At 37.7% G+C, this 144,179-nt stretch overlaps 7 protein-coding genes across 8 annotated transcripts in view; 2 read left to right on the top strand and 5 right to left on the bottom strand.

Moving 5' to 3' along the window:
• Positions 1-1,765, bottom strand: part of itpr2 (inositol 1,4,5-trisphosphate receptor, type 2) — a 106,903-nt gene extending 105,138 nt beyond the window's left edge. The window contains exon 1 of the mRNA XM_065278869.2: positions 1,387-1,765. Coding sequence (XP_065134941.2) covers positions 1,387-1,478 — 92 coding nt within the window. The 5' untranslated portion in view covers positions 1,479-1,765. The remainder of the gene's footprint in view (positions 1-1,386) is intronic.
• A 2,707-nt stretch (positions 1,766-4,472) lies between these two features.
• On the top strand, positions 4,473-29,259 carry plekhg7 (pleckstrin homology domain containing, family G (with RhoGef domain) member 7). Of its 2 annotated transcripts, none has more exons than XM_065283374.2 (17): positions 4,473-4,756; positions 5,380-6,086; positions 8,824-8,846; positions 15,899-16,017; positions 16,418-16,458; positions 16,848-16,943; positions 17,974-18,120; positions 18,308-18,403; positions 19,743-19,844; positions 20,278-20,391; positions 20,909-21,083; positions 24,307-24,422; positions 24,516-24,603; positions 24,688-24,767; positions 27,937-28,090; positions 28,277-28,374; positions 28,700-29,259. In XM_065283374.2, the coding sequence occupies exons 2-17, from the start codon at positions 5,502-5,504 to the stop codon at positions 28,808-28,810; spliced, it is 2,145 nt and encodes a 714-aa protein (XP_065139446.1). In that variant the 5' UTR covers positions 4,473-4,756; positions 5,380-5,501; the 3' UTR covers positions 28,811-29,259. The 2 variants fall into 2 exon arrangements, with proteins under 2 accessions (XP_065139446.1, XP_065139445.1); XM_065283373.2 differs by having other exon boundaries at positions 4,473-4,735.
• Positions 29,260-30,561: 1,302 nt separating this feature from the next.
• eea1 (early endosome antigen 1) lies at positions 30,562-57,287 on the bottom strand. The gene is made up of 29 exons (XM_065283372.1): positions 57,138-57,287; positions 54,365-54,442; positions 54,084-54,196; positions 53,421-53,475; positions 53,192-53,263; positions 53,059-53,095; positions 52,856-52,960; positions 51,986-52,107; positions 51,693-51,848; positions 48,953-49,069; positions 46,010-46,348; positions 45,583-45,732; positions 45,292-45,411; positions 45,012-45,215; positions 44,726-44,926; positions 44,529-44,642; positions 44,293-44,448; positions 44,016-44,155; positions 42,209-42,539; positions 41,647-41,748; positions 41,335-41,529; positions 38,445-38,627; positions 38,175-38,360; positions 37,965-38,096; positions 37,682-37,867; positions 36,193-36,431; positions 35,989-36,109; positions 35,759-35,857; positions 30,562-32,637 (listed from the first exon to the last, which is right to left on the bottom strand). Exons 1-29 carry the CDS (start codon positions 57,159-57,161, stop codon positions 32,515-32,517), a joined length of 4,200 nt encoding a protein of 1,399 aa, XP_065139444.1. The 5' UTR covers positions 57,162-57,287; the 3' UTR covers positions 30,562-32,514.
• A 2,321-nt stretch (positions 57,288-59,608) lies between these two features.
• Positions 59,609-84,853, bottom strand: nudt4a (nudix (nucleoside diphosphate linked moiety X)-type motif 4a). Its single transcript, XM_065283376.2, is given in 6 exon segments — positions 59,609-60,201; positions 66,338-66,425; positions 66,651-66,695; positions 70,851-70,961; positions 84,304-84,411; positions 84,413-84,853. Coding segments are annotated over 6 exon segments (678 nt in total). The 5' UTR covers positions 84,533-84,853; the 3' UTR covers positions 59,609-59,995.
• A 299-nt stretch (positions 84,854-85,152) lies between these two features.
• On the bottom strand, positions 85,153-97,681 carry ube2na (ubiquitin-conjugating enzyme E2Na). Its single transcript, XM_065283377.2, has 4 exons — positions 97,523-97,681; positions 91,210-91,456; positions 90,588-90,728; positions 85,153-86,298 (listed from the first exon to the last, which is right to left on the bottom strand). The coding sequence occupies exons 1-4, from the start codon at positions 97,550-97,552 to the stop codon at positions 86,252-86,254; spliced, it is 465 nt and encodes a 154-aa protein (XP_065139449.1). The 5' UTR covers positions 97,553-97,681; the 3' UTR covers positions 85,153-86,251.
• A 2,130-nt stretch (positions 97,682-99,811) lies between these two features.
• Positions 99,812-101,004, top strand: c1qtnf13 (C1q and TNF related 13). The gene has a single exon (XM_065283946.2). It carries the CDS (start codon positions 99,812-99,814, stop codon positions 100,877-100,879), a length of 1,068 nt encoding a protein of 355 aa, XP_065140018.1. The 3' UTR covers positions 100,880-101,004.
• Positions 101,005-103,330: 2,326 nt separating this feature from the next.
• LOC135769511 (chitin synthase chs-2-like) lies at positions 103,331-111,042 on the bottom strand. Its single transcript, XM_065278864.2, has 19 exons — positions 110,963-111,042; positions 109,294-109,435; positions 108,947-109,126; positions 107,813-108,828; positions 107,652-107,741; positions 107,414-107,566; positions 107,148-107,322; positions 106,962-107,063; positions 106,742-106,883; positions 106,447-106,647; positions 106,082-106,366; positions 105,797-105,976; positions 105,319-105,709; positions 105,176-105,207; positions 105,016-105,080; positions 104,693-104,803; positions 104,352-104,569; positions 104,146-104,245; positions 103,331-104,056 (listed from the first exon to the last, which is right to left on the bottom strand). Exons 1-19 carry the CDS (start codon positions 110,989-110,991, stop codon positions 103,931-103,933), a joined length of 3,738 nt encoding a protein of 1,245 aa, XP_065134936.2. The 5' UTR covers positions 110,992-111,042; the 3' UTR covers positions 103,331-103,930.
• Between the last annotated feature and the right edge of the window lie 33,137 nt (positions 111,043-144,179).

Below are 144,179 nucleotides of genomic sequence, written 5' to 3' on the forward strand. Positions count from 1 at the left end.
ACCTTGTCCAAGTTAAATAACCGTATGTTATGCAACCAGCAATGCTGATTCTGATTACAAATGCAAAATGACACCACATGCATTCCTGTTTTTTCAAACAATACAAAAAAATCATGCTATGTTTAAATCAGGGCTCTACTTTTACTGTGTTTTTCACCTGTTGTTATCTAAACAGCACTTTTCTATAAACAAGTGTTTCTCATCTGGAGCGCTGGGGAGCACTTTACCCTATTGACCTCCACTAGCTTTAAACTCATTTCATTTTATCCTTGTAGATGCCTTAGCCTGGGAACAAATCCAAGACTGTCTTGTTTAGGATCAGATGAATGACTTTCAATGCGTTTTTCAAACCTGGTACATGAATGGACGAGCACACTGCAAGACACAACACAACAAATGCAGAAGAACTAGAACCTCAACTATGCTAAAGCATGCAAACTGACAGCTCACTTTGACACAAAAAAGTGTGCACACTTTCAACATAAGTGCACACTGCCTGCCACATGTGTTTGTGAATTGGCCCACATTTCAGAATTGTGCTCCACACCCAAACCTTGATTAATTACATGTTTTAAAATTATATAAAAGCAGAGGTTTATCATTAAAAATAAATCAAATATTGTTGTTGTTTAAGCTTATTGTAATGCTTGCATTATCTCATTTTAAATCATTTTGGGTCATCTTGAGGTCTTATGAGGCCACCTGTGGGCCCCGGCCCCCTGGTTTTAACGAACACTGCCCTATTTACTTGATGAGTCATTGCATAGCAAAGCAAAAATGATGAATCACAACCTGAGGTTGGGTGTTTCAACGCCATGTGGTTGTATTCACTTACTAAAGACTTTCAAGGTAATGTGTCCACACATAAATCACTTGAAAGCATTGTGTTTTCCAAAAGCATTTGAATTGGGATTGAAAATCATTAAATCTGTGTACACAAGCAGGTTAAGTACACATATGATGTCTTCTAGTACTGTTCAACAGGTTTCAAAACAAGTCAGCATAAGAGAGAAATGTTTACACGTTACATAAAATCAAATAGGTGAGTAAGGTGTGGCATTTAATTCAAGGCTTAACTTTAATTTTAGAGACCACACGGCTACAGTTAGCATGTTTTGTAAAATAACAGCAAACTTTGCATTCCTGTTTAAAGATTTGCATGCAACAATACTGTCACACTGTAGCCTACCTCTGGCCTTCATGACTCGAATCACTTCCTACTTCCACTCCTCAAACTTCTGACATTCATGTAAAATCTTCAACATTGTATTGCACATTTAGTATTGCGATGTTGCATTTCGTGATTGCATCGACGTGTGTGAATTAAATTGTATACATATGTTTACTCAATTTTAATGACCATAAGAATATTGTGAAGCAACGTACCCTAAAGTGCTGATAAATCCATTGACAGTCCCTTCTGCATAAAGAGACACGATATCTCCAATGTGAAGAAAACTGGACCTGTGCTCCGACATGCCTGCAACCGTAAAAGTTTTGCTTGTGGTACTTTAAAACCTCTGATCCAGCGCAATGCGTCCCGTCTACTAGTTCACTTGTTGCAATGCGCGCACCTTTTCTGCGCTGTGACAGTAACACATTTCCATCCAAACACCAAGAGGTGATATGTGCTGAGCCCGTAAAAGTTTAGTGAAGTCTCCAACTGTCGCTTTTCTTCATGTTTTCAACTTCTTCCTGTGAGACAAACGAGGCTTTCTCACACCAAAAATGCCACTCTGGTGGGCGGAGACTTACTCTCCTATCAAGGAAGTGATGCTGTCTGTCTGTAGTGCGGCGGTATGCAACTAACAAAATGAGATCGGCAACTTTTTGTGTGTTTGCGCCTTCAGGCAGAAATGTTACCGTGGTGCAAGCATTTCTACCATATCACATTACTTTTATCAAAGTAATTATTTTCCATGCGTTTTAAATACATAGAAGCACTTCTAAAAACCGTAACATTTTCTTTTCGTAACATTATAAAAACGAATGAGAGTATTTAAAGGGGACATTTCACAAGACTTTTTAAAGATGTGAAATAAATCAATGGTGTATGTATGTGAAGTTCTAGCTCAAAATACCACATGGTAGCATGTTAAAATTGCCACTTTGTAGGTGTGAGCAAAAATGGGCGTTTTGGGGTGTGACCTTTAAAATGCAAATGAGCTGATCTCTGCACTAAATGAAGGTGCTGTAGTTGGATAGTGCAGATTAAGGGGCGGTATTATCCCCTTCTCACATCACAAGGGGACACAAATTACCTATTTTTTCACATGTTTGCAGAAAATGGTTTACCAAAACTAAGTTGCAAGGTTGTCTTTTGTAATTGTTCTAGCACCTAAACATGGAACATTTCAGATTTTTATGATATGACGTCTTTAGCAAATAAACATAGCAGGTTGGCCGTCAATTATATTGTATTAAATGTGCCTTTATGTAAGAAACTAGCGTTATAATTTACTTTTAATTCATTATAATATGTTATCAAGTATCAAACATGATCACACATTTATTTTCTGGGTAGTCTAAACCTAATATCACAGATCTCAAGTGCAAACTGTTTATTTTGTGACTCCTCATGTGCATAAGGATATGGCAGAAATGGCTGATTGTTTGTAATGTATTAATATACTTATGGATAGAACAATTCCAGTTATTGATAATGAAAGGTTTTATTTAGTAACCGATGTCTCAATAAATGTCGCATTTTGTATTTTTATTTTTGTGTCATTGTCAATCGATATATAACATTGTTATATTTAGTGATGCACCGATGTATCGGCCGCCGATATTTATCGGCCGATTTTTAATGATTTTGAAACCATCGGCATATCGGCAATAGCACGAGAAAGGCCGATACTGATTGTTTATTAATTAACTGCATAAAGAAATCCATTATATGTAAAAAATGAGTTAATGTTGTTAATAAAATGAATGCTGAATAGCAAAAACCACCTTTGAAGGTTGTCATGCTGTCTTATTATATTTGTTTTAGCTTAATTTGTGCCTCTCTTCTTATGTTGGTCAGTTGAATGTTAATTAGATCCAATCCATGTTCAGTAAAAATAATTTGATGCAGAAATAAACTAGCTAATAGACCAACTGTATAGCATTGTATACAAGTGTTTAATATCGGTATCGGCATCGGTATCGGCCAGAAGTTGTCTGTTTAAATCGGTATCGGTATCGGCCTAAAAAAAATCCTATCGGTGCATCCCTATATTAAAATATTATATTTATAATTTTATGTATTGGACATACTTTAAAGGGGACATTTCACAAGACTTTTTAAAGATGTAAAATAAATCTTTGGTGTCCCCAGAGTACATAGCCTATGTGAAGTTTAGCACAAATACCATAAAGATCATTTATTATAGAATGTTAAAATTGCCACTTTGTAGTTTGAGCACAAATGTGCCGTTTTTGAGTGTGCCCTTTTATATGCAAATGAGTGCAGAAATTAGATAGTGCAGATTAAGGGGGCGGTATTATCCCCTTCTGACATCACAAGTGGAGCCAAATTTCAATGACCTACTATTTCACATGCTTGCAGACAACGGTTTTTCAAAACTTTCCAAGTTACTGTTCTTTTTCCCATTTTCTAGGTTTATCGAAGCACAGGGGGCCCAATTGTAACCCCTAAACATGGAAAAAGTCTCACGTTATGACCCCTTTAAAACATACAGTACACTTGTACAGTACAAAACCACTACTAGGTTTGAATGAAGTCCTAATGATAACCTCCACTGCCATCTAGTGTCGGATTGGGTGAAATTGGGTAAAATAATCACAATAAACTCTCATGGTCACATGAATAATGTTTAATTTTATTTCAAAATAAAATGTAGTAACAATGTGAACATGGAAGACAGCCATTGTCTCAAATATGATGTAACATGATGCAATAAAAATTATACAAATAAACATTTAGCCTACGTAATAAAGAAAAGCATAGTAACAGTCCACGTTTAAATTATTATTAAACCATAGGCTATTAGGACTTTATATAATGAGATGGAATGATGCTCCCTTCACAGTAAGTTTTCTTGTTAGTTATACTGTAATAATATACTGTTATGTGGAATTTGATCATTGCTTTGTTTTTGTCTGTATAACAAGTGTTTAAATGCTACTCTACGCACTTAATTTTACAGGCAACAATCACAAAAAAACCCTGATAAGTCAGTTTACACTTGACTAACGTTAAGTGATTATAAGAAAACAGACTTCATCAGTCTGATATCTGTTTCATCATCAAATGGTGTTTTGACCGAAAGGCAAGACGCTTGACATATTCTCAGAGTTTCCATGAGGTTGCAGCTCACGTGAGACCTCTCCTATTACCTGACCTCCACTTTTGTATGTTTCTTTCGCATACAGTGTCTTTCTTGCAAGAGAAATATGAGGTCACATGAGGCATTTGTGTCAGTTGGGATTACACTTTTTGCACACACGCACATATCAACACAATACAGCTATGCTCCGCCTTCTTTGACCTCAGGCAACAAGCTTCTAGACCTCCCTCCACAACACCTGCTGAACCACAGATGACGAGGTTCTCTTTAATTCACACGCTTATATAATTTCAAACAAAGCAGAGATTTGTATTTTCTAAATTGTAAATTTTATAAATGTTATGAAACGTCGCGCTTTTGGTCCAGCAAAACCCGATCTCAGCTCAACCGAACAATTGCCTCAACCGGTGTGGGAACAACTAAGCGGGACCGTAAAATACGTAAGTGTCATAGACTTTAATGTAAGTTGTTGTTGTTTTTTTTACACATATTTTGTTAGTGTGGATAGGAAAGATAGTACAGTAGTTGATAAGCATCGATACACTTTGTTATTCATCGCCAGCTGTTTGTTTGTTAACGCTTAGCATGTAATGAAAAACGTAACACAAAACAAATGTATTTACTGTTTTGTACAACAGCATATTTAGTTAGTTATAGTAAGTAGATATTTCTCTTATCTTTTACGTAAACCTACCCCAATGTCTTATCTAAAAGTGGATCAGGTACTTTTGTTTCCCACGCGCACGGTCACGGTTTAAATGCAGTGATAGCTACATTGTTACAGTAGGATTGTCTGTAAACATGATGATATAGATATTGTCACGAATAGATGAAAAAGCCTCAGAATCGGATGATGGATAGATTACAGTTCAGGGCTTAAATCCTAAAAATAGCCAAAAAAAATCAGTAATTCATTATTGAATTCCTTGAAATTTGCATAACGTTCATATGGGCTTTCAAAGTCTGAGTCCTGATCTTCTTAACTAATGCAGATTAACTATTTCAAATAGCCAAAAGCCAGTTCATACAACATAAAATGTTCATACTGCATGTGTGGCTTTTCTAATCCATCGTTGTTTTCCAGACACTCTGAACTTTCGGTTAAAAATGGATTGGATGCATCTTTGTGGAAATGATCCAGATCAGACCCTCATCTGATTCCTAATCCGCCGTCTGTTGTTTGGATATAATGCTGGATTGCTCAAAATGACTGAGCTGAATTTTCCCTTCATAGAGGAAAATGGAAAGGAAGTGGATAAAACTTTGGACTGGAGTTGTACCGAATGTAACGAGAAGGAAAAGGAAAAGAGGACGGATGCATGTACCCAAACTCAATGTGCAGAGACAGAGGACAAAATGATGCAAACGAGTAATCCTTTCATAATGCAAATAGATTTAGAAAGGACGCCCAGCAGGCCGAGGTTAAGTTCGTTGGCGGACGCCGACGGCACGTCTGTGCAATTATTTCCGTTTAACAGAAAAGCTCTGGGCCGGATCTCCACGTCCCCCACTCTGAGGAGGATGAGGAGCACTAGACTCCCCTCCCGAGAGTCGGACAGGTTTGATAGCCCTTTGGGAGAGGAGTCAACTTCTCCGAGGAGTCCCCTGTCACCTGTATACCGACAGTCTCCACTGGCGGCCCAGTCTGATGGACAGAGCGCAGTCTTCAAAGCCACATCCGTGACTAGATCACAGAGATCACAGACCCTCGACAATGGTGTCATATGCAAAAGTCAAGGGTCTGATGATACAAAAGAGGCTGATTCGGATGACAATGTTGATGACGATCAGGTATACAGGAGTTCTGGATTCAAAGCATTCAACATATCAACATGTTCATAACTTCATATTTTTTTAAAAACATCATTTAAGCAAGGCAGATTTATTGTTTATATACACACTGAAAAAAAATGATTCTTTCAATTTATTAAATTTTTTTAAGGTAAGTGGTTGCAATCAATTTATTTAAGCTACATTTAAACATAAAATATTAGTAAAGTAAAATAAAATAAAAAACTTTTGTTTAAATGTAGCTTAAATAAATTGATTGCAACCACTTACCTTCAAAAAATTGATTAAATTTAATCATTTTTTTCAGTGCAACTACTGGATCGTTTTAAACCATGGTTGGGTTAAACAGCATCCATATTTTACCCAACCATGGGTTGAAATAACACAGCATAGGTTAATTTATACCCAACAGTTGGGTTAGTTCATGTTTGACCCAGCCTTGGATTGATGCAACCCAACAATGTTTCACATTTCATACACAAAGTTATTCAAAGTGCTTCAAACACAGTAGAAATAATTTACAGATTAGATACATAATGAATAAAAATATAATAGTAAATGCCAAGATTTTTTAAAGGGAACAATTTCAAATCACAATGGATGATGCATTCAACAGAAGAAACATGAGAAGTTAAAAAATAATAATAAAAATGAGAAATATTGTGATCTTTTTCATAGCTTTTTTGTAGCAAATAAATAAACAATATTCACCAATTTATACTTTTACAAAGCAATATTATTCAAATGGGTTCTAAAAAAAGTAACACAAATATCTTGTCTTGGTCAATGAATGACTCCTGGGGTAGCAGATCACAATAAGAGCTTCTGACAGCACATGAATCAGTAGTTACATGCACTGACAGCTTTTGAGTAAGCCCACAATCCCCTTGGGAGGGCTCCTCTGATGAGATCCCATTCACTGCAGTCAGCTATCACCAAAATAAAAGAGGGGTCAATGAATAATCGAGTGAATAAAGAAGAGACAAACCCCATTCACTCCATCCGCACATTCATCCAATTCTTTTTTAACAATAGACCAAGATGTGAGATCTTTAAAAGTCCTTAAAGGGACACTCCAATTTTTTTTGAAAATATGCTCATTTTCCAGCTCCCCTAAAGTTAAACATTTGATTTTTACCGTTTTGGAATCCATTCAGCCGATCTTCAGGTCTGGCGCTACCACTTTTAGCATAGCTTAGCATAATTCATTGAATCTGATTAGACCATTAGCATCGCGCTCAAAAATTACCAAAGAGTTTTGATATTTTTCCTATTTAAAACTTGACACTTCTGTAGTTACATCGTGTACTAAGACTGACGGAAAATAAGAGTTGCGATTTTCTAGGCCGTACCATAGGGGTGCAACGGATCACAAAACTCACGGTTCGGATCACATTACGGATTTTGAGGCACGGATCGGATCATTTTTCGGATCAGCAAAAAAAAAGTATGGGAAAATTCTAATAACAAATCAAGAAATTACAAACATTTATAAAAAGAACAAGGTTGCACATTAAGTAAGGTCTAAAATCATTAGTTACAGAAATCAAATGAATAATAACACTGCATTTATTGTATTAATTAAATGTAATTATTATTTTTTTAAAGCTTCAGCAGTGATTTTCTCTTTGTCTTGGGTTCTTTGATTAACATTAATGACACAGACTTAAGTAGGTCAATTGAGCTTACTGTCTCTTTAAGACCAAATATGCACAGACTGCAACTCTCCGTTTGTGCACTACCGAGTCCCCTTAAACGAGCGCACAGACACAGACAGAGGGCGAATTACAGACGGCGCAGCATTACAGTCGTCCCACATAAAAACGTTACGTTGTTTTTCATTGCTCTATTAGCCAAATGTATTTTAATACACTACAGTATGAGAGAGAGTAGCGCAACTCTCTGAAATTTAAACATCAAGAGTTCTGATCTTTGAAGGATGATGTCTGACTCGAGCTGGACCGGACGCATTCAACCGCACGCGTGCGTTTGTGCGTAAAGTAAACTGATCACTTTAGCGCCGTTTTGCAGTTAAACTGTTTAAAATCACTTGAATGTTAACATTTGCAAACCTTTATAATACTTACAAATGATAAACTTTCCCTATTTAAATTTGCGTATTAATCCGCGAATCACATGCGAGCCGAACCGTGGGTCGTGATCCGTAAGGATCACGGATCAACTGCGATCCGTTGCACCACTACCGTACCATGGCTGCAGCAGGCGCAATGATATTATGCAGTGCCTGAAAATAGTCTCAAGCTATTGAAAGTTACCACAGGGACTGTTTTCGGGCACTGTGTAATATCAGTGCGCCTCCTGCAGCCATGTTACGGCAGCAAAGTCTTAGATTATTCTGTCGGTCTTAGTATACGATGTAACTACAGAAGAGTCAAGTTATAAATAGGAAAAATATCCAAACTCTTTGGTCATTTTTGACCACGATGCTAATGGTCTAATCCGATTCAATGGATTATGCTAAAAGTGGTACTGCTAGACCCGGAGATCGGCTGAATGGATTCCAAAATGGTAAAACTCAAATGTTTAACTCTAGGGAAGCTGGAAAATTAGCATATTTAAAAAAAAGCGGAGTGTCCCTTTAACTCGAAAGATAACGTTTAAACAGAAATTGTGTAAAGAGAGTTTTTTAAACTAATATTGTTTAACTGCTGAATTAGAAGTGCAATTCTCTGTTTTTCTTACACCAAGTACATTATGTTTTTGCTTTTGCTTACAGATGATCGAGGTGTATGATAAAAGGTAAGTGTGCTGCATTTATGTAAAATTTTGCATGAACCATCCCCAGCCGAGTTATATTTGCATGTGGCAATGCAACCATATTCCTGCCAATTGTGCTGTTTTGTGCCGAACAAAATCATTTCTACTGTTTACAAAGGCAAATCAATCTAGCATTTCCGGTTTGAATGGTTAATCAATTAAAGCTCCCGTTCTTTCTGTGATTTGAAGCTTTGATTGTGTTTATAGTGCGCAATATAACATGTATTCATGTTTCACGTTTAAAAAAAACGTGGTATTTTTCACACAATTTACTTATCTGTATAGCGCTGTTTTCACTGTTCTCAAAACGGGCTGATGTCTTCCTTTTTCTATAAAGTCCTTCCTTCAGAAATACGTAACGAGTTCTTATTGTGTAGTTTGTTTAGTGTGTTGTGATTCGATAGCAGCTTAGCTTAGCAAAGCCATTTGAGCCAAAGCTTGTGACTGACGTATTCATGTGGGCGGAGTTTAGTCAACGAACCGTTTTACTGACGTCATTAAAGCAGGAAATAGAGGGTTGTAGTCCAAACCGGCCGTTCGCTGTAGGCTTTGAAAGAGGAATTCTATTAAAGAAAATATATCGCCTGGCAGTGAACTTTGAGTTTTATCATTTTACAGGTATTATTTATGCTATTATAGCAACATTACACACTTACTAGGGTCTAAAAAATGGGATCAGGAAGAAGGTGACCTTTAATGTAGGAATTTGTTTGTATGATGATGAAGCCAAAGCAGAACCACACTGGAACAGTGTGGGGAAGTTTATTGTCTGTTGTACCATCGCTTTGTTTGCTCTACATGAACTCTTAAAGTTGTTAGAGTCCCGAGGTTCGACCCGTACGGCCCAGACGGTCTCATTAGTGCTGCTGTCCCCCCATCATACCCACTCTTGCTCTGCCCCGCTTGCCTGCCTGTTGGACCACAGGATTCTTTTCAGCAGTGGATTATTAGGCAGCTATTGTGACCTTAATTACAGTACGGCACCGTCTGATTGCAGTGCTCATCCCTGGACAGCGATTGGATGAGACAGTTATGTTAAGGGGGCGTCATTTTTTCGCGGAGGTGATGGGACAAAGCTCCCTTTTTTTGCGACCGTGCCGGGGCTGGGAAGTTGGGATAAAGGGCCACTTCATGGCATTGTGTATAAGCCTTTAGATAGACAGCAATTAGCTGTGACCTTTTAATATTGTTCTTCAAAAAGTGATGCATTAGGTGACTTTTTGCTTGGTGTACTGGAATCTGTGTTTGTAGTTGTAAAGAATGAAACAATTGCCCTAAAATGATGGAGATGAGATAGTATGGTAATAAGGAAGTATGGGAGCTGTTGTACCTGGTAACGTGGGAAGGGGTGTTACCTTTATAAAGTTCAACTGTATATATGACTCAAATGTTTATTGGTATATGGTCCAATATTTACCACAAGGAACACGAAATGCTGATAATAGAGACTGCAGTTGTTGTATTTGAACTTTCAGCTAGTGTTGTGTTGGAAGCTTATGTGCTGTGTTTGTTGTGTATCTGCATTCATTGCATTGATGAAGCATACTTGGTCATTGACAGACATCACATACTGTACTTTGGTGGCACACATGGTTACCATCATTGAGTCTCTGTACAGATGGATGGGCACACAAAGCAGGGAGTGACTATAAAAACCAGCCTGTCCAGTTGATTGTCAAAGCGCTGCGTAAAGCCCTTAGGATTTCTTTTTTTTTTTGTCAAAATATAACAGAGGAACTGGAACATATGCAGAACATAAAACAAAATAGAAAGGAACTACTTTGTTATCCACTTCAAAAGAGATGAAAATCAGGTGTTTTTGTACACTACAGACAGTATATGCTGGCGCCCAGTATATCACTTAGCTAATGATTACATTTTTATCAGATATTTATGTGACACTATTAGTTGGGTTTACACGACCAACAAAAGCACATAAGGATAACATTCAAACCTTTGACTTCACTAACAGTGACTGCAAGCCAAAGTTAAAGGTGTAGTTCACCATCATGCCATCTCATATGTATATGACTTCCTTTCTTCAGCTGGGCACAAATAAAGTCTTCTTATTTAAAGGTGCCGTAGAATCTAAAACTGTTGTATTTACCTAGGCATAGATGTATATTAAGTGTTTTGTACATGGTAATAATGACATGTCGCCAGCGGGTGTGCCTCATAAGTCTTGAAAAGTGAAGCCTCTGGCTCTTTGATCGCCCCCTGGTGGCTGGCTGCAGTACAAGTCATAACCCCGCCCTCTCCATTCAAACAAATGGGACTCTGCTCTAAATAAAAAAATTATTTACACTTCCAATAAAAGTTTCCGAAAGATATTATATATGTTCAAGTGTTCATTTTTGTGATAACTTTCATTTTAGCTAGTTATTTGATGCTATAGAAACGGGGTGTGTCGTTAAGATTGGCGTGGTTTAATTGGTCGTGCGAGCGTTTGGGCGGAAGTTTGATACCGCGGCTCCGCCTCTGGCTCCACGGACGATTCCTTCTGCGCATGCCCTGGCTCCAAACTGAAGTTTTTACGTAACATGGCGGCGACCGTGGACGGACATTTTTGGCTTCAATTCATTACAATGGAGGGAGGCGACGTCGCGTCGTCCATCTTTTTTTACAGTCTATGGTCGCGAGCCTTAAACACAATTGTTTCCTCCTTCTTAAGTAAACCTTGTGCATGCAAAAACAGCTGGAAAACAGGCCAACATCAACATAACACCGACTGTGATGTTACAGTTAAGATATAAGCCCCCAGCATTTAGTACAATGTTGTAACAATGCTAAAAACTAAGTTGTGACTGCTGAGTTAGTGCTATATGCTAGTTAATGCTATATGCAAGCGTTTAAGCTGAAGTTCTACGTTGGTAACGTTACAGTAATGTTCTGCAGGTCCATACTGATAAAAACACAAACTCACCACTCAGAAATGTCCATTAACAATCTCCAAACAATTGATTATTCCTTAAATTCTGTATCTTCGTCTGATGCAAGGTTAAACATAAGATCTGTTAACACACACAGTGCTACTGAAATGAGCCATGCTAAGAAACAGCCAATTGGAGCAGAGCTCAAGATTATTATTCGTAAAAATAATGTAATAATAGACAATTTCATTCTGGGGGCAGATCCTAGGGTTGTAAATGGACATGTAAAACAATCTCTGGATAATTTTTGCACTTAATAAAGCTACATACCTTTTATGTCGATCTTTGATTAATTGTCAATAAGAATTAAATCGATAAAAATGTATATGTGTGTGGCGCCTGCGCAAAGCAGATACAGCCGGTGAAAAAAATGAAACAAGCACGCAGAAGTTAAACTAGCCATGATCACAATAATGCTCGTGCTCGATTCAAGCACACACCTGGGATTTTTAACATCATGCTGATGCAGTGAAATGGCATCTGCAGTGGATCTGATAGGGTCCGATACAGAAAATGCAAATACGGTTAGGATACTGAAAGCAAAGACTCTCTTCAGGGAAGCCTGCAAGATTAGCATAGCAACGTTGCTATACGCAGGGAAGGAGACCAGAAGTCGTTTTTAATGAACAGATGAAAATGTAATCTTAAATTTTGGCAATAAACTAAAATTTAAACTGTAAATGACTGTTGTTACACACTGAACGCCTGCAACATATATCATTGATCATCATGATTGACTGGCTGAGGCCCTACATGCTAAACACTGTTGCGGGTTTTCTAATGGAAGGTTGAATTCTTTATAATATAAGCATCTTTGCTGAAAGGTGACAACGGGAAAAGTGCCCTTTGTGTGATTCTTGGATATAATTACAACAAACCGTGTATCAACGACTCGGAAAGTGAGGTGAACAACTAGAAAAATAACACTTGATGATAATAAAACTTTTATTTTGACATGGACGCGCAGACTTTCATGCCCATATGAGGCGGAGTTATGCTGTGTCTATTAGGGGCGGGACACACCAAAGCTTTTTTACACAGCTGAAAATGCATGGAGGACGCCGAATGCCAGCTGTTTTTTCAGCTGAGTGCCAGCTATCTTCACCTGAGCGCTTTGGTAGCTGGGATACTTAAGCTGTGAGCCGGTTGGTTGTTGTGATACTTGTCCCACCCCTCCTCCACTGTGATTGGACGGCCGTGTGAGAACTGACATTGACGGGCGGAGCTTTTTACCCAAAGTTGAATCTCTTTTCAAAAATGCTGAGCGCCGACTTTCAGCTGTGAAAAAAACGCTAGCTGATGGCTTATTTGAAAAACGGCGAGCTTCTATTGGAAAAATTTGAAATCATGCCCTGGCCGTGGGCGTAAAAGCTTTGGTGTGCACGCCTCCTTAGTCATTATATTTCATTACGATATTAAATTGATGATTTTTATCAAAACACCAACTACATTGACTAATTTTACAATCCCACTAGCATGTTATTTTGCAAAAATTAAATCTTTTAATTTGCGTGAGGAAGCTGTCTTTTTTACGCCCACTTTTATGTCATTGGCTATATGCCCCTGCAGTAAAGGCTTATTGCACTATTCTGCCCTCCAAAGCCTAAGTGCAGTATCTACGCAAACACTGAAACTAGAAACGAGAAAAATGGCTTTAAAGTTTTTACACTAGCCAGCCAAACATGTTGTTGGTAGATTAGTGGTAATGCATTCATGTAATGCCTTGTTAGGAAGACATTTTTTATAGATAAAAACCATGAGCACCGATGTGACCTTTGACTCCCAAAATGCAGATACTGCACTCTGCCTTTGAAAGACCTTACACAACTAAAACACTATTACAAAAGCAAAGTGCAGTATCTACGAACTTAATGTTTTCATTCAACTTTTTCTCATGCTTCTTAATACATTTTGATTGTTTTTAATAACTGTAATAGTTTTATTTATGTTTGTGAATGCTAAAAATGCTCCTTTTACCACAAAGAGAGTATTTAACTCACTTTATTAATTTTTATTTATTAAAAAAATTACATTAGACGAGGTTTACTTTAAAACAGTAGTTAAAAATTAACAATTTAAAAATAGAGGAACATGTTTGTCCCAAAGACATTATTGTTTCAAATGTACTATAAGTGGTTACTAACAGTATGTACATTTTAGTTAATTTTCATCTCAAAGTAGCACAGTTATGTAAACTTAGATATTTTTAAGATTAGTTTAAGAAGTACTAAACTAAATGTTTTAATATTAAGTAGCCTAAAAAATTAGTTCGTGGAAAAAGAGCACTTGTTATGGAAGTGTACTTTTTCACATAGTTTGCTTTCTGCTGGCCCGGCTGCGCTTGTCAGGTTGACTGGGCTCCGCTATCTTTGCCTAACAATAAAACTTTACCAGACTCTTATCAAACTTTTGAAGGAGTAACCCCTGTCAATACAATTTGATTAGCTGCCTAAAAAGCGGAGAGATGTTCGAATCAACAAACACCAATGCGCTTGAATCGGATTATATCATTATTGTCAGAGGATATTGCCTTCAATGGACGAGCACAGGTAGGTCAAAACTTGCTAGCAGCTGGCTAGTCAATGTTAACTTCTTATAAAGCTGTAGTTTGCCTTAGCATGAGTTATTATTTAGCTATCTTCCTTACCAGTATTTGTTTATTTGCGTTTTAACGCGAGTTCAACCATCATTTGGCCGCGGGATTGTGCCATGGTTTGTTGTTTCTGTGTGTTACGATCGGGGGAAACCGCAGTATCTGCGGTATCGAAGCTGGGGAAACAAAGCCAGAACTCGGTTTACCTTGGTATTAGCATGGATTTTGTAGTTACTGCAATTTTGACACCCTCATTTCTCTGAAACGGGACAAAATTGAACCAGGAGACTTTGTCACAAGACAGAACAGATGTCATAAAGCTCATTTCAAGCCTTAACTCAATTTCGACCAAGTGTGTAGTTACTGCGCTTTGGCTTTGGACGGCAGTATTACTGTTAACGATTATTTGATTGATTGATCTTTAATTGAAACAACCATAAAATATGGGAAATTGCATGAATTGATATCAGAGAACAATTTAACATATTATTTCAATGCATTCTTTGGCACCTTTAAAAATAACCATAACATTTGGTTCCGGTACTGTATAGGATCCAAAACTTTTATGTTGAAGTGCCAAAATAGTGCATACATCCTAGGGCTCGGTATCGATTCAGATGTTCCAGATCAATTCAATTTCGATTCACAAGCTTTCGATTCGATTCTCGATTCAATTTTTCATTCCGATTCTCGGGGCGGTTTTTATACTCGATTCTCGATTCAACTCAATGAACTATATTAATAAAAAATAACAGTGAACAGAAGTTTACAAGTGGGTAATTAATAAAAAGAAATTAAAAGCCACAACACTAACGTTGTCGTCTTGCTTGCGAAATCTAAAATGCTTTCATACCTCTTACTTTTTATGTGAAGGTGGCATCAACGTCGATGAAGCACCTAAAACCGCCATTTAAAGCTCCTTGGTAACATCGCGCAAGGCAAAAAAGAGGGTGACATCTAGTGAAGAAGACTAGTAATTTGATTAACGTTAATCTTACGTTCAGTGTTTACAGGAAAAATATGAAATAAAAAATCGATTCCGCTCTTTGAGAATCGATTCTGAATCGACCATGTTGCATTCAAAGGTATAAATGCAATGCAATGTAGAGGTTTTGTTTCCAACCATGTTCTACTACTACTTACAGTATACTTGTTCAAAATGTGATTTTTCTGCTAAACCTAATCTGCTTTTAATTTGAACATTTCTATGGCTTGGGTCTGTGTAATGGGATTAGTAAAGCACACTGGACAGGATTTATTAAATCAATTTAGCGTAATAACTCTTTTGTGAGGCCTAATGTGTAATTGTGACATATTTTTGCCAGGGGCAAACGTATCAGTTGTTTTAATGGCATGTAGCAAGTGTACAAACAGCTGGTGTTAAACTTCAAAAATGTTGTTTCAGATTCCAATCTCTAAGTTTATTACACATAGTTTTAAAAAACTGGAAGCCTGAGGGGCAAAAAGGTCCTCTGAGCTCACCTGTTCTCTTCTGATCTAATTTTTCCCAGGCTGCAGGAGAGGAGGCGGAGCTCTGTGGTTGTTAGTCTTCCCGGATTGGATATTTCCCCTGGAGATTTATTTGTGTCCAATGGCGTTGCAGATATTTTAAATAAATCACCTTATTTAGGTTTGTCATGTCACAGTTAATATTATGACTCAAAGTTAAAGATTGATTAATATTGATAATGACCATTATAAAGTTAACATCCAGACTAAAGTCTCATTGTCTGTTTATGAGATTAGGAGTATCAAAGTTTGATTTTAATCATACATTTTTATTTGACATGACCTTACTAAATCAATATTAAAGATATCATTATTATACAAAGAATATTGTTTATATCACGTAGGACAGTTTTTTTTAATGTAGAGAACAGTAAATCACAAAAAGTGATGGGCAGGGTCACATAATTTTGTATCTGCAGATTTCTGTACAGAACAAACATAAAGGTGTTTACAACACATGCATATTTTAATATACAGTACTGATTGAAATTACTGACCATATCTAAACTAATTTTTTACAGAAACTAAGAAAATGAAGTGGCCCTTTTTACGACGTAGTACAGTAAGTGAAAACATTCATATATATTCACACTTCAATGCCATTGTGACAATATCACCGCCGTGACTTTCTTATCTGGTGCCAGCATTGTATTGCGCTGTGTGGTTGCCACCTGTAGATATTCTGTCGTAGTATTTCAAATGCTTTTTGTCACTGGATTGATGTCCTGTACACAGCGTTCTGACCCACTTTGAGCAGATTTGCATGCAAAGCCTTTCGGCACATCAATTCCATTAACAATAAACAACACCAACAAGTGCACGGCCAGCAGAGCCAAATGCGTTGTTATCAAATTGCTATGCAATCCGCTCCACAGTTTGTGATCAAATACAAAAGAAATGAGGATACAGGCAATGTGATGTTGAATAAATGTGAGTGCTGTTCTCCATCAGACAAAAGGGAAGTTTCGTAGCGTCGCAGACATAGACAAGTGTTTGGCTGACATTCAGGTCCAGGAATGGAGGGACACAGACTTTCAGACATACAAGGTAAGAGATTAGAAGAAACGGTGTGCTTCAATCTTTTCAATACAAGTAAAGAGCCAAATTTGATTGTATTAATTAGGGATGCACCAATATATTAGCCTATAATTGGTAATGGCAGATAAAAGCATTTTTTCTCAATATTGGACATCGGCTAATTGTTTAAAAACAGCGGATGATCAGGGCAGATTTTATCCTGGCAATGTTAAACTAATGTTGTCTGAATTGGGTCACAATAGCCCTTTTCACACAGAGATTACTGAAAATACACAGTAAATGCTTCTGGGATTTGTCCGGGGATTGTTTGGTTTTGGTTCATTCACACAGCCAACGATTTTCCGGAATAAAATGCCGTAAAGATCCCGTAAAGACACGTGATGATATATTCTTGTTGCGATGACACATGTGGGCACACAGGATTTCATGACATAATAAACTAAAACATGTGTTACAAAACGAATCTGTAGATGTCAAAATAATCGAATATCAGTTTCGACACATACATTTTGTATCAGTGCATCCCTAGTATTAAAGGGATAGTTCACCTTAAAATAAAAATTATGTTTGTCGTTTACTCATCCTCATGTTGTTCTGAACCTGTATGAATGTCTTTTTTCTGATGAACACAAAAGAAGATATTTTGATAAATGATGGTAAACACACAGCAGATAGTGACCATTGACTTTCATAGTAGGAATTAAAAAAATGATGTAATTTAATGGGTATCATCAACTGTGTGCTTACCATCATTTAACAAAATATTTTCTTCATCATTTATTACAATAATTCCAAAAAGTTCCATTCTACTATGGAGGTCAATTCTTACTACCTGCTGTGTGTTTACCATCATTTCTCAAAATATATTATTTTGTGTTCATCAGAAAAAAAAAAATTCATAAAGGATTAGAACAACATGAGGATGAGAAAATGATGACAACATTTTCATTTTAGGCTGAACTATCCCTTTAATATGTGATGCTCTGCAAAGAGACATTTCAATGGCAGAACTGAAGCTATATCATCATGTTTTTTTTAGGATATGTCTTTAGGAGAGTTTCTGAACGGTCGCTCTGAACTGAGGGTCGCCAAGGATCCTAAAGCTTACAGAAAGCAGGAGGCCATCTGGGAGCTGTTCACCAGTGAATGCGTCTACTTCCTCGATCAGCTCATGGTTTTAAAAGAGGTATGAACACGCACATTTGGTTAACACAGATTTATGGCATGTCTTTGAATAAACAGGCAAACATAGAGACAAACATCAACAATATAGTAGCTATATTCCTTCCGTCTTGCAAATGATCTCTGATGTGAAACAACCTGATTTTCACTGTATTTCAATTGGCTGAAATGTGCATTTGTTTTGTTTGAAGGTGTTCTTAAACACATTGACAGAGCTGCAGATGAGAGACTGCCTACAGGATATTGATTCTTGGATGCTTTTTGCAAATCTTAATGAGCTTTGCTTGGTAAGACTTTGGTACATTTTAAAGGGCACCTATTATGCCTATTTTGATGTAATATAAGTCTCAGGTATGCCCAGAATGTGTCTTTGACACAGTTTCAGTTTGACACTTAAGGGGGTTTTTACACGTCATCACTTCATGCGTTTTCTCTGATTGAATAGCTGTCCGATTGTAAAAAGACCAGGTGTAAATGCCCTCCAAGATGGATTTAAATCCGATCGCTCAAACCACTTCATGAGGTGGTCTGTGATGCATTTCACATGAAAACGACAAGTGTAAATACATCTGGTTGATAAAACCACATATGTCAGCGCATAACTCCTCCCAAATGTAAGCATGTCACCTGAAAATGTGCCAGCAAAGAGGCAAACAAACAAAGACAAAATGCTTACTGCTACTATAGCATGTCCAGTACCCCCCTATTTGTGGGGGAGCCCCTATTTCATGTCTGTACCTTTAAATACAACGAGCTACTGCTCCTCACTCCCTTACCAAAAGACACAGTGAGTATTTTAGTTAAAATAGATATGATTCCTGTGAATACAGTTTGAGACAATAATGCCTCACCATTGAGATATGCGTACAACTTACTGAGGGTGGAAAGTATGTTAATGCAGGATTGTCAGTAAGTAACTGTGGGCGGGGCTTTATCAGTGTGACATCACATTAACAAGAGAATCTAAACGCCATGTTTAGTGAGACTGCTTTGATTTAATGGGAATTAAAAAGAAGTGGGTGGATTTTTTTTTCATTGTAGGGTTGTCCAAACACCTTGTAAAAGTAGATTTTGCATAATAGGTGCCTTTAAAGGAAAACACCACCGTTTTTCAATATGTCCTTACCTCAACTTAGATGAATTAATACATACCTATCTTTTTTCAATGCGTGCACTTTTAATCTTTGTACAGTGTTTTTTAAATGTGTTAGTATTTAGCCTACCTCCATTCATTCCTATGGCTCCAAACAAAAGTTTTATTTTGTGCCACCAGTCATGTAACTACTCCTCTAACAGTCTTTAAAAAGGGAAAACATGGAGGTGTTTGGTGGCTTCTAAATTCATCCCTGTTTGGATCCTAAGGAATGAATGGGGCTAGGCTAAATGCTAACACATTAATGAGGCGCTGTACAAAGATTAAAAGTGCACCCATTGAAAAAAGATAGGTATGTGTGTCTAAGTTGAGTTAAGAACATAGTAAAATATTGAAAAACTGGTGTTTTCCTTTAACTGCAGATGTACCATTTGACTAAAGAAAGCAGATGAGACAGTGCTTTGTCTTGAACTGTAAATTGTTTATTTTAAAAAGTGAAATGAATCTATATGTATGCATTTAATGTTTTGCAGGTCAGCTTTGGCTTTCTTACGAGTCTCTTTCGTGAAATTAAGGAATTGTGGAAAACTTCAGACTCTTATAGTACTCAGACTCTTTTGGACCTCCTCAAAAAGGTAGGATTTGTATGCACTAGCTAAAATATTGCCCAAATAGAGTCCATAATAAATTGCTGAACTCACAAAAAATTCAGGTGTAGCAAAAAATTTGAACTCTGACTGTACTGCATTAATTAACTGATCTTATAATAATACCTTGTAAATTTTGAGTTGCAAGGGATTATGGGATTTTTCTTTATGCTTTTTAAACGGCTTAAAAGAACAAGTCACAATACTGTATACAAAAATAACTGTGGGGTTAACAACCGCCAGTGTGGTTATAAAGTACATATGACTTAAACCTTCAGATTTATTGTAGCCACATAATCTATTATTATATGAATCATTGAATACCTGAACTTTTGTTTCTTATTTGTTCTGTAATCTGAAATATAACAGAATGCTTCCTCTGTGGTCATATTTTGATCACTCTCCTGTGTTGACTTTGCAGGCGTTTCTTGAAAGCATTTGCCATTGTCTGCAAAAATACTGCTTAAATTACAGCACAGCCATCCTTTATCTGGACAGCATGAAGTTTAGAGAGGACTTTGGCTCATTCGTGAAGGTAACTGTGGCAAGCGTGATTTGATGTGGTAAATCAGGGCTTGGTCTGACCGCTCTGACAAGATCTAGGGAACAGGGCATGTGTTACAATACAAGATTCGGGCCACTGATGGGTGGTTGTCAGGGACCGTTGCTGCTCGCGCTGGAACACAGTGACCACATCTTTGGTCAATGAGATTGTTGACATAGCTACTCCCCCCACACCTTATTTCACTATTAAGTCCCACTGAATATTGTTTCCATTGTATTTTTAACTGATCTCAACATCGGTTATTCTCCGGTCACTGTGTTGCTGCCAGTAGAGCATTGCCTTTAAAGGTTGTATGTTTGATTTCTAGGTTACACACATACAGATGTGTGTAACCACAAAACTGTTTAGCTTAAATGCACCGCGAGTTGCTTTGGATAAAAGCGTCTATCAAATGCGTAAATGTAGATCTGGATTGTTTCATATAGACTCATATTGTCCCATTTAAAAAACTTCTCATACATCTCCCTGTTATCCTGCTCTTGGTTAGTGGTGCGAACGGAACGAGCAGTGCCGCAGGCTTCAGTTGAAGGATCTGCTGGTGGTTCCCATGCAGAGGTTTACACGGTACCCTCTACTGTTAAAGAACATTGGGAAGAGGGGCTGCACAGAGGCGGAGGAGAACACACTGCAGAGTATTGTGGACCTTGTGGACAAAGCCATCTGTAAGTCTTCTGCACCAAAGACAGAATAGTACTTATATTTCTCTCCACATGACCATATAGTAGTTACAGTACATACACTAAAAATAAAAAAGGTTTCCCCATTTATGGTTCCCCAAAGAACCTTTCAGTCAAAAGTTTTTAATAGAACCATTTCTTACTAACCTTGTATGAAGAACCCTTTTTCACTAAAAAGAGCCTTTTGTGCAATAGAAAGGTTCTGTGGATGTTAAAGGTTCTTTATGGAACAATTCAGCCAAAGATGGTTCTTCTTTCTGTGACATTGTGAAGCAACTTTATTTTTAGAAATGTAACAGGGGTTAAATCTGAAGAGTTTGGTTCCAAAACCCAATAAATCCATTTTGACTAATTTCAGTAAAAAAATAAATAAATGTATATACCAAGAAAGTAATAAGATGAAAACCACTATTTTCTATTACAAACTTTCACATAGCATCTTTAGGTTATAAAACCTTAAAAATTCAAATCCATCATTTTATTTTCAAAGATTTATTATAAAAAATGTTTTTTTCAAATGCTATAAATCTGTTGAATCAATATATAAATGTGCATTCGTCTTTGCAATGTTATATTAATTTAGTTGACTAGTGGTATACACTGATAAAAAAATAAACATTAATGGCATTAATCAAAACACTTACTTTGTCATATTAAGAACACTGTCATTGCTGCTGTCATCTATGGGACGTCATCGCTGAACTTTTTTTACACCGATCAGCTGTAAAATGTTTTGTTCCTGCTCGATTTTCGTTGACTTGAGTAAAATAATGGAAAGTTTTTCATAAGATCCCCTGGGGTCAATGTGTTAGCATGAGAGACGCTTGATGCTGTCGGGAGAACAAGCAACAGCCGGCATTTTTCCATCTCCCGAGTGCCTCTCGCGTAAATTATTTGATTTTGATGGCTTACGTCTCTTCCCCGTCACAGAAAGCCACCACAGGTTTATCAATGCCATCAAAAGTATTATTTCGTTTTTGTTTGTTTGTTGATCACGAAGTACAAAGTAGATGAGGAAATTAGGATTCTGTGTGTATTCAAAGCGCCGCGATTGTTGTTTACAATGCGTGGAATGGTGCGCTGTGATTGGTTAAGCGGATTTATAGCATTCCGCAGAGAAGGAGGAAAAACGACCTGATACAAAACTGATTTTGGTGGTAATTAATAAAAAAATGGCATTTATCGCATTTTGGAACCAAACTCTTTCAATTTTCAGTCCAGCACTGTAAAAAAATTGTTGGTTCAACTTAAAAAAAGTGTACTATTTGCCTTAAAATTTTGAGTTAATTCAACTTAAAAAAAAAAACTGTTTAAAAAAAAAAATTTGTTGCACTTAAATATTTAAGTTTAATCAACTTAAATTTACAATTAATTTCAACTTTCTTGACTAATGAGCAGTTGCTATAAATTATAAAAGTAAAGTTGAAATAAATTGAGCTAATACAACTTTATTTTTATAATTTATAGTAACTCCTCACTACTCAAGAAAGTTTAAATTAATTGTAAATTCAAGTTGATTTAACTTTATAATTAAAATTTTTACAGTGTAATCACTAGGCTCAAACTCTAATGCAGTGTGACTATAACATTATCTGAATGTTATCTTAATAGTCATCATCTTCATTTATTAGATCTTTATTGTAAGTAATAACTTCTCAGTTATCCTGTTGACACCAAGCAGTATGTTAACACATTAAATGCTACAAGTATACAATGGTGGCAAACAAGTTCAGAACCACAGATTTCTGTCATTCTTTTGTAGCTTTACATTCCTGAATGAGACTTTAGAGTTGATGGTCTGAAATGTAGACTTGTTGTGAATATGTCCGTAATGTTTTTCTAAAATACTCACATGGAAAAATTACTTCGATCATATATGTGTCTCTTGTGTCAAGGAATTAAAAAGAGTGACAGGTTACCTTTCCAGTTCTCTGGCAGCTGTCAAATGAGACTGAATGTTAGGCATGTATTGACAGCTACACGAAGAAACAAAATATGCAGTGATCCAAAAGTAAAATGTGAGAAGACGGAGAGCTATTTTTGACTCGGAGGTGTCATACAGTATTATTGCACAGGTACTGTGTATTAGTACGTAAATAAAACGTGACACAGCACAGTCTGCACATTATCACAAATGGCAGGTTAATGGCAAGTTATCAGTATGGAATATTACACAAACCTTATAAAAATACCTTATTTCCATTAATTACTTTGTTTTGATATGGCGGTGAGATTGAAATGCATTGTGCAATACAGCAAGTGTGTATAAATGTATGATTACTCAAATAATAGTTAATAGGATTCTTTCAGTCTTATAGCATGCTCAAAATGGCAAAAACCACATACACATCATTAAAGTCCCTGTAAACCAGAAGACATGTGCCATATAAGATGAAAACATGGTAATATAGGTAAATGTAGTTTTTACAAGCATGCAAGAAAACATTACTAGTGTGCATCTTTGGACAAAACAGTGGCACTGATCTGATGTTAAAATATGTCAGTACAAGATGTTTTTTTTTATTACTGTAAGGCAGCTCAAACACGCATTTTAGTCTGCGACTAGAATAACCTCTGTCTGGGAAACCGCCCATAAGTGTTTAACAAAAGAAAGGAAGTCACATACATCTGGGATGGATTAGTACATTCTAAAACAATTTTCATTTTTGGGTGAACTAATCCATTAATGGCAGATTTGACTATATCAGTTTGCATAATTATGCAATAGAGCTTGAATTTCACTTTACCTTTAAAAGCATTAACTAAATGCAGACCGGCTCAATGCAAAAAAAATTATAATTCTGAGCACACCTGGATGGCCGCAGGTCATTTTAATACTTTGGGGTTTGTGTTTAGCACTGCTGTGTTTCCTTGTTCATTGTGTGGCATTTACGAGCTTGAGTGTATGAAGAGATGCATGATGGGCGTGACATTCAGACAACAATCTTATGCATGTGTGTCATTGTTGATAAAAGAGCTTTTACGGTAGGAAGAATCTAGAATTATTAGAATCGCATGTCATCAACCAAAAACAGGATCTGTGATTGTACAAAAGCAGCAATGTTTGTTTGGGAGGTGTGGATGAACATCTTTTTGTGTAGGTGGATGATACAATGATTTCCTCTCTCTCTCTCTCTCTCTCTCTCTCTCTCTCTCTCTCTCTCTCTCTCTCTCTCTCTCTCTCTCTCTCTCTCTCTCTCTCGTACAGACGACCTTGAGGGCAAAGTAAAGTGGTTGGACAACTATCAGAAGGTCAAACGGCTGAAGGAAGTTCTGGTGTGGCTTCCTTTATGGGAGAGAGAAAAGAGAGCACAAGTACCTGAGGTACTTTATAGTTGCTTTTAACTAGGATGTCAAACATCCAGTAGTTGCATTTGATCTGTATTCATGGAGATTTGTATGTTTGATCTCTCACAGAATCTGAAGCACTTGTTAAAGGCTGTGACCTTGGAGAACCTGGTGTCTAACCGTAATCTCCTCTACGACAGCAGGCTTCTCCTAATAGGTCAGATGAAAATATCGTGGCTGCAGTTATGGTCAAGCCTAATTGTGAAACTAGAACTTACGTTGTTTTTTCTTTTGTGGGCAGAAAACACAAAGATGCGCGACGTTTACTTGTTTCTCTTTGACGAATTCCTTCTGATCACCAAAATCAAGCGAAGCAAAAAGGTGCAGTTGTATTGTTTTCGACCTTTGTTTGGTGTTATTACTGTAGAAGGATTAGCTTCCAGTGCCCACTGTCTGTATTGACTGAAATCAGAGTGTGGGCGAATCATCTGAGCATGTGATTTTAGATTTGTTGATTTTCTTTGGGAGTGATTCTTGATTTAAGTCTTTACTCCATTTTACACGCTGAGGTTCAATAAATACGTGACCAAATCTGTGAAATCCAGATTAAGGTCTCATAATCTAATTTTGAGATTAGGGGCATCAAAGTTTGATTTCTCAGTCATATTAAAAATATCAATAATTTTTATTTTATTTTTTTAACATCATGTAGGATGATTTTATCTAGAAATCAGTACCAGAACCAAAATTGTGTGGTACATTTTTATTAAAGTCTCAAAGGTAGGATGGAAAACTAACTTATGGAAAACTGTTAAAGGACAAGTTCGGTATTTTAGACTTAAAGCCCTGTTTTCAGATTGTTTATGGTGAAATAGAATGGTTTTGAATGAAATTTCGAAATTTTCGGCTGCCCTGAGAATTTTCGCGTGTTTGTGTTTCATCTCACACCTCTACAATGGGTTTAATGGTGCACTGGAACAATCCTTCCTAAAATGCATTAAACTTTCGTTTACAAAGACGTGAAACTCACCGAGTGGTCAGGGGTGTTCACTGATATGCTCACACAAAAATCGCTGCAAAAGATGCTTTCCAACAGCTGTTTTAGCATTCGTTGTTAACTTGTGGACCTATTTTTCCAAACGCCTCACACCCGTATATTCTTCCGCTTAGAGCTTGAATAATAGACACTCCAGCCCAGGTGGTGGCGCTAATCCGCCATTGCCAATTGCAAGAATAGAAACAAAGTTCCCGGCGCGGAGTAATACCGGACCTCACAGGACATCTAATACATGTCAATGGAGTTGGTAAAAACTACGATAAAACCTGTTGGAATGCGTCTTTTGGAGCGATTTTTGTGTGAGCATATCAGTGAACACCCCTGACCACTTGGTGAGTTTCACGTCTTTGAAAAACGAAAGTTTAATGCATTTTAGGAAGGATTGTTCCAGTGCACCATTAAACCCATTGTAGAGGTCTGAGCTGAAACACAAACACGCAAAAATTCTCAGGGCAGCAGAAAATGTCGAAATTTCAGTCAAAACCATTCTATATCACCATAAACAATCTGAAAACAGGGCTTTAAGTCTAAAATACCGAACTTGTCCTTTTAAAGGGGGCATATCGTGAAAATCTTACTTTTTCTAGTGCTGTAATTGGGTCCCCAATGCTTCTATCAACCTAGAAAATGTGTAAAAGGACAACCCAGTAACTTAGTTTTAGTAAACCATTTCCGCAAGCATGTGAAAAAATAGGTAATTGAAATTTGGCTCCCCTTGTGATGTCAGAAGGGGATAATACAGCCGCTTAATCTGCACTATCCAACCACGTCACTGTCATTTAGTGCAAAGAAAGACAAACAGGAAAGAGATGAAAATAATTGACAGCCCAATTAAGTTTTAATTTCAACAAACCACCATTAATAGAGACAGAGCGCCGCACGTCATAACCTGAAAACCACGCCCACCGGGGGAAAACAATCCAACCGTCTCCATTGACTTTGTATTGCGAGAGGCTGCCTCCTTGTCATTTCTGGCTTATAACAAAAAACAGAATAATGCCTAAAAACTGCTGTGTGACAATATGTACAGCTAACAAGCCAAAGATCCCAGAAATAAGTTTTTATAAGCTATCGAGCCGTAAACCCAGCTTTTAAGGAGAAAAAGTCCCTAGTGGACGCAGTTCTACTAATATGAGTACTATGAAAAGTTGCCTGTTTCCATTTTTGTGTCTTTAAACGCTCGTTTTTGGGGTCGACAGCTTATAAAAACTTATTTACAGATTAAAAATTAAAATTAAGAACAGAATAATACATAAAAGCTGCTGTGTGACAAGGTGTACAGCTAAAAAGCCAAAAAACCCAGAAATAAGTTTTTTTTAAGCTGTCGACCTCATAAAACGAGCGTTTAAAGAAACAAAAGTGGAAACAGGCAACTTTTCATAGTACTTCTATTAGTAGAACTGCGTCCACTAGGGGGAAAGTAGTCGGCGATCCACTTTATTCTCCTTAAAGGCTGGGTTTTACGGCTCGACAGCTTATAAAAACTTATTTCTGGGTTTTTTGGCTTGTTAGCTGTACATATTGTCACACAGCAGCTTTTAGGCATTATTCTGTTTTTTGTTATAAGCCAGAAGGCAAGGAGGCAGCCTCTCGCAATACAAAGTCAATGGAGACGGTTGGATTGTTTTCCCCCCCAGTGGGCGTGGTTTTCAAATTTGCATATCGGCGCTCTGTCTCTATGGTGATCAGTGTTTGCGTTTCATCAGCTCATTTGCATTTTAAAGGACACGCCCAAAAACTGCACATTTTTGTTCACGCCTACAAAGTAGCAATTTTAACAGATTATACTAAATTATCTGTGGTGTATTTTGAGCTAAAACTTGACATGTGACACCAAAGATTTATTTTACATCTTAAAAAAGGCTCGTGAAATGTCCCCTTTAAAAGAAAAACTGTTACTTTTACAATACAAAATGACTTAAAAACTAATAAAAAAAAAGAAAGTATGGATTTCAACACCAAAATGATAAAAAATGACCTATTTTAAATAATTTTATACGTAAATGCATAAAGGTATGGAGCAGTATATTAAATGGGTCTCATTCATTTAAGCATGTGTACACTAAGATTTACTTAAAAATATAGTGCATCATTTTTGCATCCATTTATTTTTTTAGCAAGTTTCACATGGAATTTTTTGCAACTTATGCAATTGCTTAATATTTCAAGTAAAACTTATTTTAAAAAAGTGGATGCAAAAATGATGCACTATATTTTTAAGTAAATCCAGCGTATTATTTTTACGATGTACGCACGAATTTGGGTGTGAAATGTGCGCAAATCATGATTCAACAGAAACCTTCCTACTAAAAATTTATTCTAAATGTATGCAAAAATGTAAGAACAACTTAGACCACACGTAGGCAATAATCATAAACAGAAAAAAATATATAAAATATATAACAGATTGTTCATGATTATTGTATGCATGTGGTCTAAGTTTTCCTTAGTAAATGAAACACAATATGCCTAAATGGTGTATTTCTATTATAGAAGCCCAGTGTGGTGGAGCCGAACACTTTGCGTCCCGTTGCGGGCCAGGATTTTGAAATGTTAATACAGGAAGGCTGTAGTTTTACTGTTCTGGATCAGCCCATCTCAATAGATCGCCTGCAGTTAAAGAACATAGATCAGCTCAACGCCACAGGTGTTTACAACACACACATGCATGCAATTATGCATTATTAAAATTCATGCACTTATTATGGAATCATAATACAAGAACATTTCCATTGAGGATAGACTCAACAATGACAATATTGTCAAAACATCATCTCTGGAGCATTAGTCTCTTATTGACTGACTGTTTTATTTGGTTTTTAATATCTTTCAGCATCTGGTCTCCCAAATTCTTTCATAATAATGCATCAGAATCGCTATCAGCAATGCATTGGAGTCTTCATTCTACAAGCCCAGACTGAATCTGTAAAGGTAAATATGGTATCTACTGTATATTTTACCAAATACACAATCAAAACCAATTAACCCTTTACTTGCAGTGCTAACATATGAGACGTTAAGGCCTAAATACTGCAGTTTTTTTGAATTCTGTAACATTGCTTTATGGTATTCCAACCAAAGAGACTTAAATGTAAGCTCAAACTGTATGTTTGGCAGATGCTTTTACCCAAAGTTATATATAGTGGATTCAAGCTATACATTTGACCAGTATGTGTGTTCCCTTTGCCTCAAACCTAATGGCCTTTGTGCTACTAACACAATAGGTGGGTATTAAACAACAATATGTATGTTTCAGAAAACGTGGATGTTGGAGATAGAGAATGCTATTAATTCTCTGTTGAAGCAGGACTCCCAACAGCCTCGGGTCAAGAACTCTTCTCTATATTTGGAGTCGTCACAAATCTAACTTTTTTCCTCAAGGTGCCATCTGAGCCCTTAGCAGATCACTAGAGCAATACATAAACATAAAGTATATAATGTTGCACCACTTTAAAAGTGGTAACCCTGAACAGTTTGAAGGACCATGAGAGGAACAGTGTGTCAGTTCTCTTTATGTCATTTTTTGGAGAACGAATAAAAACCCTGCTCCTGTCACATACTGTATGAAGATGCTGATTTAACCTGTTTGACACATAGTAGTGCGACTGCAACATTTCTCATTGTGTAGAATGCTCAGATAAACCGGATCAGAAATGCTTCTCAACTGTAATATGAAGATCTTGGTTGTAATGAAGTTTGTTGTTGTAAATTAGTGAGAGTAATTAAAGTGTTTGAAACAATAATGTGCACTATATTGTCTTGGAAAGGATTTCCAAGTTTGACAATGAAAAATAAAATGCTGTTCAGTTGTTTTTATATGTTGTGAACTTTTATTGTTGTTATAATCATGGTGATAATCATAAAACATAAAGACATATTAAATAGTTTGTCACACGATAGAAAAATTTGTTATTAGCCACCCAGCGATATTTTAATGAAAAAAAAAGGAAAATCTGAGGGAAATAAGCGGCATTCTCCACTCTTAAAATGCAGTTTTGAATAGAGGGGATACTGCTACGGCCACATCTCGCGAGATGTTGAGTTTAGGGTTAGATTAGGATGAAAACATACAGTATGTGAATTGTGAAAATATGTGACCTTATGTGGACTTGCCTTTTTGTATAATTCTTAATTTCAAATGTTCAATTATAAAAAAAAGGCTGAAAACACCGCGTGTCCCTTATGGTCCATCCTGAAAAGTGAACCCGCTGGCCCTTTGATCCCTCCCTGGTGGCTGGATGCAGTTCAAGCAATAAACCCCGCCCTCTCCATTAAAACAAACGGGCTTCAGGTGAAATAAAAAATTAATTACACTTCCAATAAAAAGTTCCAATAACTGTTTTGGTCCTTTTAAGGTAGTTGTTATCATGCTGATATATGTTCAATTGTTTCATTTTAGCTAGCAATTCTCCAATTTGATGCTATATAAACGGGGCGTGTCGTTATGATTGACATTTTGTGATTGACAGCTTCTCTGAGCGGACTCTCGGAGCTTAGAGGGAAGCTTGAAGATATAACTAACTATTCATTTTCCATTTCTGTGTTATTTCATACCGACAAAATTAGTTGTATTTAACTTACCTTATTTAAGCAAGCCAGTCAAATGAGACGTTCAAGGGGCGTGGTTGAATTGGGCGCGCGAGCGTTTGAGCAGAAGTTTGATATCGCGGCTCCACTGACGATTCCTTCTGCGCATGCCCTGGCTCCAATTTCAAATGGACGTTTTTGGGTAACGTTAACATGTCAGCGCCCTTCATCGTCATTTTACGTTCAGTTCATTACAATGGAAGGAAGCTGCGTTGCATCAGTAATCTTTTTTACAGTTTACGTTAAACAGTGCTCATCCGGCGAAATTTCACGAGATTTTAGGCCGTAGCTGTATCCCTTCTAGCCGCAACCGAAAACTGCAGTCTCTCAACTTTCAAATACTGCTACAACCTGAATGGATGCTCGCAATTGTGTTAGGGGCGGGGCCATAATAGTTGACTCCTGTGCGTCATCAATCCACCGGTTTAGCCCCGCCCAGCAGTACATTTCTAACATTTATAATGTGGTTAAAAATAATTCTCTGATGACTTTACACAAACCTTTCTAAAAAAATACAATCAGGACACTAAATGAAAATAGAAACAACTAGTTTATTATTTACTCGATGAAAAATTAGAAAACACATATAATAGCTCTGAACATTTTTTTCTCTGGCATAACATCAGTTATGGTAACCAAGTAGTGCACTTGTTCCCATAATGAGAGTTGTTTAGATGAGCGCATGGCAATTCTGGCAAGGTAATTCACCTTAAAATCATCTTAAATGTGTGACGTTTCAGAGATATGTCACGTTATTCTATTTTAGATCTGAAATTTAATTTAAAGATCAATCTCTGACAATGCTTCCGCATTACACATATGTAGAAAAATGATAAATCAACATGTATCTGATCAGGTTTTGCCTGTTGGGAAACTTCTGCAAAAAGTGCAAAGATGACAGAGACATAAGGCACACCTACATTACCACTACTACAATATGAATGTCATGCTGCTGTTGAGGGAATGGTCAACCGTGAGTCACTCAATAGATAATGCGTGACAAACCACATAACAGATACTGTTAGCGTGTAGTGTTTTTCCAAAAACTTACGTTATAAGTGATACATTTTGCATACGGTCACAAAGTACATTTTGCAAATTGCACAACCTGAACGTGCTAAAAACGCATTGCTTATAATTACAGCGTAGTTAATGGTTAAAGAAGAAGAAAGTGATGTCATCAAGTATATGGTTCTGTAGTGAGGGCACCAGTTATATGGCACTGAGTGGCAGCATCTGTGATACAATGAATATTAAAGGGGCATCAAACTATTACAAGAAGTACATTTGCTGAAGTTATGTGACTTGACTGAGCTGGTGATGAAGCACCCATAACATCCCGAGACACGGCACGGTCCAGATTTTAAGAAACAAATTCATTATGCCTCTCAATATACAATAATCAATACCTCAGAATCACATGGACAGAAAACTAACAGTGCCATCAATCGACCATCAAAACATCCACAAACACTTTACAGCAGTTAGTATCACAGTCCGCTCACTTGGGATCAAATTCGGCTAAAAATAAATTCTGCTTGTTGTAGGTGAAATTTTAAACACGACAGTCTGTCATTCATTTTCAATATGATGGCACACACCACCACATCCAAAGCACAATTATTGCTCAAAAAGCAGGTTACTTACATCTGACATGTACAATGGATTAAAAAACAAACAAAATAAAGACAAAGTTTTCCCGCATAAATGAGCAAAAACAATCAAACAAATACTTCTATTAGTGATGAATGTAAAAACACCCAAGTGTTTTGTTTAAATAGACATCTGAGCAGCACAGCATGTACAGTTCATTAGAGCCCCATACCGTACGTAAAACATGCCCACATTGACTGACAAATGTTACCGCCCACGAAATGTAAATATTATTTGAATTATGCACATACGCGTATGCCTTTGCCTGTACATTTACTTTACAAATAACATATCAAAGGATCCGGTAGAGAGCTTTGGTTCTATTCAGATTCTCAAAATACAATGAGATCTTACAATAGACGCTTGACCATTGTTTTCAATTGGCATTTCATCTGCCCCCACTCAATACTTTTGCTTTAAAACATAACTTCAATTTTGCAGAAACAGACATCAGCAGTACTATAGCACATAACCTTAATAAAGTTTTGATAGAACCTCCATCTGTTATATATTTGCAAACTACACAACAAAAAAAAGGGCCCGTTGCTTCGGTCGGTCCAGCCCATCCCTTTTGATTCCTCTGTGTGTGTGTGTGTGTGTGTGTGTGTGTGTGTGTGAAGAGGTCAAAGGCACTGTACAGATGAGGACAGGCTCTCTGATCAGTCTAGTTTAGTGTTCCCTTCCTCCGATTGGCTGGATAACATGGCCACTGTTAGTCAGTGGCTCTTGCAGTCCTGTGTCCTGTCCTCACCCCGACCTTTCTCATCACGCGCCCATCCGTTCTGGGGTGAGGTCATGATGGGAAGGGCAGAGAGGACTGCAGATGAGCCATCAGCCGTGCAATTCCTCAAAGCAAGTATCGCACACTCGAACAGGCTTTTTGGAAGAGGGTGTCATGGCGTTATGTGCAGAGCACTCCGCGCAGAAGATGTTACCGCAGTGTCGACAATGGTGCTGGGGGAGAATAGAAAGCAGGATGAGCAAATAAACTGATGATTTTGTAAACATTTTTTGATTCAATTTCAAGTTAAATTAAATTTATTTATATATTGTATCATTTAGTTACACTGCACACAAAAAAATCCCAACATGTAAAACTCATTTTAACCTGTGGAGGCCGCCATTATGTTTTGCGCATAGTGCAGTGTGGGTCGATGATGTGTGATGCTGCGTTTACACCAACCGCGTTTCAGGCGTCACAATCGCGTCTACCGCACCTCGTTTGCCTCTTGAACAGTTTGAATGCATTCACGCGTGGAAAAAGCAAGCATTTGACGCACGTCAAAGGCAAACTCCGCTTCTTGTGGGAGGGGCAAGTGCAATGCGGTTGTCTGTTTGCAAGATGACTGATGTTGATTGTGCATTTATCGAGAGAGTTATCAGTTTGTATTTGGTAACCTTACTATAGGGGAAAAATAAACGGCGCGGGTCGATAAACGTCACGTGACTCAAAAGTGAAGTGTGTATTACAACATATCAGGTTGCCCAATGTCCTCACTGACACTCAAAGTTCAAATTTTTCAACTCGGGCGTCAGCCGCAAATTCGCGTGAACCGAAAATGCACAAAAAACACCATTCGCACTTACCGCGCACAACGCTCAATTCGCGCCTTTCGCGCGAGTTAGAAGTGCGAATGAGGCGAAAAACGCGTCTTCCGCGGGACCTCCAGACGCACGTCAACGCATCTTCACATTGACTTAACATTGAAAATACTTGCGCTTCACGCCTCTACCGCGGTTGGTGTAAACGCAGCATAATGGTATGTCTTTATTTTGATCATCTTTTATTTGTACGTTTTCTGTATTGTTTATCATTTATGTTACTCTTCAGTTCATATTGAGAGGGCTGAACAGAAGACATTGATGTTCTTGCATTTTTAACGGCATGCAGATATCAAGACCACATATAATCACCTACTGTCTGTGTGCTTTTATAACTCTCATCTTCTGTTTCATGTCATTTTACAATCTACTTTACAATCGATTGAAGACTTGTTTACCATGTTTACCTTGCTGTAACATTAAAAAACCGGTTTTGATGCCGACCTGTTGACGTCATGTATTGTGATGTAAACACAATGGCAGCCTCCAAGTGAAAAGGTTTATTTAAAGTTTTATTAAACTTGTGACATTTGTTCCGTTTCATTGGATGCACGGTTAAGCGTCTGGGTGGAACATCATTTCCAGTCTCCAGTTTGTGTAATGCTCTGGCTAGTGGCTAAACTGAACTCTGAAAGAAATCCCTAAATGATATAGATAGTAAATGATGACAGAATTTTCATTTTTGGGTGAACTCTCCCTTTAAGAATCAGTTTCGGATTATTTAAGGGGCTGTTTACACTTGGTATTAAGATGTGTTTTCATCGATCGGATCACAAGTGGACGAGAGAGACACATTACGTTTACCTGTTATTTAAATCCATCTCTTTTGTCCACTTTCGACCACTTCTGTCCTGAAAACTGTGAGGGGACGGTCCGTGAGACGGTGGGCGAGTCTCTCTGCTGTCATTCAAACGCGAGCGGGAGTAATTATGAGTTTATATGGACGCAAACTAATATTATGTCGGAGTCCACTGCTTGTTTAGCAAGTAAACATGCTGCACAGTGTTTTGTACGTGTGTATGTTAGAGCTTTCTCTGAATTTTCAGCGCAATTGATGAAATAGGATCGCGCAACTTTCACGCTTTCAAAACGAAACTACGGAGAACACCCGCAGTAGTTTTATCAATGAAAGGCTAAAAATAGCGCTGTTCACCGTATGTTCCCACCAGAAGTCAAAAAAGACGTAAAACTTGTGTTTAATACCTCAGATTAGATAAATGGGCGGAGAGAAGGCGGTCGCGTGTGGCTGTTCGAACACATTCAACTACATTGCGTTCCGCAACTCCAAATCGATCCGATCGAAAGTGGTTTCGACTACCTCTGGATGTGGTTGAAAGTGGTCGAAAGTGGACGCGTTCAAAACGTTTTGAACATTGTTTACACCTGGCATTAACCTCGTCCACTTGTGATCCGATCGACGAAAACGCATGTTAAACCTTCTTTACTTGTATTTTTTGATATGTGTTAGGTCCATATGTGTTTGTGTTGTGTCGTGAATGTGAAAATGAACTTCTACCTCATCTCTCAGCTCTAGCCACTGAAAAGAAATAAGCGGGGAAATCAGGTCAATTAGTAAAAGCTGCTCAGTGTGACGTGGAATTAATCAAGCTCATTACTATTCATGAGCTCTCCAACTTGAGAACGCGCCCACATAATATGTGTAGTTCAGTGAGTTTTCCTAAAAAGTTTTAGCAAGGATGCCTGAACGTCAACCGTACCGTATTCGGACCATCATTCGCGTCGAAAGGGTTTACGATAAAAGACACGTGTGTGTGTGTGTGTGTGCGCACGACAAAGGGTATATGATAAAATGTGTGTGTGTGTGTAAGAAAGACACTGTCTTAAGACACTCACTTAACAGTAAACTGATTACACATGAGATTAAATGAAAGTTAGTTTGACCATGAAAAACTGTTATCCAATCATAGCAGTGGGTGTTTACTTCCAAGTCGTAAATGCGGGTGGCCCATCAAAACGAATCATTTCTCGAACCAGCCTCAAAACCCGGGTTCAATATGGCTTATTACTTATTGCTTTTGATGTTTTTGGATGTAAAAACCACACAGACGTCATGAGTAGACCTCAGGCAACAGTATAAAACAATAAAAACGACCGAGCAAGGGCAGCTTTAAAGTAATCAGAAAATCAATATTTTTCTTCTCAAAACTGGGAATACTTTGAATGAATAGTATATTATAGCAAAACAATATTGGTAAATTTACACCTGTGACTTCCTGAGACATCAAACAAATGCTTTTGTTGGTGGTGCACACTTTGATGTACCGTCAAATCAGCCCTTTGAACGAGGAGCATAGATTAATGGGATAGATCATTAACATCGTATTGATCTCACACTTTGATCCATCTGACCGGCTGCTTCATCAAATATAGGTGTGTATGTGTGTGTGGTGTGTGTGTGTGTGTGTGTGTGTGTGTGTGTGTGTGTGTGTGTGTGTGTGTGTGTGTTGCATACCCTTCTGACAGTGACAGAGAAGCCTTTCCCACAGGCCATACAGTTTTGTACTTCATGATCTTCCGTCCACTTCCGTGTTAGGGATTGTGACTGTTTAATCTGCAATAGGAAAAAGAATCCCAACTAAAATAACAACAACTACTGGAGATTTAAAACAAGATCAGGACTGAATAAATAATAATAATAATTTTGCAAGACCAAACAGGTGTTATAGTGGGCATCAGGCTGACCTGTAAAGACTGGTTCTCACGGCCGAGCTCCTGCATGGCGGCTGTGGTGTCATCCAGCTTCCTGCGCACCTCTAACATTTTTGCCTGAAGCTTCTCGATCTCCCCCTCCCCCTTGACACATCTGGAAAACAACCGAAGGTCTAAAAGTTCACACAAATAAATAAATGTATAATTCATAACAAAATATGACCAGCATCATCTAACCTCTCCAGCAGTGCACGTCTCTCATCCTGGTTGTTCTGGACGGTGGCCTCGAGCACGGCGATCTCGCCCCTCAGTTCATCCGTCTGTTTCTCCAGCTCGCCGACCCGACGTTGGCTCCCCTGCCACTCTCGTTTCAGCGTGGCTACGTTCTCGTTCAATGCCGTAACCTGCATGGACAGCTTCAGCTCCGCCTCCTCCCTTTGCTTCTCCATCTCCTCTTTAGCCTTCGCTTCTGATGCCTGAGAAGGAGATGAAATGTGTATTCAAATGTAAGTAAATCTATCTTAAAAGGAAAACACCAGTTTTCAATATTTTACTATATTTTTATCTTAACTTTGATTAATTAAAGGCGGAGTCCATGATGTTTGAAAGCCAATGTTGATATTTGAAATCACCTAAACAAACACGCCCCTACCCCAATAGAATCTGGACCTTCTGTTGATAGACCCGCCCCACACATACGCAAACCGGCATTTGATTTGATTTTATTGGCTATAAGTGTGTTTTGGTAGTCGGCCCGTCTCCTTTTCCAACGCGTTTTTCAAACATCGTGGACTCCGCCTTTAATACATATCTATCTTTTTTCAATGCGTGCACTTAATAGAAGTACAGCGCATTGTAAATGTGTTAGCATTTAGCCTAGCCCCATTCTTTCCTTTGGAGAAGCAAACTAAGTGCTCTTCTGCCATACAATATAGTTCTCATTTTTTATCTGCTAAAAAAATTGCCACATTTTATTTTGTGCCACCATACTTGTGTAACTACTCATGTCTTTAAAGGGACAATATGTAGGATTTACCCCCATCTAGTGGTGAAATTGTATTTTGCATTCAAATGAACAGTGCTCTCTAGCGCCTCGCCTTTCCAAATGCGTGTTGCAACTACGGTAGCCGTTAAGTAATCACTGATCTCAGGTTTGGAACAACTTGAGGGTGAGTAATAGGGCTGGGCAAAAAATAGATTTTTCGATTAATCGTTTTTTCCCCGTGGTTGATTCAAAATCGATTCTCACAGGCCACCAATCGATTTTTTTCCAATTTTATTTCGCAAACATTGAACTTAAGATTAACGTTACTAATTACTAGTCTTCTCCGCTAGATGTCACCCTTTTTTTGCCTTGCGCAATGTTACTAAAGAGCGAGAGGCGAGCCTGTCATTCATTCATTCATTCAGTCTATATTCTAATATATTATAATATAATATTCTATATAATCTATTTTCATTGAGTTTAATTGAAAATCTAGTATAAAAATTGAGCCGAGAATCGGAATAAAAAAATCGGACCGAGAATCGAAATCGAATCGATTTGATAGCTTGTAAATCGAAGTCGAATCGATCTGGAACATCTGAATTGACACCTAGCCCTAGTGAGTAAATTATGCCAAAATTTTAATTGTTGGACAAACTATCCCTTTAAATAAAAAAGCCTGAATTGAAAAAGTTAACTAAACCATCTAAAACATTAAGTATGGTATTAAGACTGCAATACCAGTTGCTTCTGTAGTTTGTCGCTCTCAGCTTTAAGCTGCTGATGCATGTGTTTGATGGAGTCTCTGGTCTTCTGGTGATCTCTCTGCTCCTGCTCCAGAGATGCCTGAGCCGCCTCCACCTTCCCCTGAAGCTCCACCTTCTGCTGCATCAACAGCTGCTTTGCTGCCTGAAGCTCCTTCAGCTCCTGCGCACACAACAATTTCTCATTAGTTTACTTTCTTAGACTGGAATTTCCTCAAAGCACATTACAGTGATCGGGGGTCAGAGGTCATGAGCCTGACCTTCTCATTTTTCTCTCCCAACGATTTGAGATCAGCACTCAGTTTGTTCTTGTCCTTTTCCAGAACGTTTTGACGCTCTCTTAGCTCCTCGCACTGAACCTTTTCCTTCTTCAGCTGCTCCCCAGTAACCTCCTGCAAAAGGCACACGGAAGATTGACATCAATCAATCACCATTCAACAATCATTCAAACCTGGCACTCCTTTTATCACCTGTTGTTTCTGGAGCTTTTGGAGAGCCTCCATCTGCTTTTTGATTTTTTCATCTTTCTTGCCGAGGTCTTTCTCCAGTGCCGCATGACCTGTCTTTAATTCCTGGATCTGGGTTTCAAGAGAACCTAACTGGTTCCTGTTGGTCACCAGCTCCTCTTGAGCAAGAACCAGCTTCTCCTCACACACCTACGTTTACACAACACAACCAGTGAGATAATATTCAAATAATGCATATAATAATCATGTCATATTCAGAGATGACTTTTACACCTTCAGGTCCTGGTGTACAGCAGAGAGCTCCGACTCTTTGCCGTAGTAATCCGACTGAAGCGCGGTGAGACTCTTTGTGACGCTGTCGCTAGTTGTCTGCAGCTCTGCGCAGCGATTCTTTTCCGAATTAAGATCTTTAGACAATGTCGTCACTTGCTCTTTAATCTTGGCCTCCTCCTCGGCCTAAAACAAATACGTATATCAATAAGAAAATGAGATGGAGGTCATGCTGAATGCTCATTGGATAATTCTGCATAATCTTATCTTTGTATTTTCAGTTCAATTCAAACTGAAATAGGTTCCTTTCTTTGGAGAAGTACAGTGACAATAACTACATGTTTTTTTACCCAAAGCATTGTTATCTGACATGTTAATAATAGGAAGTTTACTTTTTTAAAGAAGTAGAAAAGTCATATACTATAAGCTACGTGCCACATCTCACAAACCATCTCAATAATTACTAAAGGGGAAACGCGATGAACACAAAAAAAATCTTTTAAGGAATTAGCAATGTTTTTAAAGTGACAATGTGGGCTAAATTCTATGTATATGGGATAAAGGTGTCATTCACTCACTCATTTCTTGTAATAAGCATGGCAATAATATCACAACCTAAGAAACAAAACGTAGAGGCCAAGTGTTTAACCAGTTTTAGGTTATTTTAAGGCAACTTTGTCTGACTATTTTCAGTAAACTGTGGCGTGTCTATTTGTGTTTTTTAATATATAACAGGTTGCCTCGAGACTGCATGGTTGGTTTAAGCAAATACATAGATACATAAACATCACATGTATCTCTATTTTATCATTTTTTAACACCACCAGGACGAGAGACGGCATGTGCAAAACGCAAGCTATTATTTGAGCAATAAGCTCTTTTACACTTGTACACACGCCCAGTGTGTATAAATGGTCTTTACTGAAATGCCAGTATGCCAGTTTTGCATCTAATGTTAATAGGGCCTTAGATAAGTAAATTAACAAACTACTGGGTTCAGCTCAGTTCTGTACACAATTTTTTATAAAATTTTGATCGTCACCCTCGTGATTCTCGTGACAATCATGACCTATACTGTATGACACATGTGACCCTGGACCACAAAACCAGTCGTAATGCTGGATTCACACCAAACGCGATAGAGGCAGCAAAAACACGCTATTCGCACATAGTTAGACACTTTTTGAGTTTACTCGCTTCATTCGTGCGTGAAATTCTAGTCATTCGAGACATTCACGTGGAAATTCGCATCATTGGAGAAGCTTCTGCAACTCCGCTCGCTTCCTGTAATCAGGTCACTACCTGAGCAAGCTCCTGATTGGTTAACCCATCATGATTTTTGCCAAAGTTCCGATTTTTCAACCTCGCGCGTTGTTATTCGTGCCATTCGCGTGTCAACGCATCAGGTATGAACTAGGGATGTTCACATTGACCGTTTAACCGTTAACCGAAGGTAAGAATTTATGACCGATTAACATTATCAGTTAAAATAAAAAAATATTTGTTAATACATGGTGCGTGTCGTCATGAGCCGACAGACATTTCGCCACTTTTCTATCTTTAATTTGTGAATGTCCTGTAAATGGCACAAATGATTGCTGCCCTGACGGTCTGATAAAGTAATCATTTGTATTAGAAATCATTTGTATGCGTGTTTGGAATCTGAACAGAGACGCGCGCTTGTCCGCGCAAGATGACGCGGTCCGTCTCACGCACATCCGGACAGACATTCGCTGATGGCCTCTGACCCTAACCATAAACATCTCTCTTTTTGCACAAACGGAGAAAGACAACGGAAAACCAAAACTTTCTGAAAAGCGTCCTGCTTTAGAAATGACCACTGTGGTAGATGAAACGGAGACAATCTGCCCTTTGGATATTAATCCTCTGGACCGATCGCGTGCTTTTTAATAAGGTAATGTTGCGTGAATATCTCATAATGTATGAATCCTGGTTCTGTTGTTGATCTGTCGCTGCTGTTTGCACGTTCAAATTAAATGTTTTGTTTTTACTAGTTCACAGACAATCGTCAACTGTATTTTTACTCAATGACAATTTCATATTAAAATCGTATAAGTTAACGGTTAATGTTCGGTTTAGAAGCTACGGTTGTCGGTCGGGAAAATTAACTGATATGAGCATCCCTAGTATGAACGCAGCATAAGTGTCATTTTTTTCAATTAAAAATTCAATCATCTGAAAGAATAGCATTCCAATAATGTATGGTTTTTGTTAAGATACGACATATTTGGTCAAGATGGCCAAGATACAACGATTTGAAAACCTGGAATTTGTGGAAAATTTGAAAACTGTGAAAATCCAAATGAAGTCCTTTTAACACATATTAGTAATAAAAAGGTTTGTCAGAAGTTGTAAGCTTTTACACATAAACCAAACTTGAATGGGAAATGCCCAGGTGTGCCTCATACATCTTGAAAAGTGAAGCCGCTGGCTCTTTGATTGCCCCCTGGTGGCTGGCTGCAGTACAAGTCATAAACCCTGCCCTCTCCATGCAAACGAACGGGACTCAAAATAAAAAATTAATTACACTTCCAATAAAATTTTCCGAAAAAGATGGTTTTGGTCCTTTAAGTTGTTGTTATCACGCTGATCAATTGTTATTTTTTGTGATAAGTTTTATTTTAGCTAGTAATTTGATGCTATAGAAACGGGGCGTGTTGTTATGATTGGCGTGATTGAATTGGGCATGGGAGCGTTTGGGCAGAGGTTTGATACCGCAGCGCTCATGATATGGCAGCGCTCATGGTCGGACATTTTTGACTTCAATTCATTACAATGGAAGGAAGTGACATTGTGTTGTTCATCTTTTTTTAGTCTATGGAAATCCTACATGGTTACATATAAATGTGCCATGTATTGTAACGGCAAGTACCTTTTTAGTGAGGGTGGCCTGCATCTCGGACACTTGTGCCTCAAGTTTCTTCACTTCCTGGCTGAAGGACCCCTGGGAGGTCTTGAGCTGTGCCTGTAGCTGCTGTGTACTCTTCTCCTTCTCTTTCAGTGCGTCTTGAGACTGCTTCAGCTGGGCGCTCAGTGTGGTCACCTGAGACTGCAAGCTCTTCTCTGCCTACAAGATTTCAAACAGAACTTAATGACTGTGATACATCATGATTTATCTACTGCACAAACAATGACAGTAACATATGGAGGCTACATGAAGGTCATACACATTTAGCATTCTTACCTCCTTTGATTTCTCTAGCTGACCTTTGACATCACCGAGCTCTTTCGAAGTAGTCTCAGCATTTTTTTGAAGCTCTTGCTGTGTTTTCTGATAATACTTCTCCTAATATTAAAGAAAAGTGGCTAATTAGAAAACCTTTTATGTACCGTTAATTTCTAATGGATATATGAAGTCAATTAACTCTTTCCCCACCAGCGTTAAATAAAAAGCATTTTCATGATTTTCACAAAACTGTAATGCCTTCCAGAAAATTTTCTTCTTTAAATATATAAACATACAATATATATATATTTGTGAATGACTTTTTATAGAGACCAGATGCAGAGCAATCTTCAAAACATACACTAACATACAGCTGTTTGCCCTTGGGCGATACTACTTGGTTTTATAAGTTGCTGAAGAGCGGCACCTGGTGGATAATAGCGGTATCACGGATTGCCGGAAATACTTGTCATCGGCAGGGAAGCGTTTTCTCTTAATTGACAAGTTAACTTGTCAATGGCGGCGAAAGAGTTAATTTGGCATATTAACATTGATCAAGCTCCAAGCTCGTGGCACCCACCTTCTCCTCCAGAATGGCTTTGCTGTACTTCTTCTCTTTCTCCAGTTGACTCCGGCTTTCTTTCAGAGCTTTAGAAGATGTGCTCAGAGCCTCTTTCACCGTTGCCATCTCTTTAGTCAGAGCATCTTTTTCCTCCTGGGTCTTCTTAAGCTCTGTACCCAGACTCTGGATTTTTTTATCCAGTTCTGCCTGTCGTGTCTGACCCTCCTGAGAAAGCTTATCCAAGCTGGCCTGCAAGCTTCCACTCTTCTCCTCTGCCTTCTCCAGCTGTTGTCTTGTTTCAGAGAGAGCTGAGGTTTTCTTCTTCAACTCCTCTTGTTGGGTGGCAGCTCTGAGACAGAAAGACAATAAAGAAGAATTAAAATTTGGGGTTTTGTAGCTTTTAGTTTAGTTTGGAGGCAACCTATATTGTAGCATACAGCTAAATCTGATAAAACTAACTTTTAACAGATTTATGGATTTAGACAATGCTGTCTGTTTGAGTAAAATGACCAAAAATATGAATTAGAGGTAGGGGAGAGTGGGGCACAACCTAACGCTTTTTGACTCATTCAAAAAATATTTAAGTAAAATTTATATTTTTTTACACACTCAACACACATCTCTCTGCTACAAATGAACACTTAAAGTTTGTTTGTGGGACCTACTGTTATCATACAATTACACCGGAAGTGACAGGAGTGCAAACGTTACAACTTACCCCATAGGTGGGGTTCATTGTAACAAACAGAGGGTTTGTTGAAACACCTGCTAGAAAATTTTGTTTAAAAATAAATAATTCAATAAAATCATGTCTATATACTAAAGGAGGGTAATGTTTATATATCTGCCTATAATAGATGAATGTGAGGATATCTATCCATTTATGATCCTTCATTTAACCATCTTTGTATTTTTTTTTTTTTTTGAAAGGGCTGCACAATTAAAAAATGATAATTGTGAGTTATTTCCCCTGATACATGAGGAGTTATACCAGTAAGTATGGTGCCACAAAATAAAACTTTTTTTGGTACCATACGAATGAATGGGGCTAGGCTGAATGCTAACACATTCACAACGCGTTGTACAGTGCACACATTGAAAAAAGATAGGTATGTATTAATTCGTCTAGGTTGAGGTAATAACATAGTTTAATATAGCAAAAGGGTAGACTATTCCTTTAAACTATTTTATTTTAGGTACACTTTGGTACATTAAAACAGAACCTATCTCTAATTTTCAAATGCATGCAATTATGTTAAATACAATACAATTTTGATGCAAGATGAAAAATGTATGCTAAAAAAAAGTCAGAACAGTCGCATTCCTTGATCAAACAGGTTTAGGTTATTTCATAAAAACAAATTGATTTGTGGCCTTTGAGAATCGATTTTGAATCGACCACGTTTAAAAAACAAAAGATTAATTGAAAAAAAAAAAAATTTTGCCCAGCCCTATGGTACAGTTTTTGCAAAAATATGTGATTTCGGAAATATTCAAAGGCTTTGAGCAACCTCTATTGTAGGAACAATTCAACATTTTGCACAGTGTGTTTTTATTGATATCCTAACACATTTAGGGGGTGAGAGTTGAACATATAAAAAATTTACCTATTATAAGGACCACCCTACTGCTTAACTAGGAACGTAATATTGAAGTATCTATAAATATTTTAACTGTAATTGCATTGAAGAAATAGCGCAACGCTGGCAGAGATAACGGTACTTTTTCGTATCGCAATGAACTGTCCGATTAACACCCCCCTAATCCAGACGTGTAACCATGAAAACGCGCGTGCGTCCGATGAAAGCGTTTACAAAGTACCTACCCTTGCTTCTCCGACTCTAACAGATGGTGCAGCTCCTTCATCTTCAACTCCAGCTCACTGACTTGTTTCTTCAGCTTCTGCTGCTCGTTCTGAGACTGTTCCCTTCCAGAGCGAAGCTCCGTTAACTCAACGTCTGCTTTCTGTTGCAGCCACAAACACATAGAGGCGTTTCAAATCACACACATTCGTATAAACAAGCACCAATCTCAAAAATGCAAAAAGTGGAGCCACGATGATCAAGCAAAAAGCTACTGCAGTCATTTAGGCTCGCCCTGACCTTGGTCTGGGTCTCCAGTGTCTCCATCCTCTGTTCTGCAGTCAGCAGTTTGTCTCTGCTGTCCTTCACACTCGCCTCCAGTTGAGAACACTGCTCCTGTTTCTCCTGCAGCCTGCGACCCTGCTCCTCCAGGTGAGCCTGGATTTTACTCAACTCCTGCGTGGTTAAAACATGTATGCATTTACTAAAACAACAAGAAACACGTGACCAATATACATTTTAGTGACAAAACATACTAGTTGCTTGTCCTGCAATGCATTCTGGGCTGTCTCCAGGTGGTTTTGCAAGTCAGCACGTTGGGCACTTTTTGCTGCTTCTGCAGCCAGCAGCATCTCTGTCTTGGCTTTCAACTAGGAGGCGAACGAGTAAATTAAGTACATTTTCCAGAAATTGACAACATTTCACATAAAAACTCTTTAAAGATTTTTTTTACCTGTGTGTCCAGCTGGGCTATCTTCTCTTTGCTCTCTATGAGCTGAGTGTTGAGTTCAGAGATGTTGGTCTCTAGACCCTGGCAGCGGTCTTGTGCCGCACGCAGGTGGGTCTTTTGCTCTTGCACCTGCTCATGAAGGTTATCCTGAGCCTGTTTGTGGCTCTCCGATTGGTTCTTGAGCTTGTCAGTCAACTGTGTGATCTGGATGAAAAAAACTAGATTCAATTTCGGTCCAATTTAGCGGAAAATGAATACCTGTAGCAAAGATACACGCTATCCTGATTACCTGTTCTTGTAGCGAGTGATTTTTCTCCTTTAGTTGGTTAAGCACAGCTGCCTCTCCTTCTCCTGCCTGGATCTTGGCACATAGATCCTCTCTCTCAGCCTCCAGCTGGCTCACGCTGTCCTTGCTCTTTTGCAGCAAAGCCTCAAGATTCTGGATCTTCTGGTCCTTGTCCCCGATCTGACGTAACACCTGCTCCAGATCGTTCTAAATAGAAAGGTCAAATAATCTTAGAATTAATCCAAGATTGGACTTATTGTCAAATACAGGAGTGGGATTTCACCTGTGCTTCTCTAAGTTTGCCATTGGTGCTCTGCTGAAGCGTTTGAAGTTCTTGGTGCTGCTGTTTGGATTTGTCCAGTTGATGCTGTAGGTCCGTAGACTTGGCAAAGCCCTCCTTTAACTAAACACAATACAAAGTGAGGGATACCCATCAGTATAACTATACATATGCTGATTAACCTAATAATTATTTATAAAGTGCACAAATGCATCCATGTGGTATGACCTCATCAGCTTTACCTTGGTTTGCATTTCTGCAACATGTGATTTTATGTTCCTAAGCCGTTCCTACCTGTTCTTCCAGCAGGGACAGTTTAAGCTGCAGGTCTGCCACCTGCTGTTCTCGATCTTTCAGTTTCTCTCCTGACAGCTGCCTCTGTTCCTTCAGCCGGCCCTGTAGCTCCCCCAGCTGACGCTCTGCATCCAACAGCTTGGCATGAAGCTGAAGGACACAAACGTTACATCAGTACTGTTTCATAGGAGATAATTTTTGTAATGATACATAGTCATTAAAGATGCTCTTTGGATGGATGAACACATGGATGTTGGAAAAATTAATGGATGATGGATACATTGTCATGGATAGATGGAACAGATATATGAATGATACTGTATAAATGTAAAGCTTAAATGCACTGTAAGTCACTTTGGATAAAAGCGACTACAAAATGCATAAAAAATGTAAACTGAATGGATAGATATATTTGTTAGTATCCGACCTGGCTGATCTCACTCTGCTGCTGCAGGCCTTGGTTCTCCTTATCCTCCCTTTGCTGCTGGAGTTGTTTCTTCTCTGCCTTTACCACCTGGTGGTTCTTCTCCAGCTCGCTGAGCTCGCTTCTGAGTCGAGCAGCCTCCTCGCCGCGTTCATTCAGTTCGGCCTGGGCCCGGGTTAGGGCCGCATCGCCTGCTGAAGCCCGGGCTTGGCTCTCCTGGAGCTCCAGGTCCTTCTGATGCAAGCTGGCCTGAAGACTCTTCTTAGAGGATTGCTCCTGACCCAGACGCTCATCAAGCTCCTGATTCTCCTTCTCTTTACGAGATAACTTCTCTGACAATTGCTGAGGAGTGGCAGAATGAATGAATGAATAAATGTTTTATTATGACACTTATTGTTATCTCACAAATTGTCTTATTATGACAGCCAGCAAAATGCACCATTTGGATGATTATCATACAGAATATTATATTAAAAACGTATGACCTATGCCTAGTCTTTTAATAGCATGTTAGCATGGGGACTGCTAGACGGAGGTCTTTTGTAAAATGTATTTTTGTGTAGTACCATTTAAAAGAGGACTATTTAATTAGGGTAGGGTTGGGCACTTGAAAGCCACAAAGTGTGATGTGACTCTTGCACTGTGATAGCTATAAAGAAGGCAAGGCTGATAAGTTTAGTGGTAACATGGAGAGGGCACCTGCATCATACAATGAGCTTTGCCTCTTAACATAGACTAGGGCACAGCTGTGTTCCCATTACTATAAAGCCCTGTCAATCCCCAGTGTCAGTTGTCAAAGGATTAGTCCATTTTCTTAAAAAAATCCAGATAATTTACTCACCACCATGTCATCTAAAATGTTGATGTCTTTCTTTTTTCAGTCGAGTGAGGAAAACATTCCAGAATTTTTCTCATTTTAATGGACTCCAACACATAACAGTTTTAATGCAGTTTAAAATTGCAGTTTCAAAGGACTCTAAACGATCCCAAACGAGGAATAATGGTCTTATCTAGCAAAACGATTGTCTTTTTTGACAAGAAAAATAAAAAATATGCTCTTTTAAACCACAACTTCTCTTCTTCCTCCAGCTGTGTGACACACCAGCACGACCTCACGTAATGGCGTAATGAAGTCAAAAGGTCATGTGTTACATATATGAAACGCACATTTGCGGACCATTTTAAACAATAAACTGACACAAAGACATTAATAAGTATCATTCCACATACAACAATGTCGGAACGGTCCTCTTTCTCAACACTTGTAAACACTGGGGCGTAGTTTCGCATACATCATCCGTGACCTCTTGACACACAACCGGAGGAAGACGAAAAGTTGTGGTTTAAAAGTGCATATTTTTATTTTTATTGACAAAAATGACAATCGTTTCACTAGATAAGGCCCTTATGCCTTGTTTGGGATCGTTTAGAGTCCTTTGAAACATGCAATTTTAAGCTGCATTAAAACTGTTAAGTGTTGGGGTCCATTAAAGTTCATTAAAATGAGAAAAATCCTGAAATGTTTTCCTCAAAAAACATAATTTCTTCTCGACTGAACAAAGAAAGACATCAACATTTTGGATGACATGGTGGTGAGTATATTATCTGGATTTTTTTTAAGAAAATTGACTTATCCTTTAAAGGGACACATTTTTGAAAACATGCTCATTTTCCATAGAGTTTAACATTTGATTCTTGCTGTTTTGGAATCCATTCAGCTGATCTCCGGGTCTGGCACTACCACTTTTAACATAGCTTAGCACAATCCATTGAATCTGATTAGACCATTAGCATCTCGCTCAAAAATAACCAAAGAGTTTCGATATTTTGCTGGAGGCGCAATGATATTATGCAGCAGTCGAAAATAGTCCCCTTAGTATCTTTCAATAGCAGGGGACTATTTTCGAGCACTGCATAATAACATTGTGCCTCCTGCAGCCATGTTACAACAGCAAAGATTATTACGCCAAAATGAGAATATAGTTCACAGCCATATCTGCCTATAAAATAGCAACTTTTAATTTTCCGTCGGTCTTAGTACACAATGAAACTACAGAATAGTTGCTGTTTCCCATTAGTTTCTCCAAGTGCCTGAAAAAATCTTAAAACAGCAAATCAACATTTTTATAAATATATGTCACCTGTGAAAAGCATAGGACCACAAAATGTTCAACCAATCATTGGATTTGGACCGAATGCAATGATTGGACGAATGCAACTTATACTTCTCCTCTGTTGGCGGCATGTTTTTGCATAGCACTGAGCACACTGTTACATCATACGTCATCTGCGCGTTCACGCCTGTTACTGCTGTTACCGTTTATATTTATTCCCCAGGATGGTTGACAGGAATGGTTCTATTAACAACCCCTAATCGTCCATATTTCACTTCCAATCATCTGTTGCGGTCAACATTTTTGGGAAGTCAGTGCACCTCTGGGCTGTGATCTCTTAATCCTATCCTGACAATTCAAACAATGGAATAGAGGCTTGAGGATCAGTACCTGTGGCAGTCAGTCACTGTAAATATCACCACTGGCATGAGACCAATGTCCCCCTGATGCTTTAACAACCAGCATCTGTGAAGCGCACGTCAACACTCTTTAATGGCCAATCGAAACGCATGGGGTGGTGTGGTGACAGGTTCTAGGGGGGCGTTTTTGCCTTGGACCGGGCACGTGGGAGGGCCGCACAGCTCTCTTTTTGCAAAATGTGTCAGCCTGTTTCCTGAAAGGGCAGCTGGTACTGTTGTAAATGCTATTATAGTGAGCTTAAATTTAGAAGTTATTCAAAATACTTGGTGTGTCCAGAGACTGCAGGGTCTTTACATGGCAGGCGCTGGCTTGCATTCCACAAAGCAGTAAAGTAGGCAATTAAACATACAGCTGTATTTGCTGCAAGCTTGTAACTGTAGGAACAATGTATGTGTCACTCTATGTGTGTTACCTGAGTCTGTTGCTGTAAGTTATTCAGGTTGCTTTGTAATTGGTGGATCTGTTGAGTGTAGACTGCTGCCTCTTGAGGTCCTTTCTCAAGTTCTGCCTTCAGCTGTGCTATCGTTGTCTGCAACCAAGCACACTAGTGTGAGACAGGAAGAGCAAGCAATGTGATACACATGATCAGAGTATTTATCATATATTCAATATGACCCAAAATAAATGCTGAAATTGTGAGGAATAGATATACAGGTGAGTTTTTCGGTTTAGGCATGAATCGTTTAGCAGCCACAACCTTAAAAAGCAGGTTGCACAAAAAGATGATCTTGGACCATTTGAAAAAACGAGAACTATTGTGGAAAAGTATTTAGTTTGCAGCACTTCGATCTCGGGCACAGTAATATTGATGGAAGTTTGAGCGAAAGGGGGAGTAGTCAGGAGTGATGATGTTACTGCGCACCGAGGTTGAAGTGCTGCAAACTAAGTGCTCTTCCGCCATACAATATAGTTCTCATTTTTTATCAGCTTAAAAAAATCGCCACATTTTGTTTTGTGCCACCATACTTACTCATGTAACAGTCTTTAAATACGGAAAACATGGAAGTGTTTGGTGGCTTCTAAATTCATCCCTGTTTGGATCCTAAGGAATGAATGGGGCTAGGCTAAATGCTAACACATTCATAACGCACTGTACAAAGATTAAATGCACTGATTGAAAAAGACAGGTATGTATTAATTTGTCTAAGTTGAGGTAAGAACATAGTAAAATATTGAAAAACGGTGGTGTTTTCCTTTAAACATTGTGTCTACCCCACTCAATAACAAAAGACAAAAAAGACAAGGCAAAAACAGCACAGTTGGCAAACAAATGTCTTGACAAACAAAACATGAAAAACCAAACCCAGATGTTAAGACGTTCCTTTAAATTTCAATGCAGCTATAAAAAAGTTAAAATAACTTTTGTGATAAAATGGGCATTCACCAACATTGATGCATTCAAAGTTGGAAAGTTTTACCTCCAGTTTACGAATCTCCAAAAGAGAGCAAAGCGGGCACAGTGGTACGTGAAGGGTGAGAGAGGGAGGGATGCAAGAGGAAGACACATAAACACACAAACCAGTGAAGTTAGGCAGGACACACAATATGGAGACAGGGGTGCTAATAAGGTATTTAAGTAAGGGATAATGTTATCTCAAAATAAGCTCTGACAGCTTTAGTGTGATCAGGACCCAACACAAAGTGGAGGGTCTTATATCACACTGAAGGGGCTTATTTTGCAATAACAAACCGCTGCCTTGCTTATTACATGGCTATTTACTTCACAAGCAAGGTTGGGGACATTAAATATTGAGTTGAAAATTTTTTTTTAGCTAATCAGGGCTCCAGACTGCCACCAAAATTTGAGAATGGGTCACTGAATGTTACATCCAGTCGCACACGTGCGACCAGTAAATTTGATCTTTTTTTGTGATGTGACACTGAATTTGAAACAGCACATTGTACTTTCTGCATCTATCATCAAAGTATTTATTAGTAATACAGTGGAAATGAGTAGAAATGTGAATATTTGGTTAACATGTTGATTTATGGCGTGTGCCCCTAAATTTTCTGGTTGCGCCCCTAAAATTTTCAGTTGGGGGCCACTGTGCTCCTAGTGAAAAAAATTAGTCTGGAGCCCTGCTAATTTTTAACAATGCAGACCTTTCGCCAAGAAAACCTGTTTACTTTCGGTTTTAAGATAAGACAAGACGATCAAATGTCCCGAAAGTGCTATTTGGTTTAATCATTTGTAAATATGATGTCATATATGTTAATAAAATACATATTTAATTTTTGTGTAATATTAAACTGTACCTGTCAAAATTGCAGCATCCAGGTTACTGTGTGTTATTAGTTTTGAGCGGTTACCTGGGACCTGCAAATGTCACGACTGGCCAATCAGAATCAAGCATTCCAATGTCCCGTGCAATATATGTGGTATAAAAGTTTATGCTTACTAAAATGTTACTCAAAAATATGTATTTTTCGAACTTTGGTGTCTTGAAAATTTGTTTAAAAAATAGTGTATTTGATTTAACAATATGCATACTAAAAAAAAAACGTCCTCCTTAGAGTCACTAGGTGGCAGTCTTAAAATTGTGTAGACCAGTGAAAGTCGTCAAATTAGAATATCTGAAAAATTGACCAGTTTCTAATGATTTATGATCCAAAGCTGCTCTGCCTTGGTGGGACCTTCATTTAATAACAACCACATTTGAGTCACAAGTGCAAGCCATTACAGATGTGTTTACAGGAAACATTTGTAGGTCGGAGGGAGGCCAGAGGGTTAATGTTTAACCTCAGAAATCTATTAGAAAAGACAGTCAGTGTCCCTCATTATTTTTTTTATGTTAAGATCCATTTATACTCTTTAGTGTGGCAGTTTAAATTTCACTTCACTTAAAAGTTCACAGTAACGTTCAATAGGAAAAAGTTGCTGGGGAAAATGTCAAAGGTCAGAAACATGCCTCGGTTACCTCCCGTTATTTGCATTCACAAGCTATTGATTTTGGCATGGGTCTCTGTATGTAACTGGTCCTATCAATACTCACATTTTCAGAATAAACAGCTTAGGGATCGAATGTCTATAAAGCAAAGCACCATGGTACTCTAACCCCGTCCTTACGTGAGCTGTACAGCGTAGACAAGGTCACGGCAAGTTTGAGCTGCCTTATCTGAAGCATTAGCTCACCGCTGAGTCAGTGGCTCACCTCTGAGGTAGTGAAGTTGGCCTGCAGCTGTTCGTATTGGCTCTTAAGGCGCTCAGACTCCTCCTCCCTCTCCTGTGTCATCTTGTCCATGAGCGTCTGCACCTGCACCAGCTCTTTCTTCAACACCTCCACGTCCTCCACTCCAGGCCTTTGTAGCTTGAAGAGAGCCAACGACAAACAGGATTAGACCGGGGAGAGATAGATGACATAAGAAGCTGATGATACAATTGCAGTAGCAGGTGAGAGAATATTAACTCATTAATTAATCACCAGACAATAAAATGTGCGGTTACCAGCTCTGCCGACAATTTTTCCTTCTCCTGTCTTTCTCTCTGCAGATCTTGGTTCAGACTGGTCAGCCTCTGCTCCAGTGCTTCTCTCATGCTCTTCTCCTCATCGTAACGAGATTTGATGTCTGGAATTAAAGTGCATGCTTATTTTAAATCCAAGTCATGTACACTAAACCATACAAGACTTTCTACCATTTTTACCCCATAAACAAAGACAACTATAGATACATGCATAATAAAGTTTTTCTTTGTTTGTCTAACACAACAACACTGGCTCATCCAAAAGCTGGCGTTTGGTGTAGGGCTTCAGGAAACAACTTCTGACTTTGAAGCTCAAAACAGTGCATCTATCCTTTACAGAAGTAATCCACATTGCTCCAAGGGGTTATTAAAGGTCTTTGCGGGTAATGATGCAATTAAAAAAAACTTTATAAACTATAAAATTGCACGCAGATGGGGTCATTACCGGAAGTTAGTTATTATAGTTTATAAAATGTGAAATATGGATATTTTTCTGATAACCCGCAGAAGACCTTTATTAACCCAATGGAGCCATGTGAATTACTTTTATGAAGGATAGATGCACTTTAAAGGGTTTAAAGTCAGAAGTTCCCTGATTCCCATTTTCTACCATTATAAAGCTTAGAAGAGCAAGGACATTTACTAAAATAACTCCAAATGTGTTTGTCTAAAAAGTGACAGACGCACCTTGGAGTACATCATGGTTTAATTTTGATATTTGGCTGGAGTATCCCTTAAATCAAGACTTACATTTTTTCTAAAAGTTCTCGTTTCAGTCATTTTATAATAAAGCTTTATATTCTCAAAAGACTGTAGAGATGAAAATGAAATAAACTTTTCCACAAAGCTTACCGACTATCTCAGTGGCGAGCTGGGCAGCTTTCTGTTCAAACATGTCTTTCAATTGTTTTAAGTTAAACTTCTCAGTTTCTGACTCGTTGAGCCTCATTTCAAGCTCTGAAAAAAGAAATATTGCAACTTTACATCTCACACTATTGTGTTTATGTACTTTATGTACTAACTTTAAGAAGCAGTTAAAACTACTCTCAACCAACCTGAGTCTTCTACACTTGTACCATCACTCTGTGAGCCCTAAAATCAAAACACATCAAGCTTTGTAAATAATTCAAATGTGATTCTGTACCACAAAACCAGTCATGTAAATGTAGACTTTATGAAAGATTTTACTTTATTAGTCGCTAGTTGTCCTTGCACTTTGTCTAATTCTTTTTTTAACTCCTCAGAAAACCAGCGTTCTTCCTGAAAACACACACATACAAAAAGTGTAAGCACTTCTGATCCAACAACAGTATGATCCAGTGGCAATAACAGCATTAAGTAATGGTGTTATGAGTAACACCAAACATTTCATGCGTACTATAACTGATAAGAAGTGTGGGAGTCAAAGGCAGGATACCTTCAATGATGCTTGTAAATCTTGGACTTCCTGTCGAAGAAGGCCTAGATCCTCCCTAAAGAAGAAAAATGCCCTGTATTGAAACATGCTCTGGTATAGAGAGAAGATTCTTACAGAGATACTTACAGAGCAATTTACAAGGCTGTACATTTAGCAACAACAAAATGCTACCTTAAACAATACATGAATTCAAAATAACACAGCAGCTTAAGGTGTGGTTTCCCAGACAGGGTTTAAGATACATTTTTAGAACTGTCTTAATTTAAAAAAAACTTGCATTGACATATGTTACAAAACAACAATGCCATTGTATTGTCTCAATACGCTCACAAGTAATGATTTTTTTGCAATGCTTGTTTGTAAAAACTACCTAAATGTGCTTATTTAACTAAGGACTAATCCTGGCTTAATCTAATACCTGTCCCGGAAACCACCCCCAAGATCCTACTTCAGTAATATCATTTCGTTCAGAATCAACAAAAAGAGGCGGGGCTTGATTTTTTATTTGTGAATTGGTCGGATCATGGTTCAGCAAAAAGTCGTGTTAATTACAGCCCACATGTCAGAATGACATTATCATGTCAGAAAGCTTATCTGACTAAGCAACTGTGTTTCACTGAATGGAAAGAGAGTAAGAAGGGTTTAATAATACTGAAGCCCAACCTGCCAGCACTTAAGTGAGAAGGTTGATCTCCAGTATCATGGAAAACCTCATAATGTTTAAAGAGCTCCTCTGCAGAGTTGTGAGACTTCATACACTGAGGACAAATGAAACCCTGTGGAGAAACAAATTAACACCGCCAACATGTCAGGCAAATATCAAAAAAGCAATGCATAATTCATTTTGGGATAAGCAAGTTCTTTGAAAGCTCTATCACTTTACAGGAATATGTCACTTAACTAGTAATACTGCACGATAAAACATTCAATTTTATTCAGCTTACCTCTGAAGACTCGTTATTCATGTCGGCAGAAGGCTGCTGCTCGGACTCTGAGCTTTGGGAACCTCCTTTTCCAGGAGTCTGAACAAAAAAAAAGTCAGAACAGATTTGTGAACATAGCAACCGATGAAACTCATCTCATTCAATCCCACTATTTAGATGGTCAGATTTAATTTTATAGGCAGCCTAAGTGCTGATTTGGCCTGCTCAATGAGTTTTATTTACAAGCTCTGAAGGCGAGGAATGGCTTTGTTTACTTCCTGGGATGTACCCGGCACGGCTCATTTATCTGAGGTAACGCGTGATGCTGAAACAATATAGTCAGCAGCAAGGCCGATAAGCTTTTCCCCAAGTTGATCCTGGCAACCAAAAGCAGTATGATGCCAAACAAAATCAACACTGATACGCCCTTGACATTTTGTATAAGACCATGCCTATGATGCTGATACAAGCCTTGTCAGACTCAGATCACAAGATATCAAAAGGATACAGACATCTGGAAATTCAAAGCCATTAGCCCAGCAAAAATCTTTATGCTTCCTTTCTGTGGTTTAAAGAGAATAACATTGATATTGCATAACTTTAAATGCCTCGCCTGATTCAATGAATAATTTTACTAGTTAAAATGAAGTCCAGAGGTCTTATTTATAAAAAGTAGGGGTGCACCGATAAATGCAGGTATACACTAATAATACGTGGATGATAACTATTTTAAATCGCACAGACAATATTGTTCAAAGCTATTTCACGTACTACGGCTTTTGATAAGTAAGTCCTTATCGATCTGAAATCACTGTTACCTTGAGTCGTTTATAACATGCATTTTAAAAAAGAAACACGCGTCAAATACATAATTTTTATTATCATGAAAAAACCTGAAAAGGTTTGAAGAAAAGCATTATAAATATATCCTTAAGCCATTTCCTGGAGCTGTGTGTAATGGTTCTTGGTCTACAGCGCATGTTGAGTTTCTGCACGAGAGCGCCCTCTGGCTTTTGGATGTAGCAGCATTTCACCGTAATTCACTGAGAAGCATAGCAAGCATCATCGGATGATATATCGGTGCACCCCTAATTAAAAGCATTAAGTTAGAGAGGGACCCTTTAGATTGTAGATAGCATGTGATTGGTCGGAAAAATCAAATGAGAAGCTGAAGTGCAGAATGTTGCCATAATAATTATTGATCCATATTGACGGTGAATGAGGGAATGAAAGTTAAGTTTTGAATGCTTATATCTTTGAAATGTGAATTTGGTCAATGTTTTGGAGCACTTTACAGATATACTTAACACTAACATATTCATACTAAATGCCAACACTTCAATTTTAATTTCATGGGGACTTTAAAGCCTAACAATGGGTGCTTTCATTAGTATCACTTTTAAAAGCAAATATGTTCAAACTGTCTAATTTTGGACATGACATAAAATCCAATTAAAATGTACCACATATTTGCATGACAGCCTCTGCACTACGAACATAGATAATGATAATTTCATAATATACAATGGATATTTTCCATTAGTCCAAGCGAGCAATTTTGCTTTTAAAAGATGTTGAATAATCATCCAAACAGCCCAGACGTCTAGGCAAAAACAGGGCTAAATTTGGGCTGTCAGTGAAAATTTAATAGACGCCTAGCCATAGCTCAAAAATAAATGAAGTAAAATAAATAAATAAAACCTAACACCTTCTAATCAATGTCGACTTTGCGTACATGATGGAATATCATAAATCTCACAAGTTATTTTGGTATAAACAACATGTAGCCAAATTCAAGTTTATTTAAGTCTAGAAGTGGTACTCATAGCCGGACTATCTGGTCTATAGTTACCCTAAATGGTGAAATGACAGCTATTGCTTACTGGTGTTAGAGTACAAAGTTTTGTAGAGATTAATGACATCAGTTCCCATCACAGTTGAAAATGAAAATAAATAGCATTCTGTGCAAAGCCGTGCTATCATACAACCATGATATTACCATGACCAAACAATTGCTTTATAGTTAGGGTAACCTGACATGACTCAAGTGGAGATGTTGTCATTGAAAGGTAAAACACAAATGTACAAAACTGCTGTTTATGAAATCTAAATACCTAGCCATCTGATCAAAGACCTGATTGTACTTGTATGATCAGATGTTAATGTAACATTTAATAGAATATCATAAGAAGCTAAAAACTCTAAAAATAAGGTCAGTTGCTATTCATAAGAAAAGACTGTATGAATGTAGATCTTAGTTATTTTTACCTAAAGGAAAAACTGTTAATTCTCTATCTTTCTGTAAGACAGCTAAACGTAAGTTGGCTAAACATTCCTGTTATGGGGAAATCATCCTGTGCGGTCACATGTTGTGTCAGACCACAGCAAGCTTATTGGGTGTACAATGCACTTACATTAGCTATCTAAAATGGACACCTCTTTTAAAAGACACAACATAAACTACACAAAGTTCATTACACCTTGTCATTGCATTTAGTTATCTATAAAACTAGTTATTTAGTCAAAGCTGTGTTCTCGCTATCGGCTAACAGCTGTCTCCATGCCAACATTCAAGGCAGCGCAAAATTGTCAGTACATTTACCACTCCTAAAACAAAAAGAGGTTATCAGCACTCGCTATTTGTAACTGTCAGTTAGAAATAACAAGACAATGGACATTTTAAGGGATCCTCCGTTAGCACAAGGCCATTATTTAGTGTCAGGCCTGTCAAGCTAAAATCACATTCAAGTGAATGAGAGTATCTGTCTGTGTTTCCTCAGATTTTTCCACTCACCATCTGTAATATTCGCCTTAACATTGTGTAGTCCTTTCTCTGCCTAAAACTGTGAGGAATCGACTCTTATTCGTTGGGTCCTGATTATTGTTTACGTTTTAATATTTTCTGTTGACACCTGCAGACACACACTATCGATTCTATGCAAGACAACCGTATTACGGAATGTCCCGCCCTTCATCTAACCATTGTTTGGTATGGTTGGACCAACTGTGTGAACGACTTATAAACTCTCCAATCGTAGGCTGTCTGTTAGGAGCGCCTACCAATGATAGCAAAGCAAAGGCGTGACTTGTCGGAAGTCAGATGGGGTGGGACCTTACTAGGACCGAACTAACAAATGTATTTCATCCAATATCCAACTTTATATAAATTAAATCCCATCATTATATGTGATTTATTTGTCATTTTTAAACATACTACACAATTTTGGTAAATTAACGTAATTTGGCAAATCTTTCGGTATGAAGTTGGGTTATTACTGCCACCCGCAGGCATGGAGGACGTGGCGCATTGTACCTTATTATACAGTACAAATCACTATATTTTTATATATTGTATATAGTACAAAATACTAGTTTTGTAACAAAATTTCATTGCTTGAAATTATAAAATACAAAGCGTGGTTTTTAAAGTACTTACATTTTTTCTTTTAGGTGTTTTTCTGAGGTTCCTTATAATGATTATACTTTTACTTATAGTAGGCTATATAACTTTAAGGTTGAGGTTCTTATGCATGACTAAATCATTTCCTTTTCTCTGGATTGTTTTTTCCCCAAAAAAATTATTAACGATTTTATGTCACTTCTAGCTCCTGATGTGATAATGGATTTTTTTTCTTACATTATATACTGTGTAATGTATATAATTACATGTTCCTTTGCACCTCTCTTTACTCATTTATCTAGGGTTAACATCGTTTGTTAGTCCTACAACCAGTTTCAACTAAACCCTTAAAAAAAGTAAATAATAGGTGGATAAAAAGATCTTAATCTGTCAGGAAAGTGGTTCTGGTACCAACAAAGTATCTTGTTTCCAGGAACATGTTACCTCGAACCACAATCAGTAGCTTTTCATATAAATAAATCATACTGACATTGATAGAACATAATTTTTTTTTTATTTTGTTTAAGTTTGTTCAGGGTTTTGCTGATTTTCTGAAAGACAATCAATAAAATTGGCAGAAATAAACATTTTGTTCTGTTAGTTCTGTCAAATCACATTAGGAAAAATGTAACATCCTAATCTTTTACACATTAAGCTGTATATACCATTGATCCTTGTTGATAAATAAGTTAAGAATTGAGGTGCTTCTGTTTAAAGCAGTGCAATCCTTTAATTAAACAAACTGTGTGATTCACTAAATAAACTACTTAAGCAGAAGCTTAAATCTTTGAATATTAAAACATATTTACAACCTGACATGCAATCTTCCATCTGAAGAAAAAAAAGAAATGTTTTTAACCATACACAGTCTAAATAAAACAGTTTGTCCACATATCCCATTGCAATTCCACATACGGTTCACTGACCAAATACATATATTTGTGGAACTGCTCAAAAATGTAAATTGCAATACATGTTTACTGCATTTTGTTCGCTTTATTTAAGAAAACACTGTGAAAAATGAAAAGAAAACATCAGTATGTATACGTCTACCTGCTTTGATTGACACAATGTGTAATGGTTATAACTGGGGGTTTGTCTTTTCTGAAATATTCAGAATATCTTTTAAAAAAATATTAACAAAATGACATTTCAAAGTTTTCCATGGATCAACCACACCATGCAGTTATTTTTATTTCATTGTTCACCAACGTCATTGCGGCTTGAGAAGATACAGTGGCTCAGAAATGACATGGCCACATGACGTTATTTTGCCTTACACTCTAAAAAATTGGTGCTAAATAGCACTAAAAGCTGATAATCATAGGGGAACAATTTTTAGTGCTATATTGCACCTACAGTATAAAGAACCATACGGGGGTGATATAGCTCCACAGGTGGTTCTACATAGCACAATATGGTTCCCCTATGATTACAAGCCAGTGAATCACTTTTAGTGCTATTTAGCACTGTTTGTTTTAAGAGTGTACAGGGGATTCATTTTAGCACCTATTTGCAAAGAGAAAGCTGGGTAACCAGATTGCACTGTTCAATGTGGCAAATTCACATTTAAGACCAAACTGTGAAAAGACCATCAAACATCACAGCATTTTAAACCTATATTACAGGTAGATATCTGTGATGAAGGCATTAAATATAATCAAAAGCAACCTAAATTCTATTTATGAACTATGTACATACTATATAAATCTTAATCTTGATCTTAAGTAAAGGACTTCTTTATATTTCTTCCTTTTTGGTTCTGTATAATGTTGTGCAGACTTTTTACTTTACCAAATACCTAACATCTATGTCCAGTTATCAATGAGGTATAAATAGACAGCACTTTTTAAGATCCACCATGATATCCCTTCTGATCAACTTACAACTTCAAAAGCTTGGCAAAATAACCTTCATAATAATCCATCACTGTCATAAATCTGGCAAAATCTGTCATATAACCTTTCCAAAACGTTCATCATTACATTTCATCATCTTTAAACTTAATACTTGAAATCATGCTACTTTATATATACTCTAACTGGCTTGAAATGTTTGTTTAGAAATGTGAAATTGGAAAAATGGCTCTGATCTCAATTACCCTACAAGAAACAGGCGTATCAAAACTTTGGTTTCTACACTTAAAAAAGGTTCAAAGAGTAAACATTGAAATTATGCATGCACAAATTGTCTTTTTCGGGCCGAGAATCTTTCCCTTAAAGTACTTTCTGGTGTGCCGTCTGATGGCAGTTCTATCTGTGTAAACGGGTCAGTCCACAGTCTTGTGAGGATGTTTGGTGTAGGGGGGCGTTGTCGTCGGTGTTCATAGGCTCCTGAGAGTTGCCGTTCGTGGGGCCGCAGCAAGGAGTGAGTTTGCGGAGGTATTCTGCATGGACAGGTTTATGGCACTGTAAAACCCGGATGGCTTCATCAATCTTGAACCATTTTCTTTTCCGACCTTGAAAAAAACATGTGTTTAATGTTGTATGTTATATTACACATTAAAAGCATCTTACAAGCATTATATTTTATAGCAAGTTTAATGAGACTACATTGCGATTTTGTGAGATGACAGTCAATAGTAATGGCACTTTCCATGAACAGGGTATAAATATTTTATTTGTTCCTTGTAAAAAATTCTCAGGAAAGATAATTTACTTTCAGAAAAAGTTAATCATCTACATTAAAGGGATAGTTCACCCAATAATGAAAATGATGTCATCATTTACTTACCCTCTTGTTGTTCTACATCTGTATGAGTTTTCAAATTCTGTTATAGAGATATTTTGATATACAATGGTAAGCACACAGTTGACGGTATCCATAACTTCTACAGTATTTGTTTTTCCTACTATGGTAGTCAATGGGTACCGTCAACTGTATGCTTACCATTATATATTAAAATATCTTATTTTGTGTTCAACTTAATAAAGAAACTCATACAGGTTTAGAACAACATAATGCCAAATAAATGAAAGAAAAAAAATCACATTTTCGGTGAACTATCCTTTTAAGGAGGTGTAATTAAATTCTATATGTGTAGGGGCCAGCTGGTTTGGGCCCAAAAGATGTATTTAAAATGACCTACTTTTTTATTATAGATTAACTTTAGCCTTAATAATAGTTCAAATATCATTTAATACATAAAAAATGTAGCAACGTAAACATATACTGACATACAGAAAAAAATCTAAAGCTTGAAAAACACAAAAAATTAATAGGACCGGGCCACCCAAGTGAAAACTATTTAACTGCATTACATTATATTTATGATGTCACAGTATGTGTGTGTTTAATACTCTTTAAAACGTTTTTTGGATGCTTCATGTACCTTTGACGTCCTGCCATTAAATACACTAGCAGCTCGGTTTAAAACTGTGTAGCATTTATTTAAATACCGTACAAAAGGTCAACTTCGTAGTGAACTTGTTAGATGTTCGGCTGCGCACCGTCTGGCAGGCGAACATTCCTCTTTATTAATAGTCCTCAAAACTGTCTCTCACGAAATGAATGCATTTAAATATGTTGTTTAATATGTTAAATATGCTGGAGGGTGAAAGGTCAAAGTCTAGAGTCAGACTGTCAACCTCTCTGCATTCTGCTCAGCTCCATGTCAAGTATACACACAGCTTGCTCTCTATATATTGAGGTTAGGATGCCCTATTTGGCAACTGAAACTATGGTACAAGCAAAGAGAGAGCGAGAGACACAGAGGCCAGACATAGGGGAGTGTAGTGACGTTAACTGGAAAACAACTGTGCCCCTGCTAACAGACACGCCTCCCTGCGAACAAACCTACGTCTATTTATACGTCTGCTAGGAGTGAAGGGTTACTAGGTTTTTTCTTACCACACCATCTACAAATAGTGCAAGTTTTAAATGGCAATGTCTATTTGCAAATGTTATTTTCATGGCTCCTTTAAATCAACAAAAATCCAGCAAACAGAAGATTTCTGCTGATCCACACGCCACGCTCAACATCTGTAATAGCCTTTTAAAAATAGTTACACTATTTACCTGTTAGCAGACTAAGCTTTCGGTACGCAAATAAATCCCTGATGTTGAATCATCTGGTTAAATTACAGGTGATCGTTTATGCACTAGAAATATGCATTTGTTAAGAATATTGTACAGAGTTTGGAATAACTTTGAAGTAAATATAAAGTGTTTATATTAGTGCGAGCTACAAAATATAAAGCGAGTTATATTTAGGCATTTTGCACATGTCAGTATACCAGCGGCCTCAAAACGCCAGCCTGCGGGACATTTGCAACCCAGCCCCCCCTCTACACATCTACAGTATAACATATATATAACATTCAGCCCGCAGAAAGATTTTTATTTACTTAGTTTTAACTTTCATGTTTGTTTAAATATTGATTGAAACTTTTAAGAGGCTGTTCACATATCATGTCTAAAACAGCATGTTAAATGCAGGTCAAACTGCTTCTTCCTTCTTTCCAAAACACTCACAGAGCCAATTCTAAACGTCTGGGGCCCTGAGCAAATTTGTGAGGGGGCCCTGTCAGTATGTTCCTAAAAAAAACCATTCACTGTCTCTACTTAAATTTTGTTAAAATGTTAACTAAAAACACATTATATTGTGTATATGTATTATAGGTAGAGTCATCTGCATGCAGAGCTGCATAGACTGATTGACAACTAAAATTAAAGATCACTTTGTTATGCTTTCAAATGTGCCGCAAGAGTCAATGATGTCACTTGCCAATTGGTCTGTACAGCACCACATGAGCAAAGAGGCCCCCCTAGTGGTTCGGGGCCCTACGCAGTTTGCATACACTGCGTATAGGGAGGATTGGCTCTGGCACTGGGTTTCGCTCCCGTGGCATTTTCCATTGCTAAGCAACTATGAAATTTAAGTTTGAAGTCCCCATGAACTGGCAGTTGCGATAGACTTTCTGTGTTGTGACGTATTTCCGAGTGAATGGAATATCACATGAGGAAATCAGCAGGAGTGGCTTGCGTTTTCCACTGTAAATTGATTGGAAATAGAAAAGTAGACGTTTTATTCAGAAATGGAACTTGCAGAAGACAGTTGGAGATGGGGGTTAACTGATGCTCCCACCTAAGCTGGTTACATCTAGCTGACATAATCAGAAAATGATTGCCACAAAAGGGCAGAGGTACATTTTCAGATTCTGATTGAAATTTATGAGGGCAAGTTTTTTTTTTATATAATGACTTACATGGGTGTCCAAAGTCGGTCCTGGAGGGTTTACCTTAAACTTGCCTCAAAGTATCTAGTCTGCCTAGTAAGACATTACTAGAGCTGTTTCTCAATATGCGTTCAATAATCTTGCGTCCTTGTGTTCTCGCTTTACGTCATCATTAACCGTCGAAGTTCAATTCCAATTCTTAAGAACACAAGTACAGAGGACGCATGAAAATACCCGGATGTGTTCTTGATATCGAGGATGCATCGAGTGCAGACTTGCGCGCTGAAATCTGGTCAGGTGACCAACAGGAAGATCGCACACATCTCAATTCTCACAAGTGCGTTCTGTTTTCTCGCAACCTTCTAAGTTCGTTCTTCCAAGGTCGCCTACCAATCTCCACGATTGCGTTCTTGAAACAGCCAGTGATAAGCTGGATCAGGTGTGTTCGATTAGGGTTGGAATAAACCTCTGCAGAGACACCGGCCCTCCAGGAGCAGGATTGGACACGCCTGACTTACGGGGATGATTTTTTATTAAAAACATTGCAATATTCCATTAAAAAATATACAAGTCAGTTTTGATTTCACACGAACTTTAAGACTCTAGCTGTACACAACCATTAAAAGTTTGGAAATACTTGAATTGTTTACCATGATCTTAAAAATCTTTTCAATTAAAGATGTATGTATAAATGTTTGAAATTACTTTTGTAGACAAAAATATAGTTGGACCAAACATATGCATTTGTTCCATTAGAAAACAAAAATGTATTATATATTTTTGAATTTGATGACTTATAACGAATATTGAAGAAAGGCAGCCAATAAGAGGGCAGAATAGATTAAATATTCCTAAAATTGCATCTCAGGGTGAGACCTCAAGAAGCTTCTTAATTAAATGCCATGAGTGTGATTTTACAAAGGGTGACTACACTTCAGATGATAAAATATAACAGATTTTTGATTTATGTTGGATGCTTATAATTCCTATACACTGTAAAAAATCCAATTAATGAAATGTTGGAAGGGCAAAAATATATAAGTTGAACCAATTTTCTTGTTTGGGCTTAGTTGAGTAGACATATTATTTTAAGTCTAGATAAATCTGTGTTTAAAACATTAAGTGAATGGTTATTTCCAAATTCAGTCAACATTCAGAATGGCTATGTTGACTGAACTAATTAAGACAAATCTGGTCAATATGTGGACTTATGACAGCTATGTTTCCTGACAACAAAATGCTCATAATATTACTGTTATTTGGTAACAAAATGTAATTTTAAGAGTTGTTCAGGCGTGAATGTATGTGCTTTAAGTTTAAATATGCGGTCGGTTAATATAGATAGCGTCTATTTAAAAATGTGCTCGGACACTTTCGGACGGAGAGGAGCTCCAGATGAGCTCCAGAAAATCACAGACACTTAAGCGCTCACACCCCGCCCAGCGCAGCCTCGCCTCGGCAAGCCCATCAGAAACCGACTGCTGGCTCTGATATCTCTGTGGCGTTTAAACATGCGATTTAATTCATTTTTATTTCTTATACTTAATAATAAAAGGTTTACCGGTATGTTTTAAATCATGTTTTAGGATTGCACTTAAATGATATCGCTGTTGAATGATATTTCATATCTTTCACATTTGTTATAACTGGGCTGCGTACTGCCTGCGATTTTGAACTTCAGAGCTGAAGGTGCGAGTGGAGAAATAGTCCCAATATCATAACAATCTTAAAACTTCTAAATATACCCGTGTGTGTACCCGTGTGCGTGCGTGTGTGCGCGCGCGCGTGCTCGCGCGTGTACATGTATGTATGTATGTATGTATGCGCGTGCGTCTGTGTATTTTGAATTTAAAATGTTTTAACTCGGAAGGATCTGGATCACAGGTCATTTCATCTGAGATCAATCCGCACGCAACAGCTGGAATCACTTACTGATTCACACAAGGAAGGACACAAGTCAGCCATTTCCTCAAGTTCACGTCAGGTAAGTGTTTGTAATTAAATGTTAATTTTAGAATATATTAATTGGCAAAGACGCAAATACTCGACGTTTTTGTGATTATATTTTTGTAAAGATACATTAGAAGTGTGTTATGTTATGTGACCGAAGTAAAGTGGAGCTATTTTAGTTAAGATAAAAAGCCTGGATAACGTTATAGGGTTGGTTTACCGGACAGAGTTTAGAACTCGGTCTTTATTATAATTGGGACATTTTTACAAACAAACCTTATATAATACAATACTGGCGTGCATTTTGAGATAAAACAATAGCACTCATATGTTAAGAGATGTCAGTAAGTTATTTTAGTCAGTGAAAAGCCCTGTCCGAGAAAACCGCCCAATAGTGTTTAATTATGTGTGATGGCTGAGGGAAATTTGGCCTAACATTAACGTTATTTAGGGAATAAAGTCTTTCACCGTCAAACTTTATTATATTAAACATGTTATTTATGTATGTGTGTGTGTGTTTATATTCCTCTGTTTATCAAACCAGATCGGAGATGATGTGAGAGGCAGACCCGAGACATAGCGAGACAGTCTCCGCTTGGACTGGCTGAGGAAAGTCTCCTAAATGGCCCTGGAGATGTTCTGACTTTGGAGTGTTTTTGGACTGTTTTATGCCCTCTATTTAAAGAAGACTTAATTCTGTATGTTCAGTCTGTATGATAAGTGAATAAGTGAATAAAAAGCTTTTGTTTTTATGTGACTGAAGTTAATTATTTTGTTTACAACACCAGCATAAATTATTTGATAAATAATTTAAAAATGTTATTAAAAAAATCCCAAATAATAAATATTAATTGAAGTAACACATAAAACATTGAGTGAATACTTAAATTTTAATTGACAGAGTCTTTGCTGTAAGTTTTTAAAGATTCAACTGATTAAAACATTTTAGTTGAATGAACTATAAAGCTAATTGAGCCAACATACTTTTTTATATTTGAGCCAAATTTGGGCCAACTAAAAAACATCAATCCAGGTAACACTTTGGAGACAGAAATTGAGTGAACGTAAAATTTCTGTGGAACTAGTTACTAAAAAATTATTCATTGAGCTAACAATTTATTTTTTACAGTGTAGTTACAATTGTGTTATTCCATAGTATTGATGAGTTTCCTACTATTATGTAATGTGGCAAAATATAACTAAGAATAATAAGTAAACGATTACAACAATTGACCGGTACAGTGCATCTGCATCATGAGAATGTGTAAACATTATATTAGCATTCAAATGTTCATTACTGCATGCTTTAAAATCTGCAATCGCGTTTCCTGGGAAGCAAACCCATGACCTCTGTATTGCTAATAGCATGCTCTACCAATTAAGCTACATGAACTACATACTGTAAATGCAGAACTGATTGCTATTATTTACATCAATACAGAAATCTGACACTTGTCAGCAACTCACCAATATTAACTGAGTCTTCCCAGTCTTCCAGCGTCTCTGTAACCGTAAGCACATACACATATGTCCGATGCTTGCTGTCCCGGTTCTGCTTTACAGAATGACAAAGATCATATTATCACGAGGTTGCACAAACTCAACATGTGCGAGGCTTTAAAATGTGCACCGAGAAGGTGTTAGGATAAGATTTATGAGTGTTTATGAAATAAAGTCTTGTTTATTAAGGTCTCAAGTGTATGCGATCCATCAGTACCACGTGCAAGAGGGGCTCGAAAGTAACATCTTACTTTATATAAAGGCAGTGTGGCAGTCTTACCTCAAATATTCCCAGCAGCCTGCCAAGGTTGCCCTTCACACCAGCCTGTTTGAGTAGAAATAGACATGGAAAAAATGGTGAAACTCGCTACAACATTTGCATTTCTCCCCATTTTATTTATTTTTATTTAGGGTTTTTGCAGTATGTCCAGCTGTGTAAGGGCCAGAAATATTACTGAATAAACGGTATGATGAACAAACAAACAAACAAAAAACCTCATGACTGAACCACTGAGTAAATGTTTTTCATTATTTATTCATACAAAATATACATTTCTTATTGTTCAAGAGAAATTAAAAAGTTTAAGCCACAGACACAGTAGGTCACATGGTCATCCATCAGGTCATGTCCAAATATATAAAGAGGGATTAAGATGCATTATTGTGTAGCTTATGACTCTTACAGTGAATGTATTTGGCATGATGACATAAGCTTCTGGATGATTCTTACTGTATTATCAGTAGCTTAACAGGAAGAGTTTTGTAACCGCACAAGCCAGTGCTGATACACAGGCCAACACATTATACCAAACACATTGATCCCTGAGCTGCATGTTTCCATAACACAGGAGATTCCCAACATAACCCTCACAAGGGAACATCAGGTCTTTATCCAGACACTGCAAAATGACCCAACTAGCCCGAGTTCACCCGATTTAGGGACAAACGTGCAACTCTGTGACCACACGCAGTTCAGGTTGACAAGGACATTCATAAATGGATCTGACAAACAGCAGGAGGCAATTTTAGGGGATATGAATGGGTCATTTAAACTGCCCTAAGTGGGTTTCTGTCATCCCCATGTGTCCTTTTTGACATGGTCACAAAAGTGTTTTGCACATTTCAGAGAAACCAGTCAACTAGTGCTGTAATGGTACCGAAATTTTAGTAGTCAAATGTAATTGCAAAGAGAGACAAACAGACGGATGGACAGAAAGACAGATGGTTGGTAGACAGACAGATGTAGACAAACAGAGGGTTGGTAGACAGACAAAGGGTTGGTAGACAGACAAAGGGTTGGTAGACAGACAGAGTGTTGGTAGACAGACAGACAGACAGACAGGCAGGCAGGCAGGCAGACAGACGGTTGATAGACAGACAGACAGACGTAGGTAGAAAAATAGATAGACAGACAGACGGTAGGTGGACAAAGAGATGTATAGACAAACAGACAGACAGATTGTTGGTAGACAGACAGACAGACAGACAGTTGGTAGACAGACAGACAGACGGTTGGTAGACAGACAGACAGACGGTTGGTAGACAGACAGACGTAGACAGACGTAGTTAGACAGACATACAGACAGATGGTAGACAGACAGACAGATCGACCGACAGAGGGTTGGTAGACAGACAGACAGACGTAGGTAGATAGAAAGACAGACCGAAAGACAGACAGTAGGTAGACAGACAAAGTGTTGGTAGACAGACGTGGACATACATACAGACAGACATAGACAGACAGACGGTTGGTAGACAGGCAGGCAGGCAGGCAGACAGTTGGTAGACAGACAGACATAGGTAGGTAGATAGATAGACAGACAGAACGACAGACAGTAAATAGACAGACAGGGTTGGTAGACAGACAGACAGATGGTTGGTAGACAGGCAGGCAGGCAGACAAACAGACAGAGGGTTGGTAAACAGACAGACAGACAGACAGACGTAGGTAGATAGACAGAGAGACGGTAGGTAGATAGACAGACAGACAGACAAACGGACGGTAGACAGTAGGCATGGGCCGATTACCGGTTTCAAGGTATACCGAGGTTTAAAACAGTCAAGGTTTCAAAACCACTAAAATGTTCTGTGATACCGTCTCCAAGGTATGAGCTGTGCTTATACAAAATTCATTAAATCATGAAGTCATATGATTGATTTGATGTTTACATTTAATATACATTACGAAAATATTATATGTGTTGAAAGCATATTATAATTTAAAGGCTTTATTGTACCTGGCATTTGAAAATAACACATTTTAGTGTTGCAATGGCAAAACCGCAACACCGTGAAACCGTGGTATTTTTGCTAAAGGTTATCATACCGCCAGAATCTTATACCGGCCCATGCCTAGTAGACAGACAGATGTAGGTAGATAGACAGACAGACGGTAGGTAGAAAAACAAACAAACAAAAAGGGAGACAGATAGTTAGACAGACAGACAGACAGACAGGCAGGCAGTTAGACAGACAGACAGGCAGTTAGACAGACAGACAGACAGTTAGACAGTCAGACAGACAGACAAATACATAAACATACAGACAGATTGATAGATAGACAGACAAGCTGTAGGTAGACATACAGTTGGACAGACAGATTGATAGATAAATAAAAAGACAGACAGACATACTGTAGGTAGAAAGACAGACAAACAAATAGATAGGCAAACAGACAGACAGACGGTAAGTAGATAGACAGACAGACAGACAGATAGACAGATGTTAGGTAGATAGACAAAGAGACAAATAAATAAATAAATAGACAAAAAGACAAACAGACGGTAGAAAGACAAACAGACAGGTATAGGTACAGACAGACAGTTAGACATACAGATTGATAGATAAATTAATAGACAGACAGGCAGACAAACATACTATAGCTATACATACAGATAGACATATCATAGAGAGACAGTAGGTAGATAGGCAGACAAATGGTAGGCAAACAGATAGACAAAGAGACAGATAAAAAATATATAGACAGACAGGCGTATTTTAAGAGAAACAACCAGATGTAGGTTAAGAGACAGACGGAAGGCAGACAGACAGATTAATTCGACAGACAGACAGAGGAATCATGCAGAAACAGGATTTATTAGGTGATGATCATATGAAATCAAAATATTGAAGGCATCCTTTTAACAAGAGATTGGTTATAATAAACGACCAGCTTCACGAGACCTTTGGGACATCCTGCCCCTGGCAAAGTCCCTGAGAGTAGTAGCTCAGGTCCCACGAGTGCTGCCATAGCCAGCATGTCATAATTCACAGACAGGTTTATGGTTTTCTCTAGACAGGGTCTTCCTGACACTTTAATGGTTTGGGTTACACCTTTAAAAACCATGTAACAAGTTCCTCGACGTAAAAATAAAGTCATGTGCATGCAGGATAAAATGGATAGAGGAACAATAGGGCTATGGCTTGGCTGTACAGGTTTTTACGTTAGGCAGGAATTCATTCATGCTTAACTGAAATATAAAACCTCTGATATCAGGTTTGGGATTAATATAAAAAATAAAAAAACTCTACAAGCTTTTGAATCATTGTGTTTTATATATGGTAAAAATATTTAACCCTGAGGTAAGTGCAAATATTTCTGAGTTGCTGTACATGAATTTTTTGCTTAAACAAAATAGTAACTAATAAAAACAAACAACACATGCTGGTAACGTCATTCAAACCGGACAGCCGCAAGCTTCCAAAACACACCATGACTCCTGATTTTTAAATGTCCTTGATATGCTCACACCCATTGACAAATGACTATGTTTGCAACCTCTTCAATGACCTTTCAATGTCATGACACAGCCCCTCCTCGTAATGAACCACAAAACCACTACCTCAACAATGCATTTACGCCTCATTTAATGTTGATAGAAAACATGCTGATCAAGTTTTTTATTTGTATATTTTAGGAATATACACCTCCACTGTGAACACTCTTTATAGAGAAGATATGCAACTTACATCAACTTTTAAATTTTGTTGGAATAAGAAAAATAAGCTTTCATTAAAAATCAGATTCCCGACACCACACTGTCATTTTAAGATTCAACCTAAAGAGACTGTTTGACATTGCATATTGTGCACTGTTATACATGGTAGATTTTAAAAATAGCAGACAAAATATAGTATAAGGTATATTGCACAGTATGCATGGTGGATATCCGAAACGAAAAATTTCTGGTGACAAGATACGAGGGACAGCTGCAGGCCATAACTCTTGACCCAAACATGAGCTCTCTACAGTAGTAGATACAGTCCAGGTCTCATTTGGACCCTGGACCTAACAACTGCCAAGTCGCTTCCCATAAATCCAGAGTGGACCCCCACTACTCAACAGACCACCTAAAGTACTGATGATGCAACTCTAGACTCATCAAGTCTTTAATGGCCAAAATGACATCTTAGTGGTTAACACTGACACATCTGCTTATCCTTAAATATCAAGGAGCAGCTTCAATGAGACAGACCTCACCTCCTCATAGACCTCTCGAACTGCAGCTCCTCCCGGCTCCTCTTCTGGCTCCATTCCTCCTCCTGGAACGATCCACTGGTCTGGATGCCGACTGCTGCTAACAAGCAAGACCTGTTGCAGACATAGATAGCAGATAAGTCCGAAGTCCTCATCAACACTTTTCAATAACATCTTCATTACGTAACTGAGCCCAACCTGATACGGTTCACAGTACATTGATCTATTAAGCACCCTTCCACCTGCTGAACCTCTGCCACTCTTTCTATTCATTTCATCGACTAAAAATTATTTGTGGTTTTGCACATACACATGTACATTAGTTACAGCACTTTTTAACAATGTTACATTTGTTTCCATTTGATATTTAATTTCAATTTATGATTCAAGCAATTACAAAAACAAGATAATTGAGGTAAAACACTTATTGTGCAATTAAAATATAAATTGCATGCTGGTGGGCCGATGTGTTTGTAAGGCACTTTAAAGGCACCACTGTCATGATTCACGAGCAGCCTATTGCAATACTTATTTAATAAAAAGGTTAAATAAATGCATGTTTTCAAAGTCACTGAGCAATCGTGTTAAATAACCATAATTATGATTTTGCCCATAATGGAGCGGTCCTATGGAAAGTCATTATTTACATTTTACATAAATGGCAATGTATTGTCCCACTGTCCAGAGAAAAACACCACAAAAAATCTGTGCACATGTAACTGGATGCAAAATCATGATGGATGCAAAATCATCTCTAATTTTGCATCCATCACACTTCTGGACGGCGATTGAATATCTGTGGTATCACTTCTTATAAATAAACTACCAGTAACAGCTGTCCCGCCACAGCGGCAGATTGTGTATGCTGAGAGTCAAGCTCTTCTTTCGTGTATGAGGTGTGACAGCTATAACAGGTGCGACTGGACCAGGTGGCTCCGATAGATGGGGAACCTCACGTTTAGCACGTTGATTCTGAAAAAGCAAAGAGTTTAATCCCAGTATTGTTTCAGGCCGACAGGAGCTTTGGTTTAAATAAACTAAATTAAGCAGGATTACAATAAGAGTTAAACAAATATGTAGTAATGCTGGCCTGAAAGGTAACTAAGGAAATGGATAAATGACTGAATATCCATAGTAAACACACTCAAACTAATACTAATGAAATGATTACCATTAATCAGGTTTTCCAGTGGATCCAGTAAAACATGACTTGGAAAGAAAAGACAATGCCTTGTTTATGTAAACCATTCCTATTTATTTTTAGTGCTTGAGTGTACATACATACCATTTAATACATAATGAGGTCAATATTTGTGTGCGTGTCAGGCAAAAATCTCTTGTGGGTTGATAGCTATATACAAGCTATTTTCATTCATGTCTTTCAATTCACTCGTCCTTGGAAATGAGAAGCTAGTAAAACTAAAACAAACCAAGTCAACAATCAGTTCCAGGAATAGCTAGCAATCCTACTGAGAGAGTCGCCGTTCTAATGTGCTTTCTACAATCAGACCAACTGAAACTAGACTTTAATTTCACTATAAATTAATTTCATAAGCATGTACTCTAAACTTATTTTCAACCCAGTGTTGGGTCAAAAAGGGATAAACTCAACCCATTTTAAACCAAACGCTGGGCTGAAAATAACCCAGCATTTTTTAAGAGTGTATTTAATTTGAAATTTGAAATGGATTGACTAGTAGAAAATGATACTGAATTGCAATTTAAAGAAACTGAACACATGATGACAGAGGAATTTCATCAGTCCAACATAGGTTTGACAAAACAAACTGGTACATTCGGAGTTCGGACCACACTATAAAAAATGCTAGGTTATTTTGAACCCAGAATTGGGTCAAAAAGAGACAAACCCAACTCAATGGGTTAAATTAACAAAGAAAATGTTAACTCCAGCCAAATATCAAATCAAATATCAAAATTACCCCATGATTTACTCACCCGTCAAGTATACTTTTTTCTGCGTCCGGCTCGCGCATGAGAGTGTCCCCGCATATTTCAAAGTATACTTAACCGCGGCTACGCGCGGATGGCCGTATTCGATGCGTATGCAATACAAATTATTTCTTATTTAAATAATTACTCTACCAGGCCATCAGGGCAGCATGGATTTGCGACATTTCAGTACATTACAAAATTTAGGATAGATAAAGAAAAGTTATTTGTTCTAAACATTGTTTGTTCTAAACATTGTTTGCAATCCACCATTGCAAACAATGTTTAGAACAAACAAATGTTTGCAAAATGGTGTGTTTGCAAATGCTGACTGTTGCCTTTGTGTAATTGTCTGTAGTGGAGTGTCCCGTTTCATTTTACACATGCATGCGTGGTTGTATGCATACTGTCCGTCCGTCCGCGGAATCTCCTGATGACGGAAATGACATCAGGCGGACCGTGCATGTACGTGGACGGCCCTAGTATAACCTTTGACTTCAAGCAATCCAAGATACCCATGTCCATCATCTTTCAGACAAGCACATTTGGAGTTTGTGTTTTGCTCTTCAAAGTTTTATAATGGTAGAAAACAGAGATCAGGGAACAACTTTTGACTTTAAACCCCAAAAAGTGCATTCATCTTTCAAAGAGGTAATCCACACAGCTCCAATGGGTTAATAAAGGTCTACTGCAGGCAATTGATTCGATTTTGTAAGAAAAATATACAAATTTCAAACTTTAATAACTAGCATCCAGTAACGGCACCATCTTGGACTCGCGCAATTTATGTGAACGTTTTAGCGTAGTGAGCAGTGGTTGCCATAGGTACATTGCGCAGCGACTCTCTGAATCATGTCCAAGATGCCGTCATTACCTAAAGCTAGTTATTATAGTATATTAAGTTTAAAATATGGATATTTTCCCACAATATTGCATCGTTTACCCGCAAAAGACCTTTTTTACTGAAGCCATGTGGATTACTTTCGTGAAGGATAGATGCACTTTTTTAGGCTTCAAAGTCAGAAGTTGTTCCCTGACCTGCACTCAATAAAAATGGCTGGGTTATTTTTGACCAATAATGGGTAAATATTGGACAGAACACGTGCTGGGTTAAAAATTTACCCAATGCTGGGTTATTTTAACCCAACTGCTGGATTATTATACCCCATGGTTGCATAAAAACAACCCAACATAGGGTCATTTTTAACCCAGCACGGGGTAACTTTTAACCCAGCACGTGTTCTGTCCAATATTTACCCATTATGGGTCAAAAATAACCCAGCCATTTTTAGAGTGTGTGTTTCTCCCATTATAAGCCTGAAAAACTCAGGACATTTACTAAAATAACCCCAAATGTGTTCGTCTGAAAGATGATGGACATACGTATCTTGGATTGCTTTAGGGTGAGTACATCATGTGGTAATTTGGCCCAACACTGCAGCAATTTGGGTTAAAAGAACCCAGATACCGGTTGGGTTTGTCTCTGTTTAACCCAACACTGGAATAACCCAGCATATTCCAGAGGTAACTATGCATATTAGGGCTGCACAATATATCATCTAAGAATTAACATCGCATTGTGTGACAGCTCTGAAATACATTCCCAGCACATTAATCTTAAAAGTCTTTACTGTTGCAACTGTCTACTTACACAGTGTACTACAAGCATATTCTTTCTTTTAACTGACCTCATTTTATTCAGCAAATTAATGTGTTTGGTTTTTCACTATTTAATGAATGTTTACCATTACATCATATAATCATAGTACAAAGCAATCAGCTGACATACTGACCCATTTCAAAGCCCATCAGACACCCAAGAGTCTAAGGGTCAGGTGTGAGCCAATCGCCATAAATGCAAAAGAAAAGAATGGAAACCATTACAATTTGGCAAATCCCAGCCGAACCAAGTGGCTGTATTCCAGTAATGATTTGGCTTAGTGCTTTTCTATGGAGTCTATAAATCTATCTGTGATTGACATTATAAATATGCATTACAAATGAAACATAACCACAAGTTTTTTTTATAAGGACCTGTCCTGTGGCATTTGTACTAGCAATAATTTTCCTTAAAAGTGCACAGGCATAACAGCAGGTCAACATGATACTAAGCTACAAGGCCATTCACACATTCAACCAACATTTCACACAGAGTTTCAATGCTAGTCTATCACGGCTTCATCTAAAGCTTGGTTGCTGCATGGAGGAAGTGCTCATGGTCACGTACTACATGCAGCTTTAATTCATTCTGGTTTGTTTTAATAGTCATTCTTCAGATTCGGTCAACTGCGACACGTTTGCATTTTATCAGGATCGTTCTTGCTTTGACTGCTTTCACACTATTGTTATTGAAACCGACAGTCTGCTCATCCTGACAAACCAAATGGCTCCAAATAAAGTCACTGAGGAAAATCTGATTGACTTTCTATACCCAAGTGCTTATCTCTAACATAAATGATTGTAAACTATAAACTTTCCTAAACTCTACTTTCAGAGACGAAAATATAGCTCAGGCATTTTAAAATGCAAGAGCTGTCAGTGGGCGAAAGAATGATGGTGAACCAACCCAAACACATATGGCCACAAACACAAACATTTTTCAGAAGCGCTGAATCAGCAGTTTTGCTTCTGAATGTGAACTTAACTGCATTGTTGAGAGAAGCGTGCCCACATTGTTTGGACAGTCAACAAGCGTGTTTATGGAAGAAATTATCTTGAGTACTACTAATAGCAATATTATCCATCATTGGATGGCAGTAATCTCAGCCTGGCTGAAGTCTGATGCATGAAGCTGGGAATACACTGTGCAATTTCATCTAATCTTAAGCTGATTTTTAAGACGTGCAACTCTTTTTGTCATTTATTATTGAGTGTACAGGGGGAATGGAGAGGCGTTTAACCTCTCCAAACTGGCAATTGGATGGCCGGATGAATTGGTCGCTCCTATTAAGGGTTTCGCACAGATTAACTTAAACTCTGTGTTTTGCTCTCACTGCACCATCGCTTGCTCATCTTGTTTATTTTTTGGCACTGTCCTCCTTAGTTTGTTTATCACCACCTACACTGCTGTTATGCATTCAGGGATTTTTAAAGGTTAATTACTTCTCTTTCTTGGAAATCGTGTGGCAAAAACATATTACAGACACACTAAGCCATGAATCCCCACTACAGTATCATCTAGTGCTGTGAGCTCTCTTTTGTTCCAATGAACGAATATCGGTCAAATTTCAAATGGAAAGGCAAAATCCATTTGCAATTGTATTTACCATGTTGTATGAGTTATACGCCTGCCAAAATTCAAATAAAACTGCAATTCCCTTTGCATTTGCATTTCCAATGCTTTGCACAGAAACCTGTTTATCAATCCTGGGGGTGCATTATACTAAGAAAAGTTTTTCTTGTACGTTCGTGGAAAGGAAAATGCAAACGATTTCCATTTGAATTATTTCACAATTTTACAACCACAAAAAGAAAAATGCTATTTGTTTTTAAAAACACTTCCATATGATTGGTTAGCAGTAGCAGAGCGACATTATCTCATATTTCAATGGAAGCTTGCCGATTTCTGGCGACACAAGCAACAGTGACCATTGGTGATAGGAAGTGGTGCGTTTCCAGCGACGTGTCGAAGTTGAGGTTTTGAGCGACTTTCGAGAGCAACTAGCAGTGGGGTTAAAGTCATCCATCTCTCGTCATTTACTGCAGTGGACGGTACGACTCAATGAAAGAAACTGGCAACACACAACGAGAAAGACATTGGTGGTCTCAACGAGGTATTAGGCAGTCCATGGGCCATGGCCAATGAAAGTTCGTGGGCACTAGCATGTCTATAATGCTGGTGGTATCTGATCACCTTGCCAGACAATAAAATGTACGAAAACAGGTTTATAAATTTACTGAAAAAGGCATTATGAGCAATGTTTAGATAGCAGAATATTGTAGACTTGGAATTAATTAATTTTGATGCATGAAACAACAATTTGGATTTCCAATGCTTTGCACAGAAACCTGTTTATCAATCCTGGGGGTGCATTATACTAAGAGGTGTTTTTATTGTATGTTCGTGGAACCGAAAATGCAAACGATTTGCATTTGAATTATTTCACAATTTTACAACCACAAAAAGAAAAATGCTATTTGTTTTTAAAAAAAAAACCATATGACTGGTTGAATTCTACAGCATTTCTGAGAAACACAAAGACCCAAAACGTAGAGACATCCAACCCGATCTAATTGTAACTATTTACATGGTGGTGACAATTTAATATAGATTTGTATGATTATTAGAAAATACGAATTAATTTCACACCTAAACCTGTCACTGGGGTAAATGCAGATCAAATTTATTAAGGTTGCATCGATATACCGGCCGATGATGCTTGCTATGCTTCCCAATGAATTACAGCAAAATGCCACTACATCCAAAAGCCAGAGGGCGCTCTAGTGCAGAAACTCAATATGCACCGCAGAAGAATAATCATACACACACAGCTCCAGGAAATGGCTTAAAGATATATTTATATTGCTGTTCTTCAAACCTTTTTAAGTATTTTCATGATCATAAAGAATATGTATAATAATTATGTTAGACGAGTGTTGCTTTTTCAAATGCATGTTTTAAACGACTCAAACTCAGAATAGTTATCGTCCAGGTATTATTAGAGTATATCGGCATTTATTGTCGCATCCCTAAAATGTATTAATAAGCCACCTCGTAAAATGGTTATGAATTGCTCCGGGATTGTGTTGGGATATCAATTTCAAAAGAAATGGAGTCCTTAATAATAAAACAAAGATCTGCACACGAGGAGCTCCCAATTTACATGATTTTATTAAGTGACGTTTCGGGTCTTTTCGGCACTTCCTTGGACTAGATATCAACTTCATACATTTTTGCCGGACAAAACGAACTGTGATTGGCTGCAGATGCCTCGTGTGCCCTGTTCAGACCCCCAGCGACTAGCAGTAGCAGAAAGACATTATCTCATATTTCAATGGAAGCTTGCCGACTTCAGGCAACACAAGAAACAGTGACCATTGGTGAAAGGAAGTGGTGCGTTTCCAGCGACGTGACAAAGTTCAGGGTTTTGAGCAACTTTCGAGAGCAACTACCAATGAAAGTAAAGCAGTGGGGTTCATGTCATCCATCTCTCATCATACTAAAACATGTTTATAACTTTACTGAAAAAGGCATTATGAGCAATGTTTATGTATCAAAATATTGTAGACTTGGGATTGTTTAATTTTGATGCATAAAACATCCATTTATCAAAAACCCCAAACATCCTATCGACACACTAAAAAAATTCACAGCAACACCCTAACAACCACCCACCACACATAAGCATTTGGCTTAATTTAGCAAATGCCACCACTCTTTTTTTTAGATAATTAAAAAATCTGGTTGTTGTAATGATGTGGGTGCTGTGTTATATGACAAACTTACAAATAACAGTTGTAGGAGTTGTAGGACTACACTTTTCGAGGACACGGTTATGTTGCTGCTTGTACTTGGTCCGCTGTCACCACGACAGGAATGTGTTGACGTCCTCTGTTCCGATTTCGAATGAACTCTTAACGCTATCAGGGGTGAAAATAAACACCAGAAAGAGCCGTGCTCCTTAACTAAAAGGACTAATGAGGGCAACAAAGTATCCGATTAAATCAATGAGCAAGAAACAGCAAAAAACTGAGCAAAAGTAATCTGTTAGGGAACAGTAAGTGCTGCCGTTCTGGTTCTATAAATTGCTGTTGATAGGTCACTTGGAGATTTAGCACATACTGTAACTTACCCTCAGCCCCCCTCCTCCATCCGCAATCACATGAAGGAGACCTGGAGACCGAGTCCTTTTTGCTATGTGTAAAATTTAAGGTCCGAGGCTTCCAGGCCAAAGGCAAAATATGTAAGATTTTAGCATTAAATATCCAAAAATCACTAGCACATTGTTACATATTATGCTCATGTGTACTTACATTTTCCCAAATGTTTTCAACAAAGTTTGAATTCAGAGCATTCACAAGTTTGCCCCTGTTCACAGGGTCGCTAGTCAATGGTGTCATGTCCAGGTTATCCTCAGTTTTTACTTTTGCTGGCATAGAAACCAAAGGTGTGTTTGTATTGCACGAGCGATTCAAAAGCAGTACTGTTGTGTCGCTTTCGTGATACTTTGATCAGGGCTCCCACACCTTAGTTAACTTCAAAATCAAGGATCTTTCAAGGACTTTCCAGGCGCAATACCCTCAAATTCAAGGACTAAATGTGGGGACACATTTCAGGTGAGAGCAAGGTTACATTGTGTTACCTTTTAAGATACATTGTTAAAGTTCCCTTTCGAGGGAACTCGCGCAGCGTCACTGCAGTGACACTTTGGGGACGCCTTCAGGGGTAAGTGCGTCTGAATGTGTATATATCAAGTTCAACCAATGGTGAGGCTTAACAACAAAGACAGGGTGATGCGGGAGCCAGGAAGTATATCGCTATCTGAAATATTGCCAAAGACGGCATTATGCTGAGTTTACACCAAACGCGTTTTGGGCGTCAAAATCGCGTCTACCGCGCGTGGTTTGCCGCTTGAACAATTTGGATGCATTCGCACGTATAGAGCGGAGTAGACGCGCGAAAAAGCAAGCATTCGACGCCAAAGTTCAAATTTTTCAACTCGGGCGTCAGCCGCAAATTCGCGTGATCCGCAAAATGCACAAAAGCACCATTCGCGCGTACCGCACACAACGCTCAATTCGCGCCTTTCACGCGAGCTTCACGCGCGAATGAGGCGAAAACGCGTCTTCCGCTCCGCGCCGCCGGACCTCCTGACGCGCGTCAACGCGTCTTCACATTGACTTAACATTGAAATCACTCGCGTTTCACACCCTTACCGCGGTTGGTGTAAATGCAGCATTACAGGGATGCAGGAAGTATGGCAGGGGAGACACAGCGTCTCGTTCCCTTCTCAGGGAACAACAGTTACATACGTAACCCGAAACGTTTTCATGTGTCAAATACAACTAAGCAAAAAAGCATTTTGGTACGAATCAACATTCGCATACAGAAGATATAAGCATTTAAAGCGAACTGTTTAACATGTGCGCTTAAAAAGTCAAGAACTTTTATGATATTATCCTACACTACACAGGGAATAATATGGATTGTTTTCCAGAAAACTTCTTGCATAAAATAGATTCAAGCACTTTCAATGACCTGTATCTATGTATGTATATTTTCAAAAACTTCCCAGGGCCTTGAATTTTTTCTCCAGATTCACAAACTTTCAAGGATTTAAAGGACCCGTGGGAACCCTGTTTGATGTCATACGGCAATCAATCTCTGCAGTGCCGTATGTTGTATTTGTAGCATCTAGCATGCCGATTTGTTGTTCCTTCTATTAGGCCACATTCTGGGCTTACATTATAATGTAACGTTTATAAAGCTATTTCATTACATCATCCATAAACATGATTTGTGAGTGCTGTTTGGCCGATTCCTATCCACGCTGAAGGAGAAGACTACAGCTCCCATCATTCCAAGCTCTTTCACAGCATCATCAAGCTACACCGTTGTTGTGGTTTAGCAACCTCTAGCAGCGAAAATTGCATAGTGTGTACAATAATATATCTATGAGGGAGAGAATGAAAGAAGGAAAAAGTTATAAAGACCTGGGCTTATTTGACTTAATGCAAAAAACAAGCAAACACTACATATTTTACCTAATCCTTCAGCATCTGCACAGCAACACTCTAATAACCATCCACAATACCTATGAACCATGCCTTTGTTTAGCACGGGCACTACTCTTGTTAGGCATGTGTGTTTAGCACACCACCCACATCAGGTCAAGCACTTGTCTCAAAACTCAACAACACCTCAACTGTGCGTCACAAGTTTCACAATCTGCAGTATTTTTAGTACTTTCGAGGAGGTCACAAAATACTATGTGTGGTCAATGTCATCCTAACACTCTATCCCTGCGTCCGAAACCAAGTACTGTGACACTACGTACTGAATTAGATGATGTACCTACTCACAAACTGTTCAAACTGTACATTCTACATAGTATGAATACGAGTAGTGTGAATGAAGTTTGGACGTACTACATCCGCATCACGTGATACACATCATCATAAAAACAGGTGACCCATTAACTTGGATGCTGCTAAACAAACACATTTTAACCACAAGAAACACATGGTCACCGGAAAATAAGTCATCAAGTGTCCCAATGCATAGTGAGTGAGTCTGTGTACAGTACAAAATATACTCATGCACAACCTATAGACGGTTTCATTGGACGCACGTGGGTTGACGCGGTTAAGCGTCTGGTCGGAACTTTACTTCCGGTTTTTGTTTGTTTAATGGTCTGACTAGTGTCTTAAATGAGCTCCGGAACAAATACCTCATCAAAAATAACAAATGTTTTGATTTCCTAAAGACAGGGGGAGATGGCGCTCATGGATCACCTCCATGTGAAAAGAGGTTGGTTTGTAGTTAACACTGTATACATTATAGTACACATTTTACATAGCAACGTTAGCTCAGTGTCGTTTTTTATATGCTTTGGCTATGAAATATGAAATAAAGTGATCTACTTGTTTATTTTGCTTGTTATCAGAAATAAACTACTCTAAAAAGGACTACTCTTGTTGTTATTGATTCATAGAGGAGTTAACCAGAAGTTACGTGTGTTCCACAAAAGCCGTTTGTTCACGTTGTTACTGATGAAACCGTAAATGGGGAGCTAGGAACTGATTAACTCTTTCCTCGCCATTGACAAGTTATCTCGTCATTCCGCAATACCGCTATTATCCACCAGGTGGCTTATAAAACCCGGAAGTATCGCCCTAGGGCAAACAGCTGTATGTCTGTGTAAGTTTTGAGGATCGCTCTGCATCTGATCTCTATCAAAAGTCCTTCACAAAAAAATTCTCTCAAAATTTGGTGTTTTTGGAGAAACCTACCCATATTTGAGAGATGATAAAAAGAGAACTGACGAAGGTGGGATGAAACGTTTTTTTTTTTTTTTGAAAGCAGAGGGTCCGTTCTTTCATTTAATATATTGTAATTTTATATATTTAAAGAAGAGCATTTTCTGGCAGACATTAAACTTTTGTAAAAATCTTGAAAAATGCTGGCTGGGAGTTTAGACACATGGAAAGTGTCCAGCGTATGCAATGCACACTTAAACATCTTGCCAGAAAATTCTAGCCTACTGTTTTTCTAATACTGTGGCTAATATCCGATAGCTTAGGCCGCTGACTTGTTGCCTTCCTGCCTTAACTTCAAATGGCATAAACGCAGCTCCAGGAAACAAATTCGGACAGCCTTCATAGTATATAAACAGAGATATAAACAGAAATATAAACAGAGAGCGCCTTTGTGATAACTTATCTCATATTTGAAAACTGCAATACTACTTTCTTGCTACAAATGCAATCAAAAGCTGTAAAAGTGAAAATATAACCTCATTTACACTAAATTTGTGCTCCAGACGTTTTCTTGGCAGCCATTTTATTCTTTAGAACTCGACGAATCACAATCCCCGCGTACATGCACTCATTGAATTGTGGGACAAGATGATGAAGGTTTCTCAGGAGAGAGGAAGTAAAGCAAACATTGGATTCGGACGTGCCTTGATGCCTCCGAAGTAGGGATGCTTAACGATTAATCGCGATTGATCTATAACAGAATAAAGGTTTTTGTTTACATCATATATGTGTTAACTGTGTATAATAATTATGTATATATAAATATGCACATATGCATGTATAATTTTAACAAAAAAAAATTTATATATTAAGTATTTATATTTATATATAATATAAATTATACAAAAATATACGAATGTATATACACATGTAAACATTTCTTAAATATATACATTCATGTGTGTGCATTTATCTATACAAAGTTATTATACACAGTTCACACAAATATATGATGTAAACAAAAACTTTTATTCGGCTATAGATTAATCGTGATTAATCATTAAGCATCCCTACTCCGAAGGCAGCATTTTAGAGCTTAGAAGAACCTATGATTTTATATATACTACTCACCTCGTCTATAGTATATAGTATGGAAGAAGGCACTTTCGAACGCAGTGTTTGAATAGTTGCAATAGGAAAGACAACTTTTTCTGGATGCCTAAATGAGTCATTTAGCTGCGCAAACCCAAATAGCTTTTACCTATATTCTCTTTAAGGTGCAAAGAGTACAAAATGTAGTTTAAATGATGTTAAGGTTAAGCAAAGCAGGTAGCATCCCTATGAAGAACTTGCATGCCACCGGCTTCTGGTATAGTGTGAACAACTCTGTGCCAAGTGTATGTATTAAAAAGGACCCATTTATATCAAACCAATGATTTAAGGGGTGTGGGCCATCATGTGTGTACAAGCCTTGTATTTCTTGGAATGTAACTACGATCAACAGTTATGCAATGATGAATTTATTCACTGTACTCCTGATTTAGATGATAAAGCGGTAATATGCACGATAGCCTGACTTTTATTTTGATCTAACCCTATATAAAAAAAGGATAGTTCACTAAAAAAAAAAAACAACGGTGTCATTATTTACATTTACACACCCCCATATTGTTCCAAACCTGTATGGGTTTCTATATTCTGTCATTCTGCTATTTCAAATTATCTTAAAAATACTGTCAACGTATCCCTACATCAATAATCAAACTATATTCTTTGGTATTTAACAGAATTTTCATTTTGGGGTGAACTAGGCTTTCCCCTTAACTTTTTGAACCGCAAAAGATGAAAAGGTATGCATGCGTTGTGCGCATGTCAAACTCCTCCTTACCAATCATCAAATGTTATTAAATACTAAATTCAGCACTTCTACAACTATACATATTGAATGCATTTTCACGTCCCATTAATAAATCGGAGATGGGTAAATCAAAACAGTTGGACCTAAATGCATGTGACATAAGTGGTAAATAAGGTACAGTTAAGAAATCTGTTGACAACCTTACAGTGTCCCATCACATACAGACTACGAAACTGTACATCATATAAATATACTGTAAAGGTGAATGAGTAACTGTGAGAGATATGATCTGAGGAAACACAAAGCATAAAGTCAGAGCGTAGTTAGCTGTTGTTGACAGCTGTGATCAGTCATGACCCAAGTTAAGATCTGACAGTACATTGTTTTCAATGTTTCAGATTGAAATCCCAATAGTAACCAGACAGATAAGATAGGAACCTCTGATCTCATTCATCATGACATTTATATCTCCTCACATCAGTCATCTATGAAACGTCTTATATTTCTAGCTATGAGTCATGAATGAATTTTTCGGTTAAACTTCATTGGATAAACACCTTTACAGTTTACAACGATTTTATCATCGGAAGTAACATGACAATGTTGTATTTAGTATAGTTAGTTGTGTTGAAACGCACAATGGTTTCACTTTAATATCTGAGGGATAGAAGTGGCGGGCCGCGGCAGATGTTATCCGCTAACACACATGGGCAGTTTTGTGAGCCTTACCTCGTCCTCGCGCTCGTTCTTGAAACAAAGACACGCTGCCCGTTTTTTGAACCCCTCTCCGTCATAAGTCCTGGTCTGATTGGGCTTAAATTTCATCATGAGGGTTTTTTCTCCGTACGAAACAAGAATACAAGTGTTCACGGTTGCCTAGTTTTTGGTTGGCACGCGCAACGCAACTGCCTTTCAGTCCGAACGCTGAAAGTCGTCCCGGATCGTCCCGACTGATCATACAGTTTGTATTTATAAAAACCTCATGTTGAAGACATAATTCCTCTGTTGGCAGTAGAGATCTTGAGTTGGGCTTTCTGTGTGTTCACCATAGTGGCTGCTGGGTAGAGTCCTGTGCTGCGGCTGTGTAGCTCTGCGCAGTCGCCTTAAATCAGCTGCAATAGGATCAGCGTTACAAACCAAAGATACCATCAACAGATAGGCGTTTCCCTTCTGAAAATATGAATGAGACGTGCAAGCTCCCCGACTCTCGTGTAACGCTAAGAGTGAGTTGAATTCAACATTAATAAACTGTTTTATGTCGCGGTGATACAAAGTCACATTTGAGACCAAACTACGGCAGCGTTTTACCTTGTGTGGCGCTGTGATGGCGCCATCTGCCGGCGGTGACAAATAAATGCAACGATTCACCTCACATAAGTCAATTTAAATACTTTTAAACTAGTGCTTTAATGAAATTTCGATATTTTGGAATAAGGATAAAGATTACACTTTTCAAGGCATTTATTTATTTCACTCAACTGAATGGCTTGCAAATAGCATACAGGCAGAACTCAAAACAAAATGACCAGTTAACTGGTTAGTCATCATCAAAACTGTAATAAAACCACCACATAAATGCTTATTATTAATCAACAGATTTTATTTACATAAAGAACAGAATTATGTGTGTGGACTGTTGTTGTCACATTTAAAAAAGCAGGATCTTTTCCCCTTTCTATAGAAAGCAGGAATTTACAAATGATTTTGACTTTTTTTTAACCAAAGACCAATCATGGACATAGAGACAAAGCCTTTATTGAGATTTTGCCATGTTTCTGCAAACATTCCCACCCATCCCTTCACTAAAATCTCTCCATTAATCATTTGTGTCCAACCCCACCGCAACCTTGGTGTTTCGAAATAAATGCTCAAGGGAAAAAACAGACCAAAGAATCGATTGCAATGGACTGTGAAGAAAAAGAGCACACAATGTTTCAGAGTGCAATTAGTACAGCGATGGCAAGATAGACAAGACAAAACTCTAAAACTGAATACGATAACATAAATGTTATGCTAAAAAAGAAATATGCTAAATCTCCCTTCTCTATCATAGCTCTACCTTGCCCATACTCCGAAACATAAATCTACATTAGGGTCTACAAATGTCCCAGTTTCTGTGAAGGATCTTTCCATTTGAATTATTTCCCCGGGTTAAATTGCTGCATACGTTGAGTTTATATTTTATGTCTCTTTTCGGTTTTTGTTAATTTAAACATTTTACTAGGTGGTCAATCTGCAGTTTGACAGAAACAGTGCTCTAAACAGGGCCTAGTCTGCTGCTTCCTCATTATCAACATAAGAAAAAAGTTAAAAGAAATATAAAACGTAACCCCCCTCCAAAAAAAAAAAAAAACATGGGACACAAATGACAGTCAGTTTTAATGCACACTTCATAGCAAAAGTCTGTGACCACCTCCCCATCCACACTAAAAGAAAGCTGTATGAGTAGGTCTGCCCATGCATCTGAACAGCAGTGAATCAGAACGAACATTTTTTAACTAATGTGCATTTAAATCACAAATTGCTTGCAGTTCTCTCGTTTATGCTTTGTTAATATATGCTTTAGTTTATCAATTTTTCCCTAAGACTGTGTCCTTTACATGAAAAATGAATTGGTCTTGGCAGAGCATGGTGTTCACTCTTTCATTTTTGTCTTCCCTCACCCCGCCGTACATTTCTAGACTTCAATATTGTTTCCGGCGTAAAGCCTGGTCCATGTTCGGGCTGCAAAAGACAAAAAAAGCAGAGTTAATACATTTGCCTAGTACAGTTTATAACAACTCAATTCAAATTTATTTGTGTAGTGCTTTTCGCAATGTTGTCGTTTCAAAGCTGCTTTACAAAAAAATGCAAATTTATGTCAGTCAAATAAATTTATTTAAAAGTGTTGGACGGTTCATGTTGAAGGAAACCTCAAAGTTTCTATGGTGTATTCTAATGTGTGCCAGGTTTACTATAACACTTAGATACCAGTGGAGATCAGTTATTGAGCATACCTTTGCTGCAAACCTAACTTGTCTAAAATGACACAAAGGGTGTGAATATATATCATGACTGTTAAAGATCAGATAGATGATCAAAACATACATAGAGTATTTACTGCTTTTGGATCCATAGATGCTTCACTGTTTAATAAGATGGGTATTTGGCAGGGAAGCAATGTCTTTTAATTGACAAAATAACTCATCAATTACGGAAAAAAATTCAAATTCTTCAGACAAGACAGTAAACAGTTGCAAAATCAAGATGCAACTAGAAACACTGCCAATGAAGAATGTCAGAATGTAAAAATGAAGAAACTGAACCACACATTAGGGGGCGCTATGATCCATGTGACTGCAACATTAGGGTTGTATTCAGGTCCAAATACTCACAACCTACCCAAATTTGAAAAAAAAACACTGTTGTTTTGGTTAATTGGTTATCCAATTAATTTACTGTGCACTTAGTGGATTTTGTATGATTCTGTACCAATAAAACAGTATTTCTGTATGGCCTGAGGCTGGGATTTAGGGGATTTGATGCAAAGGTATTTGATTAACGTAGCATTCGGTTAATATCATCATCTTATTTTTGACCGAAGTGGCATATATGATAGTATCGTGTATCAACGATCGTCAGACATTATGCCAATAGCAGGCTTTCATGACGATAGTTGGCAATGATTATTATTATCATAGTTTCACATTAAAATGGGCATTGTGTGCTCTTCTTCGCATGAGAGAGTTTGTGGGCTTCACTTTGTGCGAGAACTTGTAACCCGCGCGGATTCCGTCTCAGACTGACCTGGACTTAATGCGCACGGACTCTTGCTCATACCTGAATGCACGTGGCATGGACTCTTCTAGCATCTGAACTTTTAATGCGCATGATACTCTTCCTCGCACATGAGCTTGTAATACACGTGGCTCTGACATTTCCTTGCACTACAGAAATTGGAACGCAGGCGTTTAAAACCAGCGAGTGTGTTGTTCCCGCTCCCTGGCACGCAGGAAATTGTTAAGCGCAGGAAATTTTTAAGTGCCTGTGCTTTAATGGTGCGCTCAAATTAATGGCATCAGTTTTAAAAGGTTTGCAGTCATGACAGTGTTGCCCTTGCTTCTTTTTGTCCACCAATCAATTGACTTGTCATAAATGAGTAAAAAATGAACAAATAAATAAATGAGTAAACTACTGTCCCACCCTCCGATACTATCAAGTATCGGCAATCTCACAGTCTGACGACAGAACGATCTCAAAATGGGACATATCGCCCAACACTTAGCATATTGTGGCTTTTGCATCTGAGCTCCTTATATATAGTAATTAAAGTAAAAAATATAAACAAATATATTAACGTGTGATATGTTTGCAAAATATGTATTCAAAGGGATAGTTCGGCCAAAAATGATATTAAACCCATGATTTACTTACCCCCAAGCTGTCCGAGTTGCATATGTCCATAGTTTTTCAGACAAACACATTTTCGGATATTTTAGAAAATGTTTTAGATCTTTCAGTTGATTAAATGTGAAGTTACGGGGTCCACGACCTTCAAGTCCAAAAAAAGTGTGTCGATTCTTTACAAATTAAATCCAAACAGCTCCAAGATGATAAACAAAGGTCTTCTGAGGGTAATCCGGGCGGTGTTGTTGAAGAAATATCCATATTTAAAACTTTATTAACGTAAATAACTACCTTCCGGTAGCGCCGCCATCTTAGTTGCGTCCGCATTCAGGAGAGAGTATTAGCGTAGTGTACGCACTTTTCTTAGTGACGTATGACAAATTCGGAGGGCGGGGGCACAGAGCAGCAGCAGAGTAACCTCCGTAGGCTGCGTAAGCTCCCATCCTGAATGTGGACACGACTAAGATGGCGGCGCTACCGGAAGGTAGTTATTTACATTGTTAAAGTTTTAAATATGGATATTTCTACAACAACATCGCGCGGATTACCATCAGAAGACCTTTGTTTATCATCCTGGAGCCGTTTGGATTTAATTTGTGAAGGATGGACGCACTTTTTTTTGGACTTGAAGGTCGTGGACCACGTAACTAGAGATCGACCGATACTCATTTTTTCAAACCGATGCCGATAACAAATATTTGGAGGCTTATGTGCCCGATAACCGATATGCTGAACCGATTTTTATTTACTGTTATACTTCTGTTTTTGACATAATAATTACTACACTACTGAACTGAACAAACCCTTATAATAATAATAATAATAATCATCATCACAATCACTCCCTCTTTGCATACAAAGTCATAAATAGAGGGGTCTGAAAGAGTGAAGAATAATATTAATTTAATGAAAACTATATTCCCAATACATGGACTATTCCAAACACCCCTATCATTTCGTCAGAAATGGACTGATCCAAAGTTCGCGCTGCAGTTTTCAGGTAACAGAGCGGGAGAGAAAGAAAAGTATAGCGGAGTTGGCTGCTTGTTATACATAGTTTATAGAGTAAAACAGGTGGATTAAGTGCCTTTTTTGGGATATAATATCGTTGTTTTGACCAGCAACCTGAGCCTTCAGCAATCCAACCAGTAGTTAGCAAAGAGATTTTACAAATAATATCACTGACTGCAATACTACATTCAGGAAAGTAACAATCAAAACGGCTTATATATCATCAAATTTCTTAACTGGTAACATTATTTGATTTCAGAATAATTAATATTTAGTTGTTTTAGCTTATGAAATGGCTGTAGACAGCGCTGTTTATCTATGCATTTACTCGCGCATTAACTGTATTAAACTGTGACTTCTTGCGGAGGTAATAAATAATTAATTAATATCCACAGACATTTATTTAGATATTTTAGCAAAATAATGTTTATCTGGTAAATGTTAATAGGGTAGATCTTGTTAAAAGTGGTAGATGTGCTTTAGCCTCCGGTAAGTGATCAGCAATATGAACGTGATTTTACGATGCTAATGATAAGCATAAATAACAGAAAAACTAATTTAATTTAGCGTTTTTAATTCCACAAAGCATTAATTCATGGCTGTTTTATTCATGCAAAGCTACGTCGTTATTGGGACCGGATTTTATGGATCAGCCAGCGTGACTCTGTGAGTTCGTCTCTATTCTTGGACAAGCTGCATACATTGCTTTTAATATATCAACTTATTTAACATAACATACATTAATGCACAAATAAGCTGTGCTATAAATGCCTCATATGCAAAGTAAGTATACTCAAAGTCCTTTTAATAAAGTCGCGTCACTCCGCCGTCATATTTGCTGTGCACGCTGCTGCTGCTGTGAGCTCCTCTCCTCAGATGCGTCCAGCGCGCAATTTTCTTGTTTATCGGTCAATCCGATATTACAAAACAGATATCCGATCATCGGAAAATGCTCAAATATCGGGGAAAATATCGGAAAACAGATATATCGGTCGATCTCTACACGTAACATTACATTTAATCAACTGAAAGATCTAAAACATTTTCTAAAATATCCGAAAATGTGTTTGTCTGAAAAACGATGGACATATGCAACTCGGACAGCTTGGGGGTGAGTAAATCATGGGTTTAATATCATTTTTGGCCGAACTATCCCTTTAAATTCCAGCAGTGCCATCAAAACAAACTTTTTAAGTATCCGGGAAACCACAGATAAAAACAGAACCAACAAATAAATTCCTAGTCAAATCTATTCCTAATGCATTTATCATTTCAAACTAATTCTTCCATGAAACACTAAAAATTTTTTGCAGCATTGTTTCATAAAAATTAAGACAGGGGTCATTGCTCAAATACAATACAAAAAAGTGTCACATGAAAGTAGCCCATATGACTCATGTGCTATATTCTGAGTAAGTCACTGTTTACTCAAAACATTTGCCACAGCTTTTGAGGCTTTTTTCAAATATGGAAGGCAAAGGTGTGCCGCACCAGGTGTGGCATCAGTGACTAGAGACCTGAAACCAACAGTGCTTCTTCCACAGAAGAAAAAGTGTCACTTGTTTGGAATGACATGAGGGTAAATGTTACTTTAAATGTATGACACAAGCCCCCACCTGTCTCTATGGCTTGAGCTTCATTACTCTTCCACTGCTCTGCGACATCATTTGCTAGAGGATCATCAGGGTTGGGAGCACTTAGTAATGCTTGGATTGATAGCAGCACTGTGCGGATCTGCAAGGCTGGAGACCATTTATCTGTGTGACATCACATCAAAGATATAGACGGGAGATGGAGAAAATTATTAGCAGAGTTCAGTAGAGTAAAGTTATAAAGTACAGTAGAGCAGAGAAATCATCATCCTGTGAAAGTCATTAGCAACACAAAGGTCATGGTTTCTTACCCCAAGGAACACACACAAACACAGATAAATAATGTATACAGTTAATCCTCTATAATTTACTTTAGATAAAAATGCATAAATATAGATCTAACTTATATTGAAATCATAGTATGTACATGCCAGGCAAAAAAATTGTATAAACTTTAAATAGATAAATGTAAACTCCCATCATCTTCACTCTGAGGTAGATTTTTTTCCACTTTTTATATGCAAGTGAGTAAGATGTTAACATTTTGATGGTAAAATGTCTCAGCAGTTAGTGTGTTCCACCATCAATCATATACAGTGGTTATGTAAAAAATATATAGTTTTAAGTTATAAAAAGATGGTCTCACCTTTCAAAATATCTAGACATATTCTTCCCAGCTTGTCTACATTAGGGTGATATATTTTGGTCATGAATCGTACTTTCGGAGCTGCCATGGGATATTCTTCAGGAAGAAATAGTTCAAGTTTAAAAGTTCCTCCCTCAAAGGGGGAGTCTTGAGGTCCGGCAATGACCACATGGAAGTAGCGAGCGTTCCCTTCATCCGGCTCTGCTTTAATACCTGGCACTGGTTCTGCCAACAAACGCTGCGTTTCCTACACACATGGAAACAAAATCAATCAGACTGGAAGTAGCTCTGTCATTCAGCTAAATGCCTATTAGGCATTATATCATCATCAATATCATGGTCAAGTGTTGGTTTAATTGTCCTGGATCAGCAAAGCACATTACTATGGCTTAAATTTCAGCTTCTTGGTTTAAATTATTTGTAAAAACACCTTATCTTGCACTACCAGGCAAGTTTGATCTGTACTATATTTTCGCTGCTTGTACCGCTTACTGACATTTTGTCTGACATTATACTTTGCACAAAAACAGATTCAAATTTATACCATAGTTTAATTTACTTTAAAAAACAACAACATACTGAAAGCCACTCTCAGGTATGACACAATGCTGAACCTTAAGCTCTTTGGAAACACGCACCCATATGACTAATGATACCAAGAACCTGATATCACATGTGAAGTCTGGAAACGAAACAATAATATGGTCTAGTCTACCCCTGAAAGACCTTCTTGCCATTAAACAACAAGACCACTTGACAAAACATTATAGTAAAGTCATATTGGACAAATGATCTCATATCAAAGAGTGACAATGTCATATGAAAAACAACTACAGTAGAGATGCACCGACATATCAACCAATAATCGGTATCGGTCCATAAAAGTACATTTTCTCAGAAAAATTTAAATTTCAAAAAGAATTTGAGCTCTGTGTATAGAAAATGTACAGAAAAATCACTTATTTAATGTTCAATATCAATGCTCATTACGTGAATGAATAACATTCCGGAAATTTAATTTATGGAATTTAGTAAAGGCAAGTTAATATTACCACAAAATATCGCTATCAGCAGATACCGATATTTACTACACAAAGCCGTAGTTCACTGACAACATTAATTAAAAAGGCCTGTTTATATATTGATAACAATTTACATCATGTGTGTGTGTGTGTGTGATATATATATATATATCAGTGGCGGCTCGTGACTGCACTTCCGAGTAGGGATGCACCGATACCACTTTTTTTGGAGTACGAGTACGAGTACTTGCATTTCAGTACTTGCCGATCCCGATACAGAGTACTTAATAAAAAACATGATTTAAATTTACAGGTAATAGCTTTAGTCATATAATTTAACAAAAAAAAACAAAGGACTAGTCTCCAGTTTGTTGTAAACTCTGCCTCTTTGTACAACACAAGAGACATTACCCCCTTACACGCCGCTCAAACATAGACATTTCTAAGACCGTGGTATCGATTCCAGGTATCGGGGGACTTTTAACGAGTACTTTAGAAAATGTGGTATCGAGGCCGATACCCGATACCAGTATCGGTGCATCCCTACTTCCGAGGATGCGCTAATTCATAATAAGTGTTCGGATTGTCACGTGTGTGGTTCCCTTTTCCAAAATATGTGTCATGCGTGTGGAGAGATCCTGTGTGCATCACGTGTTTTGTCAAAATAAGAGCCTGCTGGAGACGCGTCAAAACCGTTTATGATAAAAGAGACGCTCACGTTCCCTAAATACACGCAACACACTCCCTTAACAGTAAACTCTGATTACGCATGAGATTGTGCGAGTATCTGGCACACGCGAGCGTCTCCTTTCAAGTTCAAGGCAGCAGGCACTTATTGGCATGACACGTGATGCACACACGATCTCTCAAAGCACAGAACACATATTTTGAAATGACGAACCACACACATGACAAGCTACATACATGTTGTGACAAACTTCGCATCGTGCGCTTCAAAAAAAAGAAGTCACCAGCCGCCATTATATATTATTTATTTATTAAGTATGTAAACATAATAATTTTAGAACAAACAGGAAGAAGACATAAGCTAAGATATTAGGAAATAAAAAGAAATAATAGAAAGAAAATAAAAAAAATAATGAAATATTTTTTAAAAAATTATATTATTGCTTTTTCAATATAAAAAAATTATTCTGAATAAATGATTAATGTATAAAAACGCTATAAGAAACACATAATGGGAACAGACTTTGACAGAGCACTGGACGATAGGCTTGGGCGGTATCCAAATTTTTATACCATTAAACCGCCTCCCTATTTTACCCCGGTATACGGTATTACCGTATATAATAATTAAAAAATTATGACGTATCAGACGGCTTCACTATAATGTTGGCTTGTGCCTAAACCCTTTAGAAACTGAATACCAAACACTAATACTGAAACAATAACAAAATAACATGCACAACAATATTAACAACTTTTATTAGCAACAACTAGCAGTTTATAAAAAAAAAGTTAAATACAAAGGTCAAACAGAATTAACCAGTTGTCGGTTAAAAAAGTGATCTCTAAATTAGGCTATTATAGACAGTGGACTAAACGCGACTACAGTTAGCCATCTCATTCCAATTTCCAGGATATTTTTGTGTGAAGTGAACAAATCCCTCACACTCAATTTTTCACAACTCGCCTGTTTGTACTTATAAACCAATAAAAACCATTTGGCGGAAGGTCACGACATTTGTGTTCTGGCGCAAGGTCACGGCGTTTCGTGCACTCGCGTTGCATCAAGCTAAAATTTAATCAAAGCAACAGTTTAAGACTTGAAGAAAATTGCTGAACATTTAAACCTATTTTCTGCACATTCCACCACATTTTAATGAAATAAAGTCCTCTTTCTGTTAACTTTTATTTCTGCATATTCCAGCAAATAAAATAAAAATATTTTTTGTAAAATCCAGCAATAAAATAATTAAAACGAAAGTCTTTCCTGGTTGTATTCAGAATTATTAACATTCACGTCTTTTAACAGTAAAGTGCAGATTAAGTTTTGTTTTTGTAAATCATTAGACATTTTTACCACTTAATTAGGTTTTGCTTTGTAGAAAGCCTTTCTTTAAAGTGAATTTCGTTTTGTATAAATTGTGTCTTAATTTTAATAAATGTTTTATCAACCAATTGCACGTAGTTAATAAATTAAAAGCAAATATAGTAGACAAAATAATAACCGTGACATGGAGGCGCCGGCACGGCGCATTGCATTGTTAACTTGGACCTCATCATAAATGAATGAAACTCATACATTAGCATTTAATATCTTTGCTGCATTTTTCTAAAACAGACAAGGGCCTTCTCGCGGCTCGCATCAGCAAAGCATTGCATCGTCCATGTTGCACTTAACAAAAGTTAACACTTGTCTTTTTGAAAAATAAAAAAGTGATAATAGTTATACAAAAGAGTTGTTCTAGTCGTTACTAGAAGGCAGTTAGACCTGCCTTGGCGGTGCGTCTTTAATGCATTCTGAAGGTGCCCGTTTTATCGTTTTGCAGTCTATTAGGAACATTCCGCATAAGATGGGTTTAGATTTGGAATTACATTACATCTACATTTTAGTGCTAACTGATAAGGTGATGATGATCATCATCTTTATTATTTTTAGCACTACCTCAAACTTAAGCGCCGTCTCTTCGGAGCTGTCATTTTCTTAAATAAGCCGTGGCAGTGTTTCAAATGAACTTCTAATAAGACAAACGCATTTGTTTTCCATGCGATCACCTTACCAAAACCATTTTGAAACTAAGGAGTCATTTGTCCTCTGATTACATACAAGCAGCATACAATCTCCTCGGCGACGCGTTTGCGGGAATCATGTTTCGCATGAGCCAGAGGCAGAGCAGCAGAGATATGTGACAGAGTTGCGAAATTGCAGGCGTGGCTCGAAATGGCTGTTATTTCAAACAGCGTAACTTGTTTTAAACTAATCAGTTAATGGCTCGGTGGTCGTTGAAGAAAATTTTCGTTTTCGCCATCCCTAATTTAATATTTAATCCTTGTCTGCTATATAAGTTAATTGTTTTTTTTAAAGGCCGGTATGGCGGTATAGAAATTGATACCTTTGCTATTTTTAGATCCCACGGTATACCATATTACCGTATTACCGCCCAAGCCTACTGGACGACATCTCTAATAATTATTAATAGATTTCCAGATGATTTAATCGCTCCAGTCTGCCGTTTAAGGGCTTAATTGCAACCATAAACACCTACGATTATCTTCAAATGGTGTCTTCGAAAATGGTATTCTATAAAAATGAAAGCCATCTTTTTTGGCATTCCTATTCTGACACTCAACAGCACAACAGGAAATTTTCTAGGGAGTTATCTTGCTCGTTTCACTGGTGTCTAATTCATTTCCACTGTTTTTCTGCAACCACATTGCGCGCGCAGCTTGCAGTGACGTAACTGCGACGTCTACTCCAAAATGGTCTATAGCTCAGTTGGTAAAGCAAGATCATGGGTTCGTTCCGCAGGCCAGACAAAAATACTGCTATGTACCTTGAATGCAATCTAAGTCGCTTTAGATTAATGTGCCTGCCAAATGCATAAATGTAAATACAAATCTGAACTAAATCACACAAATTTTGACCTAATTCCATTTAAGCATTTAATGGATGCTTTTATCCCCAGCGACTTAAGAGTTAATATACATTTTATTAGTATGTGTTCCCTGATCGAACCCACAACCTTTGCACTGCTAACGCAATTTTCTCCCAACTGAGCTATAGGAACACAATCTTATTGTAAAATATTTGCAAGATTGTTTTGGTCTACAATAGCTGCAATGTTTATTTAAAGCAAATTAAAATTTTATCTAAATTAGAAGCTCTCCCTATAAAGGTTTTGTCGTTTATTTTGTTGCATCCCTCGGGAATCACTACACTGGGAATAATTACATTAGACACGTCTGTGACTCCGCTGTTTTTTAATTTCTTTTTTTAGATCTGCAGCAGCTTATGCTAGATGTTGTACTCAGAAATAAATTCCTTGCATGTTTCAGATAACCCACAGACAAACCCATACAGAGAAAACAAAGACAAAGAGACCAGGCTCCCTGTCATGGTCTCATGCTTAGGGGACTGGAAATCAAAACTGTTCCCAGCAATCCCAATCAAGCTTTCATTTCACACACAAAACCCACTGCATCAAAACCCTAAAGTGTTCCCACAGTTAAGGTGTGTTTGAAATTGTAATATCACACTTAATTTCCATGTTGCCAAAAAAATGTAAATTCTGACAGCACCTACAAACTGAGCTATATGACCAGAGTCAGAAACGACAGATTGCTTAAAACTGTTTCACAATGTTTTCATAGTCTGTCTGGGAATGTTTTGTTAAGCATTTGATGATTATACGGGAGAAAAATTAACAACGTACACAAAAGCTGACAAGGCTTGTACAGATCACTGGGCTGTATATCCTATCTGTCTGAATGCTATTAATGTTTTAAAAATATGCAAAAAAGATATACGTTGTCATAAGGAAGCGGCTAATTTCACCGTCCACCTTTAATATTTCGTGCCATTAATCGTTTCCTGAGACTTAAATATTAATCGTCTCACTGAGACGGGTGTGTTTCTTATTAATCTCAAATTCAATTTTATTTAACATTTCTGCTCTTTGGGCCCTTGCATCGTTAGCTGATTTAGCAGCGAAAGTGTCTTCCGTAGCATACAGGAAGAGGATGACACGGATTATTTTGCTTAGAATCGTGTCAAAATATACCACACCGTCACTTAACACTAAGGGAAAACTCACGTAATCCAGTCCTCATTTGTGAAATTGGTAAACAAATAATTATGTCGGGCGAATAAGAAAATCTATTTGGCATGTTTTTAAGACTGGTGGGGAGTTAGCTAGCCGTGTGTGGAGCGGCTAGCTCGCGAGCTTCCACAAAACAGCTCGCGCTTAATGAATGACAAACGATAAGACCAAGTCGCGCCTGCCACTGTCACGGTTTAAACTTTAGTCCGTGTTTCCCGACGATGCGGTTTTGTCATCTCGGAATGGATTTGATTTAAGGTGTTAAATAGTAATGAATAAAAGATAGGCCCTCCGCCATCTTTCTCTCAGCAGTGGATGTATTTTTAACCCACCCATATTCGGGATACGAGTGAATGTACTGAAACGGAAGTGGCTAACAAACATTGCCCAGACGCTAAAGGCTAAACCAGCTGTCGCACGATCATTTCAATGATATTTAAGAACGGGTATGTTATACAAACCAAAAAGAGGAAATAAAATGTGCAATGTATCTCACTTAACGTTTACCTTAATGATCCTGCGGGGCAACCCTGCCATCTTGTCTTGAATGCGGTTTTTAGCTTTGACTCTCGGTGCCTCTTACTTCGTTTGCATTGACGGCGGAGACGCAGTGCACGCACGCCTTCCGGCGCCTTGCGTCAGGGCGGCGTGACCTCCAGACTCACGCGGAAACGCGTGCCCTTGATTCATATGGAAGTCTTGGAACATGTAGTTTTGTTAGGAGAGACAGAAAATATTGATGAGGTTTTTTGTTTTATAGTGAAAACATGAATTGCTGGGGCTGTGTACGTCAGAAAGACATAGGGCACAAACTATTAAATAATTAACTTTATTTCTTATTTATAAATATAATTAGAAATAAAGTGCTAACATTGTTATTTGCAATTACAATCTAGAATAACCTTCCCGTAAATTTCAGCAATTTCTTATTCATCACTTGACTGTAAAACCTTCAAAGAATTTGTGCAACAGAAAGGTTATGTTGATGTTAAAAGTAGGCAAGTAGGTGAATTAATCTCATTCAGAAAGCTTCTCAGATTCTATGTTTTGTTTCATGTGTAAAGTAGCTTCTTCCTGTGAAAAATTTATTTAAATTTCTCTACATATATTTTGGCTATGCTGTTTGTAATGTAATACTTTTCCTTATAAGCATGGCAAGCCATACATTTCAAAAACACCCATTCATAAGGGTGTTTTTTGGCATCCACTCAAAGAAAAAGCGCTATATAAATGTAACGAATAATTATAAAAGAGGGAATTGTGTAAAGGGAATCAAATCACAAACTATAATAAAATATTTAAACAAGTTGACAACCTGCCCTCTCCTCCCCTACACCTATTTACCCCCTCCCCTAATATCTGTAGAGTTGTAGAGAGAGTCTTTCAAAAGCTTTACTGGACTAAAGACCTCAACATCACAGATGAAATTTCTTCATATGCCTAGATCAGGTATGTGCTTTGTGCTAGAAGACAATACTTTTTTGTTTAAATCACAATGATCACCAGAGATCATCGAACGTCATACTTTACAAACTTTACAACGTGTTCTTAATGTATTGGTTTGGTTTAAATTAATAATGTATGTGATTCAAACTTGAATATCCAGATTAATTCAGTTTTTATTGCGTCATTAGAACATTTGCTGAGCTTGACAGGTTTATGTTAAGAAATGTGTTTATTTTACTATTTAATAAAATTGTATTTATTTGATTTACTTTTGATTAAACATCACAGTGTTAAATGAGAAAGGTAAGGTTAATAATGGTACAAAAGCTGTCACTGGGGCAGTACCCTTTTAAAAAGAGCACCTTTGTACACATAATAGTACCTTGAAGGCACATATCAGTACATAAATGGTACAATTTTAAAGGGTACTGTCCTAGTGACAGCTTATTATCTAATAATGAGCTGAATTTAGCTAAACAGACCAATAATAAAAGTAAATGTCAATGCAATGCCATTTTGTGTTTAACATTGATAAATAGGCATGCAATAAGAATATATATATATATAGCTTTATTAAATCAATTCAATCAATATACAAAAGTAAAAATGTTTTGTATGTGACCCAATCTGTTAAACCCAGCTAAAGTAATTTGTTTCATCCTACATAATATAAAGAGCAGTCTGTGAAAATATATCCTTGTTATATTTAATACTGACTGAGCCACAGAAGAAAAGTCACATTATAATACACTTTTCATAGAAATCTATTTGTGAAGATTAAAAAATCTGTCCTGTTTGTCGATTAAAGGGTTAATAGACAAAAAAATATTATGTATATAGTTCTCCGTAGGCTTTTGATCTCTGACCTACTAATGGGCGGGACTATAAACTCTCCCATGGATCCACACCTTTGACATGTTTCAGTCATCCCTCCCAAATATGCCTTTGTTCCAGCACATTGGAGCAGATGAACCAATGTCTAATTTATTGCCTTTTGCCAGTGCACACAGTGAACAGACAATGCCAGCTGAATTAGAGGGGCTACTGGTTCAAAATGCGTTCTGACAGGGCTAAACCCAACTTCCCAGCACACTTATAATCATTTTAACCAGTTGCATATAGCATTTTACACATTGCATATACCAGAACTGAAGGACCATGAGACGTTGAAGTATCTTATAAACATGGAAAATTTATCAAAAAGCAATTTGGTTAAACAAAATATATGATACTGATGTCATTGATAGTAAAAGTGATAAATAGGAACAGGATTTATTGCACTATACAGAAGTAAAATTGCTAATAAACACCTTTGAGAATAACCTTGATATCTCTACTACAGCTGGTGTGATGTTATGGAGACCATGGAAAAGTTGTTCCTCTATACTGGGTCTTCTCATCTACCTGCTGGAATGTGTCACTGCCCACATTCCTCCATATCCGACAGGTTCGGCCTTCTCCGCCACACGTAGCAGCAGTGTATTGGGTGGCACTCAGCAAGCTATAACCTTTGACCGTCTCCTGGTTAACATTGGTGATGACTTCAACCCAGATACGGGTCGTTTCCGATGCCGCATGCCTGGCGCATACTACTTCTCATTCACAGTCGGAAAGTTTCCAAAAAAGATGCTGTCGGTTATGTTGGTGAAGAACGGGATGGAGGTGCAGGCCATGGCGTACAGCGGAAACCGGAACGAGGGCCGCAAAGTGCACAGTCAAAGTCTGATGATCAGTCTTAAGCCCATGGACACGGTTCACCTGCTGCTACAGAAGAGCCCCAAGTATGCCATCTACAGCAACGTCGGACCATACATAGCATTTAGCGGTTATCTAGTCTACACAGACCCAACATCCTCTGTGAGCTATCTCAGTAACCACCTGTCTCCTCCAGGGCTTCATCTTCCTGGATGTCCTCCCTTTGTAGACCATTATTATGATTGGAGAAGAAAAGTGGCCCATGAGGAACCACGGTCTGCCTTTTCTGTCGCCAGAACATCGTCAACAAAGGGGGAAAGTAAGGGTCATCGCAAAAGAGAAGCTCTTACATTTGATGTGGAGTATGTGAACATAGGGGGTCATTTCAACAAAACATCCGGACGCTTCACCTGCCATTTTCCAGGCGCGTACTTCTTTGCGTTTACCGTGGGGAAGCACCCTCGTCGGGCGGTATCTGTCAAGCTGATGACAGGTAGTGGAGAGGTGAAGGCCATGGTGTTTGATGATGACACATCTCAGAAGAGAGAGATGCAGAGTCAGAGTCTAATGTTGCCACTGAGAAGAGGAGACAGTGTTTGGCTCTACAGTCAACAGGATGAAGGCTACGCTGTTTACAGCAACCAAGGACGCTACACAACCTTCTCTGGTTTCCTCGTCTACCCTGATGGTGAATCCGTGGACAGAAATTTCCTGAGACCCTGAGCCAGTTCCAGTGCAAACAATTCATAGGCCTGCCTATTAAGCTTAAGTTTTTGTATGAATTCTGTTAATACTTGCATTTCTTTTGCAAATGTGATAAGATTATACTGTAGAGTACTATTGCATTATTATGTTGAATGCTTTATTCTGATTGGTTGACAAATGTTCCACAGGTGTTGATTATTTTCTGTAGTTGTAAAATGCACACCTAACCTGTTAAAAGTCTTAAAATAACCACCAAGAGTGTTTGCGGTATAACGTAATGTAAGCAGAATAATTGACTCCAGTCCTTTGAATTACGAGTCGTGCCACATTACCACCTTGGGTGTGCATTATTTTGCGATTAATTAAATGGCCCGTCATCAATTGTTTCTTACATCAGGTCCTTGTACAATATAGCTGTAAATTTTGTATAATTCTTGGGTGACATTTAATATTAATGGTTTAATAATCATGTTAATTTTTTGAAATGAATAAAATTACTTATACTGTATAATAAATAGCAGAAAACTAACTGTAAATGAACTTTAAAGAGTAACCTAAAAACATGTTATTTTGTGTATTTGTGCAATACAATGTGTTTGCACATTATTTTTCACACACTGTACATTTTTATAGCTCCAGATTTTCCTGAAATGCACAGATTTGAAAAACGTTGTGTCCCTGATTGGCCAGCTAATCTGTACGTTGTGATTGGTCTGAAAGGTTTCATTCTTTCTGTGTTTTTCAAGCTTTGATTGTGTTTACAGTGCGCAATATTATAACGTGTTCATGTTTCACATGTAAAAAAACTTGAACTTATTTTTCACACAATTTACTTATCTGTATAGCGCTGTTTTCACTGTCCTAAAAACGGGCTGATGTCTTCCTTGTTCTATGAAGTCCCTCCTTCAGAAATACGTATGGAGTTCTGATTGTGTGGTTTGTTTAGTGTGTTGTGATTCGATAGCAACTTAACTTGCTGTTAGCTTAGCTGGTGACTGACGTATTTCTGTGGGTGGTGGTGTTTAGTCAAAAAACTGTTTTACTGACATCATTGAAGCAGGAAGTATAGGGCTGTAGTCCAAACTGGCCATTTGCTGTAGGCTTTGAAAGGCGAATTCTGTTAAAGAAAATATATCGCCTGGCAGTGAACTTTGAGCTTTATAATTTTACAGGTATTATTTATAGTATTATAACAACATTACACACTAACTAGGGTTTAAAAATGGGATCATAAAGAACGTGAACTGACGTCAGCCGGAAATGTGACGCTCCTTACCATGTTTGAAAGATTCCCTCACCATGCAATCCTGACAGGAGTTAACTTAGGGCGCACTCACATTATCCAAACCAAACCAAACCAAGCCCCAGCGCGATTGTCACCCCTCCCTACTCCCCCAGATGCACGCACTCACACTGTACTTGTATCGATCCGAGTCCAGGCGTGCTTTCGTCATTAAGATGCGATTGTTTTGAAAAAAGCAGGAAGTAAAGCTCTCTCTTAACACTGGAACCCACCGTAATGATAAGTCTGTGTTTTTTATTCGGAGTCGTTTGGTGCGCGATTACAGACAGCCCTCTCACATGTCATCATATTGCTTAGTTCATCTGTCACGTGCGCAGCTCGGACATTCACGTAACCTCGCGGCGCGCATCAAAAGGTTTTTACGGAGGCAGATGAAGGTGAGTGGTCGCGCAACTGATGTCTTCGCCTTTTGAATCGCGCTCAGGCGCGAATGCGCTCACACCACAGCCTTCCGCGCCTGAGCCCAAGTGAACCGCGCTCCGGCCCACCTCTGCAACCCGGCCGCGGTGCGAATAACCAATCCACGCTCGGGCGCGGAACAGAGCGATCACACTAGTCAAACAAACCAGGCTTTGGGGGTCAAATGCGCCCGAACGCGGTTTGGTTTGGAAAGTGTGAGTGCGCCCTTACAAGCTGTGAGTCCGAAGCGGGAGGAATAATGATAATGTCGGTCTTCTCTACGTCACCAATACCAGGAAGTAAACTGTTGCCCACAATCTGTGTTTGTTGTAGTCCAAGAAAAAAAGATTTACGTTGGAGACGATAACTCGCGTGTCATCGTTTACTTTGGGGTATGTACTTGCATATCGTTAACATACTAATACACACCTACACACACCAAAGGAAATTAAAAAATGTGAACCATTGGTTCTTTTTAAGTTCAAATTCAGTTTGATTAATTTTTGTGATTTACTCTTTTCATAAAATCACCCTATAATGTAAAGAACATTAGTTGACAATAACCTTGATACCTTTGATTTAAAAAGTCATGTCAAAGACTGAAATTAAAGTGAAATCAATGATTGAAATCAAAATTTCAAAACTTTAGCCTGGATTTCACCGTCAGGTTAAAAAAAATCTCACATCAAAATTATATAATGTACTAATTTCCACCGATTGGCTAAACATTTTTGTTAACCTAAAAGTTTTTCCTTTGTTACAATCGATCAATCAACAAACTTGAATAATTTTATTGTCTGTTTTTAAACAATTTTTAATTTATTACAAGCCTTAGAACATTGCACATTTTTCTTTATTACACAATAATAAAATTACACACAGTTTTCAAGAACATTCATCAACATCTTTAACAAATTTCATTACATTCATCAAAATCACACAGTCAGATCATCAATACTGATTAAAGTGTCACAGTCAAGTCAAAGCTATTGGCTTGATTTATCATTTAACAATTAAACATTTTTAAACATTTAAACAGTGAAGCAAGGTACAATTGTATACAATATAAAAAAATAAATAGTAAACAGGGATCATGGTTTAAGTGCAAAAGTAAAATACTATAAATATAAAAAACATCTCACCTTCACCATATTTACAATAATATATTATATCATAGCAAAATAAATAAACCTGACAAGGGTATTTACTTCATATTTTCGGTTATGTTTTCATATTTCTTGTTAATTCACAGTGCACATTTTTGTCCTTTTAGGTAACTATAAGGGATGAAGGTACAAAATAAGCAGTACACATACAGTACAGTTTATGGACATACAGTATATAGGTCCAGTGCAAAATGGCATTCATCACTCAATGTTTTCAGCTTCATCGTGGTATTCTTGGTCCTCTTGGTCATCATGGTAATCTTCTTCATCTTGGTCTTCTGGGTCATCTTGGTCATGTGAGTCAATTGACTCAGAAACTTGTGAAGCCTATTAATATATAGACATGGTTATTTTCAGAGTGAGTTTCTAGAATTTCTTTACATTTTTAAAAAACAAAATAAAATCTATTAACTGACCCGGGGTTTTTTCAAATCTCTTTTTAAAGCTTTGGCGCCTTTCTTGTAAGATCTGGTGTATGTATCCACATACGCCACGAAATGGATGAGCGTATAGATTCTGTAATTAGAAATCATAAGTTATTGTAATAAAACTGTACTTGTCAAATGAGAGCCATGTTTTATCTCAACATTTCCAAACACATTTTTTGTGCAAGTTTTCTTACCTGTGGTATATCATTGCAAAAAACTGTAGTATTAGCAATGACGCAAAGCCCAGTAGAAACATCAGTGCAATAGGATCAATGGAAAGTATTTCTGTCTTGGACTGAGTCCCATTCGGATAAACCTTTGGGATCTTTATGGAGACTGCGCCACCAATAGTTTGAAGGACGAATGTTGCCACCAACCAAAGTGCATTGCAGAAGAAATAGGCAAATGTCACCTGTACAGAAAAAGAAGGAGGAGCTTATAGGAAGTGCCTTTTTCAGATAGTTGACTCTTTTTTTTCAATAAACTCATGTTAAATAGATATCTAAAGATGAATGCTTCATTTGCACATGCTTACCTTATTTCTTAGTTCTATTAGATCATTAGCAATTTTTTCCTGTTCCTCTTTATTTTCTTTAAGTGGCTCTAGATACCGTAGTTGCAGCTCTGTCCAAAACTCAATTTCCTCCTAAAAAGATAAATCACACACTGTAAAAAATATCTGTAGAAATTACAGTATTACTGGCAGCTGTTTGCCAGGAACTTACTGTAGATGTTACATTTATGGTTTTTACTGGCAACAATTTGTTCAAAGTTAAATGAACATAAAACATTAAGTTACTGTATTAAAATCCATCAGCAGAAAGAAGATTACAAAAGATGTTTCATGTTTATATTCACCATTGGAAGTGTAGCCTCTTGCATTGGAAAATTGAAAGGTTTCTCCTGCAGACGTTCAATCCAAGCTATCGAAACACAACAGTTTATATTGTTATTCTTACTGCTGTTTCTTCAACATGTACAACTGTGGAAAAATGTATGAAAGGTAGGCAGTACTTACTTTGATATGAATCTACTGAGCACTCCGCTACACTAGAGCGTAAAAATAAAACAATGTAATTATCAGTCAAAGTGTTAATTTCAATAAAATAACCATTAACCTATACATTAATCTTCCAAATACAGTACTATAGACGTATTCACCTTTCTGCTTCTACTGGAACTTGCACTTGTGGATTTTCGGTCATTGTTATGCTTTCTGCTGCTTGGTCTTCATTCATAACTTGATAAGATTTAAAACATGGACATTTACAACATGCAGCCTGCATGACGTGCTTCTTGATGGTATCGACAGCTGTACCCTTAGTCTTGTCACTGCTTTCGCGAGTACCCCACGTGACAATGTTCATGTTGACTATGGAGTAGATGGCCAACACTAGATACCCACTAGGTATGCAAATGAAGTATAAAAGTCCATAGACGACCAATGAGAACTCCTGAGGGTGTAGAGCAGCCGTGATGAGATACAACAGCACCATGCTAATGAGAAACAGGCCACTGGGAGTAATGAAAGTGTTCTGCACTATTAAATCACCTGGGAGGGTTGATAAAAAATACATTGGAGATTAATTCCTTTGGAGAAAGATACAAATATCTATTAATAATTAAAAACAAATTTTACCTAGGATGGAGAGAATTGTTCCTGCCATGAGAAATGCATAGAGTACACTCATGACTGCTCCAATTGTAATCTGAGTGTCAGGCTTAAGTTTGAAGCACAGTATCAGGTAGATAAAAGGAGGCACTACAGCCAGAAAAAGGGCCCAATTTCCTTCCATTTTAAAGATGAACATGAAACTTCCTGTATAAGACAAAGCTTTTAGTTATAGATTCTAGATAAGCATTGCAATTGTAAATATGTCATAGTAGCATCACTTTTCTATAATAATTTATATCATCAACGTACCAGATATCATCAGACAGATAGTGGCAGGACCCAAGATTGAAGCTCCCATGCTAATAACCTGGTACAAAATGAACAATTTTGAGATAGAGCTGTTCTTCTCAGCAGTCAAACCTCCCGAGCCCAAAAGGTCAATGGTGTTGGCCATGGTTGAGGGTCCCCAGCGTCTGCGCTGGTTGTAAAATTCTTTAAAATCCTGTGGAGCGTTTGTGTAGGCATCAGATGCTGCGCAGTACTCCACCCTCCATCCCTGCTGGAGCAGCAGAGTGCACAACCAGCGGTCCTCACCTGACATTACACCACAAATTAGTTTATGGAGGAATTTGATTTACTTACTAATTCCCAGTGGTTAGCTACAAGTAACTTACCTTGATCGTACTGAACGTGGTGGCTGGCCTCAGAGGCTTTGGTTGAGTACGTCTTCATGACGTTGTCGTCCATGAGTGCCGCCCCTCTGAAAAGACTGAAACATCCAGGACTGCACAGGACGCAGCCGAGCACGTGCTCTGCAGACTTTTGCAGCCAGTGACCTACAGCGTATTCAAACTTCTGATACCACACCATGGGCCCTTCATTCACAAATACATGTATAGTAAGTATCTATGCCAGAAAAACAATATAAGTATATAATGTATAGCAGCTAAACTTCAGTTATTATCTTACCTGCGCCTGTCGGGTGAATCCTGCCACAGGCAGCTCCAACCTCTGGGTAGAGTCTCAGTCTGTCGATTAATAGCATCAGTGCAGATGGCTGGAAATCAGTATCACCATCCACGGCCAAAATGTATGTGTTCTCCTTTTCTTTCTGAGAACCAGAAGCAAACATGGTCAATACGAGTGAATACTCTACATAATAATAGCCGAATCTTCAAAAGCTCCTTACCTTAAACTGTTTTTCAAGGATTTTTAATTCTCCACCTTCTTCAAACATTTTGTAGTATTTTCCATTTAGCCTCCAGCCAAGAAGGTAGTACAGGTACATTATCTGCAAAGAGGAAAGTCAGATGAAATGTAGCTACTATATGTACTCCAAACAATCTATAGCTGTTTCGGCCGCAATGAATTATACCTGCGACCATCTTTTCTTGTGACGGATCTTCTTCTTGTCTTTGAGGTGAACCATCAACAAGTTGCCTTTAGGGAGTGTGTATTCCAGCCGACCACCGTATGGAGTTTCTATGACTTTTTGAGGAGGAAGTGGTGGCCTTTGCTTAAACACACATTTTTCCTCTTCACTAAAAATGCTAATGGATGCATGGCAACAAGAGTTTGAGGTAAGGTTTTGCTCTTTGTCCCGGTAAGCTCAAAAAGGTATGAAGAATTAGCGAAACTTACATGTAGACTTCTTTGACTACGTCCACCAGGGTTTCGGCGTATTCATTTGCATGCCGTCTATTATTAACGTCCTTGAAAGCGTCATCAAAAAGCATGTGGAATTCAAACTCCACATCGCTTTGTTCGTCTGTTTTTGGTTTGTATTTGTCAAGCCTGGTAGCAAGGAAGATGATGTCGTTAATGCAGTTTGGATTTTATGCAAGTGACAAAACGCTGACTAAACTTAAAGATGGTCTACCTGAATATAGAGATGATTAACTTCATCATTTCCTCATAGGTCTCATGCCACATTGTTCCACACAAAAACACTTTGATGGTTTCCTGTGATCTGAGGAAGACAAAATGTGTTTAATAATGCTTCAAATTACAAAACATTAACATCAAGGATAAGTCGGTTACCTTTCCTCCTTTTTTTTCTTTTTGACCTCAAAACGTGTGTTCAGCAACATGGACTGTTCCAGAAATGTCCCGTCATACATGCGTCTCACAAACAAATCTCTTGTCCTTTCTATTCTGTGGATCTTCAGGTACCAGACATAAATTGTACTGAGAATGAGTCCCAACCACCAGCACAGAGCAGAGCTGCCCATGCATGCCAGTTCGCCTTTCTTCATATTCACCACAATGTCCCGGGTACACACAGTTCTTACAACGTCCAATATCATCAAGCTCACCCATTTGTCATCATTAATCCACTGAATCTTTTCACAATAGGTAGCATTTGCAAGCCCCGTAGGCATGTAAACAACTGGAACAAAAAATACGATCAAAACTGCGAATGACACAAGGTACATGGGCACGACGAAACTGCGCCGCAGGAAATGCATCTTACAAGCCACGACCACAAACCAGTGGCACAGGGCAGAGGATGCAATCTGGGTAGCCACCAGCAATCCAACTGTGGGTGTTTTAAAGAAAAACACTGCTGTCTTCCAGTCCTGTCCTGATAGAGGAACATAAGCTCCAAGCACAGCAGCAGTAACCACAATTCTTATCAAACTGGAGAAGAGGGCGACCACGTTACGGCATTTCTCTCTTTCAATTTCTTTAAAAAGAGATTTTAGAAAGGAAATGTTAAAGAGCGAACTGTAGTTCTCCCACCAGCTCAGAGAAACGATGATGGATCCCCCGATGGCAAGGCCGACTGATATTTTCAACTCAAGAGAGCTTTCACCTGCAAGATAACTGATTGCAAAAAGGACGTAACCCACGACGATGAGGACAATGGAGCATGCAGGTATTATTATAAAGCTCTTCATGCCTTCGTTAAAGCACTGAGCGACCACTTGGAAGACTGCAGACAGGATGCTCACACTGTTCAGTATCATCACATTAGTGACAATGTCAAAGTGTGGCATGGCAATGACTGCTAAGACTGCAGCTCCTAATGCTATCACGAACTCGACAGCAAGCACCTAGAAGAAATGAGTGATAGAAATAGTCAGAATTAAAAAATGTTATATGGTCCATTTCTTTTATATCTACACAAGTTGTGAATAAACAACAGGGTCAAACATATGCATGTTTGCTTACCCACAAAACTTTTTTAGAAGGTACTACTGCGGCCTTGAAGAAGATTTTCCACATGCTCTTAATCAGGAGAAGAACATATGGTGCAACCAAAACAAAGCCAGTTCCCAAAAGAGCAGTCACATTGTGCTCTACAAATGTACTATTTTTGTTCCCAAAAGTTATTAAAAGCAGAAATGTTGTCTGTAAAAACAAAAACAAATAACAAGTATTACAGACAGTCTTATTAATTAGGTGTATTTTTTACAGGCGAAGTTAAATATAATACTTTTAAACAAAAAGCATGATTTTCTAATAATAATAATAATATTACTACTACTACTACTACTAATAATAAAATAGGAGCTTACTTTACTGAGAAGTGCAAGAGTGAAGACAAGTAAGGTAACAACAATACAAGAAAACCATTTTAAACAACGTGCAGCAGGTTTTGGCTTCTTTTCATTTTGAATGATTGGAACTTTTCTGCATGTGTCCCATGGCTGGGATTGGCTATTAAAATAAAGATAAATAAATGGTTAAAGCTGTGAACAACGAACAAAAGATAACTGATATAAATCAGGACATTTATTTCAATATGTAAACCATTTTTGGTTCCTTTCTATTGCAAATTTTTAAATGTCAAGAAAATTGAATTTGAATAACATTCTGTATGTAGGCTACAGGTCACTCAGCTGTCGAACAGATCCCGTTTATTGAACAAATTTCTTTATAATCTAAGCAGTAGAGTTGGATGAATTTTATTTTACATTTTTACAATCTGTCTTTTACTGTCAATCTTCCATATGTGTTGCACATTTTAAAAAGGGAACCAGCGGGGGGAACCAACTGCACAGGAAAAAGTTTCAGACCGGAATGAATTTCCTGCGGCGCTTGCCCCATCGGCGCATTTCTTTGGACTGTCAGAATCTTTTTTTTTATCATCGATAACATCATAGGCTATATCAAGCGTACATGCTTTTGTCACAACGTAGGTACATAACTGACAATAAGGGGCGTTTATACCTTGTAAAAAGTCATTACAATTGTACACTTAAATTACGTAACAAGCTCAGTTGTATTATTCACATATATTTACGCCGTTTCTCAGTCGGAAGGATGCAGGTCTTATTTCAGAATTTAACAATTATAAAGTTGACAATTATTCTTAGTTAATCGTAAATTTTTGTAATATGCTTATGACTTTCGAATGTAATAAACTAGGCTTCATGCATATGCGATCTCTGGAGGCATCTCTGCAGCCTTTAGATTGTAAAACAGCCACATGGTTCCCAAAATGGGGTTCGCGCAAGGCAGGAGTTGATAAAAAATTATATTTTAATTTAATTTAAATTAAATCGTACAAAGGACTTGTAAAATAAAAAACCTAAACTAACAAAAATACATAGCCTGTAATTTGCATGTCATGTGATCAGTACACAAACACTTAAATATATCATACAATTGAGATTGCTTTGTGAAGGAAAGATACGTTTTATGTACACAAATAGAAAAAAGGTCTAATAACAGACAATAATAACAATGTAAAAGACTGCTGTTAAAAACGCATAACAATAAATGTTTTGCTATTAAAAGTATTGAAATATTTACTTAAAATTTAAGGGGGTACTTTAAGTAAATATTTTAGGTCCAGTTCGGCTGACGAATAAAAGTTTGAAAACATCTGCATTACTACATAAAGGGTATGACCCTCAAGCCACTTAATGCCCCCCAGCACTGGGAGAGAACAATTTGAAAAAAGTGGAAAAATAGAAAAAAATAAAATAAAATTACTAAAATACAAAAAATATTTGTGTGTGTGTGTTTTATATGGATTTATAAATAAAACCATATTAAATTAGCATAAAAATATTTAATTAATTGTTGACTTCTTATTAAACACGTCATCATATACATCTAAAGTTCCAAATACCCTAAAAATTCTGATTTAATTTTGGCCTACTGATGAACCAAAAACAAGGCAAAATCATTTTTTTTATAAAAGTTTTAAAGAATAAAGGGCTAATTATAGCTCATTACCTGAATTCGTTATTTAGATGTTTATCCATTTTGATGCCAACCTTTCCTTAATCGTTAGCAGATAAGACTGGTCCCTCAAGCTTAAGAAGAATGACAGTACACTTTAAAAGCTTGTCTTCATGTCCTTCCCCTCATTTTTTAAGTCCCTGCCCACATATACGTACTTGACTCCTACATGTCTTAGTCCCGGCAATGGTTAAATCGTCCAAAAGCCAACACAGACCTAATTTATTTTAAGGAAAATGTTTAAACAACTATCGAATATATTTGATTACGTCTAATATCTATATTTATTCACTCTTCAGATTTTTGTATATAAAAAGACTTGCATATGAGGAAACATAAACCTTCTACTAATTCTACAATTTAATCGAAAATAGCTATGATACACACTGTATATGCTTGATTCAACTTCATATTCAGCTAAGTGTCTAAAAAGAAGTGTTGTCATTAATTGTAATATTTTAATTTTTTGAATTGGATTCATTAGATTAGTACACAGAGATATAAAAAACTTAAGATAACGAATGTTTGCCCTCCCATTTTAAATCAGCGATGTTCCCCTTCACACTTTCGTTCGTTTAAAGAAAATCATTCCCAAAGATTTTCTGCCATCTGGAGCTGTATATTTCTTTCATAAGATCTCAGCCCTATAGGCTACTGATATATCAAACGATTCATTCCAATTACCTATTATAATTTGCTACATACTTGTAAGATTACTCATTGATCATAATTAAAATTACACGAAGGCGTGATGTTTACATCAGAATGACGCTTGAATTTGGCATCACCCTATAATTAAACGCGGACAAAATAATGTCCGCAACAATTCAGTTAAAATTTCTTTTTATAGCGCTTTCATTGTTTTGCAATGTTGTAAATCAACTTACAGAAAATGCATTTTAAAACATCATAGAGACATAAACAAAAAATAATATCCTAATAGAAACCAGGAAAATGATAAATATATAGATGGTATTATAAAATATTTACGTTTGTAGCTTATATAGAGGGGAAACTAATAGCCTAACGCGCAGGTGCTCAAGGCTATCCAAGTTCCGAGGTTGTTTGTTTTACGTCAAGGATTCCTAGACATTTTCATTTAAGAACCCATAGACAGGTATAATATGTCTCGGGACCAACCGTGACCCTGTCTGTGAAATCCAGGCTAAAGTCTTATCATTTAGTTATGAAATTATGCGCAAGTTTGATTTCAGTCATTGATTTGACTTTAATTTCATCTTTGATATGACCTAGTCAGTCAGTATTAAAGATACCAAGGTTATATTTTCACAGAATAGTCTAAAATGACTCATATTTTAAATGGTAATATAAACAAATATTTAAAAGAATAATGGTTTATATATTTCTTGCAATTTTTGAATAACATATAATACAAAAAACTCCTTTAAAATACCAAAATAACTTATTGTACGTTATCAAAACCATTGTTATTTGCTGTCATTATATAGACTAAATTGTTTTTGTGTCATTTATCGCAATAGTCAAGTGACTTGACTGAGAGACGCAGTTAAAACATCTGCTACTATGTTGACAATGTTAGAACCAAGATTGTCAACATATTTGTTCGTTTCATTCCTCATTCTTCACTTCTGTGGAATACCGTAGGAAATACATTTTTAATGGTAATGAGTCTCCGCCTTTCGTTTTTATTATTATTTTTTCCAATAACATATGTGATGATACCACCACACCTATTTATAAGAATCACCTGTCACGTCTCTTTACAGATGCAGATTGTCAGTGCGATGAAAGGCTTTTAATTTGAAGGTCTGTTGGCTTTGTAAAAATTAGGCGGGCCAAGTTTTCCATAATCTATTATATTTTTTAACGATCATACGACAGGAGTATATTGCTGACTTAGCCTTCTAATTTTAAGTTAAGGGGGTTTCATGTTTATCTTGACACTTTTAGTTCTATTGCTTAAAGATTTTTGTTTTTATAACAGTTAAAACTCTGTTCATGTAATCTTAATTGTTATGTTTTGTCATTTATTAAATATTATAAAATATTACTAAAAGGAGCAGAAGATCAGTATGCGTAAATACCAACAATATGCCCGAAAACTCCATTGCAGAATGTTTGAAATACCCTGACAGTTTTTCCACAGGAGCTGAAAAGCCACCAAAATTGAGTAAAAAAAAAAAACTAAAACTGTAAGACAGGTGCATCCTTTTACTTGTAAGTGATAGGTAATACCAAGAAACATGTTCTTAACAACGCCTGGGTAAATTATGTTCACGAATGATGTTATACAGTACGTGAAAGGTTGAACATATGGGTCTTAAGACAATGAAACATGGCGGATGAAGTATGGCTGGAATGTATGTACGACACACTATAAAAGGCCATAACGTTTTAACAGTGAATAGGTAGGCCTACTCATTCAATTGTGCACATATATATTATACTGCCACAGAATGCCATTTTAGAGGCAGGGCTAAAAAAGGACTGCCCGATGGCCCGGGGCCAGCATAAAAAACTCTCAGTATTGTCACTGGCCCGATCGCCCTTAGTCACTAAAATATATTTTCTGCCTGTCGACGTTTGTCTTTATGTATTCTTATGCAATGTGCCATTAAGACACATTTAAAGCATTGCATGCATTAACTTCTCAGAAATGTCATGATGTTACCTTATCTTTGTTGTGGACACTGTTGCGTGTATTGCATGTTACGTCAGCTGGTAGAGCATGCATAGAGACGTTTTGGCGGCGGTGCCCTTTAATTATGAGGCCAAACGAAAACGTAATTATTTAACATCTTGGAAGCAGACATTTAAGTTTTTGTTGAAACAATCAACAACTGTAAACAAAACCTTGAAGCTCACAAGAAAAGCTGACAGCACATAGCATGCATGGTGTCTAAAAGGGTTGCCGATGACCCTTCATCTGGTCCACTGAATTTAATGGCGAGATGTATGAATAAAGAGAAGTTTAAGCACATCGAGAGACTTATCAATACAGCATATTAATAACACAGTTTATTTAATATTGGCTCGTTATCTTCCTTACAGCAAGTTTCCTTTGATATGAGTTCCTTTTTTCTGTGCACAGAAATCTTTTTTTGGTGGAGCCAGTGAAAATTTTGGCAGGGCAAGTGAAAACCTGAACCACTGGCCCGACCAGGCCAGTATAAAATATTCTTTGCATTAAGACCTGCTATTGCATTCAGCTGTTAGACAAAACAGATCAAAAGGTTCAGGTCCTGATAAAAAGTTCTCACACTAATTCATAATAAATGTCACCTTTAACATCAACATGTTGCACAAAAGGTTGTTTGTAGAGGAAAGTGTACAGACTACAAAGACCTTTTAAATGAAATTTCTCTGGGAAAAAAAATTCTTGGCGTTGCTGTGAAAAACCTTTTTAAGCATGTTATTTTAAAGGGATAGTTCACCCAAAAATGACAATTCTGTCATCATTTACTCACTCCCATGTTGTTACAAACCTGTATAGACGGTTTCACCGGACACACGTGCGCTGACGCGATACACGTCTGGATCCGAACTTTACTTCGGTTTCATTTTTTTAATGGTCTGACTAGTTGCTAAACTAATCTCTTGAACAAATGCCTCGTCGAAAATAACAAATGTTTTGGTTTCCCAGGTAATCTGTGTGTTGTTTTTTTGCTTGTTATATAAATAAACTACATTTAAAGAACTTTGTTGTTATTTATTCTTAGCGGAGTTTACCGGAAGTTACGTGCGGACCACGACAGCCGCTTGTTTATGTTGCTGAAACCGTCTATACATTTCTTTGTTCTGATGAACACAAAGGAAGATATTTTGAAAAATGTTTGTAACCAAACCGTTCGTGGACCCCATTCACTTCAATAGTAGGAAAAAATAATACTATGGAAGTAAACGGGGTCCACAAATGGTTTGGTTACAAACGTTTTTTCAAAATATCTTCCTTTGTGTTCATCAAAACAACTAGATTTATACAGGTTTGTAACAACATGAAAGTGAGTAAATCAATACAGACTTGAATTTTTTTTTTCAACTATCCCTTTAACACTCTTTTCAAGTCATCGCTACTACACTTGTTTTTAAAGTTATGTTTTTGGAAGTGACAGGGTAGGAGAGAAGATCAGGAAAGGACCACGAAGCAGGACATAAACCCTGGTACCACCCTGGTACCCTGGAGTGCTGTCCACACGGCTACGGCTCTAACATCTCTCTATTTTGCTTCCTGACTCCACAACTAAAAGTGATTAGATTGGACATTAGCGAGGATAAATTCACTGTAAAAAATACAGTGGGTTTTTCCTCCAATGCTCACTGTTTTGTGAAATGCAACTGCAATTGTTTCCCAATGATCAAGCCAAAATCACATACATTACCTTTCTGCTAAATGGACATGCCACTGCAATGGGCTCGCTCTATATGTACACTGTAAAAAAATTACGTAGAAATTGCAGCTGGGTTGCCGGTAATATACCGTAGATTTAAATTTATGTTTTTAACTGGCAACATTTTGTTCAAAGTTAAATGAACATTAAACATTTACAAGTCTTTGTCTTTATAGAGTAAAACAAAAAAAAACAGCATCAAGCAAAAACATTCTGGGAAACAAAATCTGAAGCAAAAAACAGAAAAAGGTTGATGATGACTTCTGGTTCCCAGAATGCTTTGCATGAGGCTGTTATTGTATAGTTTTATTCTGTAAAGATAAATACTTGTTAATATTTAAAATTGATTGAACTTTGAACAAATTCTTGCCAGTAAATTACATAAATGTAAATCTACGGTGAATTACCGGCAACCCAGCTGCAATAACATTGTAATTTCTACGGAATTTTTTTACAGTGTAGGAAGAGAACGGTACAGTCATTTATTTATTGTCAGCATTCACGCTGCATTTGTAAAAAGTTTTTGGACAATGCACTCATCCCATCTCTGTCCATGATCTACTTCAGGGTTCCCCAAATCTTACCCTGGAGGGCTGGAGCACTGCAGAGTTTAGCTCCAACCCCGATCAAATACACCTGAGCAAGCTAATCAAGGTCTTCATGATCACTAGACAAACACAGGTGGGTAAGTTTTTGGACCTAAACTCTGTAGTGCTCCGGCCCTCCAGGGTAAGATTTGGGGAACCCTGATCTACTCTATACTTCGCCAAGGACATATCATTTTTACAGTTTGACATGCATTAGTCTTGGCATGCAGAAATTAATGCGGCAGTAGATGAAATATTATTCAGACCAAACCACCCTGTTAAAAATATGAGGAAGAAAATCACAATGGGACTTTTCGTAAACTATTTTCGTTTCATGCACGTAAAAGATTTATGAGAGGCAAAAGTTATGACAGATAGGCTCTTAGTCATCACTATGCAATCAAAAATTGCTAAATCATTACATCATTACAGGATAAATAAAAGGCTAATAATGTCATTTCTGCATTATTGTCCATGAAGAAATGAACAATAAGAAGACATATCCAGCAAGCATCTAACTTCACCCCCATTTAGGGCAAAATGTAGATTTTTGACCCTCATGCAAACACATCCCTTACTGGCATCAACTGGAATATTTCAGTTGTATTTTGTTTCCTGTCTACAAAGCCCTTGGCAGTTCACCTTCAATCAACTTTTAGTTACGTGCAGCATTAAATATAACCCAATGGATCTCAACTGGTGGGCACAACCCTTAAAGTGTTACAGGTGGGTTCAGGTCAAGTAATTAAAATGGATAAAAAAATACTTACATAGATGCTTAGCAATACTCAGATATCTCCAACATTAACCTCAGCCAAGATAAAGATTATTAAAGGAAATGATTAAATTATTTTAAATTATATACTTTGTCACTGCTTGTAAGACTCTACCTGTTGGATGCCAATGGATCAAAGTTTAAAGTCGCAATGAAATAAGTTTTGGAATATTGTGGTATTTTTACAAAATGACTTTTCTGTGAGTTTCATTATTTAAAAAAAAAAGTATGTGCCCTCAAAAATGCAAATCAGTTCTCCATAGACAAATTAAGTCCAGCCCTACCTTTTTCATTTCAAAAGCCGTCTCACTCGGATATACGCGGGGAGAAAATAAGACGATCGCTACTTTCTGTCATGATTTCGGTCTTATTGGCTGCTTTGTCTTTGTTTCTCTATGTGTTGTGTTTTTGTTTTGACAGCTCCACACGTGCGCGTCCTCCACCTGGTGATCTCATTACCTCTGACTTCTCTCACCAGCGTCCCGCACCTGATTCTTATTATTGTCCAATCCGGTTTGATTTAAATTCCCCTCGTTTCCTTTGTTCTTTGCAAGTTCGTCTTTGTATGTGCCTGCCGCTAGCTTGTCTAGTCCCAGTCCTGTCATGTCTCAGTTTCCTGTTAGATATTTATTATTCTCCGTGCTCTCTGCTGCCTTTGCCCCGTCAGATTTCCCTGCCCTGCTGTCGGTCTCTCCCGATTGGTGTGACTTCTGTCAGGTCTTTACGAACTCTCTGTCAGTGGATTCTCCAAGCAACATTTCACACCGTGCGCTGTCCAGCCGCAGTGCGCATTAGCGCGTAATTCTGCTGAAGACGCTGACAGCTGCAGTGCGCTCTAGCGCGTAATTCTGCTCATCGCTCTGACGGCCGCAGTGCGCTGTCCAGCGTGCTTACTGCTGAAGACACTGACCGCTTCTCTCTCTCTCTGTGCCCCGCCAGGAATCTCTCTGTTTGCCCGCCTGGATTACATCTCAGAGTGTGCTGTTCGGGGAAAGTCCTACAGCCCGGCTGTGTTTCCCACATTGTGACCATCCAGAGGAGATCGCTGTGGTCTGCATCGCTAGTGTTATCTCTTCGTCTATCCATTACATACACGGACACTGAGAGTTATCTATTTATATATTACTGATTCACCAAGTGTTTTCCCGTTTATATTCCTACCTGATGACATTGAGTGTGCTCTATTATACATTTTGAATTAAAAACCTCTGCGCTGGGATTCCTGTTTTGTGTGTGATTCCTAACAGGACGAACTTGCCAGTATGAATCCCGCGGAGGTTGAGGACTTTTCTGTCCGTATGTCGGACCTTTCCTCAAGTTTGGACCTGCTCAGTCTGGAAGCCACCCAACCCAGTCAGTCGTCGCAGACAGAGCTGCAGTCCTCACCGACGGAGCCTCATGCTACAGCCCCACCTCCATATGATGGTAATCCCTCCTCTTGCCGGGCATTTTTGTCACAATGTTCATTGGTTTTTGCCCTCCAGCCCCGCCGCTATTCCTCTGAGCGCACCCGGGTGGCGTTTGTGATTGCCCTTCTGGTTGGCAAGGCGCGTGAGTGGGCTACGGCCGTGTGGGATGCTCGCGATCCTTGCTGTCGGTCGTTTGGTGACTTTCGCAAGGAGATGGAGAGGCTCTTTGACCGTTCAGTGCGCGGGGACGCCGCTGCGGCTCGGCTGGCTCTTCTGGTTCAGGGAGGCCTTACAGTTACCGATTACGCTATTAAGTTTAAGACCTTAGCGGCGGCCTGCCACTGGAATGAAGCGGCTCTTCGAGCGCAGTTTGCGAAGGGGTTGTCTGATGATCTCCATGATGAAGTCGCTGTTCACGATCTTCCCCCCACGCTGGATGCCATTATTGATCTGGCTCTCCGGATTGAAGCCCGGAGAATGCTCCGCAACCAGCGACGATCTCTTCGCCAGCGAACTCCTATAGACGAGGCCACCGCTTCCCCCTCTTCTTCTTCACTCCCTGTCAGGTCGGAGCCCATACAGCTGGGGCGCATGCGCCTGTCACAGAGAGAGAGAGATAGACGTCTACAGAATTCTCTGTGTTTGTATTGCGGGAGGCCCGGACATCTTGCGAAGACTTGCCCGTTAAAGAACCGTCGCCCTTCTATGAGCCCAGGAGTTCTGGTGGGCGCCACTACTTCGAAACTCTCCCCTGTTTCCAGTACCCAACTCCCCGTCATGTTGTCCTTCGCTGGGCGTAATCATCCGTCCACTGCCCTTCTCGACTCTGGAGCGGAGGGCAACTTTATAGATGAAGCTTTGGTTCGCGCCTGGGGTGTTCCGGTTGTCCCTCTCCAATCCCCTTTGGATGTCTGGTCCCTTAAGGGGCAGCAGATGGCACGCATTACACATTGCACCTCTCCTGTGAGTCTCTCTGTGTCTGGCAATCATTGTGAAGAGATTGTGTTGCATATTCTTCATGCTTCTCTGTCTCCCATTATTTTAGGGCATGGTTGGTTAGCGCAACACAATCCTCACGTTGATTGGCAGCATAGTGTTATTTTGTCTTGGTCCCAGTCTTGTCATGTGTCTTGTCTTGGTTCTGCTGTTTCTGGTTCTGTTCTTTCTCTTCCTCAGGTTCCGGCGGTCGATTTGACCGGAGTCCCGGCGGAGTATGCGGATATCGCTCAGGTGTTCAGTAAAGCCCGGGCCACCTCCCTGCCTCCTCACCGGCCATATGATTGCGCTATTGATCTCCTCCCCGGCACTTCTCCGCCTAAGGGTAGACTTTATTCCTTATCGGGTCCTGAGAGAGAGGCTATGGACCAGTATATCAATGATGCCCTGCGTGCCGGTCTCATCCGTCCCTCCACCTCGCCTGCAGGGGCGGGGTTTTTCTTTGTTGGTAAGAAAGACGGCTCCCTGCGCCCTTGTATCGATTATAGGGGTTTGAATGACATTACTGTTAAGAATAGGTACCCCCTTCCTTTAATGTCTACTGCGTTTGAGCTCCTGCAGGGGGCGCAGTTCTTTACCAAGCTAGATTTACGCAACGCCTATCATCTGGTCCGTATAAGAGAGGGAGATGAATGGAAGACAGCCTTTAACACCCCTACCGGACACTTTGAGTACTGCGTTCTGCCGTTCGGCCTTTGTAACGCCCCCTCTGTCTTCCAAACTCTGGTCAATGATGTGCTGAGAGACATGATTAACAAATTTGTCTTTGTGTACATAGATGATATTCTCATCTTTTCCCCCTCCATGCAGGAACACACTCAGCATGTCCGCCGAGTTTTACGCCGGTTGTTAGAAAATAAGCTGTATGTCAAGGCGGAGAAGTGCGAATTCCATCGTAAGTCGGTTTCGTTCCTGGGTTTTGTTGTTGCCCCCGGTGAGATCCGTCCTGACCCAGCCAAGATCAAAGCGGTGGCCGAGTGGCCAGTCCCCGACTCCCGTAAGGAATTATTAAGATTTCTGGGTTTCGCCAATTTTTACCGGCGATTTATCAGAAATTATGGTCAGATTGCTCAACCTCTTACTGCTCTCACTTCCACTAAGGAGAGGTTTGTTTGGAATTCCAGCGCTCAGGAGGCCTTTGATAATTTAAAGTCCCGGTTTATCTCTGCTCCTGTTCTCTCTATTCCAGATCCGGCTGCTCAATTTATTGTGGAGGTGGATGCATCGGATGTCGGGGTAGGCGCCGTTTTGTCTCAGCGGTCTGCTAAGGATGGCAAGGTGCATCCCTGTGCCTTTTTCTCCCATCGGTTAAACCCAGCAGAGCGAAATTATGACATAGGCAATCGGGAGCTGCTGGCGGTCAGACTGGCTTTGGGTGAGTGGCGTCACTGGTTAGAGGGGACCTCGGAGCCCTTCCTGGTCTGGACGGATCATAAGAATCTCGAATACATCCGTTCAGCCAGGAGGTTATCTTCTCGTCAGGCTCGTTGGGCGCTCTTCTTTGACAGATTTAACTTCACCCTCTCGTACCGGCCCGGTTCCAAGAATACTAAGCCCGATGCTCTCTCTCGTTTGTTCGAAAGCCCCGGTTCCGCTGGGGACGAAACCATCCTCCCGGAGGGGCGGGTGGTGGGTGCCCTGCGCTGGGGAATAGAACAACGGGTGAGACGGGCCGGCCGGGAGGGGGAAGTGCCAGAAGGGTGCCCAGCGGGTCGATTGTGGGTTCCGAATGCGCTTCGCTCCGAGGTCATCCGGTGGGGTCACGAGTCCAAGTTTGTTTGCCATCCGGGGGTTCGGAGAACGTTGGCTACCGTACGTCAGCGTTTTTGGTGGCCCTCTATGGGTCCCGATGTCAGACAGTTTGTGTTAGCCTGTCAGGTTTGTGCCCGTAATAAGGCCTCTCATCAAGCCCCTATTGGTCTGCTCAAACCATTACCCATTCCCTCTCGTCCTTGGTCACATATCGCTATCGATTTTGTAACCAATTTGCCTAGTTCTAAGGGAAACACTGTAGTTTTGACCATTGTCGACCGCTTCTCCAAGGCGGCTCACTTTGTCCCTTTGCCCAAATTGCCCACTGCCAAGGAAACTGCCCAGGTTATGATCGAGCACGTCTTTCGCTTACATGGTCTGCCCACAGACGTTGTTTCAGATAGGGGTCCTCAGTTTATTTCTCGTTTCTGGCAGGAATTTTGTAGACAAATAGGCTCCACAGCTAGCTTGTCTTCAGGGTATCATCCTCAGACCAACGGGCAATGTGAACGGGCTAACCAAGATTTAGGTAGAGCTCTCCGCTGTCTGACATCGCAATATCCGAGCTCCTGGTGCCAACAGTTACCCTGGGTTGAATACGCCCATAATTCTCTTCCTGTTTCTTCCCTTAACATGTCCCCTTTTGAAGCGTCCATGGGGTTTCAGCCCCCTTTATTCCCATCACAGGAACCTGATGCGGTGGTTCCGTCTGCGCTAGCTTTTGTCCGTCGTTGCAAACGCACCTGGAGAAAGGCTAGATTTACATTACGCCAGGTTTCCAGACGAACCAAAGCCGCGGCCGACCGTCACCGTAGAACCGCGCCCCGTTTTATCTGTGGGCAGAAAGTATGGCTTTCGTCCAAGGATTTACCTCTCCGGGAGCCTTCTCGCAAGCTGGCTCCACGATTCCTTGGGCCATACAGCATTGTCAAGGTTATTAATCCCGTGACGGTCAGGCTCAGATTGCCCCCAGCACTCGGTCGGGTTCATCCAGTTTTTCATGTGTCTAAGCTGAAGCCTGTGTATTTTTCCCACCTTAATCCTGTTCCCTCTGCCCCCACCCCTCCCACCCCTCAACTTATAGATGGTGCCCCTGTGTATTCAGTCAAGTCTTTACTGGATGTGCGTCGCCGGGGTAGGGGATTTCAATACCTCGTTGACTGGGAGGGATATGGTCCGGAGGAGAGGTGTTGGGTACCGGCCCGGGACATCCTGGACCCTGGGCTGATAGAGGATCTCCGCCGGCGACGGGGTGAGTCTCCTCATGGACCGCCAGGTGGCGGTCGTGGGGGGGGAGTCCTGTCATGATTTCGGTCTTATTGGCTGCTTTGTCTTTGTTTCTCTATGTGTTGTGTTTTTGTTTTGACAGCTCCACACGTGCGCGTCCTCCACCTGGTGATCTCATTACCTCTGACTTCTCTCACCAGCGTCCCGCACCTGATTCTTATTATTGTCCAATCCGGTTTGATTTAAATTCCCCTCGTTTCCTTTGTTCTTTGCAAGTTCGTCTTTGTATGTGCCTGCCGCTAGCTTGTCTAGTCCCAGTCCTGTCATGTCTCAGTTTCCTGTTAGATATTTATTATTCTCCGTGCTCTCTGCTGCCTTTGCCCCGTCAGATTTCCCTGCCCTGCTGTCGGTCTCTCCCGATTGGTGTGACTTCTGTCAGGTCTTTACGAACTCTCTGTCAGTGGATTCTCCAAGCAACATTTCACACCGTGCGCTGTCCAGCCGCAGTGCGCATTAGCGCGTAATTCTGCTGAAGACGCTGACAGCTGCAGTGCGCTCTAGCGCGTAATTCTGCTCATCGCTCTGACGGCCGCAGTGCGCTGTCCAGCGTGCTTACTGCTGAAGACACTGACCGCTTCTCTCTCTCTCTGTGCCCCGCCAGGAATCTCTCTGTTTGCCCGCCTGGATTACATCTCAGAGTGTGCTGTTCGGGGAAAGTCCTACAGCCCGGCTGTGTTTCCCACATTGTGACCATCCAGAGGAGATCGCTGTGGTCTGCATCGCTAGTGTTATCTCTTCGTCTATCCATTACATACACGGACACTGAGAGTTATCTATTTATATATTACTGATTCACCAAGTGTTTTCCCGTTTATATTCCTACCTGATGACATTGAGTGTGCTCTATTATACATTTTGAATTAAAAACCTCTGCGCTGGGATTCCTGTTTTGTGTGTGATTCCTAACACTTTCATGGCGACTTTAAAAGTGAGCATTCAGCTGAAACCACCTTGCAATACATTTCTAAAGTCAAGAACTGCTTAAGAAGGCCTTATTTACATTGACCTGTCCATTGCTTTGACTCAGTTAATCATCAGATTCTCCTTTCAGCCCTCTAGGCATCGTAAATACATCACAGTTTAAGCCCAAGTTTCATTAGCAGGGCCTCCCTTTGGTCTCGATGTTATGACATGGGCTGTTTCTTAAGATTGCTGTCTATCTACACCTCTACCTTGTTCTGCATCATTCTTAGGTGAAGTATTTATTATTCAGTTTAGTTGAAGTAAGTCATCCTAAATTATAAGCAGTTCAACATACGACACTTTGTGGTGGGCAGTATTATTTTCTTCGGTAACTTTTCTTTTTATAATAAATAGAAATGTAAAGGGAAATAATACTCAACCATATAAAAATACAATAAGCATGATTTCAGTCAAAGGTGTAGTTATCTCCGGGCATCTCTGCAAGAGTACTGATAGGCTGAAGTGGTGGTCAACTCCTCAGTCTTTTATGTTTGTTACCACAGATGTTTTTGATTGACAATCAATGACCTCAGAACCTTTCTCAAGGCCTCATTGACGCTAGCTTTGCTGGTATGATATGACCTTAAATTCCAATAAATTCACCCAAGACAGCTGATGCACTCATTAACCTCAGCCAAGATAACTATCATATTTGAACTTCCAATAAACTTATCCAAGATGGCTGAGATATCATTCTAGGAGGAGAACCACAATAGAAACGTAACAATATTGCATGTTATATTAATTATATTGGCTAAAGGCCAGATGCAAAAGCTGTTGCCATTTCCATCAAAAATAAGATAATGATTGTAACTGAATGAGCTCAACACGTACTACGCTTTTGTCTGATATAAAAATGCTAATTAACAAAAAATTCAAGCCATACGCACTTAGTGGGTTTTGCTTTTGAACTCTTTATATGTAACAAAAAATGTTTCTAAAATAATAAACTCAGTAAACTCAAGCAGTTTTGATAGTTGCAAATGTCGCATTTACGACATGCCAAAAGAGTTCAGCTGGGTTCAAATTCATGTTCAGCGGTAATACTCAACTGTGAGATTGTACTTCTGTCTTGTCTGTTCACTTCAAACTAAGTTTTCATTATGCTCTGTATATTTATAAAAGAGTGGAATAGCAACCAAATCTGAAGTAAAAAAATGAAATACATAGAATTACCATATTACTGTACTAATGTAATTAATGTATATAACTGTAAAAGATGTATAAACCCTACAGTAGGATATTGCCCATAATATTTTACATTTAAAAGAAGGTACTGTAATGTAGTTAGTATGTGTGCTAAATTTTCAAGGTGAAGATGACCTATGCAAATAAACTCTTCTTGTGCTTTTGTTTTGGTGCATGGGGATCTTTACAGCATCTGCCCGAGGGCAAAACTACAACAGGTTGTGACCTGGGTGGCAGGGGTATTTAACAATGTTACATGCCGCATTATTTGGAGATACATGTATAAGTCCTGGAGCTTGGGCAGGGGCACACCAATTATCCTCTCAGCTGCTTTAATAATCTGCTTTTTGTTGGTAAACAGAAATAAGAACTATGCAGTAAACAAACACACAAATATTAAAAGCCAAGCAATGGATTAACAAAGTTAATCATTCACGTGTCCTATATTGGGTCTTCTCAGAATAGTTGACGCATCCTGGGCTATTTTTGGCTTTGAAAATAAAAATGAGTTTAATGGGTTCAAATCTTTTAATACACCCTAATTAATTTTGTTTATGAATCACAGTTTCACCCTGTTGTAGCTTACGGTAAGTTATTTTGTTTCTCTTCCTTCTGTTTCATTATGGCTCCAATAGTAGTATGACAAGTGGCTGCCGTCCTACCTGTACAGTACTAAGGTATGTGTTAAATGTGACAAAGTCAGTGAAAAGTATTTTTTGTGATTTACTGTTTTTGCAACATGATCTCACGGAAGGTTGTGTTATAGCCATGAAAAATGTGATTCATTTATTCGTCCACGGCAAAAAATTCAGCTTTTTTCATGCCTTGAGCATAAATGTATTTTTCGTGAATTTCTATAAATAGTTTATTACCAGGCCCCTAAGGTGACAGTGAAAAAAGTAAAAAAATGCAGTAAAAAAATGAAAGTACCACATGCGCACACGAAAGTTTCATGTGAGCACGTGAAGCGCACGTCAACGTTCCACTTGAGCACGCTATAGTTTCACGTGCTCATGTGAAACAAAATGTATTTAATTTTGCTCCATATCCCCTTAGGGGCTCCGTAGTTTTTCGTGTCCGTGGCATGACTTTTTTTGTCATTTTAATGTGTTGTTTTCTCTTTTTTTCTTCCTATTTTTAAATCATTATCGCTTTGGGGTTAGATTTGGGGTTTGGATGTACTTTTATATATTGGTTTCTACATGTTTTTCTTCCGCTTTTTAAACTATTCTCGCCTGGAGCTGGGGTTAGAGTTGGGGTTTGAATGTCTAAAAATGTAACAGAAAGTGATTCTAACCCCAAGCGACAATGGTAAGAAAATAGGAAAAAACAATGAGAAAACAATACATAAAATGAAACGAAAAAGAAAGTTGTGCAACGGACACGAAAAACTATTTATAGAAATTCATGCAAGTGACACGAAAAATACTTTTGTGCTCAAGGCATGAAAAAAAGCAGAATTTTGTGCCATGGACACAAATAAATTAATCAAATTTTTCGTGACTATAACACGACTTTCCGTGAGATCAGTCTGGTTTTCTACATAAATTCATTAATTTTAAACTATTAAAAAACTAATTATTTTATCAGATATTCTTAGAGATTATAACCCTAGCTAACAGTCATTATATTTAAAGTTTAATAAGTGGCTTGATTGTAAACAGCTTCAAAAACATTTTGCAGGCTTTCCTCTGTCTACACTTATCCTTACAAGTACAATTCTGGCTGTATTATTTCTGTCCCCTTTAAAAATTGCTCTTGACAAATATTACGTTTATTGTACCCCTACTGTCAGATAAAATGTACGCCCATGGTTTAATGGCTCCGCAGGTCCCACGTCAAGTCAAAAAGAAAAAATCCCTTGTTGACCTGCCAGTTACGGTTCCTGAAGCATGAATGGCACACATTTCTAAATTTCTATTTACGTGTCATTGTCACGTATTAGTTACTCAACTGCTTTTTCCTATTTTAAAACCATTGTTGCTTCGGTGTTTGCGCTAGGATGTCACTTTAAGGATTGGTTTATAAAAAAAATCTGAATTGTTTTTTTTATTTTCTGATTTTTAAACCATTGTCACTTGACGTTAGGGTTAGAGTTGGGTTTGGGTAAGGATGTAATTTTATGTAAATATTACCCTCAACCAATGCGACAATGGTAAGAAAATAGAAAAAAAACAGTTAAGTAACCAATACGTGACAATGACACGTAAACAGAAATTTGTGATACGGTCATGAAAAAATGCGGAAATTGTGACAATATCGCAAAAAAAAGAATCAAAAATGTACATGACTATAGCACGAAATTTTGGGAGAATGGGCTGACTATAGCTCATACTCCCAAAATCTAAATGAGTACGACAAATTGTTGTGGAGTGAAGTCAATGAGGAAGAACTTGACTGGGGCCACCCTTATGAAGAAGATTTATGGGAAATCACCACACACCACACACCACACTATCTTTTTCTGTTGTGTTACTTTTACCCACCTGTGTGTTACTTACGTACCAGCTGACAGTAACAAGTAACAGTGTAATACCTATGTTCAAAGTGAAATTATACTGAAGTCGTTTAATATTTCAAAATTCCATCTGGTATTGATAGCCTACACTTGTGAGTTACTGACCACAGCTAAATATATATCTCTGTCTAAAACATTATCTTTTAAAATTACCTTTTTTTGAAAAATTGTACTTTCACCCCTGCTCTCCTCTACTTTTAAGGAAACTAAATGTATTATATTTATTTACATGAGTCCGTTGTGTTTTTGACCACCGCTGTTTCTAAATTGCCTGAAAGGGACTCTAATAAAGCTTGACCTTGACCTTAATTTTGCAAGAGAGTCAAAATAGTCAAAATAAAGACAACATTTCAAATACACAAACATGTTTTCTTAAAAGAGCAGACTCGGTTTTGTTTTCTTTGATCTTGCTCTATTTCCTTAATTTTCTGATGGGGAGAGAGATCTGGTGAAACTAGTAACTGGATCTACAAGATCTGCAAGCGATATGCACAGTTTGATCTATTAAATCATACATTTAAAAACAAGTCCATACCAAAACCTTTATCTCTTTGGAAGGTAAAATTAGCTTAAAAGATGGCATCAATCCAATCTATCAAATCTAAGATCTACTAAAACAACAACTGTCTGCTTTTGCTTTGCCTTTCTTTGAAGATAGCAGGAAGGGATGGGCAATGATGAAACGGCTTACCTGAAATAACCTTAACTATTTAACCATCAGAACTTTCCATTTAAAAAAGTCAAGTGACCTTAAAAATATGATTTGGACAGCTCTACCAAACTGTGAACAGGAAATATACTCATGAAATAGTCACGCATTATTTTGCTCAGTTTTGTGTGGCATTGTCATATTTCCACCATTTTACGTGCCCGTGCCACGACTTTCTTATCTGTGTCAGTTTTAGTATTGGTAACACAAATATTTTTCCTATTTTCTTACAATTGTCGCTTCGGTTTGGGGTTATAACAACTTTCTGTTACATAAAATGACATCTTTACCCAAACCCAACTCTAACCATAACGTCAGGCAACAATGGTTTAAAAAGCATACAAACAAATACACTGTAAAAAATGTCTGTAGAAAAACAGTATTACTGTAACTTACTGTAGATTTTACATTTATGTTATTTACTGGCAAAAGTTTGTTCAAAGTTAAATGAACGTGTGAAACATTTTCAGTATTTATCTTCTACAGTAAGTTACTGGCAACCAGCTGCATAATTACAGCATATTTTACAGTGATAAACCAATACTTAAAGGGACATCCTAACGCAGACAGCAAATCTAACCCCAAACCGAAGCGACAATTGTTTAAAAATAGAAAAAGCTGTTGAGTTACCAATACGTGAAACTGACAAGGAAAAGAAGTTGTGGCACAGGCACGTAAAATGATGGAAATACGTGACAATGCTACGCAAAACTGAGCAAAATAATGCATGACTATTTCATTTAAATTTGTGAGAAGTAGTTTTTACAAACACACCGTTCAATGAAACAATTACTGGTGTGCATCTTGAGACAAAACAATGATACTGATATATGTTAGAGAGCAATTATGGTCCGATTCACGATTTTACATTTCCTTTGGTGTGTATTTGTACATGTTAACGATATGCAAATACCCCAATGTAAACGATGACGCAAGTTATCGTCTCCAACGTAAATCTCTTTTCTTGGACTACAGTTTACTTCCTGGGATTGGTGATGTAGACAAGACCGCCATTATCATAATTCCTCCCGCTTGGACTCACAGCCTGTAAGTTAACTCCTGTTAGCATTGCGTTGTGACCGAATCTTTCAAACATGGTAAGAAGCGTCACATTTCTGGACGTCAGAGTTATGTACAAAATCGGGGTTATGTACATTTCAGGAAGAGAGTGAAATCTGGAGCTAAAAAAATTATAGTATGTGGAAAATAATGTTTTCTTTAAAGGGACATTCCACTTTTTTTTGAAAATGTGCTCATTTTCCATCTCCCCTAGAGTTAAACATTTGATTCTTACCTTTCTGGAATCCATTCAGCTGATCTCCGGGTCTGGCGCTAGCACTTTTAGCATAGCTTAGCATAATCCATTGAATCTGATTAGACCATTAGCATTGCTTCTAAAAAATATCCAAAGTTTAGACAGTGATATCGAAATATTCGTAGTGATATTACGCACTGCCCGAAAATAGTCCCCTGCCATTGAAAGAAACTAAGGGGACTATTTTCGGGCAGTGCGTAATATCACTACGCCTGCTGCAGCAATTTTACAGCAGCAAAGTCCTTGATTATTACGCCAGAATGAGAGTAAAGTTCCTAGCCATATCTGCCTAGAAAATCACAACTTTTAATTTTCCAACGTTCTTAGTACATGATCTAACTACAGAAGAGTCAAATTTTAAATAGGAAAAATATCAAAACTCTTTGGTTATTTTTTTGCTAATGGTCTAATCAGATTCAATGGATTATGCTAAGCTACGCCAAAAGTGCTAGCGCCAGACCGTGAGATCAGCTGAATGGATTCCAGATAGGTAAGAATCAAATGTTTAACTCTAGGGAAGCTGGAAAATGAGCATATTTTTAAAAAAGTGGAGTGTCCCTTTAACCATAAACCACATGAAAACATTGTATTATACCAAATACACAAAATAACGTTTTTAAGCAATGAAATAGGTGCACTTTAAGATATGATAAACCCTGTCCGGGAAACCAACCCTTTAGGTGCAAAGCTATATTTTTTTACACATTTTGACCATTTTTTTCCACCAGTGAACTGTATAAAATGTATTTGGCTTCTAGGTCAAACATAGACACTTGTGTTTACTGTTGTTGTTGTTATGTCTTTGTTTGTATTTGGTGTTGCAACATGATCTTACAAAGTTCCGTGGTATAGTCACGGAATATTTTGCTCATTAATCCATGTCATTGTGTGATTGACAGTTTATTTAGTTGTTAATTCATTATTATTATTTGTTGTTCCTGTTCTGGTTGTACTTAGTTAGAAAACATTCTTATATTGTCTGATAAGTATGTAGTTCACAAGCAGTAAACTGTTGATTAATTTTAGCTTGTAAGTTTTAGCATGAATGTTAGCGTTACACTGTAAAACCTAAAAGTTAACTCAACTCAAACCATTTAAGTAAACCGGTTGCATTCGTTTTAAAACACATACATTTGAGTACTGTTCACTTAAACAAATTGAGTTCACACTATTTAAATATAAGGGCATAATTGCACATGACATTAAATGTATGTGTTTTAAAACTTAAATGGTCTAATGCAACCGGTTTACTTAAATGGTTTGAGTTAAGTTAACTGTTAGGTTTTACAGTGTAGCTTGTGGTGTAAGAATTTGGCTCATCGGAATGTTCCCAGTTTAAAGACAAACAGTAAGCGGGGTTAATTGTAACACAGCTAATTTACGTATAGTTACACAGGGTCAAGCACTCTATCCTTTTGGTCGTCTCTTACTGTCAGAAGATAATCCCCAGCAAGCAATTTTGGCTAAAACAAGGCAAAATTTGCGCTGTCAGTTAAAGTCTATTAGACGTCTAATCATAGCCCAAAAATAGACTATGCTAATATGCTAAGAACATGTAAAAGTAATGACAGCAAACACCTTGAACACCTGTTGACTTGCTTACATGATGGAATATAGTACATATCCAAGTTATTTTTGCAAAAACGTCATACAAATTCAAGTTTATTTAGGGTTACTCATAGCTGGACTATCATGGTATAGCTAGCCATTATTTCTTGGTTTTTGCTTTCTTGGAATATTTGGCAAGTTTGATATTTTTTTAAAGTTAACACACCAGACGATCTCACGGAAAGTCGTGTTATAGTCACGAACATTTTTATTAATTTATTTGTGTCCATGGCACGAAATTCAGCTTTTTCCATGCCTTGACCACGAATGTCTTTTTCATGTCACTCAGCATGAATTTCTATAAATAGTTTTCATGTCTGTGGCAAAACTTTCTTTAAGTGGAATTTTACGTATTGTTTTCTCATCGTTTTTTCCTGTTTTCTTACCAATGTCGCTTGGGGTTGGGGTTAGAGTCACTTTCTGTTACATTTTAGACATCCTTACCCAAACCTCAACTCTTAGCCCAACTCCAGGCGAGAATAGTTTTAAAAGCGGAAGAAAAACATGTAGAAACCAATACATAAAAGTACATCCTAACCCAAACCCCAAATCTAACCACAACCCCAAGTGACAATGATTTAAAAATGAGAAACAATACATAAAATGACACGAAAAAGAAAACCATGCCGCGGACACGAAAAACTATTTATAGAAATTCATTCTGAGTGACTGAAAAATGACATTGGTGCTCAAAGCTACATTTTGTACCATGGACACAAATAAATTAATCAATTAGGTTGATTAAGGTTATAATTAGGTATTAATGGTATCAGAGGGCATGGTACACACAGGACTTGACAGGTGGCACGTGAAAGGGTTTGACCTCAATACCTCTTCATTTCCTCTATTCCACAGAAGAGTGATGTGAGTTCATAGAGGCGTTGTACCGCAGAGGTATTTGTATTTGGTGCTTGGCATAAATGATTAGTTGAATGCATTTGCTTCCTGCTTATTAAGAAGTGATGCCCGTACAAAGTGAAAAATCTGTGCCGTGCACTGACATGACTCAAAGAGAAAAAATTCATCCCACGCTTCCAATTATTAAACACGTTAAGAAGGTTAAAAGCCAAAATGACAATATGTCTATGTTTTATAAAGCTTTTATGATGCCGGTAGTCTTATTATTAAAATAATATCTATAATCTTTGACATGCTGTTTTTCATTCAACACATCTGGGTATAAAATTAATAAGGGAGGACTATATGGCATTCATTAAAAATGTTATTTTATATAGATAAAATATATTTAAATGGTATTAAACACACTTGTATAACATACAGTACAGGCCAAAAGTTTTGACACACTCACTCGTTCTTAATTTGTATTTTTTCCAGAGAACACAATAATAATAAACTCATCCAAACTATGGCATAACACAAATGCAACTGTGGGAATTATGTTGGTGACTAAAAGCATCCAAAATAAATCAAAACTCTGTTATATTTTATTATCTGAAGTGCAGTCACCCAGTAATTGCAAAACCATACTTGTGTCATTTATAAAGCAGCTTTTTGAAGTTTCACTTTAGGATGAATTTGAAAGAATATTGAAGGACATAACATTTAATCCGGGCTCTTATTGGCTGATTTTTCTTCAATATTCAGTGTAAATCATCTATTTCACAAATAATATTGTAAAATAAAATTTTAGTTTTTTAATAACAGAAGTAATATGTTTGGCACAGCTATATTTTTGTCTACAAATGTAAAATCAAGCAATGAACCATACATCATCAATGATTTTAGTTAACATTATGGTCAAGTGTGTCCAAACTTTTGGACTGTACTGTAAATATGAAACATGCTAGCTTCACTCATTTTAAATTGTCATTCAAAACTCATCTTTTCCAAATATATTTGACAAATTGATACTGACTGTAGACACACATATTTTATCTTTAAAAAAAACTTTATCTCTTTCTCTCTTAACAGGTATTGTTTCTGAATTGTGAAAACTTGTAACTTGGTATAAGCACCTCTTGTATTATTGCCTCCTCATGACAAATCGCTTGGTTGTTTACTTATCTTTGTAAGTTGCTTTGGATAAAAGCGTCCGCTAAATGCCTAAATGTAATGTAAATGTAAAAGACAGACAATGAAAATGTACAAAACTTACACTTTATTCACAAAAGTCAGATGAAAAGCTAATCAATAGACTCATTTAAACACATTCGTGTCCTAAAGGTCACAAGTTTATAAGTTAGAAAAAATAGTTTTTTTTTAAGTCTTAATCTAATAATGAGATTTCATTGTTTGATTTCAGTCATTGATTTCAATTGTTGACATGGCCTTACTCATTCAATATTAAATATATAAAGTTATATTTTCACAGAATATTTTGTAGGATAATTTTATTTTAAGCATCACAAGGGAGTATCACATATTATATAACCAATTATTTGAACAATTATTATTATTATTAGAACAATTGAGAATAAAGAATTGTCATAAGAACATATATCCAACACTGTAAAAAAATTCTGTAGAAATTACAATATTACTGGGTATTACTGGCAACTAGCTGCCAGTAACTTACTGTAGATTTTACATTTATGTTATTTACTGGCAACAGTTTGTTCAAAGTTAAATGAACATGATGTCTTTATCTTCTACGGTTACTGGCAACCAGCTGCATAATTACAGCGAATTTTTTACAGTGAAGTTTCAGTCCCTCCCATAAGATTCTTGCATCTGATTTTGAATGCACAAGGCTGTGTCTGCCACATAGTTTTCATTCTGTCCAGCACCTGCATCAATTGAAATTTTGGTGTGGCTACAGTACAGTAAAATCATTAGTTAGCCTAATGAAAAAGACATCAGTTTGATTATGTAATACATTAACCAATGCAAGACACCTTTGATCCAAAGCTTTGTTTTATTGCATAAAATGTACATATTCTGAAACATGGAAAAAATATTATCTCATCCTTATTTGAAGAATTTAACTCTTTGTGATCAATAATAAACATGATGGATCCGTCCTGTCTCCAGACATTGTCATTCTAATGGCTTTCAAAAGGAAATATAATCTCAACTGGCCTTCATAGTTTACAAAAGTCAATCCAACAGAGAACCTATGAGATAAATCAAAAGAGTTTAGCATGACAAGCGCTTCTGACAAGAATGCAGCACCTGCTCGATACAAAATAAACTAGAGCCCAACCAATTTATAATTTTGCCGATTTTACCAGCCGATATGCGCCTGTCACAGATATATCTGTATCAACGTAGATATGTTGGCGGTATAAGAAAATTAGGATGGCCCATTTGTACATACACACAATGAAATTTTAAAAGCAATTGTCAGCCTGAATCTGAGTTTATTTAAAATCTAAGCCCTGCTGTGTGTTTAATGGTCCATTTTTCAATTAATATGCATTTTATTGAACATATATTTATAATGTTGAAATGAATGGATGAAATGAAAAAAAATTCTGTAATGTTTTTACATGATTTGCTTTTGTATGTATGACATTTTTGATAAAACTTTAGATTATCAGATTTGTTTTGTAACAACAGAGCACTTCTACAGTATGCACGCATAGGTATAAGGGAATAATATAAGTTTGAGGTAGTAAAGGGGTAAGAATATAAAAAAATAAATAGTATTTATTGTATTTTATAACTACCTATTGTAATATTACATGGTATTTAAAACTTACTGTACTACGCAACAATCTATTGGTAATATGGGGAAATGGTGTATTGATTTTATGTAATGATTTTATTTTGAATTTTTCATATATGCTACTTACCTGTTACCTGTACTTTATTGTATACAGTCGATGTCTGTCAGCAAAATATAAATGTAACACATCACTTTTTTATTTAGTATACAAACTGAAAAGCTTTTAATAGCAAAAGTGCAGCTGATTTTAGGTTATCCTTGTTTCAAAGCAAGTAAAGTAAAACAAATACCCTAAGCAAAATAAAAAAATCCTCTGTAATTACTGTGGAAATACCCTCTTGTTCCAGTTATAGGGTAACTAACATTTTCATGCTGTAATTTTAAGTGATGCCTTGTTGCCCTCTTCTTCTGTGTAGTTACTGAATAAGTGTACACTGTAAAAAAATAGCTGTAATATGCAGCTGGTTGCCAGTAGCTTACTATAATAGATAAAGACAATTTTAGATTACAATTACAATTATTAAAGATAATTTGCATGTTCATTTAACTTTAAACAAACAAACTGTTGCCAGTAAATAACATAAATGTAAAATCTACAGTAAGTTACTGGCAACCAGCTGCCAGTAATACTGTCATTTCTACAGAATTGTTTTAGAGTGTTACATTGCGGGTTGTAAATTAAAAAGGTGCTTTGTTACACACTTGTTATATAGTTATAGGGTAAATACAATTAATATACACATATTATATTTGGACTCTGTGACCTTTGTTTTCAAAACTTGTGCAGGGGGGGCTCAAGCCCCTTTTGTTTCAATGTAATGTGCTCCTCTCCAGTAATAACAAATAATAATAATTATTATTCATTAAAAATATCATAATAAATAACAATAAGCGTATATAGAACTTCCACAAACATAAATAATACAAAAAACTATTATATAATTATTATATTATATTTGGCCAAAGCATTTGGCGGAGGTGGTGCGGTAGGCGGAGTTTCCTTTGCAGCACTACGTAGCAGTTAGCCGCGAGTCTTCAAACTAGCTATCTTATATGCTACTGATAAGGTTGCGGCCGCATGCAAGTTATGCTTAACTAATTAGTAAAAGTTGATTTCAGTCGCATTCTAAAAAGTCATTCAATTTGTTTTTATCCACGTCCAACTCTTAATTCAAAGGAACATGAAGGTTTGAAAAACTCTTATTGGTCAAAGATCTTAGGTGGCCTCGCGAGTGCCTGATTCTTGTTGTTAACTAATTCAATGTAAAAGATTGTACTAAACACTACAATAAACTATTAGGCTCATGTTTAAGGCTCAAGCGTTTGTATTTTACCTTTATTTTATTCCGAAAAATATAGATTTTTTGGTAATTAATTCATTTATTGTTATTTAATCATTTTTTATGCCCTTTTTAGTCCATCCGCCCCTGCCCCTGAGGAGGTCTGTGCACATGCCATTCATACAGATGGGAATTTACTGAAACATACTTAATATGAATAAATAAAAGACCCAATTAAACATAATAAGGCTTTTAGGAATCTTGATGATTGCCAGGAGCAAAAAGTGCAGTACACCCCTGCATTTTGGGGCCCCTTGGTAGCTTGGGGCCCAAGGCAATTGCCGACCTTTGCCTAATGGGTAAGTCCGCCCCTGTTTCACATCATAAACAGCGTTCCAGCAAGCCCCCTGCGGGCACACGTTCTTCTAAGATGAAAGCACTGCATGTACACTACAAGTTTTGATATGCCATCCTGTCACTTTTCTCTTAAGTGGATGTTAAAGAAAGACCCCAGTGATATTTTCTTTTCTTGCATCTGCATCTCCTTTATTGGTCTTTCTCACATGACCTGTGGAACAATAGAGATGTAACAAGTTAAAATGAGTAACAGTAGGGTGTAACATCTGCAATGACTCAATGTTTACAGAGCTTTCAAAGTTTGAGCCTTAACAGATGTTATGCTCATTAACTCGTTCGGCAGCTTCTAGGAATTTTTCAGCAATTGAAATCATGCAGAACTAAAAGAGATTGTGTGAGGGAACATCAATTTATTTGAACTGATGCTTTCAATTTGTCCATATATTTGTCCATTTAAAGGAGCATTTCACCCGTAGAAACATTAATCTTTATTGAAAGTGCGTCATATTTGTAGTGGAAATGTAACATACATTTCGAATTTGGTGCCTATTTGACAGAGAAAAGGGGTGTTTTCAGAGGTTGGTAATAACGAATTACATTTACTTCGTTACATTTACTTGAGTACATTTTTTGGGTAACTAGTACTTTTAGAGTAAATTTAAGGATGGGTACTTTTTAGTCTTACTCAAGTAAATTTCTAGTGAAAAAACTGTACTTTTACTTCGCTACATTCGGCGGTGTTACTGTCAAATGGTAATAATTAATAAATATATTAAAAAAAAAAGTTTATAGGGCGTGTTCCAAAGTTTCGCGAGACAGGCTGCATCACCCTTTAGCGTGCGAACGTGCGGTCACCCTTTAGCGCACGTGACCGCGCGTAGATGATAGGCGAAGCAGATGAGGGCGCGTGTGTGTTGTGCGTGATATCGGAGGCAGATCTTGCGTGGCTTCAAGTTCGGTCTATGTTTTCACTCCAAGAGGTCTAAAAGAATAGTTTCATAATGCGATGCATGCTTTGTTCAATAAACGAGCTGACATCTCAGGGTACAGGAATTCAAGATCCAACCTGAAGTGGTAAGTGTCACAGTATTGTCTATTTGAACACTATTAATGGTCATTTCACACACTGTCAAAGTTTTTTTTGCCATATGCACTCTTGTGCAAGCGATGACAAAACCTAGTGTAAGTTAAACCATACAAACAGCACGTTCACATCTGCACATTTCCATATCATTTCCCCACAACTAAACAAACTAAACAGCATAATGTAAGGACATCTTGCATTTATACACAAATCCGGACACCTCACTAATGTGTAGAAAATAGATTCAAATAAAAACGGGATTGTATTTTATTTAAATCTTTCCTAAAGAATGAATGAATAAAAATAAAAGAATAAAGTTTGATTTTAAAGAAACATGTATTATATATTATAATAAATGTAGATTTGATATGCACAAACAGATAAGTTCCATATGAAATTGTAAAATGATAATTTTTATTAAGCTCCTGTTTATGTTCAGTAATTGCACTTTAATGGCAATGAAAATAACCTATTCATACAAAAACATGATAACAAACAGACACACACATTCTTTTTTGTTTACTGTTTGCATGATTAAAGGCAGATGCTGACAAGTTTGTGTTGTGAACATGAAAATAAATACGGAGTTAACCGTCAGAAAAACATCTGTGTGTGTGTTTGAGATTTTTTGACACGTTATGTGATGTTAATGTACGCATTGCAGGACTGAGATAGGCTGCTTTACTCGTAAGCAGACCAATGAGACTGTTAAGGAGAGGTTTGTGAAAACCCTCCAAGTACTGTAGTCTGAAATTCAGTGCTTTTGCGCTCACTATCAGATCAGATCGGAAGTAATGAGTAACTAACTACTTGAGTAGTTTTTTCATCTAATACTTATGCTGCGATCTTACTTTAACATGCTCATACTTTTGTTCATGCAAATGTAAGTGCTTTCTCGGGTATTTCAGAGGAATTGATGAAACAAGCTCGCGTAACTTTTACACCCTCATAAAATGAAACCAAAAAATGAAAAAGGCGGAGAGCATTCGCTTTAGTTTTATAATAGTTCACACAGAATACTGTGAGTTCGCATTACAAGTCAGAACTGATATGAAAACGTTGTGCTCGTACATTACACAATAGATCAGTATGTTGTAAGTCAAGCAACATACTGAACTTATGTGTAAAGTCTTAATGGTCAGTTGCTAACTAATTTGTGAAATATATAACTTATATTGTAAAGTTAATAAACAAGACTCCATAAGTTTCCTTTTAGTGCAATTGATTAAACCGTCCCTTAAATCTGCCAAAAATGTGAGTTTCAAATACAGTAGATGTGGTTTTTACTTCTTGTTTATCTATTAAATGCACGGAAAATAAGATAGAAAAACTAATTATTTCTCTTTCTTTGCACAGTAACTTACAGCTTGTTTACATTTCGACAGAACCAACAGCCATTGTTTTGTATATAATTTTTCCTTTCAGAAGACCCTTTTCTTTTATCATTTCTGTTTGCTGCTGCATCATTTGTGAAACGTGCTGGCAAATTGAGTTGGAATGAGCACATTTTCAGAAATGAGTTATTAATATTTTGACATTCTCTATTAAAAAACATGACAGAACTACACCTGTAAGTTGACAGTCATCACAGTTAATTTTGAGAAAAATTCAAGATTTTGTAAGGTTCAAAAACGAAATTACTGCATCTATACCATACTAATAGATTATATATATAGCACACACAAAGTCAAAAACAATATCAATGTATGTTAAACTTTTTTTTTATTATTGTTGTATTCAAATACAGTAAATAAGAATAAATAAAAAGAAGAAGAATACAAATTTAAACAAAAGTATATTTGTAATGATAAAATAAATGAATAAATAAAGTAAATATTACACTGTAAATCATTGCTGAACATATTTTTTTAAGTTAAAGTAACATAAAAATATATTTTGATTTGACAAAAATGCTGTGCATTTCTTACAGTGAGTAAGAGTTAATAAGTAAATATATATTTAAATGAACAAAAAAAAATTAATAAATAAAGTAGAATAATGAAATAATAAACACACTGTAAAAAATTCTTTGCTGCCTTAAATTTTGTTAAATCAACTCAGATTTACAAGTCATTATATCTTACTATTATTAATCTTGACTAGAGATGAGTTATTATAACTACAGATGAGTTGTTATAACTTTCAACAAATAAAGTTGCAAAAAGTCAGCAACTCATCAAGTTGATTCAACAAAGAAATTTAAAGCAGCAAAGATTTTTTACAGTGCATGTTTCTACTCCGATCTATTATAATCATTATAATTCCATTTTAAAAAAAGCTATTTGTTACATATTGCTGACTTGTTTATTGTTTTAAACAAAACATATTAAAAACTATACAAATGAATATAATAAGGTTTAGTATACGGTAGCTGACAAACCTGTTGATCAGCATCAAGCATGTGGTAATATCATGACTAATGTCAGCATAAATACTTTTTAAGCTACTTTTGACAATTTAAAATGTCATGGTATAACTTCTACACTCTAAACAATGCTGAATTATTTTCAGCCCTGCGTTGAGTCAAAAAGGGACATTTTTAAGTTTAATTATCTAGGATTTACAAGTCTTTTAACTTTTTTGGACAAGTAATGAGTAATGACAGCAACTTTTCACCAGTCATTACAGTTAAAATGATTTGTAAAAACTTTTATTTTCAGTGCAGCAGTTGAGAATGTTCATATTTGACCCAACAATGGGCTAAAATTAGCATAGGTCAAAATGAAAATTTTGGTTCCAAAACGAGATAAAATTTTCAATTTTTTTATTGTGCATTCCAATTAATATCAATCAAACTGCAGTTGGTATGTTTTGATTGAAGCCTTCATAACATAAAAAATACAGCTAAGTATCACAAAATAAAAACATGATAAACACGTTTTGACAAACATTTTAAAACTGAGTTTTCTCGTTTTAGAACCAATCTCTTCAAAAACAACCCAATAGGGTGGGTTTATCCCTTTCCCACTGCTTTTTTCGAGTGTACAGTATGTGTCTAACGATTTGCACTTCAGAAGACAGAAAGCACTCATTGAATTGTATGTTTTATGGATATTTCAGAGTATCGTTTAACACTGGTATGGTACATTTAGTTCTTTACCGAGTATTGGATTTTTGGGAAGTCACTAGTTATGTTACATGGTTACTGTATCTGTTGGTGACTGCTTGTGTTTGTTGCTAAGTCGGTAGCAATTAAAGTACATAGATGCTACATTCCTTTAATTTTCCATCTGTACACACCTGATTTTTTTTAATTGTTGTTACACCCCTTTTTTAACAAACCTTTAATTAGCAGTGAGTCATTCAACAAGTGTGAGTCTAGCTTATTTATTAGACTTTGTCTTGACTTAAAAAAAATGTATATCAGCATTACTAACAGTCTTGTAATGAAATGGAATGTCACGCATATACAATCACAGTAAGCAGCGCAAAGCAAGAAATAACCACAACGAAGGCTGCAGGCGAAAACTGTACTTTTCCGTGCATGGCAAAACATTCATCAACGTGCATTCTTTGTAATTAATGGATAGAAAGTTCAACTTAGTTTGGTACTTTTTGAATGCAAATAATGCACAAGGTTAAGTTGTTACATAAAGTATGGTGGGAAAGTCTTATAGGCCGCCACCACCACCTAAGATTGTCCTCCAAAAAATAACGACCTCATAGGTCGTTTGTGCAAGCACCTTATTATGCCGTAAAGTGACGTATTAAGGGTTAAGTGTCCTCTAGTGGAAGTAGCTTATACAACCTGTTGTTACGTTTTAAGGTTTTTGCATTATACATCAGATTAGACACATTTAATTTATGAATTTGTAAATGTAGAAACGGTTTCATAAACATTTATGGTTTTAAAGATATTTTGGAGCATCTAACCCCACCCTCACCCTTACCCTAAACCCAACCAATTCTCAACCATATAAAACACAACACGCAAGTAAAAGTACATTCAGGTATTTATTGCATAAAAATTATTACAAACCATTCGCCTTGCGAACTGAAGCCATACGATTACTTTTTAATGAAGAATGCACAGTCAGATCTCATTCAAACATAAACCAGCATGATGTAGTCGGTCAAAAGAGCCAATAGCGTAATGATGCGATCGGTCACGGACACACGAGAGCCAATGTCTTTTCACAATCATAGATGACGTAGCATCGCTTCTTCTGGCGGCAGTTTTTGAATCAGTCCACACCGGATCTGATATTTACAGCGGAATGTCATCACTTTTGCATCTTTTCTTAAATAAATCAATTGTTTGACCTTGGTACACTTGGAATATTTTAAGTTCATTTTTTAAAAGTTGTGAATAAAAGTTGTGTGTGTGTTTTGTATGCTGTGTTTATATCATATAATAAATAAATGTATTTGCCCTAAATGCCTCAATAGTGTAATAAATAAAATACAATTAATCCTGGCGGTTTGAATCGAAAATCTAGAAATTAGGATTAAATTTCATTTAGGTTTAAGAGAGCCTACCTGTTCCTGCTGTTGCTTAAGCAAGAGCTCACACTAAATACACTTTAGCTTATAATTGTATTCTGTTTTGTAATACTACATAAAAATGTCCCCTATTTTCTAATTATATATGATTATTATACCATTGCAAAAACAACAAAACTAATGATGGCACTTTCACATGAGACTTTCACAGTTGGGACAGTTGTAGCCTAGTGGTTATAGAGTCGGGCTTGTAACCTGAGAGTTGCTGGTGCAAGTCTCACAGTCTGCGGATCGCGACGTTGGTGCCCTTGAGCAAGGCACCTTTACCTAATTGCTTGTGCGCCCATTGCTCCTGGTGTGTGTGTTCAAGACTTGCAATGTGTGTGTTCACTACTCACTGCGATGGGTTAAATGCAGAGGTGACATTTCGAGTATGTGTTGCTTACTTGACAAGCATGTCACTTTTTAAAAGAAATGCTTGTAGTGCATTTACTGGTATCTAATTCTAGGGTTTAAATTTGCATTTAAAAGAAAATGACATATGCACTAATGACTTATTTAAATTACTGTGTGTGCAGTCCATAATTATTGCCTTATCGGAACAAAAAAAATTGGCTGGAAAAACTATGCGTAAACATGTCATGTTAAACAGGCTCTATTAGGATTACATGTACCGCCTTCTGTTCCTATGTGAGGGGTGCTCTCCTTGACTTCTGAGAAAATAATGCAGAGGAACCTGACACACCCATTCTGAAGTCAACCACAGTCAGACGTGACCTTCTAATAGATGTTATATATTGAGTATGTGTGCCTAAAGGGTTCACGTGTCTTGTAAAGTTATTTTTCAGTAAGTGTTCCAGTAGCACAGGGTGTGAGCATCAAGTTTCAAGTTTATGTGTGCGTTATGCAATTAAGTTTACATACATTACATCGGAATGTATTTTCATTGCATGCAAAGTACAAATATTTATGCAAAAAAACAGCATTGCAATTTAAGTACGCTTTGGCAGGTTAAAGGTGCAGTGTGTAATTTTTAGAAGGGTTTCTTGATAGAAATGCAAAATAATATACAAAACTATATTATCAGGGGTGTATAAAGACCTTTTTATAATGACCTGTTATGTTATTATTACCTTAAAATGAGACGTATTTATCTACATTCACAAAGGGTCCCCTTACTTGGAAGTCGCCATTTTGTGCCGCCATGTTTCTACAGAAGTGCTTAAGGACAAACTTTTTTTACTAAGTTTTCTCCATCAATTACATGCTTTTCCAGTGGCGTGTACCATAGCTTCTCTATGCGTTTCAAAATGAGGGGTGAGCAATTTTCCAACCTCACCACTGGATGCCGATAAAATTTACACCCTGCACCTTTAAGCGTATTAATTGGTTTCTTAACTGTACTTCTTTTATCTAATGTTTCAGAGTTTAATTTTAATGCTATAACTTTAAACACTCAAAAAAATGTAATTAAGTTTAATTAAAATGTACCTATTTTTTATATATATTTGACTGAACAATGGGTTAAAACAACCCAGGATTTTGGGTTGAAAGAACCCGGTATACTGTAGGCTGGATTTGTCAATTTTTAGGGTGAATATCCATCTGTTACCTGTTTCTATTTGTGTTGCATCCATTCAATCTTAATGACATTTTTCCTTGGTTTTTCCTGGAGCAATTACATTGTGTTTCACACCTGTGCCCTACATGGGTGGATGTTCATGCCACTAGGTTTGGCCTATGTTTTTACGAGCATGGTTTGCATGCCATTTTGACATTTCTGTGGGCCAGCAACAAAGCCAGTGGATGGGCCTCAAGGGCATAATGATAAATAGGCCAACTGAGTTATTATAGAAATATTTGCTACATTAAATGATTGTTGTTTCATATTAATATGATTACAAACATGATTATAATTTCTAAAATCTTAAAATAAATGTAAACATTTTGGGGGGAAATGCTTGATGAGTCTGACATCTGTAGTGATTGCCTTAGATTCCCCGTGGTGACTTATATCTGAGTGAAACCATCGGCACGTTCAAGTTCAAACCGGTGCGCAACGTTTTGCTACGATTCCAGATTGAACGTCATGTTTCCTGGAAATGGTGTGCACAGGTTTTGAGGTACGTTTTGTCTTTGTTTGATGGGTGTGTCAGAACTCCAGTCCAATCAGCAACAACATGTAAATAAACCATACGGTACTAAAGAAACAGCTCACACAATGGGTTTCAGTTGAAACGTAGTCTTTCATTCTGGATAGGGATGCTAAACAATTAATCGCGATTAATCGTTAGCAGAATAAAAGTTTTTGTTTACATTACATATGTGTGTAAACTGTGTATAATAAATATGCATATATATAAATATGAACACATTCATGTATAATTTTAAGAAAAAAAGTGTATATATTAAGTATTTATATATAATATAAATTATACATAAATATACAAATGTATATACACATGTAAACATTTCTAAAACATATACATGGATGTGTGTACATTTATTTTTTTACAAATTTATTATACACAGTTCACACACATATATGATGTAAACAAAAACTTTTATTCTGCTAACGATTAATCGCGATTAATTGTTTAGCATTCCTAATTCTGGATAGCAAGTGCAGTGACTGTAACATCGAGGGTATTTTACAGTATTTAACACATATTTATAATGATTTTTTCGGGCTCCGGAAACATTTCAAAAAGAACACAAAAAATTGCCTTCTCAGCTGCCGTAGTTATAACTCTTGCGTCATTAGAAACGTTCAACACATAACCGTTTCTGTTTAAAAAACGTTGCACAACGTTTTGTACGCGGCTGAACGCAGCCCTGCTTTTGAAATTAAATGAGGCAGAGCTGGATTTGAATTTGTCCATTGAGATCTGATTGGATCTTATGAAGTTGGGTCGTGTTGCTAATTGCTAATCGCAGCCATC

The sequence above is a fragment of the Paramisgurnus dabryanus genome, chromosome 9 (genome assembly GCF_030506205.2).
Source record: "Paramisgurnus dabryanus chromosome 9, PD_genome_1.1, whole genome shotgun sequence".
Lineage (NCBI taxonomy): Eukaryota > Metazoa > Chordata > Actinopteri > Cypriniformes > Cobitidae > Paramisgurnus > Paramisgurnus dabryanus.

Bases quoted from the DNA above. Each gene is read 5' to 3' on its own strand.
- eea1 (XM_065283372.1), bottom strand. From the start codon at position 57,161: ATGTTAAGGCGAATATTACAGATG. The intron at 41,530-41,646 runs GTAAGAATGCTA...GAAATCTTGTAG, and splicing joins AGCTAGAGAAATCAAAGGAG to GCAGAGAAGAGCTTGCAGTC. The intron at 35,858-35,988 runs GTCAGCCTGATG...TTCCTATTGCAG, and splicing joins GTGAGAACCAGTCTTTACAG to ATTAAACAGTCACAATCCCT.
- c1qtnf13 (XM_065283946.2), top strand. From the start codon at position 99,812: ATGTTATGGAGACCATGGAAAAGTTGTTCCTCTATACTGGGTCTTCTC.
- plekhg7 (XM_065283374.2), top strand. From the start codon at position 5,502: ATGACTGAGCTGAATTTTCCCTTCATAGAGGAAAATGGAAAGGAAGTG. The intron at 8,847-15,898 runs GTAAGTGTGCTG...AATTTTTCCCAG, and splicing joins ATCGAGGTGTATGATAAAAG to GCTGCAGGAGAGGAGGCGGA. The intron at 16,018-16,417 runs GTTTGTCATGTC...AATTTTTTACAG, and splicing joins AAATAAATCACCTTATTTAG to AAACTAAGAAAATGAAGTGG.
- LOC135769511 (XM_065278864.2), bottom strand. From the start codon at position 110,991: ATGGATAAACATCTAAATAACGAATTCAG. The intron at 106,884-106,961 runs GTAAGGAGCTTT...TCTGGTTCTCAG, and splicing joins TCCTTGAAAAACAGTTTAAG to AAAGAAAAGGAGAACACATA. The intron at 105,977-106,081 runs GTACGTTGATGA...TGTCTTATACAG, and splicing joins TATCTGTCTGATGATATCTG to GAAGTTTCATGTTCATCTTT.
- ube2na (XM_065283377.2), bottom strand. From the start codon at position 97,552: ATGGCAGGGTTGCCCCGCAGGATCATTAAG. The intron at 90,729-91,209 runs GTGAGACCATCT...GATGTCACACAG, and splicing joins ATGTCTAGATATTTTGAAAG to ATAAATGGTCTCCAGCCTTG. The intron at 86,299-90,587 runs GTGGGGGCTTGT...TGTCTTTTGCAG, and splicing joins AGCTCAAGCCATAGAGACAG to CCCGAACATGGACCAGGCTT.